Raw genomic sequence first — 144,179 nt, 5'->3', positions numbered from 1 at the left:
AACTTTACTGAATTTATTTATCAGTTCTAAGAGTTTTTTTTTTTTTTGTCAAAGTCTTTAAGTTTTCTATATATAAGACTGTATCATGTGCAAAGAGGGACAATTTGACTTTCTCTTTTCTAATTTGAATGCTCTTTATTTCTTTCCCATGACTACTTTCCTGTCTAGGACTTTTTGTACTGCATTGAATAACTGGGGTAGAGGAACACATCTTTGTTTTGTTCTGGTTGTTAGAGAAAAATCTTTTAGCATTTCTTTATTCAGTTTGATGTTATCCGTGGGTTTGTCATATAACCCTTACTGTGTTGAGGTATGTTCCTTCTATATCTAATTTGTTGAGAGATTTTATCATAAAGGAATGTTGAATGGTGTAATTTTTTTCTTTATCTATAGAGAGAGTTATCATATCTCACAACAACAGAATAAAGGACAAAAACCATATGTGTATGTTGAAGCATCCTTGCATTTCTGGGATAAAATCTGTGTGATCATGGTATGTCACGTTTTTGATGTGGTGTTGGATTTAGCTTGCTAATATTTTGTTGAGGATTATTACGTCTATGTACATTAGGGATATTGGCCCGTAGTTTTTTGTTGTTGTGTCCTTGTCTGGTTTTGGAATCAGGGTAATGCTGGCCTTGTAGAATGAGTTTAGAAGTATTCCCTTTGAGTCTGTTTCTTGAAAAGGTTTGAGAAAAATCGCTACCAGTTCTTCAAATGTTTGGTGGAATTCAGCAGTGAAGCCATCACGTCCTTGACCAGGTGAACAGTCCTCCAGCTGTTGCTCAGCAAACCTGAGCTTCAATGGTGGCTGTGGCAGGTCCCATGTGGGCTGGTTCTCAGTCTTTAGGCAACAGGCAGGTGCACAACAGCCAGCTGCTATAGCAGATGGAGTCTTTGGTAGCCCTGAGAAGGTGGCTCTTAGGTTTTTATAAGCAGATACTATGGCTCCTTTCGTCTTGATGACAGCTTCCCCTATGTACTGGACAGCGTCTTCTCTGGGGTATAGAGTACAGTATGGGCTGGGATGGTGGGAAGGTAACTTCACTGCTGGGTCAATCTGGCGTTGCAACGCTTCCAGCCCTTTCGGTGTCTGTGGGGAAATGGTGGAGTTCCAGGGATTTGGAGATGTAGATGCTATTGTGCCTCAGGGCTAGATGTAGTCTGATGTTTGCTCATCTCTCAAAACGGTGCTACAAAGCAGCAGCCTGGGTCTCAAGGGTAAGGAAGGCCTAGCATGAATTTTTCTCTCTGGGACAATGCAGTCACAGGGACTCCAGGCAGTTGAGGGCCTGTGAGGGCAATAGGGCTCTCCTGTATCAGGAATGCGGGTATCCATTGTGGGAATGTGGCAGGCGGCTTTGCTTCCCTCTTTACGCTGCCATATGAAGTTTCCATGCTTCACGGGATCGGGATCTTTGTTATTTCCTTGATGTCCAGTGTTTTTTTCTCAGAAGCTCTACTGGACATGTGGTTATCAATTTGTTGCTTTGGTTCTTCTTTGTGGAGGACATGAATGTCGAATGCCTCTACTCAGCCATCTTGATGATGCCTCCTAAAAAAGATCTCTTTCAAAAATTCTGACAGCTTGCCACTTAGTGTTGCTACTAAGAAACAGAGAGTGTGAGCCTATTATACTTATCTCATCTCAAATGAGGTAATGAAATTTGATTGGATATCATAAATGCAGTAACAGGTGCTCTTTGAGAGATGAGGAAATTGGTTAGAACGCCTCTACATTTGAAGCGGCTTCCCTGTGTGTGTAAAATCCCCGGGGTATATCTCTGAAAAATGTATGGTGATTTATATAGGCTTAAATGCATAACACATAAATGGATCTTAAAAGCAAAAGACTGAAAAAATGTGTTATTACTTCTGAATGGCGTGCAGTACTGTGCTGAGTAGTGAACAAAGGGGCTGATCTGTAAGTCTTTTACATTCCTCACATTTAACTAATTGTTTATGAGTATTATGTTAGGCAGTAGATAGTGCTTATGATGACTCTGAGACATATAATATTATAAAAATGTAGCAAATAGTTTCGATAATTTGCAAACATTTCCTATTAATCTATAATTGCAATTTAGGCTCCCACTAGATCAGTACATTTCCAGAACAGCTATCAATTCTACTTGATGATGCTGGGTCACAGTAACCAAAAGCCAGAGGTCACAGCCACTTTAAAATTTCACCCCAGACCCAGTCAGGCTCCATCCTACTTGGAGAGTCCGGCTTTATCTGGAAATCATACAAAAAAAAGAACCATCCTAGAAGTCTTGACTTTACTGGAATGTAGGAACAGGGGAACTATTAGCTGTATCTTCCCATGCTAAATTAGCTTCTGGGCACCCCATTTCTATGTTTTCTCTCTGGTACTTTAATGTTCCAGACAGTCACTGGGCAATAGTTCCTAGTAGGCTATGTTTGTATGCCTTGGAAGCAGGAACCCATTTTCTGTTCTTGCTAATATTCCTCTCGTTTTACTTCATGCATCTGCTTCATGCACCCAATAAACTGGTTCTGTACCCTCTTTTGGACCTGAAGGGCCTATTATCCCTTCCTCATTTATGGTGCCTGGGTATATAAATTATTTCAGAACGTGCTTATCCAAATTTCCTGTTCTAACCCACCTGTTCTTCAACTTTTCTTTTCATGCTACAAATTTCAAGATTCAATTCAATAGTGATTAGTAGGCTTCACTGAAGCTTCCAGTTGTAACTGTGTGCTCCAACTCAACCTGCTTTACCTTGGCCTACTAACCCAGATATTAATAAAATACTGCTTAATTTATCTACACTCTGCTGTTTCATGTGTGCTTAATATGGGTTAATACATGTGGGGAGACATTGTGAGTTACGTTTTATTCATCTCTGTGTCTACATCCATACATTAAATACAATCAAATCCAGTGAGCAGAATTAAGGAGAGTAGTAGGGAAATGGCTTGATATTTGAATATGCAGGCAGAGCACACAGAAATAGTTCTTGTGTTTGTATTGAAGCTTTCTCTAACTCTCAAAGTTCTCTTTATAGGACAATGCCATTCCCAAAGTCTGGGCAGAATTTTCCACACCTCACCAGTAGTATATTGAGACTATTGAGGGTAGAATTCAGATCTAGGAAAGGAAAATGTTTTCTTCTCTAGCCAGGATACTCAAAGGTCTAGCAAAGTAAAACCAGGCATAAATGCATATTAAGCAGTAATAAATTTATAATGTACATTTAATTCAAACTAGACATAGCTCCCAGAAACACAGGGAACTAGCTGGCAATTTTGGATTGCTGTTTAAAACCCAATTCCTTAGTCTTTCTTTGTTTTTTGGCTTTGTTTTCTTGTTCATATATTTATTTACTTTTTTAATGTTGAAGAACAAAGCCATGGATCAAAATTCCAGAGTGACATTTCAGACATATAGGCATGTAATTCTTCACCTTAGGATACTCAACCAATGTAACTCTTTCTGCCACACTGGCCTTGCCTTTTTCTAACTCCTCCTTTCTCTTTGTTTTCCCTTTCCTTTCCTCTCCATTTCATTCTTTTATCCTTCTTTATCTTCTTCTTCCTTCTCTCCCTCTTCCTATTCTCCCTCCCTCTCTTCCCTATATGAATTCTTCCCCTTTTTTCCTCTTGTTCATTCTCTGCTCTTTCACCATTGTTTTCATTTTCTTAGATTTTCTTTATATACTTCTTCCTCTTTTCATCATTTTCCCCTTTCTCTTTTTTCCTATGTGTGCTCCTTCTGCTCTCTGCATTTCTCCAGAAGAACCACTCTGCTCTTGCTGATCTAACACTTTAGTCCTGTTCAAAATGAATTAGAATGTCTGTCTTTAAAAAGAAATTCAACATATGCATATAAATTATTTAATATTCTCTAGTAGTTTTAATCAGTGAAATTTACCTGAAGCACATGCTAATGGACTTTAAGGTTTTAATATGTGCTTTATTATGCTTTCATATAATATTTTCCTATTATCTGTTAGAGATGAAAAATCTCTAGACATTTTTACCAGCTTAATAAAGCAATAGAAATGAATAAGAATCATATCATTAGCTGATAAAATTAAGAAAATATGGAAGAACCATAAACCTTTTTCTGGATCATGTTTCTATAAACCTCTAGGTGTAATAAATCTTATTTAACTGTAAAATACATTCACCAAAAAAGTCTTTTTGTTAAAAATAATTAAGCCTAATAATAACTTAGCATAATTATAAAACTATAATAAAACATTCATATACGATTTTTATTCATCTTTCCTTTTGCGACACAGCATTTCACTATAAAATATTGAGATAATTTCCAAAAGATCTCAGCCTATATGCACTTTTAAAGGATAAAAGATAGTTAAACAAGTTGCCAGAAAGTCAGTAAGATGATAACATGCTAAACAGCAACCTAGACTCTTTAAAGAATTTCCCATTTAATAACAAATACTCAGAATTGGTTTTGATGATGAGTGAAATTTTAGACGATTTGTGTAGTTAGAGTCCACCAATGAAACTGTTGCCTCCAAATTAAATTACACATGAATAATACAATTAAACAATTAAATTGAAGCTAAACAATAATTATGATATCTTAACAACTCAAATTTACCACATGAATTATCTACACCAAATGCTTCAGATAATTATAGATTAAGCACATTGTTTCCTAATAAACAGTTCCTATACAACTAATAATAACCCAAATTCTACCGGAACATTTAACAATCTTCACTACTTTTCAGTGAGGCTTCTGGGCCCTTCTGTTTTGAGTATGCTATAAAACATGCATATTTACCAAAACGTAATGAGAAAAGGGTAAGGAGAAAATAAAGGAATGTTTTGCAGGAACACAGCTCCTAAGTGCTTCTCTGTGTCTGACCACACTTTGTGCTGGCATAAGAGTGTATACATGAGTCTCAATGAAGAAAGACCTACTTGTGAATTCCAGACTTAGCTTTATTCACCATTTGTGCCAAAATAAATTGCTACCTAATTTTATCTAGCAGCTGAGACAAGTGACAAGACATAGATGTTCCATGTGTGAATACAGCTATGAAAGCATAACATAATCTTATGAATCACAAGCAGCAATATTTACATATTGCGACAAATGCCAGTGTAGATTAGTTGAAAACATCTCAGTGACTGCTTTTCCAATATCTTCTATTCTCCATTTCTGTCTTTGTGAGTGTGTCTGACTTTCCAATTGGTTTCATCTCTTATTTGTTGTTGTCCCATTTGTTTATCATTTCTATTCTCCTTTATTTTCTTTAAAATCTCTACCTTTAAATTTGAAAGAATATACTAACAAAATAGATTATTGTTTTAACTTGAAAAATAGAAGAGTATAAACATCTAGGAGTCACTCGGTACTTCTAAAGTTTCTATTTATACACATAAACAGCTAGAAGTACAGAATCTGCCAAATATTTAACAAATCAAATATGAATTTATTTATCTAAGGAAATATTCCCTGTGAGACTTTATTTTCCTTCCCAGTGGATCTGTTGCTTTCAAATAAATAACTAAATAAATTATTTTTTAAAAAAATATGCAGGTATATGAAATATAATCATTTTTACACAGAGGTATAAAGTGCAACGATGAGGCATTAAGTCCTGTTCTACTTCTTAGATTTAAAAAGTACAATTTGCAGCACACATTTGTTGATTCATTTTTTTAGTGGAGTTAACTTTATATGGCACATTTCTTATGTTATTGGTCTCAGTTTATGATACTACGTAAAATTTTTTCTCATAACTTCTTGAAACACATATTCTAAAAATGTAGGTCTTTAAATAGCTACACCTTGTTATGTTTCTATTAACATTAACTTTATTTGAATTTGTTAGCAATTCACTATTATAAAAAGTAAACATATTATTAGCATTTTAATAAAAATAAAATACACCTACATGTGAGATCTCAATGAATTTCAATTTGATGGAGTATCAATATTTTCCCATCAAATTTTTCAAGGGTGCTTCCTAATACAATCCTTATGTTTTGGTATTCTTTCATCATTTAAAGCATTAATGTTTAACAGAAGAGTACTTACCATATTGCAGGTAATCTGTTAAGGAGTTTACATTCATTTTTCCTAGTTCCCAAAACAATCCTAGACAGAGATCCTACTATTTCCACTTACAGCTGAAAAATCTGAGGCTCTGTGAAATTAAGTAGCCTAATGAAATTCACAGAATCATAACTTGAATCTAACTCTGTTTGGCTCAGAAGTTCTTCCCTCTTTACTTCCCTAATTTTACAACTTTTAAAAGTTGATTTTGACTTAGATACGTTTTATTATTTCTAAATCAATCACTGAGGAGTAAAATGCAATAGCTATAATTGTCTGAGACAGTTGTTTTTAACTCGGGGACAATCTTGCCTCCAAAAGTACATTTGACAAATTTGGTTAGGACAATTTGTGACAATTAGCTGGGACTGGGATTCTGGGGAGAAGGCTACTAGTATCTAGTGAATGGAGGTCAAGCATGCTGCTAAACAAACTACAATGCACAGAACATGCCCCTTCCCCCACCAGAATAGCTCATAATGTCAATAGTAACATTGTTGAACAACCATGCTTAAGGACTTCGATAAATGTGCTGTCATATCACTTCCTAATCAAATACCAACTGACTTCCTCAACATGCCACAGTAGATCCACAAAGCAGACTATAAGGAGATAAATTATTAAGAAACAGAAGTCAAAGCGACTGAAAGAGCAAGCTTCAACTATTGATTTTTTTCAAGAGTGTATATTAATCAGTCAGGTATCTTATTTTCTGCCCTGCCTTCTCAGAGATACCTGTAGTATGTTAATACATGTGACCTTTCAGGAATTATACTCCATATTAATTTCATGAAATGTTTATGGTTAGTATGCTATTTCATTTCATAGCATTACTTAGAATACCCGAAATACAAAATAAGCATTTTTCTGAAAAAGCTTTGTAAGTACATGTAAGTAATAGAAAATATAATACAGATATTACACATTAAGTTTTTAGGCTATACATAGGCATTAAGTTTCCAGGGTGCCTTCAGTATAAAAAGTCATTCAAATGAAACGTAAACATGGAATAGTTTCTTACGGGGGTGAAAAAAATATCAAGATTTCAGGGTTCATTTTCTTCAACATCTAGCCTCCTAGAATTTCATACTTAATGAACATTTTATATCCTGAAAGCAGCAAAGAATTTTCTTTCAGCTCTGTATCAAACTGCCATTTTTCCTTCTACTATTGTTATTTCTACTGCATTGTTGTATTTGATTTGTGATCCCTTTGTTTCCTGTCATCCAAAAGACAAAATCCAGGCAGTAGCAAGTGACTTTCTAGACTTACACTCCAGAGGCCCTTAAATTATACGAGGAACAGAGGTATTGCGACCTTCTCTGGGACCCAAGGACAAGGAAGGGCAGAATCGTGATCTTTCTGCTGGTAGTTGCCAACTTACTTTTTCTCTCTTCCTTACCTTTTCCGTCTTAACCAGAGAATTCTTTTCTACTCACAGTTTAATCTCTGATGAACTATTTAATTTTCCAATATTCCTATATATTATATCCCCATATTATTGTTTTCATATGCTGCAGTAACAAAGGCTTATATCATGGGTCTAATTAATAAAATATTTTGTCTAGGAAATGAACACTAAAACCTAGGGAGAAAGTACAAAGCAAAACATTCAGATATATAATTTATTACTCACCAGTAATAAATTGGAAGATCTCGGAACATTCTCTCTAAAACATAAGCACAATTTGTATATTTAAAAAAACAGCTCCTTCAGCTAGGTGTAGTGGCTCAAAGCCACATTTCCAGCATTTTCAGGGACCAAGGTGGGAGGACCGCTTGATGTCAGGAGTTTGAGACTAGCGTGGGCAACAAAGTGAGACCCTGTCTCTACGATAAATAAACCCCAGCTCCACCTATAATGAGTGTAAACACTATCAAAAATGAAGTGTGCTGATATTGCTGAATGAGTGCTAAGAATTATACAAATGAAGCTTCAGTACCTGATTTCCTAGTATTTTACATCAACACACATGCCAAATATAGAACTAACAGTATAAGTGATGGTGGTTATTCCAGTAGAAAATAGATGCAATGTTTAACCAACCACATCTATTAGCTGAATCATTTCATGCATGAAGTAGAGTGGTAATTGTAAACTAATGCTATTTCCAAGACATATAATAAAAATGAATTTTAAGAAAAAATCATTTGATTAAAAACATTTCAAACCCTATTTCACTAATGTGATTTTATCTGTTAAATAAGCTTCTGTGTACCATCAGTCTCCAAAGAAATATGTATTAAACTATTATTTTTTACAATGCTGTTTATTCTAACATTTTCAGAAATTTCTCTACAAGTAGTAATGAAACTGCCCACATTAAGTTTATTTTATCCACATTTCAAATTTTATATTTATGCCTGAAATTCTTAACTGTTCTGTTTTTCTCTTCTAGTCACTCAGCTTGAAAAGCTTATATAGATCAGTCTTGCTGAGCTAGTATCTTTTCCACACAAAAGGAAGGAATTATCCAAAAGAATGAACAATGAAAATAGGCCTTTATTAAAATCTTTTAGTATATTGAAGTTGGGATATTTAGATTTAATGAGATGTATGTTATTTAGGTATAAATAGCATACATCACATTATTTGAGAAAATCACTACACTCAATTTCCATGTGCCTTAGTTTTCTAATTGCTAGATTACAAAATATTTACAATACTGTCCCTTTTTCTTTAATTCATGTGAAAAAGGAAAAATATACCTGATATAAAAAATTTCTTCACTGAATTCAAGCAAATATTTTCTTGTTGATTTGGATTTAGTTTACTAAGCCTGTAACGACTAATTTAATGGCGCCTAAAATTGCAGTTTATTCCAACAACAGTAAATAGTAAAATAATTTTTTTAACTGGTAAATTAAATTGTAAAATGCCTTTCTTATATACCCTTATTTTGCTTCTCCTTTACTAGTTGCAATCAACAGCATATGCAAATAACAATAACTAACCTGTACAATCCAGGGGCTGCTGCTATGAACATTACAGATGAGGTTATCACTACTTATATGCCTGGGAATAGGCAATAATATAAAAACAACATTTCTTGTTGGAAAAATCATATGAGAAAAACTCATACATTGAAACATGAATCAACCTTAATGAAAAGACTCAGTTGTGATCCATCTAAACCAACATTTACTGGTTGAATATTGTATATCGAACATTAAACTAGTTACTAGAAATACAGAGATATAGACAACACATTTTCAATCTTCTAAGATTTTAAAAATCAGAGAAAGAGAAAAATTGCTAATATTTATTGAGTGTTTACTAAGTAGTTTGTGTCCTTGTAGGCAGAGAGCTTTATTAATAAAAAGAATAGAGTACATTGGTTAAGTGTAAGTCGTTTGCCACAGCTGAAGCAAATGGAATTATTAACTTCATTTGAATAGTCATGAGTCAACGGCACTTAAAAAAGTAGATGCTGATACAAGCACTAATGCATATGCAGATATCACATACACCTAACAGACACATGCCACCATAGGATAGTCATGTTTTCAGTCACTATCTCTACCACCTGTTTATATTAGCGACTTCTTTTAAGTCAAACCAAAAGAACTGAAAGTTGATCTCCAGGATCATCAACCTGGCCTTCAATGTTTTGTGGTATTGATTAGATTTAGAAATTAGATTTAGAAATAAAACATGTAAACAACTAAACATATATTAATGCATGTTCTAAATAATACTTTGTATATTAACGAGTGTTCAAATTCTAAATTGAGCCTGAGTCTTACACGTATGCAAAATGAAGGGCTAATCAGTCACTGCCACCCACCAAGTAGTTCATTTTGATTTTTTGTTTTGTTTTGTTTTATAATTTATGTTCTACGGTACGTAGGGAGGAGGGAAGTAGTTCATTTTGAGCTTTCCTCTTGGGTATACAATTCTGCTTTAATGTTCTATGTTAATTTATGTAATCATGCCTTTGTTCAATGTTCCACCAAGTCTTCATTGCATCCTTTCTCTGAATATGCTTCAGTATTCAGTTTGACAACTGAAAGAGAAATTTTTGAAATAAATTTATTTTAACAAATTTCTTAACAAAACTCTGATTCAGAATACAAACGGAATCAGTCAATGAGGGAAGGATATTATCTGAAAGGAGCAAAGACACAGCTTGTAGGAATAGTTAGAAATGGCAGTGACCAGAAAGAAAGAGCAACAGTGTGGTCTTTGTGGAAAAGCATAGAGATAAAATAAAAAGAGAATGAAGGAATGAGAGCTCTGGACCAAAGAAAAACTCCCCCACTTCAGTTCTAAGCAGACACACCACATCTGGCCCTTATTAATGAGAAAATGCTGCTATAAAGTCAGTATATTTGCTTTAGAAAGGCCTAAGTTGCTTTAGACATTAAATAGGAATTACACCCACTTAAAGTTCAGAGATGATACTTTTGTATCATACCATATGTGAGAGAACTAAATTGTTTGAAAATTGTAACATGGCGTAAATGAAAGTTTTATTGACCTAAAACCTCAGGGGAAAAACGTTATCTTCTTTTACTTCAATTTTGCTGACAGAATTTGTATAAACTTTTTATTCTGAAAGAGATGCACAGGAAGTTCCAACGGTAATATAGAGTTGCCCATGTACACTCCCTCAGTTGTTCCCACTGGTTGCATCTTATATAACTAAAGTACAATAGCAAAACCAAAAAATCTAGTCTGATAATAGGGCTGTGTAATTTAATCACGTGTGGACTCACGTAACCTCCACTGCAATCAAAGTACAGAATTACTCCATTACCAGAAAGATTTATCTTACACTGACCTTTGCATAATTTTCTGTGGCTGCTATAACAAATTGACATAAATGTGGTGGCTTAAACCAGTAGACATTTATTTTCTTTCAATTCTGGAGGCTAAAATTCCAAAGGTGTCTGCAGGGCTGCACTTCTGTGGAAGCTATAGGGAAAAATCAGTCCTTCCTTGCTTCTTTCTGCATCTATCAGATATCAGCATACCTTGTCTTGTGGCCATATCTCTCTCTGCTTCATTTTCCCATCTCCTTCTACTCGGCGTGTCTTCCCTCTGTGTGTATATCTTATGATACTTGTGGCTGCCTTTAGGGTCCACCCACAGAATAAATTCTTCATCTCAAGATCCTTAACTAATTCTATCCTTTGTCATAAAAGATAATATACACAGGTTTCAGGATAAGGATGTGGACATACATTTCTGCAGGTCACCATTCAACTCACCAGTCCCTTTATAGCTATATATATCCCCATCTGTCCCGCTTCTAATCTCTAGGATAGCTAAGCCCTGACAAAAACTAACTACGCAACATCTCTAAAATAGCATCATTTTATTAATGTTAAGTAATGGATTTGCACAGTATCTTATCTTTTGATATTCAGTGCTTTCATTTAGTATAATGTCCTTGAGCTCTTTTCAAGTTGTGTGCATCAATATTTGTTTCTTTTTACTGATGAGTAACATTCAATGCTATGATGCTAGTTTGTGCAACCATCAACCTACTTTAGAGGGTTTCCAGGTTTGGGTTTCTATAAATAAAGCTGTTATGAGCAATTATGTAAAGGTATTCGTGTGAACATATATTTTCATTTCTCTAGGATAAATATCCAAGAGTGTGATTTCTGAGTCACATACTAAGTGTATATTTAGTATTTACAAAATCATCCAACTATTTTTCAGAGTGGCTGTAACATCTCACATTCCCACCAAGAATATATGAGTGATCCAGTTTCTGTATGTCCTTGCCAGTATTTGATACTGCCAAAACTTTACATTTTACCTGTTCTAAATAGATGTATAGTGGTAGATCTTCATTTCCCTAGTGGCTAGTGATGATGGACATCTTTCATATGCTTATCTACTATTGGTATATCTTTTGGATGAGATGTCTCAATGTCGTTTGTTGATTTTTTAATTGAAGTATTTTATTTGTTTTGTTTTGCTTTTTATTTTTCCTAAATTTTGAGAGACTATTAGATATGTTGTTTGAAAATCTTGTCTCCTAGTTGCTAGATTTCTTTTTCATTCTCTTATAGCATTTTTTTTTTCTTACAGAGCAAAGGCTTTTAATTTGAGTAAAGTCCAGTATATTATTATTATTTTATGAATCATGCTTTTGGTATCATGTCAAGGAACTCTTCACAAAGCCCTAGGTTCTAAAGATTTCTTCCTATACTTTCTTTTAAGTTCTTATGGTATAATTATTATATTTAAATTTATGACCCATTTTGAGTTATTTTTTGTATAAAGTATGAGGTTTAGGTTGAAGTTCCTTTTTTTGCCTATCAATATCCAATAATTGTTCCAGTACTATTTGTTGAAGTTATCTTTTCTCTATTGAATTGCTTTTGCAATTTTGTTTTTAAAAATTGACAGGTTGTACCCACATGCAGCTAGATATGTGTTCTCTATTCTGTTCTGTTTATCTATATATATCCATCCTTCTGCCAACACTATGTAGTGCTAATGACTAGTTACATAATAAGTTTGAAATTGGGTACAATGATTTCTTTCACTTTACCCTTCTTTTTCAGAATTTTCCTAATTCTAATCCCATATAAATTTTAGAATAATCTTTCCTATATCAATAACAAGTATTGCTGGAATAGAAATTTGGCAAGAATTGACATCTTTACTGTATTCAATTTCCCTTACCCCCAATTTCTCTTTTCATTTTCCTTACCCCGAATTTTTAGCCTTGAGCAATTTCAAAGTTCATACTCCACTCAACCCCAAGATGTACAGAATCACTGATCTCCTTTCTGTAACTAAAATTTTAATTATTTTTTCTAGAATTTCTGATAAATTGAATCATACAATATGTATTTTTGTGCTTCAATTGTTTGGGTAAGCACAATATTTATAAAATTAATCTTTCATATTTCTGAGTAGGATACCTTTGTGTGTATAAACCACAGTCTATTTATCTACTCACCTGTTGATGGCCATTTGGGATGCTTCCAGTAATTTGGGCCATCATAAGCAAAGGTGAGTAGACATGTGTTTTTATTTTACTTGAATAAATATGTAAGAATTGAGTTGCTGCATTGTATGATAAATGTGTGCCTAATTTTATAAAGCATTGCCAAAATGTTTTCCAAAGTGGTTATATCAATTTACATCAACAGCAGCAATGCATATGAGTTCCAAAAAATAAAAATCTTCTTACTCTAAAAGAAGTTATCTTTTGCTCTGCTCTGCTTAGGAATTTCTTCCTAACTGTATTATTCCTATCATTGTTAAACTCTTTATATTGGTTATTAGGTTATTTCTTAATCCTTTTTTTAATATCTGGATACTGCCAGTCTCACAACCATTAGTCAACGGAAATTAACATTAGTCAATGGGAACACTGCCTTCTCAAAAGCTGGTCAACAAAATGAATTTCTGTCCTTGCTCTCCATGTCATTTCTATAGGATATAACTCTTTTTTCTTGATAGCATCTTCTCCAATGTCTTTCATTACAAAACTTATGAATCAACAATTGATTAGATGGCATAATATGAGGGATGAACATAACTTTTTTTTCCAATAATTACTTGCATTGAGCTTAGAGAATCATTTTGAATCTTAAACTCTTTTACATTTAAGTGGTTCCATAATAGAATACAGATAATTTTGAGGGACATTACTAAGATGAATTAGAATAAAATTTAAAGAGACAGATTTGATTCAATATAATTGTATTAGGATGTGGTCTTTCTTAGCTTGTGCTGGTATAATAAAATAGTATAGACTGGGTAGCTTAAGCAAGAGACAACACTTCTTGATGTTATAAATGAACAGTTCTTAACTTTCTACGTTCTGGAGTCTGTGAGGTTCAAGATCAAGTTGACAGCTGGAGGATCCCACTCTCAAGACTCCATCAAAATCTCATTACCTACCAAAGACTCCACCTTCACATATCATTGCTTAGGGAGCTGTGGCTGAGCATATGAATTTTGAGGAGACACAAAAATTCAGTCTATAACAGGATATATCTTAATATTAATTCCTTCTCCTCTTTCTGCTTTTGACAGACACATATTTCCAGAACTTGTCACAAATCAAGATATTTTTTTCAAAATGAGCCACTTGAAATATTATTTAAGCAAGGAAAATATATGTAAAGCCTTTTAACATACAACATTTAACATTCAAGTGTTATTCCAGTTTGACCAGTTATCATGTGGGTCAAGAGAGCTAGATGACAAAAAGTCAGGAATATTTTCCTTTGGCATCATGATACACTTGTTCTCCAGCAGAAAAGTGAAGTTCCTTTTAATTTCAACCAGGAAAACCCCAAAACTGAATTTCTAGAACCTGGCCAGAGGGTCAAGGTGAAGAGAAATCTTGATAATTTGGGAGAGCCAAGGCATTAAAGAGACACAGGGGCTCAGGAGGGAATAATGAAGCAGCATTCCTCTAGGAAAATGCTCCCCTATCCAAAATAAAGATTAAAGGAAGTACAAGTAAGATACAAGTGAGACAAGCTGAACAAAGTAAAAGTGCCTCTCCTAAACCCTCTCAAAAGATATGTTTTGCACGAACTGCAGTTCTCAACCAAAGTCTGAAGTAAGGAATTGCATTTCTATCCTTATTGATTGTCTCTTGTGTGTTGGTTTGGCTAACAGTAACATTTTTATTTTTTGATGTAAGACTATATTAAGAACTCGGTCTCTAGATATGAACATAGTTAAGTGCTTTCAGGAGAAGCATGATTTCAACTTTTACAGCTGTTGGTGAGATTGTGAATTATTTGACAGTAGATGTATTTGTTTTCAAGCAATGGGAACTGACATGCACTAGTAGAATGAAAAACTTACATATTTGGAAACTGCCTCCAACAAAGAGAAATAATTCTGAACAGGGAAAGTTTAATACAGATAAATATTAATAATAATAGCAGAATAACCATAAAGGTATAAGAAAAACACAAAAGATTAGGCTAGATTTGAGGAGGCATAACCAAAGAATGAACCACACAGGTGGAGAGGAGCCCTCCTACAAGACTAGAAATCAGACCTCATTGGAAAATGCATGCTATGGACAACTTGATGGTGGAGATGTTCATTGGGATGCCCATGCCAGAGCTGGTCCACAGACACTAGGTAAGGAGGAAACACTTCTGGAATGTCAGTGGGCAAGGTTAGTGAGCCAGCATGCAGAGAAAGTTGGCACATTGGGAGCATACAGGGCAGTAGTGCCCAGCCTGGGATGTGCAGTCTTCACATCAGGAGGGCCACAAGAAGCAACCTGCAGGCTGGAGGCAGGCAGAAGCTAAGGGGAGACACACAAAAAGGATCATTGTGTCAGAAGCTCACTCACTGGAAGCATCGCACTAAGCCTGGATTAGTGTCCACTTCAAAATAATTGCAGTAACGTGATCAATGGGGTGTGACCAGATGTCCAAGCTTAGAGAGTGTGTACTCTGGTTTCACAGCTGAAGCAGAATGCCTCTGGTTTTGGCACACCAATGTGAAGAAGAAGAAGAAGGAGAAGGAAGAGGAGGAGGAGGAGGAGGAGGAGGAGGAGAAGAAGAAAAAAAAACCCCAAAAAACAGACATACAGCAACAAAGAGAAAACCCCTTTTCCTAGAAAGCCCTCTGGCAACCTCAACTGACACCATGCTTACTGCAAAGAAAATGTACCTAAAGGTCCCAACCAATAATTACAAAGCAAATGATGAAAGTGTGAACTTGGAGCTGAAAGGCAATAAATTGACAGCTGGCACAAAATTTAAATGCAGTTCACCTTTGACTAGGCATGTGGTCTTTTGGCTCTGTAAGGGGTACTTACAAAGAAAATGAAAATATATAAAAAGTGATTCACACAGAGTAGTGTGCATGTCTCTCTTTAACTACTTTTAATCAGATATTGGCCTGCATATTAATCAATTGCAGTATTCTAATATAAAATTAGACAAAATATCATGTTTAAGATATTAAAGTAAACTATAGATGACTATAACTCATGAAAATTAGATGCAGAGTTGTAAAAAATAGCAAATCAAACCAATGATATAGAGAAAACACCATAAATAATAATCAAGTAAGCTGTATCCCAGGAAGATTAATGTAACCCTAGAAAAAATGACCACCATAATTCACCATATTAACAGACTGAAAACAAAAACAATATGATTTTTTAAATAAACATATAAAAATATTTGACAAAATCCACCATTGTCATCTTATAAAAACTCTCAGCAAACTAAAATTGAAGGAAACTTCCTGACCTTGGTAAAGGGCATTTACAAAAAAAAAAAAATAATAATCTCCATCTCACACCATACTTAATGGTAAGAGACTGAATTCTACTAAGACTGGGCACAAGAGAGCATATCTGCTCTTACCACTTTCATTCAAACTTGGACTAGAGTTTCTAGCCAGTGCAATCATGCACCAAAATAAATAAATAAAATGCGATGTGGAAAGGAAGTAAAATAGTCTTTATTGTCAGAGAACATGATTTTCGGTATGTAAAATTTTATAAAATCTCCCAAAAAAGCTACTAGAATTAAAAAGTGAATTTGGCAAGGTGGTAGGACACAAGAACAATATAAAAACATCAAATGTATTTCTATATATGAGAAACAATTAGAAATTGAAATGTAACAAAATTCAATTAATCACAAAAATATGATGTTTCCTTAAAATATGTGCATATGAATATTCATAGGCGCTTCATTTGTAATTGCAGTAAATGGAAACAACGCAAATATCTATTAACAAGCTAATGAGTAAACAAACAGCAGTATATCCAAATAACTGAATACTACTCAGCAATAAAGAAAAGAATGACTATGACATTACCAAATCTTAAAATAATTATGCTGAGCTTAAAAGGTAGATAGAGTATATACTCTATGACTCATAAATATTATAGAAAATAGGAGCTAATATTTAGTACCAGAAAACAGATAAGTGGCTGCTTGGGAATGTGAGGAAGTAGTTGAAGACTGATATTATACAGAGCCACAAGGAAACTTTTAGGGAATGGATATGTTCGTTATCTTGATTGAGGCCACAGTTTTACAAACCTAGAAATGCATCAAAATCATCAAATTATGTATACCTTAAACATATGTGGCTTAATATATGTCAAATTTATAAAACTTAAAAACAAAGAAGAATATCTTTACAGCTCTCAGAAACACTCTTATTCCCTCTCACTCTTCAAGTCAATCATTTATACTTACTTGAGAATCTTTTCCCAAATTTCCTGGGTGAAGTTAAATCCTTCTATGTCATGCTTTACTACTGTTTGTATCTACCTGGAGCATCGCAGCAGTCTGTAACCTGGTCTCTCCAGTGCCTCTTGCTCTCCCTACATATTTCCATAGAGCACCCAGGGTGATAAAATCAGATTACATCACTCTTCTGTTTCAAAACTGTCAATGATTTTCTTAGCTAATGATTTAGAATACTATTAAATTCTTTAACATAGTCTACAATAATGTACATGATGTCTATCTTTCTGAGCTGATTTCTTATATTTTTGCAGTGTTTATTTAGTATACAACTCTCATTTGGTTCTTCAAATGCTCCAAGTTTATAAAGCTTATATTGTCTTTAATGAATAGTTCTTAAGAGCACTGCAAATGAATAAATTACTCTAAATAAAAATTATTTAATTGTATGGTGATTATTTGTGTAACTTTCTGTCTTGCAGATTCAAAGTGCCTAAAAATACTCCTTTTGTCTTTGTAGCTATGACCTTAGCAGTATGTCTACTAGAGATACTATTGATGAGTGCTCAAAGAATTATACTATGATTAACGTTGATTCTGTCACTTGTTATCATTAAAACTCTTCAGCATCTTGAGAATTACCTTATTGCTAGAATGATAACACAAATGTCCAAATATGAACCAATGCTCTCATTGTTATTTCTTGATATTCTTATAATTCAGTTTCACAATTTCCTCAAACATAGGTCTTTCCTTCTTAATTGATAATTTTATTGCCCAATAGTCATCATAGGTTCCTCTTCAACATAATGCTGTACCTCTGAGATCTTCATTTTTATGGTTTTAGAGATACATTTTAAAAATATGTTTTAGAATTGTGTATTTTATTTCTTCTGCATGTAGTAACATTTACATCTAGAAATATGGACCAGCATAAGTATTTCATTTTCCATTAATGTATCTGTAAAAGTGAAATAAAATTATTTAAAATTTTGGCTAACAAAAAACCCAATTCTTCCTCTCCAGATTTCAGCATCCTTTTCTGACTTCATTATATTTTTCTTCACTTTCACTCTTGCCAGCAAGAGGTATGTGATTTTTAATGCCACTTTTAGTTTGCATTGGGGATAATTATTTTTCAGTGATATGATAGGCATGTAATTCTACTATTGGAAAAGCTGTTATTTTTTTTTTTCTTTTCCAATGTGGTTCTCTTGCCATCAAAATCCAGGGGTGGAGAATGTAGCAAATTTCTAAACTGAACTCACATCAAGTGTGGTTCCTGTTATTTTGGGAGCTTAACACAATTTCCAACTCTTATCTCAGACCAGGATCAACTTGATAACTATATTTTCCTCCTGACTTTCCTCCTCTGATCTGTAATTATTGTCTGCCACGCTCACTGGTGTGCAATTGTAACTTCTCAGATGTTTTCTCTCTGACTTCCTTGCATACTGAAGCTGACGTTTACCAGTCTACTTTCCTTGATAAGTCACAATTCTACTTAATTTTATTTAGCTCTTGCAAATTTGTTATAAAATAACAAATCATACCAAAAATACAAATAATACTTTAATTTATATAATTATCAGCAAGGTCTCAAACTTAGTATTTCCCACATTTTGGTCTACTTTTAAAAAAATGTTTTAAATTGACTTTCAAACACAATGATAATTGCCTTTAAATATTTCACTATTTTTCAAAATATAAAACATTTAACTCAAATGTCGCTATATAAACATAATTTTATTACCACACAACAGAAAATTAAGAATAGTTCTTATCATAATCTAATAACAGTTCCTTACTTAAATTTCTCCAAATTTTTCTAATGAATCACTTACAAATGATTTGACTTTGGTTACACTTTTTAAAAATAATTAATATAAAATAGACCCATATGTTTCATGGCATTGATTTGTTGAAAATCAGGTCAATTTTTCCCACAGAATTTTCCAGCTCTATGATTTTGATGACTGCTTTCTCGTAGTGCCGTTGCATTTGTTCCTGTATCCTACATTTCTCGTCAATTGAAATTAGATGTAAAGATGTGATTAGTTTCAGATTAGACAATTTTGGCAAGAATAGTTCATAGCAATTCTATATAGTTGTTTTGTATCATTGCAGTCAGGTGAAATGTGGCTGTTCTACATTGTTTATACTGATGAGTGGGTTCAAATTACAGCTGTTTTACTTATTTTTATTTTTGTAACTTTATTTTTTATACATTTTCAAGCTTCAGACAAGTTGTGAGAATAAAACAAGTAACACACATACATACTCTTTACCCAGAATCATCAACTGATTACATTCTGCCTTTTTTGTCTTATCTTTCTCTTTCTTTACACATACATACATACACACACACATACGCACACTTAGATATTTAAAACTTTGATCTGAGTAATTTGAGGGTAAGTTGGCTCTAAGTGCTTTATCCCTAAGTACATTACTGTGTACTTATTAACAAGGACATTCTCTTTCATATTCCACAGTAATTACAATCAGTCAATCTAACTTTAAAGTAATATTATTAGTATTTATTCCAGAAACTAATTTCAATTTTTGTCAATTATCTCTATATCCTTTGCCTGTATATATTTTCTAGTCCAGAATCCAGTTAAGTATTATGCATTGTAGGCCGGGCGCGGTGGCTCAAGCCTGTAATCCCAGCACTTTGGGAGGCCGAGACGGGCGGATCACGAGGTCAGGAGATCGAGACCATCCTGGCTAGCACGGTGAAACCCCGTCTCTACTAAAAAATACAAAAAACTAGCCGGGCGAGGTGGCGGGCGCCTGTAGTCCCAGCTACTCGGGAGGCTGAGACAGGAGAATGGCGTAAACCCGGGAGGCGGAGCTTGCAGTGAGCTGAGATCCGGCCACTGCACTCCAGCCTGGGTGACAGAGCAAGACTCCGTCTCAAATAAAAAAAAAAAAAAAAAAAAAAAAAAAAGTATTATGCATTGTAAATGGTCGTGAAGCTTTTTATTCTCTTTTAGTCTAGAACGGTTTTTCTGCTTTCCTTTATGCTTTATGATGTTGGTATCTTTAAAAATCCTAGGCAATTAATTTTCAGGATATCCATTAAGTTGGGTTTATCTAATGTTTTCTAATGAATGTATAAATTCAGAAAGTCAGATTCACTCTTAAAAATGCAGATTGGTTTAACAATCAACTAAAACCCAGATTAGAAAATGCTTAGCACACTTCATTTCTTCTTTTCTACTCCATGAAAGATAATGCTAACAAGCAAAGGCTCTCTTTTCTACACAACTAAATTTGAATTCAGAATACTTCCTAAAACAGCGCTTCCTAAAGCCAAAATAACTCAAAAAGAAATACCTATTTGACACTTTTTTTCTCAGACTTTTTCTGCTACTCAACATATATGGTTACTTTTCTCTATTTTGCCTGTTTCACCGTATTCTACAGCCACTGAATGCAAGATGTCCCATAAGAAGGTACTAGTGCAATAAGCATTGCTTAAATGGCATAATAGGGAAACAGTATGATTTGGGATGTAAACAAGCATTAGAACTTAATTTTACTGGGAGATTCTATCCCCGTTAGGGCATTGTCATTGTAGGGAAATGACTTATTTGTTTTTAATCTCAATGTTTTCATTTGTGAAATAAATGGTATTGCTTATCTTTTAAGGTTAATGTGAAGAACAGAGATATTGAATATATACCTTAAGTATTGTAGGGATTGGGCAATTTATAATTACTATTGTTAGTTTTATTATGTGCTAGACTAAGCTCTAGAAGTTATTTTGAATTCTATCTTAATATTTTCTACTAACTGGGATTGAGAGATAATGTTAATGAAGTCATATCAAAAAGCACATGGAAAACAATCATGCACAATTAGCTACGGAGATTGTGTAAACAATCAGAAAAATGTGGAAAATATCCTGGGAGCCCTTAAACTTTGATGCTGTCTAGATCTTCATTGCAGTAGCTTAAAAGTTTATATTGATAGAGAGAATAATGTTAAGCAATGTGGTATGATTAAAATAATACATAAATTGAAGTTAAACTTGTATCTGAATCTTGTTTTGGTTACTTATTGGCTTTTAACTATACACAAAAATTGTCTTTTACCCTTAATTTTATCATTTATAAAATACAATTATTGCTAAAATTAAGTGATATTTTATATTTTTGCAAAGGATTTTACATATAGTGATCCTTCACTAATACATAAGTATTATTTATGGTTACTGAAAAGATTAAATTTATAAAATTTCTTAGGGCATATATTTAGCATTTTTATGAAGATGTCTAGGATCACATGTCTTTTAATACTTATACCATTTATATATCACATAATCCAAACCTCAATTTGTAAGCAAAGCAAGAAATAATCATACCAAAATTTTAATAGCTTTCATATCTTTATAGATATATCTGACAAAGTGAACTTGAAAACTTAGTTTGTACCTTGGCATTTCTACCTCTCTGAATGAATCTTGAAATACTAAATTAATATTTAAAATATATCCTATTGTTCTGCTTCCTGTGAGATAACATTTATTCTAGGATTTTTCAGTGTAATTTAATAGGCAAAACACAACAAGAGGCAAAACGTATACTACATATGAAAACGGAGATAGAAATTTACTAGCCATACTCAATTTGATGACAACAGATTATCTAATTACCTGAAGACAATTAGAAGATTCTTTCAAATTGTGTGTGCTAATCACATTGTATCTTCTGTTTTCCTGTGACCAATCTTCCCAAGCAGAAGCTTATGGATGTCCTCAAAACAGGTAGAGCCATATCAGTCCTTTCCTCAAGACCAACATGCTTTGACTATTCATTGTCTTTCCAGCTACTAACTGGCTATCCATCCGAAATTCATTCACTCTCCCCACAGCGTCTTTGCTAAGCAATCACACTGCAGTGTTCAATGCTGTTTCTAACTTTCCAAGAGCAATAGTCCTATTTTTCTTTTTATTTTCAGCATCTTACTCTTTTTTTAAACCTCTGCCACCTGAATTTTCTTGAATACACCAATCATGTTGATTTCCTAACACTGAACTAAACACAGGAAACAAACAAACAAACAAACAAACAAAAAACTCAATCAGTGATAAAACTGTTGCTAATATTAGGAGCTTGATTTTCCATTTTGTAGTACACTGTTGCTTTGTACCAGGATTAATAAACTTTACTGATCCCAATATCAATGACGAAATGTTGTGTCTACTAAGGACCCTACACTTCACAGAACTCTTTCAAAGACTGTTTCATTTTATCTTCAAAGACAGTTCACTGTTGTGCTCAAGGCATAAATTATTGTATACATCTTAAAGATAAATAATCTCAACCTAGGAAATTTCAATAAATCCAAAGTATCAGAGCTAGTAAATTGATCAGGCCACAAACTGGTTTTTTGAACTCCATACACTGTCCTATTTCCACTATATAATTTTAGTTGATCACTTTATGGTTGCTTTCGGGTTTCCTGAAGTCCCTAAAAAGAATCTGATGCCTATGAAGCATAAGAGAAAGTTAGACTCAGACATGCCATTTGTGTGGATACAATGAAGAATTTGGGATCTTTACTCCTAATTCTTCTATCCTTAGCAGTAGTGGATACTTATCTGTATTGCGGCTTCTTTTACACATCCATTTTCTCTATGCATGACTCTTTGAACTAAATTCCTTGGATCCCTTATCCTCAGCTTGAGATAATTTGGAAGGTAGAAAGGAACTAATGACAGAAATCTCTCAGGTTAAACAGAAATCAACTCTAATTTTTTAAAGCAAGAAGAAAATAAATTATCTTACCTACTTTCACTAACCACCTAAATTACCATGTCAGGTCCCATGGCTTTAAATACCTTCTCTATGATGAAGCATATTTCTAGCCCCACCACCCAACAACTCCAGACTTGTATGCCCAACTGCCTACATGACATTGCTAACTGTATGTTTAAATAACATCTCAAAATTAACATGCCTCAAAACCAAACTCTTGGAATATTTTCACCTCTAAAAATATCCTCCTCTCCTAACCACATTTTTCCACATCTCAGTAAACACCAACTCCATGTTTCCACCTACTCAGATAAAAGTCTTGGATTGATCCTTAACTCCAATCTCACACCTCATATACAATTTACCAACAGGCTCTGTATGTCCTGTCATAAAAAAAAAAAAAAAAAAAAAAAAAAAAACAATCAGTTACAGAATCTGTTTCTCCACCACACCAAGGGCACCCAGGTGCAAGCCATCATCATTTCACATTTTAAATGTTGAAATAATCTTCTAAAACGTCTCTTGCTTCTACCCTTGTCCCCATGTCTAGTCCATTGGCAATGCAAAAACCAAACTGATCCTTTTATAATAAAAGATGTCACTTCTATCTTCAGCACCCCCCAGTAGCTTCTCCTTTCATTTAGAGTAAAAGCCAAAATTTTATAAATGGCTGACAAATTTCTCATAAATCTGCTCCCATCCTAACCCTGTTACCTTACCTCCTACAACTTTTATCCTGACTGATTCTGTTATGTTTATCAAATATACCAAGCACATTCCTGTCTCAGGACACTTGAACTTGCTGTAACTTTTGTCTGGACGACTTATTTCCCAGATATGGTTAAGACTCACATCCTCACCTCCATCAAATCTGTGTTCAAATGCCAGCTTATCTGCGAAGGCTTCCTTAATTGCCCTATTTAAGATGGCTAATCCTTCTTCCCCAACTCTCCTTATTCTTATTATGTAGCTATTTATCTCACAGCACTTTTCACTACCTGATAAACAATACATTTTACTTACTTGTTGGTCAATGGTTTACACCAGCAGAGCTGAAGCTCCTTGAAGGAATATTTGTTATTCAATGTATTCCTAGAACCTAGAATAGTATCTAGTCCATAGTAAGCACTCAGTACATTTCAACTTCATTTAATATAATTTTTTTGTTATGAATTTACCTTATGATAAAACAGATCAGTGATAATAGGTAACTTATTCAAGGGGATACAGTATAATGACCGACAGTGACAAGGCTGATAGGGAAGAATGAAAACCCTAGTTCACAAGGACTGCTAGCTGACTAGGCTTAGGTGTCCCCAGCAAATATAAACTGCTCAGACTTGATTCAATCATGAAGGTCAGTGGTTAAATGTCTACTCTCATCACTTCTATTGAGTTTTTTATGAGCTGTGCTAAATTAACATTGAGTGGTACAATGGCAATAAAAATGTTATTTGAGTTTAGAAGAAGAGAGTTGCATATTAAAGCATATAATAGTTACAAAGTTTCAAATCAGACAATGCTTACTCAAAGCTGACCACTAATCAGAGAGTTTATTAGTTTAACATTATTTAACCTTGATGACATACTAGTAGAAGAGAATGATACATTTGGTTTAATGACTTGGAAGAATATATGAGAAAAAAAAACCTCGAAGCAGGAGAGTGACTACAAATGCTTTCTTCTGAAAAATAGGAAAATTTAAATTTCAAAAATAATTTGGTTGCTACGAAGAAAAAAGTATTATAATGACCTGTATGGTAAAATACTCAGACAATATAGGCATTTCAAGTAAGAAATAGTGTTCCCTTTCTGCCAGAACTTAGTAGGCAAAGCCACAGCGACAGCCACAGAACTCATAGCTAATCAGAAAAATATGCAAATCATTTGTACATTATAGTTAACTTGTCAGTTACCTTTGGTGTAAAATATTAACTTAGGAGAATAAAAAAGGAAGTAGCTATAAATAAATACAAAGTGTTTGAAAATGGTTTATCCAGTAAAAACTTATTAAATCCTAGGACTTGGCAGATATAAAGCTAAAAGATAATTCAAGCTATTGGGTTAAGATTGATACATAAGCTTACATACTTTTCTCTTTTTTTAATCTTTAAATTGACAGTGATGAATTTTTAAGGCAGTAAATCTATAAAAGAAAATAAATGAGAGTGGGGCCATCAGGAAATAAGACATTTTACTACATGTTTTAAAATTGAGGCGAAAGGCAGAATATTGTCAGGTGAAATAGAAACTCCACCCAAATTTGCCCAATATGTACTAATTGAAGAAAGAAGGATCTCAAAACTCTGGACTTGGAATCTACTTGTGTGATGAAAGATAAAAGGGAGATGGGCTAAAACAGGATAATTCAGTATCAACATAACAATAAATCAGAGGTTAAAGAATAGAACTTAATTAATATTATGTCATTTGGAAAGTTGAATAAAGAGTGTAATATAATCTTTATTAGGTCATTTTAAGTAGAAAAGGCATTTGTAGGAAGAGCCCCATGTAGCTCACAGAATTTCTGGGAAGGCTGGAAAAAACAGAAATTAGAAAGAAAAAAAGGCCGGGCGCGGTGGCTCAAGCCTGTAATCCCAGCACTTTGGGAGGCCGAGACGGGCGAATCACGAGGTCAGGAGATCGAGACCATCCTGGCTAACACAGTGAAACCCCGTCTCTACTAAAAATACAAAAAACTAGCCGGGCGAGGTGGCGGCGCCTGTAGTCCCAGCTACTCGGGAGGCTGAGGCCGGAGAATGGCATAAACCCGGGAGGCGGAGCTTGCAGTGAGCTGAGATCCGGCCACTGCACTCCAGCCTGGGTGACAGAGCGAGACTCCGTCTCAAAAAAAAAAAAAAAAAAAAAAAAAAAAGAAAGAAAAAAAAAAACAAAACAAAAAACAAAAAATGGCACAATGCGATTCCAGGCAAGCAAACTACATTTCAAATTATCTTTTAGAATAAGCCTGTGTGTAGCAGCACCACTGAGTATTGAATTTGTAGCTGTACTGCTGCTGGAGAGAGTTGATAATGACTCTCCAAGAATGAATTATCCACTTTTAAAATCTTTCTTACATCACTAACTCTACAATGAAACTCCAAGACAACACATTGGGTACAGTGTACACTGCTCAGGTGATGGGTGCACCAAAATCTCAGAAATCACCACTAAAGAACTTATTCATGTTAGCAAACACCACTTGTTCCCCAAAAACCTATTGAAACTTTTTTAAAATGCAGTATTCAAAGAAAAAAAAAAAAAAAAAAAAAAAAACTCCAGGACTTTACAGCTATATAGCTGAACGCAGTTCATATGTGAATGCCCTGACTATGGGAATTATAAGGTAGTAGGATCTGAGGGTCTGTTTTCAATAGAGATGAGGCAATTTCTGCTGCCAACACTTCTTTAGTGAGTTTCAACATTAGGTAAACAAATGAATATAAAACTTAAACATTGAAAAACAACCAGTAATTGCTAGCACTATTCACAATAGCAAAGCCATAGAATCAGCCTAAATGTCCATCAATGATAGATTGGATAAAGAAAATGTTGTACATATACATCATGGAATACTATGCAGCCATAAAAAGTAACAAGATGATGTCCTTTGCAGGGGCATGGATGGAGTTGGAGGGCATTATGCTTAGCAAACTAATGCAGGTATAGAAAACCAAATACTACATGTTCTCACTTATACATGGGAGCTAAATGGTGAGAATACATGGACACTTAGAGGGAAACAACCCACATTGGGGCCTATCAGATGGTGAAGGGTGGGAGGAAGGAGAGGGTCAGGAAAAATAATTAATAGATACTAAGCTTAATATGTGGGTGATGAAATAATCTGTATTAAAAACCTCCATGACACACACATACCTGTGTAACAAACCTGCACATCCTGCACACGTATCCCTGAACTTAAATAAAATTTAAAAAAATTGGGGAGAGGTAAATGAGAAAGAGTCTGTGTGTGTGTGTGTGCGTGTGTATTAATATTTTACATGCAGTAAGAAATAATTTAATCTATGTTTATGTCTTTGTACAAAAAGCTAGACATAGATGAACCTGGTTTGGTTTGTTAGTCTAAGATAGAGAAGACAAGGAGGGAATATCTGGCTGCTTCTTATTAAAAGTTTTGCTTTTCTACTTGATTTTGTTTTTATTGCATCCATATATGTGACAAATAAGTGAATTTAAATATAATGCATTTGATCAATAAATGGTGAGTTTTCACAAAATTAAGAGAGATTGAACTAAAGATTGCCCACTTCCAAGACTCTGACTCAGACTCATGATTCTGTGGAATTATGATTCCAAATCACAAGTCCAGAACCCCTTGCAGTCTCTGGCAGCCCTGCCTTCTTATCTGAGGCTGCTGCCACTGGGGATTTTAGAAATATCTGCCCTGCAAAACACAGAAGGAAAATTGTTTCATTTTTAAAGGGAAAACAAGTTCTATTTCTGGCAAGAAAACATGAGGAGCTCTCCAGATTCACACGCAACTAAAACTGGTGAAAATTGCTAAAAAATAAAAAAAATAAATAAACTATTTAAACGGACACAAAATACCCCAAAACCTAAAATAAAAAAGCAAAAAATTAAGATAAAAAAATTAAAGGCAAATTTAAAAAAATAAATGATTTAAAGTTTCTGGAAATATGCCTAAGGTCATGCAGCAAATGAAGAAACATTTACTCAAAAAAATGACCAAAATTCCATAAACACAGCAAGAGCCACCTACCTTTCATTTTTTGTCTCAGAGATCTGGACACTATCCTCCAGATGGATATAGTCAGGAGCACAGGACTCCCTTTCCCCTAACTTCTCAAAGGACTATCATTCCAGGAGGGCCTTATATCAGTATTTCTCATTCTGCTCCCAGATAACTGTTGCTCAGACTAAGTTCTGGGCAAATGTACCTGGGAGAAAAGAGGGCTCCCTTCTCCTGCCCAGCCACTACCTATGCAACAGAGATTCCACTTTGAGTGCAATGCCATTAAGAATACTGGGGCCTGGATCACTCATATGCAGGCTGAAGTGGTGAAGATTTCATAGTGAGAGGGGCAAGCTGAGGGGACCTAGAACTACTGCTTTCCCCATCCACAGAGCACTCAGCTTCTAAAGCAGGAGTGTCACTCAGAGAAACTTGATGTCATTTTCCCTGCCCACAGCACCAGGCCTATTGCTCAGAGATTTTATCTGATGGAAAAGTAGATCATAAAACCATATTTAAAAGTTCTCCCCTAAGCAACTGACTTTATTTACAACAGAGTATGGAGAAGTTTAAACCTATGAGCATTCTCAACAACAGTGGAGTTTGTAGTAAAAGAGAATGTGAAGGAGATTAATATATCCACTGGAGATATCAGCTAAACTATGAGCTAGCTAGTTTGCTTGAGAGAAAAGTGGGAGACAGATGGAAATAGCCCTCCTTGGATCAGAACAAATTTCAAAGACTGACTTCAGAAATTATTTCTTCAAGCAAATCTAACTTTGGTTAATATGGGAAGCAACTTATGCTTCCAGACATTGTCAAAACAATAAAAAAAAGCTGAAAATTCATGGACCTTGACAGTTGGGTGTAATCAGGGAATGAGACAGACAAAGGGAGCTCTGGCAAAACCACTGACAACAGAGTGACTATTTACTTATTGAAGCCTCTGCCACTGAGAAGCAATCTCAGAGACGTCACACTGCTGGTGAGGGTGGGGTGAGGGCCATAACCTTTACTACAATAATCCAGTTAATAACTAAACAAGTAAAAACGCAAATAAAAATAACAAGTCTGGCATGAGAGGGAGTATCAGTACCCAGATAATATATTGCTGCAATATATTATTTAAAGAGTTCAGTTAACAACAAAAATTATGAGACATACAGAGAATTTGAAATATAACTCATTCACCAGAAGTTAGGCAACAGAAAATGCCTGTGAAAGTAATCATATGTCTTATATAACAGACTAAAGCTTAAAAGTAGCTATTATAAATATATTGAAAGACCTAAAGGAAATGATAATTAAGAAAGTAAATAAAGGTATGACAATGGTATTGCATCAAATAGAGAATATCAACAAATACATAGAATGTATTAAAAAAGAAATTTCCAGATGGAAAACCTGGAGCTAAAAAGTACAACTTAAATAAAAAAAAATTAATAGAGGGAAACAACAGTCAATTTGAACTGGCAGAAGAAAGAATTGTTGCACTTGAAGATAGATCAATTCATACTACGTAACCTAAAGAACAGATAGAAAGACGAATAGAGAAAAAAATAACAGAGCCTAAGAGAAATGTGGGACACCATTAAACTCATCAACATAAACATAACGAAAGTATCTAAGAGGAGAAAAAGACAAGATAAATATTTGAGGAACTATTGGCTAAAAACTTCCAAATTTATTGAAAAGCATTAATGTATACATACAGGAAGCTCAGAAAGTTCCACATATAGTAAATAAAAAGGGTTTCACAGATACATCATAATAAAAATGCTGAAAGCCAGTCACAAGGAGAAAATCTTGAAAATGGCAAAGAAAAATGTTTCTTTATTTAAAAGTGAATCAAAATAAAATTAACAGTTGATCTGTAAGTAGAAACAATGAAGGCTGAAAGGCACTGGGAATGAAGAAACAATGAAGGCTTAAAGACCTGTAAGTAGAAACAATGAAGGCTGAAAGGCTCTGTTATGTTTTGAAGTGCTGAAAGAAAAAAAAGTGCCAATCAAGAATCCTACATCCATCAAAGCTATCTTTCAAAATAAAGGTAAAATAAAGAGGTTCCCTTATGAACAAAAACTGTGAAAATTTTGTTACTAGAAGACCCACTTTAAAAGAAATACTAAAGAATGCTTCAGGCAAAAAGCAAATGCAATAATTCAATGTTTGAAATCATTAATCATCAGGAAAATGCAAATCAAATCTACAATGAGATACCATTTCACACCTACTAGGTATAATCAAAAAGTTGGATAATAGTACGTATTGATGAGGATGTAGAGAAATGAAACATATGCAAACTGCTAGTGAGAAGGTAAAATGATTGTATTAGGCCATTTTCACATTACTATAAAAACTTCCCTGAGACTGGGTAATTTATGAAGGAAAGAGATTTAATTGACTCAGAGTTCCACACAGCTGGGGAGGTCTCAGGAAACTTACAATCATGGCAGAAGGGGAAGCAGTTGCCTTCTTCACAAAGTGGCAGGAAAGAGCATGAACATGTGAAGGAGGAACTGTCAAACAGTTATAAAACCATCAGATATTATGATAACTCACTTGCTGTCACAAGAACAGCATGGTGAAAACCACCTCTAAGATCCAATCACCTCCCACCAGGTCCCTTCCTTGACATATGAAGATAATGGGGATTCAAATTCAAGATAAGATTTGCATGGGGACACAGAGCCAAACCATATCATTCTGCCCCTGACCCTTTCAAATCTCAAGTCTTCACATTTCAAAATGCAATCATGTCTTCCCACAGTCCCCAAAAGTCTTAACTCATTTCAGCTTTAACCCAAAAGTCCAAGTCCAAAGTATCATCAGAAATAAGGCAAGTTCCTTCTGCCTAGCAGTCTGTTAGATAAAAAACGAGTTAGTTACTTCCAAGATACAATGAGGATTCAGGCATTGGATAATTGCTCCCATTCCAAATGGGAGAAATTGGCCAAAACAAAGGGACTACAGGCCCCATGCAAGTCTGAAATTGAGCGGAGTAGTCATTAAATCTTAAAGCTCTGAAATAATCTGCTTTGACTCCATGTATCACATCCAGCGCACAGTGATGCAAGAGGTTGGTTTGCATAGCCTTGGGCAGCTGTGCTCCTGTGGCTTTGCAGGGTATGCCCTCCTGGCTGCTTTTACAGCTGGCATTGAGTATCTGAGGCTTTTCCAGGAGCATGGTGCAAGTTGTCAGTGGATACACCATTCTCAGGTCTGGAGGACAATGGCTCTCTTCTCACAGCTCCAGTAAGCAATGCCCCAGTGGGGACATTGTGTGGGGGCTCCAACCCCACATTTTTCTTCCATGCTGTCCTAGCAGAGGTTCTTCATGAGGTCTCCACTCCTGCAGCAGACTTCTGCCTAGACATCCAGGCATTTCCATACATTCTCAGAAATCTAGGCAGAGGTTCCCAAAGCTCAACTCTTCTGCTCACCCTAAGGCCCAGCATCACATAGAAGCCATCAAGACTTGGGCTCACACCCTCTGAATCAATGGCCCAAGCTATATCTTGGGCCCTTTTTGGCATGCTGGAGTGACTGGAATGCAGGACACCAAGTCCCTAGGTTGCACACAGCAGAGGGAGCTTGGACCTGGCCCATGAAACATTTTTTTCCTCCTAGGCCTCCATGCTTGGATGGGAGGGACAGTTATGAAGGTTTCTGACATGCCCTAAAGACATTTTCCCCACTGTCTTGGTAATTAACATTCCCAGCTCCTTGTTACTTATGCAAATTTCTACAGCCGGCTTTAATTTTTCCTCAGAAATTAGGTTTTTCTTTCCTAACACATGGTCAGGCTGCAAATTTTCCAAACCTTTATACTCTCTCACCTCTTAAACACAGGCTGCAAATTTTCCAGGTGGTACTGAATAAATGCTCCCATTCCAAATGCCAAGTGGCATAAGAAATCCACTTCTGTGAGGTGGCAGAAGGAATTTCTTAGCAGCAAAGTGTTCAAGAGGTGACACTCTTGAACTTTATTCCAGTATATTCTGGAATAAATCATCTCTTTTTATTTTATGTTGGAATAAATGTATATTTAAATATATATATTTAAATTGTCTTCATTTTATTTTGGAATAAATATATATTTAAAAATAAAAGTACATTTTATTTTGGAGTAAATAATCTCTTTCAAGTCCAAAGTTCCACAGATCTCTAGGGCAGGGGAAAAACTCTGCCAGTCTCTTTGCTAAAGCATAGCATGAGTGACCTTTGCTGAAGTTCCCTCAGCCTAAACCTCCTTGTCTATATCACTATTGGCATTTTGGTCAAAATTATTCAACATCTCTCTAGAAAGTTCTAGACATTCCCAGATCTTTCTGTCTTCTTCCAAGCCCTCCAAACCGTATCAGTGGTAAAGCCACTTTGGAAAACAGACAATTCTTCAAATGTTTCAACAGAGTTATCATATGACCCAGAAATTCTACTTCTGGGTACATAACCAACAAAATAACAACACATGACCACACAAAAACTTGTACAATAATGATACTATGCATGATGGCCAACCAAAAAGTGGAAATAATCCAAATGTCTATTGACTGAAAAACAAATAAATTTGTGGTATCCTCATATAATTGAATATGTTTATACTACAAAGGGGAACAAAATCTTGATATATGCTACAACATAGATGAACCTTGAAAACATTATGCCAAGCTGAAGAAGCCAGACACACAAGACTACATTTGATATGATTCATTGTATAAAAAACATCTAGAATAGTCAAATCTATAAGTTAGAGAGTAGATTTGTAGTTTCTTAGAGGTTGCGGGGTTGGAGACTAGGGAGTTTGACATCTAAAAGGTATGGGGTTTCTTTTCGCTATAATAAAATATTCTAAAATTGACAGTGATGGCCATTGTATACAATTCTATAAATACATTAAAAACCATCACATTTTATATTGGGATAATGAGAATTATTTCTCAATAAAGATGTTATTAATAACAAAAAAATTAAAAGGAACACACAACTAACTGTCTTATGGTGAGTCATATAAAATAACTTGTAGAGAAGAAGGAGATCAACCTTCAATCCTTGTACTTGAAAAAAGAGTTCAATATATATTGCAGACATGGAAAAAGCAATCTGGGGAAATAATTAAGCAGTGGTTTGACTCAAATGCACTTCTGGTTAAAGTTATAAATAGAATAGTCATTGAGCCCTTCTTAGCGTGAAGGAGTTTCAAAATACTGTCTGCCATTGCTCAGGGGTTCTGGTTAAAAGATACAAATGTAAAGAAACCTACAGAGTTTTGTGGTCCAGATGGGTGCCAAACTTTGGGAATAATAAAAATAGAAAGAGATTTTTTTTTTTTCCTATAACTAAATGAACTGATTTTCAGGTTTATTTTTTAAAAAATCAAGTATAGCCAAGGGAAAATGTAATGACAATAAATTATTCTCATAAGATACTGAAAAGCTTAGAAATTTATAACAAATAAAACAATATAGTACTGGCTCATAAATAGATATGTTAATGGAACTAAAAAAACTCAAGACAAACTCAGTATATAGGGATATTTAGATTTGTTTAAATATTTCAAATCAGTGGGGAAAATATGGACTATTCAATAAGTGATATTCAAACAATTTGGTAGTTATCTAGAAAACGAAATAAGGTTGAATCAATTTCTCAAAATTTCAATTCTATAAATTCCAGTTTTCATAAAAAAATTAAATGCAAAAATATAAATATATGAAAGTACAAGGTGACATAATAAAACACATTTAATTTCTCTAAATTTGGAGAGAACTTTATACATGTGACACAACTCCAAAAGAAAAGATAGACAAATTAAATCTCAAATATATCCTGAATAACAGAAATCATCACCCCTAGAGGAGTTACAACAAACTGGGCATAATACTTGTAACACACATTTATACTCCTATATTACACATTATATAATACACATGTGCATACATGCACACTTTATATTAAATGATTAATTAAAAAGTTATCTAATGCATAGTTTCCTAAAGAATAAGTATAGACTAAATCAACAGAGACAAAGGAGTGAACACAGACACAGGCAGCTCAAGTGGAAGGAGAACACTGAAGACTTTTGATGAGTTGAAAGAGAATGACATTGGTTTACAATTAGAGTATGAGCATTATATGGAAGAGCAATAAGGATTCTTCAATTACTTTTATGAAAAGGCTTATTCTTTCTAAGGCAATGGCTCTGATCTTACTTTGCCCCTTAGGAGATACAATCAATCTCAACCTGACTCAACCATTCCTAAGCAAAAAAGAGATTTTTGAGGATTTGGATTATATTAGGAATATTACAATTTCAAGAATATTCTATTTATATATTTTCATTACCTGTAAATACAGGGAGATATACATATATCTTATTTTTGTATTTATATGAATTTATGCTTATATATTTGAGTGTATTTAATATTACCCATAAGTTTCATTTTCCCCAGTAACACACGATAAAAATCTGGTAAGTAAATTACCCTAATTTAAAGTTTTTTGACCTATATTCACTCTTTCTCCCTAACAGCTATACTTTAATACATGTCTGTGAAACATCTAAATGGTGAAAAACACTACATGAATTTAATTAAAATGAAAATGTTAGCCGGGCGCGGTGGCTCAAGCCTGTAATCCCAGCACTTTGGGAGGCCGAGACGGGCGGATCACGAGGTCAGGAGATCGAGACCATCCTGGCTAACACGGTGAAACCCCGTCTCTACTTAAAATACAAAAAAATTGGCCGGGCGAGGTGGCGGCGCCTGTAGTCCCAGCTACTCGGGAGGCTGAGGCAGGAGAATGGCGTGAACCCGGGAGGCGGAGCTTGCAGTGAGCGGCGATCGCGCCACTGTACTCCAGCCTGGGTGACAGAGCGAGACTCCGTCTCAAAAAAAAAAAAAAAGAAAATGTTGCTTATGAAAGGAGCAATGTATGATTTTAGAAAGTCATGTATATTCAATATGTTAGCTATTATATCTCCACATGCATTTCTGTATTCCTAATACTGGGGCTGTTATCTGGTGGTACATTTAACAACTTCATGCCCTGTGTTTATGCTATTTTCTTGCCTGCTTTTACAGATTTAGCACCTATTTATGTTCAAGCAGATGGGGTCTGTGAAATGCTGCCATTGCAAACAAAAGGAGACTGTGGGAGACACCATTTCACATCGTTAGTGATAGCAGTATGGCAGGGGTCAGTAGACACAATTCTCTGAAGATACAGGTAAATCTTCAGAAGCTGATAAGCTGGACTCAGGCTAACAGCTCTTCCCTTGCTGATTTCTACTATTAGAGATACTGACCAGTTGAACTTTTCTAGAATGTAAGGTCTATGTATGTGAAGATAGACTGACCAGCTTGAAAACTGCTAGTTATTTGACTTTGAGCATGTTATTTAACTTCACTATGCCTCAGCTGCATCATTTTCAGAATGGTGCTAGTAAGTTTCTTGTCATGATTAACTATCTTCATGAATCTAAAATACCTACAATGGTGTCTGTAAATTACACAAAATCAATCTTATGAACCATTTACATAAGAGAAAATGATTTGCTCTTAGAAGAGCAAATCTGAACATACAGATTAGATTGAGTATATAGGAAAGTCTCCATTTGCATGGTCTGTAGCATAAGTTTAAATTAAATAATTGCCATCTTGAGAGATAGCATACTATTTAAATACAAATGATCTTAGAAATCAGACTCTCCTGACTTTCAGTTATAATTCTGAATTTTTTCAGCCTGTGGCTTTTGGTGAGTGTTTTTTATTCAATTAACAAGTATTAACTTAGTGGTCATTATATTCATAGTATAGTAACAGGTGCTGGGGATAGAGAAGTCAACACAACTGTGAGAAACTTAGGATTATAATCAGCTTTTGGCTTGACGTTTATAATCTCAGACTCAAAACTCAGGCACATTCATAAATCACTGACATGCTTCCTGTGTACATTAATCTGCATGAGGATGCTGGCTAACTCTTACCTTTGCACAATTGTGGAAGAAACTACTTGCCTAACATAATAAGATCCAACAAAATACAAAGGATAGCAAAAGAAAAACCAGAACCCAGGAAGAAATATACTCATACAATGATCATCAAGAAAAGAGAAAGACCCTACCCAAACAGAATAATCTTATTACAATAATTCATGTTGTATTGAACACATTGGGGAACCGATATACACAGAGATGGACAGGGCAAGGTCTTTGCCTTCAGGGAACTCAGAGACTAGACAAGGTAGTCAAAATGTGAATAGATGAGTTAAGACTGAGCATGTTCATTCTGGCTGACATATGGACAAAACACAATATTATAGGAGTACACAGAGGGAATTTCTCTTTTTAAGAAGGGAAGGCAGATGGACATAATATAGAAAGTTACATGTGAGAAGACTGCAAAAGAAGTCTAGGGATTATCAGACAAAAATAAGCAAGGATCTTTCAGATAGTAACATATGCAAAGCATTAAACAGCAAATGACTGGTGAGTTTTAAAACGATGAGAAATTTTACTGACCTTCACCCCAACATTTAGTAATCACCTGACTCCACACAACTCCAGCTGCTTACAATGTCATCAAAGGGGAATTAGATGGATTTGGTTGGAGCCTAAGAGTGTGCAATTAGAAATCAACAGCTAAGTCTGGAGACTTAGGTTAGATCCACATTGTGAAATATTGTATATGCCATTATTGAGTGTGGACTGTATATTTTATATAACAAGACATCATAGAAGGCACATAAGCAGAGAAGTAAATACATTAGTACTCACTATAATCCCAGTAGCAACTTGTGTTATAGACATTAAGCTGAAGATTGAAGGGGTGTAACTATTGTAGACAGTAACGTGATCATTTGAAAGAGATGGATGAGTTCTTATTTAAGGCAGTGGTACTAGAATAAAAAAAAGCACGAACTGAAGATAAACTAGCAAGAATAGGTAGTAGGTTATATTTTACTTATTCAACCAATAATCATTGAACATCTACTTTTACTTTAAGCGTTTTTGTCTTCTCATTATTCCTTTCTCATAGAGCTATGCTTTATCACTTGTCTCTGCAATGATTATGTGTTGAAAAATGTCATTTAAATTTAATTAAAATGAAAATATTACCTATTTAAAAAGCAGTGAATGATTTTTAAAGGTATGTGTTTTCAGTATGTTAGCTATTATGCCTCCACTGCATGCTCTAGTTTCTGAGATTTAGCTAAACAAGATGTATATAATCCCTGCCCTCATGCAGCTTACATTTTAGTGATCTGAAAGCTAGGAAAACATCTAGCACATGATAGTTACTCAATAAATATTTTTGGAAGAATGAATAGTTGGTTTGAATTAATTCAAAGATAGAAAATGACTTCAAGTTAGGAGACTGGTTAAATATTAAGACTGTTACCTACAGCAGATATATACTAAGCATATTTATTATCACTGGAAGAGAAATAAAACTAAAGTTCTGTGCCTCTTCTTCATGAGATTGTCCTTTAACTAAAAAACCAAGGTTGAGGAGTTGGGGGTGTGCACTCTAGAATGAGGAGAGTGAGAGATAGAGGTGGGGTAGGGGGAGAATCTACAATTTAGGAATTTCAATGAAATGTAAGTACCAAATAAAAGACATAAGTGTTTCTCTAGTGATTCAAGATGGAGAGTAAGGTCATTGTATAACAAGATAAGTTTCACAGAGGAACTGAGACTTAGATTGTGATTGTGATTAAATTTGAGGAGGTACAGGTGGGAACATTAAGTATTATACCAGACATGGGAACAGTGTCATCAAAATACGTGAATATAAGGAATAGCCAAGTACATTCTTGAAGTAAAAAAGGGAGTTAGTGGGGTAAAGAGAATGATACAAGACAAGTGGGACAGATGCAGTTGAAAGTAGGAAGCAAATTTAAGGTGGTGTTGATGAAAGAAGTTTTTTTTTGTTGTTTTTTTTGTTTGTTTTTTTAAATTATAAACCTTGCTTATATCTTTTTTTCTTTTGATTCTTAGGGAAACTAACATCAGGCAGAATGTGTCCAAAATTATGTTCTGCCTCAGCTGTTTTTTGGTAGCCATCACACCATTAACAACTAAAATGTTACATATGTATACATGTGCCAGTACCCTATAACATAAAGTATAATAAAAAATAGTAATAACTAAAATGTGAGAGGCTCTCCCATTGTCGTACTTCCAGGCATAATATTGGACTACAGAGTGTCTACTTATATTTTAACTTTAAATACACCATACACACATTTTTAGTATACATATGTTTCATGAAATATTTAGGATATACTTAGACTAAAAAATCACTTAGCTATTTAATTTGACAAATTTAATCCATCTACTGTGGATTAAATTCAAATTTAACTGGATGTCCTATATTTTTTATTGCTAAGTCTGCTGACTCTTCCTAAAACTATGAAAGCACTGGACTTGAAGCAGTTCTCATCTGTTAGTGAAAAGATAACAAGAATAGAGTATCTATAACAATCTTCTTTAAATTAAACTCATTTAATGTTTGATATGGCCCATGTATGAGAATAATAAATGATTTTCTCCATAAGAGTTATCACTTTGTAATAATTTGTACAGGGTTTTTTTAAGTTGAAAAGTCAAGGGACAAAAATAAAGCAAAAGAGGAAGAAAACATTTCAAAGTGAAGTGATTTCAATATGACAAGTACCATAAGCAATTGCCAATTGTTTTTCCTCATTGTGGGCTAAGTTCACGAAAGGGTTAAGCCTCAAAGCTCCCTTCAGCTTTTTGCCCTTAGACTCCTGTTTACTTTAATGGAAATCACTTTTCCAAGGCACCACACAGAGATTTGAAATGCTTGGTTAAAGGTCATCCTGCAACTCAAAGAATAATAAATTTGCAATTTGTACTTTCCTGACCTCTAGAAAAATTTTTAGGTGTTTGAGGCCAAAGAAAACAAAGCAGTGCTTTGAAGGGACTGGGGAGCTATCAATTGATCAATTTAAGTGGGATTATCTGATAATTGGGTAAATACATTGTTATTGATGTGCAGAAGGAGGAAGATGTGCCAAGAAAACATTAATGCCTAGGCCTAGATTTATCTACTAATCCTTGAAGGAGGCAGTGTACTGAGGACAAGAGTAATTGCTCTGCTAACAGATTTATTCTTCATTTAGGCCCCATTTGGGGCTTAAACCCTCCCCTTTCTTTCCAGCAACTCAAAATGTGGCCCGAATCCCACTGCCCACAGTGTCAGACTTTGCAAACCCTGGTAGTCATGTTCAGATTCCTATTTCTTTGCCTTTACATGCACTGCGACAGCTATGCTTTGGTGCTCTAGCCAGATGTGCTTTATCTGAATGAACTTTCAGGAATTTTGCGGTTGATTGGCTACCTGGAGAGACTTGCCTCTTTTCTCTAGTCATATTTTAACCAGACTGTTTTTAAATAGACACCTCAGGACAACAAGGTTTAGTGGGAAGATCCCTGGGTTGGAAACCAGGAAAACAAAAGTTCTAGATTTAACACTGTCCCTAATTATTATGACCTTGATTAATCTTTTACATTATCTAACTGTTTGGCCTTTAATTTCTCATTTGTGAGTCAAGGGAGTAGAGCTGAGGTTGCTTCCAGATCAATCAATGAAAGAATGAAGTAATTGATCTACATTTTATGTTGAGCATGTAGACCCAACTACCAGGACTTTTTATTATTCTCATTTGTATCCTTCCTGATGATAGCCACATGTTATTTCTACAACATGAATCACACTTGGGTCATCTTGCAATTATCACTGGGAAAATTAGGAAAATTGCAAAGTAGGAAAATTTTTTATTTATTCAAAAATTTTTTGTAGATTTTCCTGTGACTATTAAACTATTCTGGAATCCAACTATATATGGTTCATTCTATTACAGGAATAAGGTCCTTTTAGCAAAATTATTCCCCAAGCCAAATATCTAAATATGTGTGTATAATCTTCCCCTGTAATCCCTCATGTTATGGTAACTTATTTAAAATTATAAAAATACGTATCTAAGTGATGATTCTTTTTTTCATGGATTTCTTGATCTGCTTGGGCAGATTTCATGCCTCAACTCCATAGCTACCCTTTCTAGAAACATCTATGATTAAAGTTGGCCATACTCAATTAAGCTTCTTTCTTCTTTTCTCTCTCTCTTACTTTTTTCATCTATCTATGTATCTATCCACCTACTTATCTATGGGCTGAGTTGGATTTAATAAGTTTGAGATATTTAAAGCTATCTTAATTCGCAGGGTCAAATTTAGTACCATGATATTAAGAGACATTTTTTCAGCATACATCTTTTTGGTGAGCAAAAAGTCTTAACAACACTAACATTTCATTTGAGAAAAATCTAAAACAACCCATCATACAATCTGTTAAAAAAAAAAAAAAGAGTCATTAGATGATGTAAAATATATTACAGAGTACATTAGTTATGGAATAGGCTAAGCTTCTTAAGAACCAGGAAATAAGAACTATTGTAGATGAAACAAGATAGAAGTTTTTCAAATACCAAGGTTGACAGGAAGCATAAACAAAAGGCATGTATGTGTTGAAGCAGTTAGGCAATGTGCAGGGAGTAGGTGAAAGGAAATTTGTCAGAAGCCAGGGTGGAGACCAATATTAAAAGGGAATCTCTATCGCATGAAGTCATCCAAGTCATTACCTTCCTTACGTCTTGTTCGATATTCACTAGAGTATTCCTCTTACCTGAATAATAAATGCTGGCTTTCATTTCAGCTCTATATTTCACCAGATGAAAAAAGTAGAGTAAACAACTTATTGATATACAAGTGACACAGAAGTATCATATATCATTTCTGTCTACATCCCTAAAGCAAAAGCTTAGTCATATGGTCACTCCTAACAGCAAGGAAAATGAAAATGTAATCTTTGCCTGGATGTCTATGCACCCCATATTCATTCTACACTTCTTTATTGTAACAGATGTTTTGTCAAAATAGAATTTAAAGCTGAAATTTCTATTGCAATAAAACAGTGGAGAATGAACATGGAGTGCATATAGCAGTCTCTAGTACAGAGATATGTCACATTCTTATATTTCTAAAGAATCTCTTCATCAGTTAGCAAAACATTTTATAATCATTCTATGAGAAATTCAGTGATCGTAAAATCTTGATAATAATGGTAATGTTTCCAAGACTAATAATATCTCCAGTTATTAAAAGGGCAAACTTATGACGAATAATTAACTTGAGACATTTCTCACCAACATAAAAACCTCCAAACTCTTAAGAGAGGTTTGCTTTGGGGATATTCTTCCAAGTCTTCTTGGTGTTGCTAAATCTTTAATTATTGAATTCATTTTCAATTCAGATGTATATACTTTATATTTGTGAACTGATGTTGATACATTTTTCCCCCAACTAGACAGATGTTAGACATATCTTAAAGATTATAGTCTTATTAATCCTTAGAACAGGGAAGAACCTACCTCTAAGGGTAAATTACATTCACAGTCTTTCTTTCTTATAGCATCCATATTCCTCTCTATGCATTTGTTTCATTCATTTTCTACTCCTGAACAATCGGCCTATGTTCCAAATTGTAGAGAAAACAATCAAATTTACATGCTTCGTATTTGGCATAGCTCTTTGCTGGTGCTCATCTCATAGTCACTGGATAAGTTATGGAGTGACTGGCCCTGGGCCAGGTGTAACTTCCAGAATAATCGTTTTCCATAAATATCATGAAACATTAGAATTCCTGAACAGGTGGCTATTAGTGGAGTAGTGTTATCTCAAAGGGAAAGTTAAATATTGTCAGGTATTATGACAAATAAAATTAATAGCATATTCTATCCAAGTTGCCATTGATTTAAAGATACATTATTATTTTACATATTACCAAAAAAGAAAACAAATGCTGCTGTTTAAGCACATAATTGATAAAACACAGTTATAAAATTATTGAAAATAGTAGAGTTGAAAACCACCAGTTTTAAGCATTTTCTGTGTCGCAGAGGCTGTTCTATGTGATTTATTAAATCACTTGATTACCAGAACAATCTTATGCAGAACACAAGATATTTAACAAAAAATGCAAAAACTACACTTAATACATCTCTGATAAGTAATCACTCATGCTTTTAAAAATAAAGATAGGGAAGCATACTATCTCACATGTAGAAAATTCATGTTTGAAGGCTCCATTACTTTGACAGTATTTTTTCTCTCTTGAGCTTAACAAAGATCCTCAAAAATACTCTCTCTAAAGTGATTTTTATTTATCTCTCTTACAAGTGAAGTCTTCTGGGTAAATTATTTAAAATTTGCCATCATACCACTCCTTGATCCTCTATGACAATCTCCCTAGGACCTACAAATGTTTTTCAAGCCACATAGCAGCCAGATTGGTTGTGATTCTTTTTACCCTCCGCTAGTCAGAGTCCATTAAATCCTCCAGCTGGTATCTAAGGCTAGGTTTATAAGTCTCATTAATGAGTTGGCTGGCTCCCTAAAAGAGTAGTCATATCTTAGGGATTTTCCTAGGGCACTGCCATTTAACTATGTGCCACAAGCTGTGCCCCTCATGCCAAATGGGAGTTAATCTTTCAGTAACTCAAGTGACTTGAGTTGTAGAGGCTACAATAGAATCTACACTACATCAACCATCTTGTTAAGCATGTAAATATATTTCTAACCCACATGAATTAAATGACATAAAAATTGAGAAGTGGCTATTACTTTTGGTTATATATCTGTTTTGCAATTGAAGACAAAAAACTACAAAGGGACTCAAAACTAGAAAGTTGTTAAGATAACTGTTAGATAAGATACTATCTGATGTGTGCCTCACAATTCCATCACTAGTTAATGACTCATTAAGATTTTATCCTTTTGATGACATGCTATTGAACCTATTCTCCTCAGGCTGGTCCAGTGATTACAGACGCAACTGGCAAATGCTTAATCACCCACTTTATTATCTCATTAATAATAAATACCAGAAGAAAGGTGTATATAATTACATTGCTAGTTTAGAAGTGACATGAAAATGGTGGCAATATTGGAATAGTAATGTAATTTGAACAGTATCACATTGGAACTTGGGGCAACAGATGTGTTGAAGCATGAGAGAATATAAATACTTGTATTTTCAACCAAGAAAACAATTGGTACATTAGTGATGCTTTATTGAATGAGCGATCCTTTCAATGGAACCTGGAATGCATCTAAATATTAGTGTTTCCTTAAGTAAACTGTTGCACAGTCTCTCAGATGATCCTGGCTTTCAGCATTTGGAAGGTTACAGTATTAAAATGGCTCATATATGTCAAAGATATAGAGGTTCCAGATAAGGATTGCCCTTCTGAAAATATTAATTTACCTACTTAGTTATCCTAATCTTTTTATTATTAAATGTGGATGGTAATAAGACAGAATTTTAAATAAATGTGTGTGATTCTTCCTACAAAATAAGGCAATATCAATGTGTACTTTCCTATCAAAGTTATTACAACTAATAATATGATTTAGCATGAAGAAGTCCCGTATTCAGAGCCCAACCTGCCTAATGGGTGGACATTCTTTCATTCAATCAACAAGTATTTTTTGAGTCCCTACTCTGTGTCAGGCATTAGTCTCCACCACAGAGCAGTCTAAGATTTATACTACTATTACATATGTAAGCAATGACATTCACTTATGACAGATGGAAAATCTGGCATGAAGAAGCAATGGCTTGAGCTAAAGCCAACCCGACATTTGTCTATGTTACACGCCTCTCAATATGAAATTCCATGAAATGCCAGCTATTGCTCCATTTTTCTCTGGAATTCAAGGAATAGAATTGACACGTAACTGAATACTGTTACTCTACAAATAATATTGAATATTGACCTTACCTTAATTTATATGACATGAATATTGAGTACTTAAAACCATGTAAGTAGCAAATTGCACGTAACACACCAAGACTTACTAGCACATCAAAACACTGCTGCCCAGAACCAAAGCTTTATAAGTCCTATGCTGCTTAGAACCAAATCTTTCCATGTTCTGTAAGTTCACTTGAAATCTCCCTGATATCTCTACATGTACCAATTTCATTCTTGCTTCTCTGACTTTGTTCAAAGTTATTTTCGTATCCTAAAATTTCCTTTTTTGTATGTAAAGAATCTAGTATCTACCTATCCACCAAATCTCAACTCAAATCTTCTTCTTCTTAATTCTATCCTAATTATTAATGCAAATAAAAATCCATCCATTTATTGAATTCCCATTTTAAGAGCTTATTACAGATCTACAATGTATATAGCATGATGCAACTGTCCATTTGATTTGCACCAATCACTACAATTTAAATTTTTTCAATAGAATTTCTTCTATTAAAAAGTTAATCTATTTTTTTTGACAGGGTCTTGTTTTGTCATCCAGACTGGAGTGCAGTAGTGTAATCATAGCTCACTGCAGCCTCAATCGACCAGGCTCATGTGATCCTCCCACGTCAGTTTCCAAAGTAGCTGGTACTACAGGTGTGTGCCACCATGTCTGGCTTATTTATTTATTTATTTTAAGTAGAGGCAAGGTCTCACTATGTTGCCCAGACTTGTCTCCTGGCTCAAGCAATGCTTCTGCCGGGGCCTCCCAAAGTGCTGAGATTAGAGGCATGACTCACCGTGCCTGGCCAAAAAAAATTAATCTCGCTTTTTAATTACCATGATGGGAAGTATACGCATATGACTTATACTTTTTTTCTTACAACATAATATAGTCAAGAAATATACCGTGTTAAAATGTTCATAGATTGATTAATGCTGATAATATATTCTCTATCCATGTGTACTACTATGACTAAAAGGTAAATTAAAGGTAGGAATCCCAACATCACCTGGGAGATGGTAGGAAATGTAGAATTTTGAAAATCACTCTTGATTAAATAAATTAGTTTTTGTATTTTTAAAATATCCTAAGATAATTAAAATGCACAGTAAGTTTCTGGGGCACTGATTAAACTAAGACACAAAATTTTCTAACTTTCCAATATTCAATTTATCTGAATTTGGTAATGGTATTATTCAAAAATAACTCTTTACCAGAAAACTGAAGTAAAAGGGGAAAAGATTATTTTCTATTTTTAGCCAATATTTTTTAACATTAATAAGCACTTCATATCAACATTAGTACATCCACCATATAACATATGCAGTCCAACATTCTACTGCTGATTAGTAGACTAATATATCTAAAAATGATATATGACTTGGCAAAATGCACAAAACCAGTGACTGACACGTTGAATTTTAGCTCGTTGTTTGTAAAATTATTATTTAATATACCCAGGAAGCCTATAAAGTTAATATTACTACTAACTCCATTTCTATAATAAAGTAGTTAAAGCTTAAAAATGATAAGAAGCCAAGTGCAGTGGTGTAGTCTCAGCTACTCACGTGGCTGAGGTGGGAGGATCACCTAAGCCCAGGAGTTTGAGGCAGCCTAGATAACATAGCAAGACCTCATTTCTAAAAAAAGAAAAAAAAAAGAACATAAGGAATTTCCTTTAAATTATAAAGCAAGGAAATATATCAGAGATTCACACGTCTCTGTTATTCAATACCATGATGTCAATCATGTCATTCTATGATCACAACCATCCATACCATAGATTTCCAAAGATGTGAAATAGAGAGAAAGCATGGCAGATGAAAAAATGTCAGAGGAGGCTAATTTAAAAAGAAAGCAAAGTGGAATAACATATGTTGATGCTGAGAAGGAGGAAGTCTTTATTTTATGACCAAGTTACATATTTATATCTTCCTCAAAACAGTAGTGAATCACTTTAAACAGGAATGTAATATAAGTAGTTTTGAGTTGTGAACAGATTACCCTGGCAGCATTATGGAGGACAACGAGGAAAGAAAAATAGAAAATATGCAGAAATATGTGTTATTATTTTATTGCCAACGTCTAGTCAAAGGTTAATGGCTACTTGGACTAGTGAGTTTGGCACTGAAAATACAGAAGTAAACAATGAATTTGAAGACTATTTCGAATTAAATTAATAGAAATTGAAGATACATTTTGGTATGTTGAGTGAAGGTAAAAAGAAGTCTCAAATAACATTTTTAGGTCTTTGACTTGCTATTTGAATAGAAGAGGGTATACTTCTCTGATGAAGATAAGAAGCCATGGAAGAATAATAGATAAGGACATCTGAGTTCAACATATTGAATTTGAAGTGCAGTTCAGCCACTAAACTTCAGCAGATACTTGAAAATATAGGTCAGTGAATCAGAGGATATTTTGTGCTAAACACAGTAGTTATTTGTGTATGGAATGAAAAGTATTGTGGCTCTAAGATTGAGGGTTGAGTAATGCCAACAGTAATAATTCTGCAACAGAGTTTTAGAAGTAGCAGACAGAGTGGGAAGACAGTTATAAGGACATGTTACCTTGGAGGTCAGTGGAAAAGTAACTCGAAAAGGACCTGAGTAAGGTAAGTACAGAAATATCTTCCTTGGATTGAAGCCTACAGCTATCATTGGTAATTACTTTGACAACTGTTTTAGTTAAACAAGAGAAAGATATAAAGGGCATCCAAGTAGAAAGAGAGGAAGTCAAACTACTCCTATTTGCAGATGACATGATCTATATCTAGATAATCCCATAGTCTCAGCCCAAAAGTTCCTTAAGCTGACAAAAAACTTTAGCAAAATCCCAGGATACAAAATCAATGTATCAAAATTACTAGCATTCCTATACCCCAACAAGAGTCAAACTGTGAGTCAAATCCAGAATGCAATCCCATTCACAATTGCCACAAAGAATAAAATACCTAGGGATACAGCTAACCAAGGAGGTAAAAGATTTCTACAAGGAGGACTGCAAAACACTGCTCAAAGAAATTAAACATGCCACAAATAGATGGGAAAACATTCCATTCTCATGGATAGGAAGAATCAATATTAAAATGTCCATACTGCCCAAAGCAATTTATGGATTCAATGCTATTTCTATCAAGCTACCAATTACATTCTTCACAGAACTAGAAAATATTGAAAAATTCATATGGAACAAAAAAAGGAGCCCGAATAGTCAAGGCAATCCTAAGCCAAAAGAATAAAGCTAAAAGCATCACACTACCTCATGTCAAACTATACTACAGGGCTACAGTAACCAAAACAGCATAGTACTGGTACAAAAACAGTCACAAATACCAATTGAACAGAATTGAGAGCCCAGAAATAAGGCTACACACCTACAGCTATCTGATATTCAGCAAAGCTGACCGAAACAATCAATAAATGTTGCCGAGATAATTGGCTAGTCATATAGAGAAGACTGAAACTGGATCCCTTCTTTATACCATATTAAAAAGTTAACTCAAGGTGGATTAAAGACTTAAATGTAAAACTCAAAGCTGTAAAAACCCTGAAAGACAACCTAGGCAATCTCTTTCTTGATATAGAAATCGGAAATGTTTCATAACAAAGATGCCAAAATCAATTACAAAGAAAAGCAAAAGTTGACATATGAGATCTCATTAAACTAAGGAGCTTCTGCACAACAACAACAACAACAACACAAACTATCAATAGAGTAAACAGACAACCTACAGAATGAGAGAAAATTTCTGCAAACCATGCATCTGACAAAGATCTAGGAACCAGCATGTAAAAAGAACTTAAATTTACAAGGAAAAAAAAAGAAAAACAACAATAATCCCATTAAAAAGCAGGCAGAGGGACATGGACGGATACTTTTCAAATGAAGACATACAGCAGCCAACACAAATATGAAAAAAAATTCAACATTGCTGATCACTAGAGAAATGCAAATCAAAACCACAATGAGATACCATCTCATACTAGTTAGAATGGCTATTATTAAAAAGTCAAAAAATAATAGGTGCTGGTGAGGTTGCAGAGGAAAAGGAATGCTTTTACACTATTGGGAGTATAAATAGTTCAACCATTGTGGAAAACTGTGTGGCAATTCCACCAAGACCTAAAAATATAACCACCATTTGACCCAGTAATCCCATTACTGGCTATATACCCAAAGGAATAGAAATCATTTTGTTGTAAAGACACATGCACATGAATGTTCACTGCAGCACTATTTACAATAGCCAAGACATGGAATAGACCCAAATGCCCATCAATGGTAGACTGGATAAATAAAATATGGTACATATACACCATGAAATACTATGCAGCCATAAAAAGAAGAATATGGATCTAGCTGGGAGGCCATTATTCTTAGCAAACTCACACAGGAACAGAAAATCAAAAACACCTGTTCTCATTTATAAGTGGTAGCCAAATGAGAACATAAGGACACATCCAGCGGAATAAAAGACACTGGGGCCTATCAGAGGGTGCAGAGTGGGAGGAGAGAGAGGATTAGGAAATATAATTAGTGGGTACTGCGTTTAATATCTGTCTGGGTCACAAAATAATCTGTACAACCCTTCCCCCGACACAAGTTTACCTATATAACAAACCTGTACGTGTACCCTGAACTTAAAAGTTTAAAAAACTGCATACTGACTCTAAAATGTGATTTGAAAGTATGATTTCATATGTTTATGTTTTGTAGGAATACATGTTTGTGGAGAGCAAGTATATTGTGTAAACATACATTTGAATGGTATTTTAGAGGACTTTCAAATATAATGTCAACTTACTGACTCTTTATACTATGGAAGATAAACACTAGAATTGTGCCTATACATAGTGGAAACTCAGCAAATATTCATTGAGTAGTTGAATACATAAATGCATAATTTTCAGGGATTTGATATATTGGAATGGAGGGTGTCAAAGGTGATTAAAGGGCTCTTATCTTTTAATAGAATCAGGAAAGTTTGTCTAAAAACCTCTCTGGCAAGGCCACTAATAATACTTTCCTGGAGGAAATAGGGAACGAAGAACATTTATCTTTTAACATATGATACAATATATTTTAATTGTTTGCATATGGGATTCTACTGCGGGTAACAGAAACATAGTAAACTTCAAAAAGAAAAAGGAGGTTGTTTCCATAATGACTTCTGAAATTTGAACAGATACACTCACTAATGGATTTCCCTTAACCCATTAAATAAAGCAACACCACGAAATTAAACTTGTGAGGTTTAAAAGAAAAAAAAAAAAAAAACTATTCTTGTTTATTTACATTTCTTATATCTCTATATCTCAAAAATACATCATTCTTCTTATCCAATCAAAAATGACATGGATTTCCTTATGATCTGAAGCACTGCCAATATCCTAAAAAGATAGTGATTACTACTATATCAAGAGCTTATTGCTCAGTTTATTACTTCTAAGGCCTTTGGAAAGCTAAATTTTCAACTTCCTCTTCTTTTTATATCATATGTGATCATTAGAATCCTTTTATACTATTCTTTTGTTTTCCTTCAAACTTTTTCATAATTGATGTGTACCAGGTTATTTTTCTGTGGACCAAGGGCCCTTTGTTCCCCAATTATATTTTCCTCCAGCCTGATTTAGCTAATGTTTGCAATATCACAGTTCATCACCATGGAGATAACTATAATGTGACAAATATTGAAACAAATTAAATGGAAAAAGAGTAGTTAGAAAGCAGAAGTAATCCTTTTGAGAGAATAGCCCTCATAGTAATCAACTCTGTGTGTGTGTGTGTGTGTGTGTGTATACATGTCTCTTTTATCTCTTTCTCACTGAAAAAAAAAAAACAAAAACAAACAAAAAAAAACTTGACCTGACTACATTAATACGTATCCAAGTATACATTCCTTTTTAGAATCATTTTTTAATTTTATTTTTAAAATAGCAATAGAACTATATTATGTGGTAAAAATAGCATTTTCTTAAGGATCTTTCTAAATAATCCTAATAAAAACAGAAAGTTGACATTTGGGAGTATATTTGGAATTACTTCTCAACCTACTGAGGCAATGTGCTATATTGGAAAGAGAATGTTAGAGAAGAGACACTTGGGTTTCATTGTTGGCTCCATTCACTAGGGTTACTTACTAGTTTTATAACTTTCAGAAAGTGTTTTGTAGTGAACATGAGATTAAATCACTTGAAATATATATATGTATATAAGAGTGTGTGTGTGTGTGTGTGTGTGTGTATATATATATAAATCCCAGAGACATGGAGACTAAAATTTTTATAAATACTGCATTTGGTATGTTTTACTTCTGGGATGAAACAGTAAAAAAATAAAATAAAATTATGATCTCCAATCTTTTGTTTTCCTGACACAGAGATGACAAGCTTCCATAAGCCTGAATGCTGGAGTGACCATGTGGATCAGAGTACTTGCCAAATGTTCACCAGACATACAAAGTGAGCAAGAAATAAATATTTGTTACATTAAGTCAGTGAAATTATGGATTAATTTTTTATACATTTGTAATTACTACCTATAGTATTACATATCCTACAGAATATGCTTGGTAAAAAATAAATCAAAATGTAAAAGATACATTAAATATATTATTAATTCTATACTTATGAATGTTTTTGGTTCATCTCACTTCTCATTACTCAGTATCCTTAGGAGCTTATTCTTTTTCTATATCAGCCAGTTTTGTACATTCCTATCAGGAAGACTTCTGTTGACTGCCAGGAAACACAACAAGCATTATCAGTGTTTTTTAACTTGTTCCCTTGTAAGTTGTAAAATAAAATTTTGTTATATTTAGCTTATAAGTAAACTATTTAGTCATAATTATTAGTACATATTACTATATTGTCCTAATAATTCAAATATATAATCCAATTATTCTTTTTCAACATAATAGTTTTATATGTTTGCTCAACCTATGTTCTCTCATGGCAAGACTGTCTCAGTGTTGATTTTTGCGACACCAAGCACCATTCCCAACAGTGAATATACACACCTAAAATCACTTAGTTTCTTGTTAGATTATGCTAAATCCATTTTTGTAGGATTGAAGAATGAAAAAATATATGTACAAAATTAATTTAAAAATAAATACTGACTTTACAATTTTTAAGCAAGTTGCAATTGATCATTTAACTGGCATAATATATATTTTCAACTTTTATCACTCACGTGAGTACTGTTATTCAGATAAAATAACTGTTTTGTGGACTAATTTTGTCTTTCTTATTCCAAGATTTTTGTGCACATACTAAAATGACATAATAACTGGTTATTCATTGGTTTCATTAAAATAAATTTCCACACAATTACAGGGTAATTATTTTATATCAGTGGCATGAAGTACTTAGAATAAAATATCAATTATTTCCAATAATTAATCATTTCTATATCATACTTGTGGACTCAGATAAATTTTTTAGAAGTCTTATCTGTTTAAGAGAAAACATCAATATCATTTTCAATGTAATTCATTTAAAAAGTTTAGTATTAGATAAAAATTATGAATTATTTTGGTAAAGATATGGATATAAATTTTGATGTAGCACAGCATCCTGGTAAAAATAACATTCTCATCAAATTAAGAAATTTGTGAGGTAGAAATTACAAAGTATTCAGATTTTGTTGCAACAATTATACAACTCAAAATTTCATCTAAAGAATTTTAAATATTTCAGAAATTAAAATAGAAGCCACAGTTGTCAAACTTAAAAAATTGTCATATATGCACAGTTAATATAACTGTGAGTATACTGATGTCTATTAAAAATGTACTGCAAAAAAAAAAAAATAAATAAATAAATAAAAATGTACTGCAGCATGACCGTTCATGTTTTCTGTCTTTGTTGCTAGCCAATTAAATGTTAGAAATGTTTGAGACTTTGGAAACTACACTTAAAATAAATATTAGTATCTTAGAATCACTTTTGTTTTATAAATTAATAAACTCTAATTTTTAGAGCCCTTTTAGGTTCAGAATGGAAAGTACAGAAATTTCCTATAAACCCTCTGTCTCCACATATGCTCAAACTCCCCAACTATCAACATCCCATACCAAATTGTTATATGGGTTACTGTCAATAAATCTACATTGACACATCATTTTAACCCAAAGTCCATAGTTTACATTAGAGTTCACTGTTAGTGTTATACATTTTACAGGTTTTGACAGATGTTTAATGACAAGTATCTACTATTACATTATCATAGAAAATAGTTTCATTGTTGTAAAAACCATCTGTGCTCTGCCTGTTTTTTCCCCCTCCTCCCTAAACTCTGGCAGCCACTGATCTTTTTACTGTCTCCATTGTTTTTCCTTTGCTAGAATGTCATATAGTTGGAATGGTATAGTATGTAGCCTTTTCAGACTGGCATCCTTCATGGTAATGTGCATTTAAGTTTCCTCTGTGTCTTCTTATGGCTTGATAGCTCATTTGTTTTTCATACTGAATAAAATCACATTGTTTGCAGACACCGTGTTTATTTGTTCATCCATCTACTAAAGGGCATTTTGGTTGCTTTCAAGTTTTAGCAATTGTGAATAAAGCTGCCATAAAGGTTACGTGTGAAATTTTGTGTGGACATACATTTTTAATCCCTTTGGCTATATATTAAATAACTTGATTGGGTTCTGTGGTAAGAGTATGTTTGGTTTTGTAAAAAACTATGAAATTTTCTTCAAAAGTGTACATATAATGTTTCATTCCCACAAGGAATAAACAACAGTTCCTATTGCTCCACATGCACTCCAGCATTTGATGTCAGTGTTCTGGAGTGTGGCCATTCTTATAACTGCATAGTGGTGTCTCATTGTTTCAATTTGCAGTTCCCTAATGTTATATGTTGTTGAATATCTTTTTATATGCTTACGTGACATCTGTATATCTTCTTTGGTAAAGTGTCTTTTTGGGTCTTTTGCCCACCTTTTAATCAGGCTGTTCATTGTTTATTGTTGAATTGTTAGTTCTTTGTATATTTTGAATAACAGCTTTATTTCAGAAGTGCCTTTTGCAAATATTTTCTTCCAATCTGTGGCTTACCTTCTAGTTTTTTTAGTCATTGCTTTTCACAGAGAAAAATTTTTAGTTTTAATGAAATTCAGCTTATTGATTGATTTTTCATGGATTGTGTTTTTCATATTGGATCTAAAAAGTCATCAAAATACTGAAAGCCATCTAGGGTTTCATTCATGTTACTTCCTAGGAGTTTTGTAGTTTTGCATTTTACATTTAGGTCTATGATCCATTTTGAGTTACCTACATTTTTTGAGAAGGGTGTAAGGTCCATAGTTAGATTTGTTTGTTGCATGTGAATTTCCAGGTTTTCTATCACCATTTTTTATAACGATCATCTTTGTGCCATTGCATTGCCTTTGTTCCTTTATCAAATATCAGTTGAGTCTTTTTATGTGGGTCTATTTCTGGGGTTTCTACTCTGTTCCACTAATGTATAGATATATTGTTTCACTAATACCACACTGTCTGGATCACTGTATCTTTATAGTACATCATAAAGTTGGGTAGTCCATCTTCAAATTTTGTTTTCATTCAAGATTGAATTGCCTGTTCTTGGTCTTTTGCTGGAATGTCTTTTAAACATAGCCTCTAAATATAGTTGCCCCATATTCAAAATCAGTTAAATGTGTTAAATATAAGTATTCAACAAATGCTATCACAGAAAACATTTACTTGCAACAGAAAAAATTTAAATAACTTGAGCTCAAATAGTGTAAAATTTTAAATTTTGAATCCAATAATTTTAGTTTGGAATATTTCAACTTGTGAAAAATATTTAATGAAATTCTTAATTTTATATCAATCAATGCATATTCTGTGCCAGAATAAGATGAAGGTAAAAATATATCCATAAACTCAAATGACATAAAGCTTCCAAAATCATTATAAGTAGACAAGAGAGTGGTACTCTGATGAAAATGAAAACCAGAGCCTGTGAAGATATTTGAGATAAAGTATCAACTATCTATTCATTGCAATATAAAACAAATTTAATTAAAATATATTTGATTAGAAACATTTTCTGTGAGCTGCCATATAACCCGACATGGGTGGAGAAAGTATTTTCAATTAAAAACAACGTAGTTTATAGAAAAGAGTCTAAAAGTTTTTTAAAAAATTAAAGAAGGTTGTAGATTAGAATTCACTAAACAACATGGATCTCTTTCTTTTTTAGTTTATCTATAATTCCCAGTTTTCAAGAAATTATTAAAAAATCAGAAAAAAATTTATTAGTTCTTGTATTAGTCAGGATTCTCTAGAGAGACAGCAGTAATAGGATAGACATATACATGAAAGGGAGTTTATTAAGGTTTATTTACTATTTGATCAAAAAGTAAAGTCCCACAATAGGCCGTCTGCAAGCTAGGAGCCAGGAAGTCATTCCAAGTCCTAAAAATTCAAAAGTAAGGAAGCTAACATTGAAGGCTTCAGTTTGTGGCCAAAGGCCCAAAAGACCCTGGCAAACCACTAGTGCAAGTCAAAGAGTCCAAAAGCTGAAGAACTTGATGTCCCATGTTCAAGGGGAGTAAGCCTCTAGCATGGGAGATAGATGAAGACTCAGCCAGTCTAGTCCTTCTACTTTCCTCTGCCTGCTTTTATCCTAGCCACGCTAGCAGCTGATTAGATGGTACACACTCAGATTGAAAGTGGGTCTGCCTCTACCAGTCCACTGACTCAAATGTTAATCTCCTTTGACAATGCTCTCACAGACATACCCAGAATAATACTTTGCATCCTTCAATCCAATCAAGTTGACACTCAATATTAACTGTCACAGTTCTACATTTTTATTTATTTATGTTTTTAGATAACATCACAAGTTGGGTTTCAACATGGTGGCATAGAAGCAAACTGGCTTCCCCATGTCTCATGATTTCTATACTGGAAAAAGTGAAATCAAAATGGACAACCAGTTTTCCCACATTTTGGGTCTCTTGGCAGAGAACGTATCCCTACCTCAAACAACAGGAAGCATTGGGAGTAGTTGAAGGGAGAAATATCCTTGGGAATAGCTAGAAACAAAGGTGGAAGTGGGACTACCATCCTTGCCCTGGAAACTGCTATGTAATTCAGCCAAAGGAAAGTACCAAATTAGAATGGCTGTTGTGGAGCACCACACTGCAAGAGGTTTGTTTCTAAGGTCCCCTAAACACAAACCCCTAGCCAACCTTCCCATATTGCTGGAATATCCCTCACCATTTAGGATGGGACAATCTGATTGTTTATTAGAACCAAAGCAAATCTGTGGTTAAGGGGCCATTGAGTGCAGAAAAGAGTCAGTGATCTAGCATAAAAATAAGGAAGGAGAGGAAAGGAAAGGAGAGGAGAGGAGAGGAGAGGGAATCAACAGATAAGTTAAACAAATCTCTAAGCAAACATTCTAATAGAAACCAAAATATGCCATAGAGAAAGAGAAGACTAGAATAATTATCTAAACTTTCAATGCAACAACACAGGCATACATCCACAAGGAACAACAGCAAGTCACCACCAGTAACTGACCAGAATGAGATGGCAATATGTAAACTACCTGGCCAAGAATTCAAAATAGTAGGTTTTTTAATTTTAATTTTAATTTTTTATTTTTTTGAGATGCAGTCTCGCTCTGTGGCCTGGGCTGGAGTGCAGTGGTGCAGTCTTGGCTCACTGCAAGCTCCGTCTCCTGGGTTCATGCCATTTTCCTGCCTCAGCCTCCCAAGTAGCTGGGACTACAGGCACCTGCCACCGCACCCAGTTAATTTTTTTGTATTTTTAGTAGAGATGGAGTTTCACCATGTTAGGCAGGATGGTCTCGATCTCCTGACCTTGTGATCTGCCCGCCTTGCCCTCCCAACGTGCTGGGATTACAGGCTTGGCAAAATAGTAGTTTTAAGGAAACTTAGTGGTGTCCAAAATAACACAAAAAAAGAAAAGCAATTCAGAAATTTATTGGAGAAATTAACCAGAGATTGAAATAATTAAAAAGTCAATCAAAAACCTTGGAACTGATAAATATATTTGCATAAAGAAAAAAATCACTAGAAGCTCTCAACAGCAAAATGGATCAAGCAGAGGAAAAGAATTAGTGAGCTCAAAGACAAGATTTTTAAAAACACAATCAAAGGTGAATAAACAGAATGAGAAAGAAGAAATATCAACTAAAAGATATAGAAAATATCTCAAAAAACAAAACAGATCTAAGAACAATTGGTGATCAAAGTTCAGGTGAGCAAGAGAAAGGGAGAGAAAGCTTATTCAAATAAATTATAGGAAGTTTTCCAAAACTTGAGAAAAAGATAAATATCCAGGCATAGGGAGGTGAGAGAATGCTAGAGTTTGACCCAAATAAGACATATAATAATGAAACTCCCAAAGTTCAAGGACAAAGGATTCTAAAAGCAGCTAGAGAAAATATTTAAACAAATAACATACAAAGGAGCTCCAATTTATCTGGAAACGGACTTCTCAACGAAAACCATACAGAGCAGGAGGAATTGGGATGACATTTTCAACGTGCTGGAAATAATAAAAAATAAAACTGCCATCCAAGATTAATGCATCTAACAAAGCTATCCTTCAAATATGAAAGACTGATTAAGTTTTTTCTCAGATAAACAAAAAGATTAGAGAATTCCTCACCATCAGAACCATCTTACAAGAAATGCCAGTGAGTTCTTCAACTTGAAAGCAGAAGAAAACAAAAACACTAAACTGCAAAACCAAAACATTTTTCAAGGTAGAAAACCCAACTGCTGACATTAAGTACACAGACAAACCAGAATATTAAAATACCAAGTTGTGGTGTGCAATCCACCTGTAAGTCAAGTATAAAACCCAAAGGAAAAAATATATTAAAAACAATAATAGCTACGGCAACTTGGTAAGATATATGAAATATTAAAATATGTAAATTGAGACAACATAAAGCAGAAATGTTGAGGATTTGGAGTTAAAGCATCGAATTTTATTTATTTCATTTTTTGATTGTTTCTATTCTTTTCTTTGTGATTTTGTATAAGATAAGTTGTCATCACTTTAAAGTAACTTTGTATATCTTTAAGATTTTTTTTTTGTAATCCTCATGGTAACAAGAATTCAAAAACCTAATAAGAGATTCACTAAAAATAAAGGCAACGAATTAAAATATATTACTGGAGAAAATAACATAATCACAAAGGAAACTGGAAGAAAGGAAGAAATAAACAGAGAAGTTAAAAAACAACCAGAAAACAAGCAACAAAATGGCAGTAATGAGTCCTTATGTATCAATAACAACACTGACTGTAAATAAACTCAGTTCTCCCGTTAAAAGGCATAGTATTGCTCAATGCATAAAGAAAGGAGGAAATTTTATACTTCCTACAAGAAACTCACTTCACCTATAAAGGCACACATAAAGGAAAATGGAAGGAAAAGAAGATATGACATGTAACTAGAAACCAAAAATAAGCAAGATTAGATATGCTTCCACCAAATAAAGTAGATTGCAAATCAAGGTGAGTGAAAAGAGACAAAGAAACTCATTATATAATGATAAAGGGGTCAATTCAGCAAGACGTTATAAAAACTATAAATATCTATGTACACAACACTGGAGCACCCCAGTACATAAAACAAACATTAATAGATATAAATGAATAGACGGACTGTAACACAACAATAGTAGTAGATTAAACACTCCACTCTCAGTAATAGACAGATCATCCAGACAGAAAATCAACCAAAAATAAAGAAGTTAAATCACACACTAGAAAAAAAAATAGGTCTGACATTATAGAATATTTTACCCACTGAATGCAGAATACACATTTTCTTCAGAAAATACACATACACATGGAAAGTAAATAATATGATCCTGAATAGCCAATGAGTCAAAGAAAAAATTAATACATTAATAATTTTCTTGAAACAAATTGTATTAGTCCATTCTCACACTGCTGTTAAGATAACAATCAAGATTTGGTAATTTATAAAGGAAAGAGACTTAATTGACTTAGAGTTCCACAAGGGTAGGGAGGCCTCAGAAAACTTACATTCATGGCAGAAGGCAAAGCAGGCACACCTTACATAGCAAAAGGCAAGAGAGAGAAAATGTGTGTGCAGGAAAAATTAGCATTTATAAAACAATCTGATCTCATGAGAATTCACTCACTCTCATGAAAATATCATGGAAGAAACTGCCCCATTATCCAATCACTTTCCTCCCTCAACAGGTGAGGATTATAATTCAAGATGAGATTGGGGTGGGGACACAGAGCCAAACCATATCACAAATGAACATGGAAATATAACAAACAAAAATCTATGGGATATAGCAAGAACAATACTAAGAGGATTATAACAATAATCACCTATATCAAAAAAGTAGAAAGTTGGTTTAAATAAACAACATAACTAGGAAATCAAGACTAAATAAAATCCAAAGTTATTGAAGAAAAATAATAATAAATATCAGAGCAGAAATAAATAAAATTGAGAATAAAAGCAAACACAGAAGGTCAACAAAATTAATAATTGGTTATTTGAAAAGACAAGAAAAAAATCTGCAAACCTTGAGCTAGATTAACAAATTATAAAAGAGAAGACCCAAATAAATAAAATCAGAAATGAAAAAGAAGATATAACTAAGATCACAGAAATACAAAGAATCATTGATGACTATTATGAACAACGATATGTCAACGTATACCAGCAAATTGGAAAACCTGGAAGATATAGATAAATTCCTGAACACATAACCCACCAAGATTGAACCATGATAAAATAGAAAATCTCAGCAAACTAATAAGAAATAGGATTGAAGAAACAATAAAATGGCTTCCACCAAAGAAAAGCCCAGGATCTGATGTGTTCACTGTTGAATTCTACCATACATTTAAAGAAGTACAAACAAATTCTATTCAAACTCCTCAAAAAAGATTGAAGGTGAGGGAATACTCACAAAATTATTCTATGATGCCACAATTACTGTTATACCAAAACCAGACAAGGACACACACACACACACACACAAAGAAAAGTAGAAACCAGTATTATTAATGATCATAAGTGAAAAATACTCAACAAAAACATAGAAAACCAAATTCAACAACAAATTACAAAGGTCATTCACCACAATCAAGTGGGATTCATCCCAGGAATGCAAGGATGGTTCAACTTATGCAAATCAATAAACATTATACATCACATTAACAGAAACAAGAGTAAAAACTATACGATCATTTCAACAGATGCTGAAAAAGCATTCAGTATAATTTAACAACCCTTTATGGTAAAAACTCTCATTAAGCTACATATGGCAAACCCACATCTAACATCATACTGAACAGTGAAAATGGAAAAAAATCCTTTTTCTCTAAGATCCGGAAAAACACAAGCATGCCCACTTTTAACAATTTTTTTCAACATAATGCTGGAAGTCCTGGCCAGGGCAATTAGGCAAAAGAAAGGAATAATGTGCATCCAAATGGGAAAGAAAGAAGTGAAATTAGCCTTGTTCATAGATAACTCCTTATATTCAGAAAAACCTAAAGACAACACCCCAAACCTGTTAGAACTGATATTCAGTGAAGTTGCAGGATACAAAATCAACATAAAAAAATCACTAGCCCCTAATATTTCAGTAGCAAACAATCTGAAAGAGAAGTTTAAAAAGCATTCCATTTGCAATACTTAGGCCAAAAAAAAAAAAAAAAAATCACAACCTAGGAATCAATTTAACTGCAGAAGCGAAAGAGGTATACAAGGAAAAATTATGCAACACTAGTGAAAGAATTAAACAGGACACAAAAAATGAAAAGATACTCCATGCTCATGGATAGGAAAAATTAACATATTAATTTAAAAATTAAATTTAAATTAATATGTTAAAAGGGCAATACAAACCAAAGAAATTTATAGATTCAGTGAAATTACTATTACATTACTAATAACATTCTTCAAAGAAAAAGGGAACAAAATCTAAAATTTATATGTTATAACAAAAGACCCTGAATAGTTAAAGCTATCCTGAGCAAAAATAACAAGGCTGGAAGCATCACATTACCTGGCTACAAAATATACAAAGCTGTAGTAACCAAATCAGCATAGTACTGGCATAGAAACAGACACATAGACCAAGGATCAGAATAGAGCATTCTGATATAAATTCACACATGTATAGCCAACTCATCTTCAACAAAGGAGCCAAGAACATACAGTAGAGAAAGGAGTTTCTCAAATAAATGGTGCTGGGAACACTGGGTAACTATATGCTGAAGAATGAAAGTAGACATCTATCTCTCTTCATATACCAAAATCAAATCAAAATGGATTAACCACTCAACTCTATGCCCTGGAACTATGAAACTATCAGAAGAAAATGTTGTGTATACGCTCAAAGACGCTGGTATAAGCAAATAATTTTTGCATAAGACCTCAAAAGGACAGGCGATTAAACAAAATAGTTAAATGGGATTGTATCATGCTTAAAAGCTTCTTCACAGCAAAGAAAACAATCAATGAAGTGAAGAGACAAGTCAGAGTAAGAGAAAATATTAATATTTGCAAATAGTTCATCTGACAAAGCGTTAATAGCCTGAAAATATAATGAACTCAAACAACTTAATAGCAAATAATTATAATTTGATTTAAAATGTGCAAAATATCTCAAGAGACATTTCTCAAAAGACATATAATAGCAAACAGGTATATGAAAAAGTGCTCAACATCACTAACCATCAGAAAAATACAAATCAAAACCACAATGAAATACCATCTCGCCCCAGTTAAAATGAATTTTATCAAAAAGACAAGCCAAAACCAATGCTAACGAGGAGGTGGAGAAATGGAAACCCTGGTACACTGTTGTTGGAAATGTAAATTAGTACAGTCACTATAGAAAAGTTCATGACGGTTTCTCAAAAAACTAAAAATTGAACTATGATATGATCCAGCAGTTCTATTACTGGATATATACCCAAAAGAAAGTAAATCAATACACTGAAGAAATTTCTGCACTCTGTTTCTTGTAGCATTACCCACAATAGCCAAAATATGAAATATATCTAAGTGCCTATTGATGAATGAATGAACAAAGAAAATATGCACAATATTCTATATATAAATATTATTTAGGCAAAAAAAGAATAAAATCCTGTCATTTGTAGTAACATGGATGGACCTGGGGGTTAATATTGTAAGTGAAATTAGCCAAGCACAGAATGATGAATATCATATGTTCTTAGTCATATGTGGGGGTTAAAAAGTTGAATTTCATGAAAACAGAGAGTAGACTGGTGATTTTCAGAGGCCATGAAGGATAGCAAAACAGAAAATGTAAAGAGGTTAATTAATGGGTACAAATATGAAATTCAATAGAAGAAATAAGACCCAGTGTTTGATAGATGAGTAGGGTGACTATTCTTTACAATAGTCTACTGCATATTTTAAAATAGCTAGAAGAGACTAATTCAACTTTTTCTAGCATAAAAATGACAAATATTTAAGGTAAGAGATATTTCAATCATACTGGCTTGATTCTTATATCTTATATGAATGAATACATTACATTATCATATATAGCCCTTAAATACATATAAAAAAGTTATTCTCCACCTGCCCATGTACCACTGAACTTAAAATACAAGTTAAAAATTTAAAAAGTTACTCTCGTTTGTCTTCTCATGAGAAAGGACATGATTGTTTAATCTTATAGGAAGGTTTAACTGATATTGCCCTGTCATATTAGTTCTGCAAAGAAAATCTGTCTTTTGAGAAAGTAGTGTTCCAATCCATATAAATAAATCTCATGTGGGTGAATTTCAGCATTATTTTAATAACAGGTATTATTTAAGATATTAATATATTCAAGACTTTGTGTAATGCAACAGGACACAGATATATACCAATGACTCTAATTTCAATAAGCTTATCCTCACAGGAAATAAATTGACATAAGGAATTCATGTATATCTATATCTATATATAAAATCTTTAGAACCTCATCTATCTATCTATCTATATGATCATACATAAATATATTATGTGAAAAATATTTTAAAATCTAGAATATTCTCTCCAGGATACTGGTAGAATTGGCTTAGGTTAAGTCTTTTAAAAAACTTGAGTTCTGCACGCTAAATCTAGAAAAGAAGTAGAAAGGTAATAAACAGGAAATGAATCCAGAAATTCAACAATCTAGCAGACTATATATGAAAGATAATAAGCAGGATCATTGTTGTGCATAGCTTTGGAGCACCAGTATCCTGGATAGACCTAGCTTTGTTATCAGATGTCGGGAAGCTGGGAAGGATGTGTTTGTTGCAGAGTGGATGGAAGTGGGAGGTGGAGGGATTAAGATAGGTAGGATAATACGTAAGTACAAACATACATTTCAATGGAACATGTAAGTTCTAATGTTTCATAGCAGAGTTTATGACTAGAGTTAACAGCAGTGTACTGTGTATTTCAAAATAGCTAGAAGCGAAGATTTGCAATGTTTCCAACACATAGAAATGATAAATTCTTGAGGTGATGAATATCCTAAACACACTGACTAGAATATTACACATTCTATGCATGCAACAAAATATCACATGTATCCCATAAATAAATACAAATATTATATACCAATAAAAACTGTAATAGCAATCTTTGAATATATACAATTTTAGGAAAATATTTTTATACCAGGAAAACATGAATGTATTAGTAGGAAGATAAAAATAAAGATGATGATGATGGTGAAAAAAAAAAAAAATCCAGTCCGCCTTAAAGGGTAAGTTTTGATGGGGACAAAAAGCAGTTGGTGAGGGGGAACAGGGCAGTAGAACTGCAGAGGTTTAATCATGGTATCTAGAATCAATTAGACCTGTTTAGATAAAGAATACTGGTTATCAGCAACATAAATTATGACAAGTTATTTAATTTCTCCTAGACTTAGTGTCTTCATATTAAATAGGTGCAAATAATAATATTTATCTTATGTTTTAATTAGATAAAATACAAAGTTCTAGGCACCGTGCCGGGCACATACCAACTATTTACTAAGTGCTAGTATTATCATTTTAGAGGAGAGAAAAACATGAGATGGGGACAATATATAAAAACAACCACCACTATAAAAAATTGGCTTATCTGTGACCTGAAAAGTCTCATCTAACTTACCTTTATGAGAGTAATAACTCTCAATTAAAAAATATTTGAAAAATGAGCACTGTGATTCTGGAAATTACTGGAATAAATTCAAGCAGAATTCAAAAGTAATTGTATTTGGTATTTAAATGTAGATCACCTTTCAATTACTTTGTCTTCTCCCTAATTGCTCTCTGGTATGTGTAAAGTTTTGTAAATCTCAAGAGTTTCGGTGGCTTATATTATGGAGAGAAACTTGAGATTTGATTTGGATTTAAACGGTTTCTGAAATATGTATCTTGGCCGAGGCATAAATCAAATTCCTGTTTATCTAGACTGGTCAGGGAATACAATGTTCTGGTTGACTGAATATTTAGGTTAATAGGTCATTAGAATGTATGCATACCATGAGTTAATTGCATATTTTCAACACATACTAAAACAAAAGTGAAAATAATTAATCTTGTTTTGAATGTTTATGGCTCATTTGAAGATCTTACTGTGTCTCGCATTCTTCATATGAATGTCACTCATCTCTTACCTAAGATCTTTTCCAAATTGAGCTAACATAGACTCAATGATTTTTTACCTATTTCTTCATTGTCTTTGCTTGGTCAGAAAGCCTCCCTTCCTCTATCAATGTAACATGGCATATCTTCGGCTCTAAATTGGGGTTCCTAAGTATTCCTGCAGAAAATAAACATATCATGAAGAACAGCTTTCAGTATACATTTATGGCATCCAATCAAGTATGTATCCTCAATCTTGCCAATTATTTTAATTTTAATCATAATTATTATTTTTAGAAAGGACAGTTTTTTTCTCTCTTCTTCTCCACAGTTACTCCAAATGTTTACTATTTTTCTCAAGTCCTCTGCATCTTACTGCCATCATCTCTCTCTAAAGGTCAAATGGCCTTCATTTTTGTACAGAGCAGAGACAGATTACGTGACATGCATACATATAACCTCCTAGACCCACCTACATATTTACCTGTATCTACCCTAATTCTTATCTTCTTAGCTGTCTCAGAGGGAGAACTAGGGCCCCTTCTATTTACTCACATAAATCATTTTGAGGAAGTACAATTCTCCATGCATGTCTATAAACTCAACGGGCAAGTCACCCACTTAGAAATTCTGCACCAAAATATCTCAGGCATTGTTTTTAAAATTTTGTTCTAATGGACTCAAACTTCAATTTCATATATTGTTCTGGTTTCCAACTTCTATTTTCCTGTCCCTACAACATAATAAGAAGAAGATTTTTAAAAGATTATACTTTTAGTCATTCTCTGTATGTACTTTCTTTTTGTGGATGGATAAATTATTATTGTACTCACACAAGTAAAATATTGTCAACCTTTGGAATTATACATATTTGAATTAAAATATATCAACATATGTATGTGTTTATAAGAAGAGTTATTCTTTATCCTTGAAAGAGGATTGACTATGAAAAGTGTTTGGTTGAAAAAAAGAAAAGACCTGGTGCAGTGGCTCATGTCTGTAATCCCGGCACTTTGGGAGGCTGAGGCAGGCGGACTACCTGAGGTCAGGAGTTTGAGACCAGCCTGACCAACATGGTGAAACACTGTCTCTACTAAAAATACAAAAATTAGCTGGGCATGGTGGTGGGCACCTGTAATCCCAGCTACTCGGGAGGCTGTGGCAGGAGAATTTCTTGAACCTGGGAGGCAGAGGTTGCAGTGAGCCCAGGTCATATCATTGCACTCCAGTGTGGGAGACAGAGGAAGACCCCATCTCAAAAAGCTATGCTCCCCACAATTTTTTTTCTTAGTTACATTATTTGCAGTTACACTTCTATCTTTCTAGTCCTTTCCACTTAAACTAGAAAATCTCTAATCAATAGATTTAACAATCTTTTGTTTAAAGTAAATTTTCTTAAGACTCCCAACTTTCTGAATAATTTCAGCATATTTTGATCATTTTCATAATTTGTAAAAAACTAAATAGTATTTTTCTCACATAAATATTTCTCACTCACATACAAAAGTACATAATATATGATTTATATATTTTGTACACACATATCAAACAGTACAACTACTCTTTTTTTCTGATTAAATTCTCACCTGTGCCTAACCATAAAAAAAAACTGCAAAATCAAAAATGTTACTTGAGTTTGGGAGAAAAATGCATAGAATTTCCAAAGTAAAATTCATCACAGGAAAATAAGTAAATCTAATTTTCATGTTTGGTAATCAAAAACTTCTGGCAAGTTTCTTTTAATGAAGCATGACTCAAAATTTGTGAAAATCTTAGTAAATTAAGTAATTCAAATGAGTACTGTTGCAAGGATACAAAAATGTTAAAATTGTAGCAAAAATACTAATTATGTTAACATTATGAAAAGATTAATTATATTAACATAATAACAGTTTCTATTCCCATGGCTAATCTGACTTATTTACATAGTGGAAGTGTATTGGCCATTATAAACTTGGGATTCCATTTCCTTTTATAGTTAACACATAACTGAATACTTTATACCAAATTATGAAGGTCTATTTGAATTTATATAATGCAGCTTCTGCCTTTTTCATTTTACTCAGAAGATCAGACAAACTGTAAGATCTCTATTATGTACACCCTGGAGCACCTCCTAAGAGGCTGATCTCTGTAACCCCTATTTTCTTTGTCTTTTCAAAACAGTAAGGTAAAGATCTTTGAGTTCTTAACACGAAATATTGTTTTAAAGCCTCATTAATTTAAAGATGCCAAACCCTTCTTATAAAAAAGCATGAGAGATATAGTATTACAAAAATTGATTCCTGAATTAATGACATTTTGATTACTTGTTGGTAGTGGATGTGGAAGAGAGCCACCCAAATACCACTTCAGGACTGAGTGATTCCATTTTTCACCTTTCAAGGGCAGTGGCTGCTGATGCATTAATTTTGAATCTTTTGCTGGGAAAGCCACCATCATGCAATAACTGATTGATGGGGCAGTACAAAGGTGCAGGTCCTTGCCTTGATAGAGAACAATTCTATAGGGCTGTTCCAGCTCCAGAGCTCCCCATAGGATTGATTGAGGTCACTGATATGAAATCTTGTAGCTCAACCTTTCCCTCTGCCCAGTCCTGCTTTCCTCACTCCCTCACACATTTATTCCAGAGATAACCCCCTAATCATGCTCTATTAAACCTGCTGCATGCAAATCTCAGAGTCTAAGGGTCTGTTTCCCTTGGAACCCAAACTGTGACATTTAGTGTCCAAAGTAGTAGCAGGAAGGCAGATCCGAGAATGACACTTTGGAGCTGAATGGCAATTAGGAAAAGGAATTTTTAAACCATTCATGGATGATGAGATTCAATGGGACAATGATGAAAGGAATTGCACTAGCAGGTGTAATATCTCATGCCATTGTGAAATACTGAAGAATAGTAATTGTAAGGATTAAAGAGTCATAGAACTGTTGCTAGGGCAATTGACACATTATAGAAAGTCTATGAAAAACTGAGGGCAATTAATCATCGATTTAAACTCAGTCTCTCACCACATGAGGGCTTCCTTGGCAGTAAATATATTCTTAGCTTCCTTAGCCAAAGGACAAAACAGCTTTAGATCAGGCCAATGACTTCAGATACAATGACAATGTATCTGAAAATCTGATACACCAAGATCAGACATCTAATATGGAAGTAAGTGGACTCTGAGACACTGGGTAGAAACACTTGGGTGGGACTCTGAGACATTGGGCAGGGACAATTTGATCTGTCTACAAACTAAAATATCTTAAATCCCCATGATCTCTTGAACCCTCTGAGACTGTTGAAGTTTCTCACTTTATTGTGGCTTATGGGCGATTAATCCCAGTGGTTTTCTGATAAGTACTTAACAATCTGAGAAGAAAATCAAACAAATGGCCAAAGCCCTGATATGTAGCATTTGTTGCTTTGCATGATGTAAAGAAAAACATCATAGTTGATTTCAAGCTACCAACAGTTTAGCAATTGCCTCACAAAATTTCTGAAATGCTTCACAATTTTCTTCCACGAGTTGGTACAAGCCAGCTCCAGTGTATCACTAGACCAAATAACATATGCCCTACTGAGGAATACTTTTCCTTGCAATCCGAAAAAATGTAAGCCACCACACCAATTTAAGTCATAATATAACCTGAGGAAATTATTGGCCAAGAGAAGAAAAGGACTTTATCCAGGAGTTGCATAATCTTGACAATGTGTACAGTCAAGCATACAGGTTGACAATATGACACAAACTGACTACACACTGGCTAAGGAACTGGATTCTAGTGTGGTTGGGCCACAGTGAGATGTGGCAGAACATAAATTTGGATAAAAGAGAATTTATTAATATGGGAGAACTATTCCGTGACACACATTGCTGTGACTATCTTAGAAACTTGAAGAAAGCAAAGACCCACACAAAATGAAATAGAAATTCCAGGACTTCCATGACAGAAGGGGAAAAATGATAGAAAGCCTCAGAGAAATGGGCATACCGAACATACCTACTACGTGCATCAAACGATTACAGTCCATAAAAGGATCCAGACGACACTCTATTTACCAAAAATTATAGGGGTGCACTGGTGAGAGAGGCATGGACATTCTTAAGAAACCAATTGGTGACTGTTCTTTGGACGCTAAGGCTAATAATAGGAAATACAATTTTAGAACTAGGCTCCCTGATAACAATGGGGATCATAGGATTATAAAATATTAGAAGCCGATGCTTAACTGACAGAAGGAGGACTAGTGCAATTATCAAAATAAATGGCAAGGTCAGAGTGGCAGCCAGGATGTCAGACTCATAGAAAACTCTGAAATGCTTCACAGAAAGTGTGGCAAGTACATGATGGCCTTGATAAGATATATACTCCAGGAATGGGGGCTGGAAATGATACTGAAAGAGATTCAGAGGCCTGTCATATCAGGTAATATTTAAGGCATCCAGTGGTCTGGGACATTACAGAACATTCTTTTCAAATTCGAGTATAATGTCAAATAAACCTCCTTACCTTCTGAAGGTGTCGCATTCCACATTTTGGAATCTGACCCAAATCCATTTACTGAGTGGTATAAAAGACTGCCTTTTTTTAGTTTGATCAAGCATATGATCAAGCATAGAATAGGGCTCTGCAGCATCTACAGACTGTGATATAGAATACCCTCTTTCATGAGTCATATAATTTGGCCTCCAGTGAATTATCAAAGGTATTTGTTTTGGAGAAACTTGTCTTTCGCAGCTGATGGCAAGCTCCAATAGAAAAATCACAATGTAAACTTGCAGGATTCTGGAGTGGGATGATGAAATCAGTAACAGACAATTAGACACTATTCAGAATATAGCCTGTGGCATCGACTGGGTCCTAGTAGAGATGGAGTACCTGGCTACTGAACATCAACAGACTATACAGCCAGACTGTCCCTCATAGACTGGATTCTGTTAGAGTCAATAAGTCTTATGTTTGAGCAAGCTCAACAGCATCCATCATAAGATGAAAGTGGCATGTCTTGGTCCAAGGTTGAACACAGCCAAAAAAACACAAATAAGTAGCATGGCTGTGTGACTCAAACTCCCGTATAATCCACTATGATTGCACCTGTGACTCTCCTGCAGTTTACACATATGGCAACTTCTTAGGGAGTTCCTCTATGAGCAGCCGATGAAGAAGGGAAAAAGCTAGATGTGGATCAGAGAGGGTTAGCTCAAAGTGTGAGTGGAAGCCGAAAAGAAGAGTGTGGCTGCACTTTAGCCTTACACAGGGATATCTTTGAAAGTCACTGCTTAAGGAGTATATTCCCAATAGGCAGAGTATTTCTCAGTGAACCAGTTTGATCAATTGGTTCCCAATTTGATGAGAAAAAGAAGTATCTGGGGTAAAAATATATGTAGAATCAGAGACAGTGCTTAATGGCTTGTCTTGTAACTCAAGTGCTTAGAAAGAAAAAAAAGAAAAAATGAAAGGCTGAGGACAAAGAGTTTTAGGGAAGAATCATATAGATGGGTTAATGGAAGTGGGTACAAAGTGTGAGAGTATTTACCATGGAAAACGGATTTCACATCCAAATAAACTGAATGTCTCAATCAGTTGACACCTGCCAGCCTCTGACATCTGCCACCTCAGTGCTAGCACACTAGGCTTATGAACAAAATAGCAATGGTGTCAAGAACAGAGGTCACATATGGCCCCCCAGGGATGTGTTTTCATACAGCAAGGTTTCTGTAACTACTCTGCTGCTGAACATCCAGACTTCCAGCCAAAAGGAACAATGCTGAGCATTTGAAATGCCACCATTTCTTCAGGAAACCAATCAGCTCTGTTGTGGCAAGCTGATTACATTAAACCATTTTGCTCTGATGTGTCAGTAATTCATCTTGAATATATTTAGTGCAGGTTTGTTTCTGCTTTTCCTGTTTCCCAGATCTCAGTCAGCACCACTCTCAGATAACTTAAAACATGTTTGATACATAAGTACATGATACTACATAACCTCATTTATTAGTCGATTCTCGAATTGCTATAAAGAAATACCTAAGACTGGGTGATTTATAAAGAAAAAGAGGTTTAGTTGGCTCATGGTTCCACAGGCTGTACAGTAAATATGATTCTGGTCAGAGGAGGCTTCAGAAAACTTAGAATCACGGCAGAAGGCAAAAAGGGAAGCAGACATATCTTATGGAATAGTACCCGAGAGAGAGGCAGGAGTTGCCACACACTTTACAAACAACCAGATCTCACAATTACTAACTCAAAATACAGTATCAATGGGGGATGGTGCTAAATCATTCATAAAGAACCACCATCAGGATCCATCACCTCCCACCAGGCCTCACCTTCAACACTGGGGATTACAATTCAACATGGTATTTGTGTGGGGACACAGATCCATACCATGTTACCTCATATCAGACCAAGATATCTACATTAGCAAAAAAGGTGCAATGGTGGGTAAATGACAAGATTATTTATTTGTTCTATCTACAAATTGGATGTTATAACATCCAATAAGCAAAGTGTTACAGGTACAATTGAAGCACCACTTTGGAAATGGTACCTGAATGATTACAGCCATCTCTCATGATGCATCATATATCTTAAATGAACAATTACTGTTTGGTACTGTGTCCTCATTATGAAGATTATGTAGATTCTATGTTCAGACAATAATAGGAATAGTCTCATTACCATCACTCTGAGTCATCCACTTGGGAAATATATGCTTAATCCTCTATAATTCTAGGCTCTGTAAATGGAATGGAATACTTCCATCTGGGACAAAGAGTCTCATTAAACTGTAATCTATGGAACCCATATAGTCCCTTGAGACTCCTTGTAGCAAAGAGACTTACAGGGATAGAAATGGCAGGAGTTACCATGCTAGCACAGAACATTGGCTCTAATTACAATAAGCCAACACTGGCATTATGAATGGATGTTGTGGTTGGTCACTGTATCAGGAGGGGTTCAACTTGAGGAGCAGAACCAGTAGGAGATACATCTGGAGGAATGTGTTGCAAGAAACTGGTTTATATGATTGTGGAGCTGCCTAGGAAAGCACAAATTTGTAAGGCAGGTTGTCAGGAAGAGTAGATGTGAACACTTAAGCACGGCTTAAACTGCTATTACAGATAAAACTTCTTCTTTATGGAAGCCTCTGCTGTGCTTCTAATGCCTTTCAATTAGCTGAGTCAGGACTACTCACATCATTAAGGACGATCTCTTTTAACTTAAAATAAACATATGAACATTAATCACATCTAAAAAGTATCTGCAAAGGGGTACCCAGAATAGTGTTTGATTGAGTGAGTAGCTGAGGACTATAAATGAGAAAAGTTGATACGCCAAAAAAAAAAAAAAAAAAAAAAAAAAAATCACAGCCACCATTATTCCATTTAAGACTGAAGATTGCTGCTGAGTGTTCAAAGCTATGTACAGAAATTTCCCTCAGCTAAAGAAAGCTGCTTTGCTCAGACTGTAGCTGTCATCTGATGACTGGTCCTTCTGAGGATACAGTTTCAGAAGTCCCTGTGGGCAAAAAGTTTTGGGAGGATCCTCCTAGAAACAACAGCATTAAAAAACAATGGAAGCAGGATTAGGAAGAAGGAAGGTTTAACTGCCCTGAAAGGACAATAGTGGCATTAGCCACAACTGCAGGGAGTCTGTTTCCAAGGGAACTCAACTTATGCTATGCATATAATTTATAGCACAATGTGTATTTAAGTTAAAAAAAAAATTTTTTTTGGTGCCTTCCCACATTCACCCATCAAATAATTTAGAGGTGGAATAATGGACTGCTAGTTCAACTGCAATCAGAAAGATAACGGGCACTATTCCAGCGAACAATTTGAGAAAAAAAGAAAAAATGAGAATTCTACAATAACAACAAAATCCACAAATGTTGAGCTAGTCCTTACCTATGTAATTGCTGGTATTTGAGATTTTCCCATCCCAGCCAATTTTGTTCTCCAGCAGAGTGGCCATGATGGGATGGAGTAGTTGTTCACAAACACTCTTATCTGAGCTGTCAGTGCCTTTTGTTAATGTAGTCACACCCTAACTCTCTTTCCTATTTGGTTATACGTTAATGCTTCTGCATGTATTTAATATCTCCTCTCATATTTGTCATAAACCATCATGATATTTCTCTTAGGATTTTTTTTTTGTTGCTGATAAAGCTACTTCCTAGCATAACATGCATAATGCTTGTTTCAGGACAAGTTGATTCTGAAATCACCATCCAGAAACAAGTCACCTAACATCACTCCCAGAGTCGTGCCCTGCTCCAGGTTCCAGAAGTGAGTACTGTAACACAACCATTTTTATAAGGGTATTTTCTGTCCTTCCAAAAAGAGATATGACTTGGGAAATCTCTCTTAACTTAGGGAAACCTGCTTCTCAATGCTTCTTACTCACTGTTCACATGGAGGAAAAGTCCCATTACATAAAAAAATACTCACTCTCTCATTTACGAGGCTAAGTATTCCCGTAAGTCTCACTTTTCAATGTCAGAAGATATAAAAATGTGTTACACAGTGTGCACAGCTGGGGCCCTTCTGTTTGAATTATCTGTGGTAAGTATCTCAGGTGGCCCACTTAAATACAAAATAAACACATATTTAATCATGGATGCATGCATTTCCTGATGTTCCTTCAAATATTTTTCACTGTATGGAAATGAAAATAATAAATTAAGTAGTGGCTGTTACTTATTCACTCTATAGTTTTTAATGAGTCAATTTACTCAGCTTTATATTTGAGATGAGGGTAACAATACTTTTGTGACCTTTACAGCAGATCATGTATATGACAAAATTTTGTAAAGTTCTATATGAATAGTTTGTATTATCATTACCATATTTGTTGAGTGACAAGTAATAGAGGCCTGCAATTTTCTAAGATGCTGGCTGTAGTACTGATTTAGGCTAAATTAAAGAGCACATGGAGAATGATGTTTGTTGAGGCTTATGGAAAAGAAAAACAGGTCATTTCTTTGAGCAAAAGCTCTGGATTGATAAGATTAACAAACCTGTTGAGGAAGAAAGCCTCAAAGCTTTACAAGTTTTCTCACCTTTCTAAGAATCTGGGCCAGTAGATTCTTATAAATAAATAACTAGCTCAACAATGAATAAGTACTGTGATGTTGTAAATGAAATCAGATAATATATTCACTTTCTAAAAACTATTTTAAAACCCGTAGCATAATTCCCAATTTGAACTTGAGAGCAAACCACAGGGCAACTATTTATGGAATACATACAGAATAAGGCGGACAGGTCATAAAGAAAAAAGCCCAGCTGAATGGTTTCCCTAGCAACAATCTATAAAAGCAATTTCTCCCTCTCCTCCTGTTTTTCTTTGAAAAATAAAAAAAGTAAACTATAATATTTATATCTGAAAGTTAACAGACTCTAATCTGAGTTTGATTCATTATGACAGACAGTGGGTGGTATAAATACCAGGAAAGATGCTATATTCATGCAAACTGACAAATTCTTAGCTTTGCCTCCAAGCTCAGATGTCTCTCAAGCTGCCTGGCACATCTCTGTACTGGGGTTTTGAGCCATATGTGTCCCTCTCCAGTAAGTTCAGGAAACATCTGCCCTATCATTCATGAATAAAGATAAGTACTCGGATATAATTTTCTTCCACCAATACAATTTAATCGTCCACCCTAAATAAAGTAGCCATTTATTGTGCTCCCACAAAACTTATTGACCCATTTCATAAATTATATATGTGTTCTTCAGGCATAAGGCCATGTCTTTTAGTTTTCACAACACAATGTTATATTTCCTTAACGCAAATATATCACGAAAAGGAACAGAGGGCAAATCTTCATTTAAAAGCCATTATAAGGAAACATCCAATCCATTTGAATAGTTAACATGGCATAGGGTTTTTCTCTTGCTGAACTCTAAGTCCTATGTGTCCTCAAAGTCACGATGTCTTCAGGCTAAATTTGTAATTTTTGAAGTTACCATTCCATAGCAGTGCCTTCAGGACAAGTAAGTAGGTGCTTTCCTGGAAATATATATGAAGAAGCAACGATTCTCTATCATTAAGAAGAGCTATAGAATTTCAAGCAAGAAGGTGTTCTTTTATTTATTTCTGAATAGTTTTAGGTAATATTTGGGAAACCAATATTAACTTCCATAAAATACCCATGAGACTTGTCAGAGAAATGATACCATTAAAACTGCTTTAACTAAGAATATTTGTTAGGAAAGGAAAAGAAAATTATAGGCTAATAATTAATATTACATGTAGAAGCTTCAGCGAACTATAAAGTAGATTTTATAGAGCTTGGAGAAAATCTTCCACCATGATAATTGCCATGAAGAGTTTTATGACAATATGACACCACGTTGTAAACTCCTCAAGAGCAGAGACCTTGAAAAGTGTCCTAAACGCTTCTTGAACTGTTTAAGCTGGGCTGGATACCCTATCATTCTCAGAGCAGTAGTCATCATAAAGCCATGTCTGTCCATTCCTTGGTGACATATTTCCCTGACATTTTGGTTATTTCCAGTGTGAAGAAGATTTAACTAAAGATTTAACTAAAGACTTCCTTCACCTTTAAACAAATGCCCTCAAAAAGAGATTCTTCTCAGAAATAGTTAGCCATCTCCTTTTCTAGCCTCAGGTCAAGGGCATAACTTGGCTCTATCATTCATAAACTATAACTCACAAAAATCTCCTTTTATATATAACTCAAAAACTAATGTACAGACCTTCCCTCTCTAATCCACAAGACACGAGGTAATTCTATTCAGCTCATCTCAGTATAACCTGTGATTCATGGGCAGCCCCTGTGTAATAGCGTTTGTTGTCATTGTGTTGACCCAGAGTTGAAGCCCTCTTAGTAGCTGGTCAGTACTCTTTCTGAGTAGCTGATTAAGACCACACCCCAACCACTTCCCTCTCACAATCCAGGCTGCTATGTACCAGACCTAATCTTCTTGGGGCTACCCACCAGACAACCAGAGAAAGCTCTTATGCCCAAAAGCCAGAGGAATTATTCAAATTAGCCAGTCCACAGGGTGACTGAAAAACCTATCTAACTCCTACCTGACTTGTCATATATAACTACCTCCTACTGTTCCAGCATGCTATTATCTTGTCCACAGGTAGAGCCTCCTGTGTGGCCTTGCCTGGTAGCTTTCTTTCCCTTGTTGCTGTAATTGACAAAGAGTTCTGCCTTTCATCTATCCAAGTGTCATTGTGCTGTGTCTCACCATCAAAACAATCTTTAAACATTATGATACACACTCTCATCAGCATTATAACCTCCAATTTAAAAGCAGCCCTTCCATTGTCCATAATCCAGCAGCACTATCACCCAGCTTTCTACTTCCAACCAGAAATTCCATAACGTTGTGTGTTCCCATTATGCACACAATATTTTATTTTATGAAATTCTTACTTGCAATATACTGCTGATTTTTATTGATTCCATTCATTCTTCTATTCATTACCATTGTTAAAAGCTATAGCCTATTTATAAGTAAAGACAATCTTCTAGGTAAATACAAGGTTATTAACTGGGGTCTTTTTTTCCAAGACTTAACACTATGTTCTACCTCTCTTTTTCTAAACTTATCACATGGCACTGCCATATCTTAATTATTTTTTTTTTTCCTAGAATGTATTCCTTCATTATAGTTTTACTGGTGCTTCTTCTTACTTCTAATCTGATGGGTATCAAATAAGTCATTTTCATAAATCAATTATTAAATATCATTCTAATTCAACAAGCACTTACTAAATATTTACTATGTGCCAGACACTTTGCTAAACGGGAGATATATATAGCATTAAAAAACAGACCATTGTTCCTACTGCTAAACATTTTAGTCTGATGCGGAAGTCAAGGATTTACTACCAATATGTGTTGGATTACAGATAGCATCTCCCTCAGCTCTTAACTTGTTTCCACAGAATTCCTAAACAAACAATCTTATTCTATTCTCCCCTAAGGAATATTTTCATATTCTCATTCATTTATTCATTGTCTTTTCTCAAAGAGGTTCTGATAAGCATCAGTGTTTTTCATACTCACTAATACAACCGTGCTTTTCTCTAAAACCTCTGTGAATTTACTGTTCTGCTGATACCTAGGTGATACATAATACACAAGTCAACTAATTTTTAACTTAAATTTTGGTTTCCCATTTCTCTAGTGTAGGTATATGCATGCGTACATGCCTATATAGCGTACCTGACTCTAAGGGCAAGATTTGTCTAATTCTCGGTTACTTCCATAGGGAAGATACAGTCAGTGACAGATAGTTCAATATCTTATTTTAAATTTAGTTGGTACTCAATGCATGTTTGTCACATAGACATGTTAGATGATTATTATTTTTCACTTTATTCTGAATCAAATTGGATATAAATATAACATTTGGTTGTTCTCGTCAATCTTTATGGCTATATTTTTAACAACAACAAAAAAAATTTACTTCTCTTTGACCAATGTTGGCCATTAATATATTTCTTTGTCAAAGAGAAATTTTTATTTCTCCCTGACCAATGTGGTTATTTATATATGTCTTAAATATGTTCATACCTCTTATATTTAAAAATTCAGATAAATTAATATTTAACCTATTTTTATAACTTCTATTCTCCTGTTCTCATTTTTCCCACATAAACTTTTTCAAAGAGGCAAACCTCCACTTGAAAATTAAAAGTTAAAAATTATGCTGAATTTATCCAGTGAACTATTATGTAGCTATTTAAACTTATGGCTAGTAAACCTATGCAGCACTATAACATGTGCTTAGGATATCACAATCAATGAAACGTACACATGTATCATAATATGCTCTGTTACAATTGTAGAGAAATTGTCTTAGGAAAAAAATTGGAAATTGGGAGAAAACACTCAGATTTTATTAATACATATTTAAATGGTGTATGTATGGGTAGTTTTTTATGCCTTTTCCTTATTTTGGAATATTTGTGGTGGAATATTACTTTTATATTTAGAAAAACAAATGTAAAAGTAATAGTGATGCAGTCTTATTGTGAAATATGGACCAATTTACTTTTCAAAACACTAAACCTTTTCATAAGAAAATACAATAGCTAAAGAGTTCAGGAAGTAAAATAATGGTTTCACTAAATTGGCCTTAAGTGCAGGCCAATTTATAAATGACTTGAAGAGTTTAAATTTATAGGTGGTCTCCTTATTTCAATACCTGATTCTATATTAGCTTCTACAACTGAATAAATTCCTCAAATGCATTGCAGAGATTGCAACTAACACTTTTGTTTATATTGTAGAGAACCCCAGGTCATCAGAATATTGCTGTGATATGATATAAATATGCTCCAGTCTCAGCAGCAGAAAATTTTAGTCATTACACTATGATGCTTATTTTGGAAACCAGTAATAATTTATTCTTGACCTATGTAAATAAATTGTGGATTGCCTCTAATGACTGCATAGGGTTCCCAAAGGTTTCAAGAATGTATATTCAAAGAAAGAAAAGGAAATCACTATTAATTGTGCTGACAACATAAATAAAAGTAACATGCCCCATTATTAAACTCAAATTAAATTACAATCTTGAGATATATCAGAGAACTCTACCTGACATTTAGCCACTACATAGAAATTTACTTCACAAATGCACTACACTTAGGGAATGGCATCAGGGATACAGAAATAGGAAGTTACTGTGTGTGTGTATGTGTGTGTGTGTCCACATTAAACATACATACACACATATGTAAAGTTAATATCTTTTTATTATATGTATGTGTGTATATATAATATGCATACATACATTTAATAAGCATATATATGTTAAATTTTACTAAATTATTTATTGTAGTTTTCTGTTTATAACCTACCTCAATTCTTATTAATAACCTCTAATACTATGTTTTCTATTTCTGTTTCTAAAAAATAGAAATACATAAAAGCCTGAAGGCAAAATAAAAGGAGCTCTCAGCCCATTCTGCTCCCCTTGTTCAACCTTTACTCTTTCTCATTATGCAGTATTAGTATATTTAATCAATATTCTACAGAGAAATAGAACCAATACATATGGATAAACACACACACACTATATATGTGTGTGTGTGTGTGTGTGTGTGTATATATATATATATATATAGAGAGAGAGAGAGAGAGAGAGAAGAGTGGGAGGGGAGAGAGAGAGACAGAGAGAGACAGAGACACAGAGAGACAGAGACACTTCTTTTAAAGAATTGGCTCCCATGACTATGGAGGCTGGGACTCCAAGATCTGAAGCTGCCAAGCTGATGACCCAAGAGAACTGAGGGTATAAGTTCTCATTCAAGTCCAATTGTTTAAGAATCAGGAGAGGTGTATTAGTCAATTCTCACACTGCTATGAAGAAATATCCAAAACTGGGAAATTTATAAAGGAAAGGAAATTTATAAAGGAAAGGGGTTTAATTGCCTCACAGTTCCTCATGACTGGGAAGGCCTCAGGAAATTTACAATCATGGTGGAAGGTGAAGCAAACACATCCTTCTTCACATGGTGGCAGGAAGGAGAAGTGCCAAGCAAAGAGGAGAAAACGTCCCTTATAAAACCATCAGATCTGCTGAGAACTCATGATAATGAGAAGAGCATGGAGGTAACTGTCCCATTGATTCAATTACCTCCCACTGGGTCCCTCCCACCACAAGTAGGGATCAAGGGAATTACAATTCAAGATGAGATTTGGGTGGGGACACAGCCAAACCATATCGTTTCACCCCAGTCCCTCCAAAACCTTATGTCTTTACATTTTTAAACACATTAATGCTTTCCCAACATCTCTCAAGGTCTTAATTCATTCCAGCCTTAACCTAAAAGTCCAAGTCCAAAGTCTCATTAGAGATGAGGCAAGTCCCTTCTGCCTATGAGCCTGTAAAATCAAAAGCAAGTTAGTTATTTCCCAGATAAAATGGGGGTATACGCATTGGGTAAATACAGTCACTCCCAATGGGAGAAGTTGGCCAAAACAAAGGGGCTACAACCCCATGCACATCTGAAATCCACTGAGGAAGTAAATAAATTTTAAAGCTTTGAAATAATGTCCTTTGACTTCATTTCTCACAATCAGGTTACTCTGATGCAAGAGGTGGGCTCCAATGGCCTTGGCAGATCCACCCCTGTGACTTTGCAAGGTACAGTGCCCTCTTGGCTGCTTTCATAAGTGTCTGCAGCTTTTCCAGGTGCATGGTGCAAACTATCAGGTAATCTACTATTTGAGGGTCTAGAGGATGGTGACCCTCTTCTCACAGCTCCATTAAGCAGTGCCCCAGTGGGGACTCTGTGTGGGCATGCCAACTCCACATTTCCCTTCTGCACTGCCCTAACAGAGGTTCTCCATGAGAGCTCTGCCTCTGCAGCAAACTTCTGCCTGGACATCTAGGCATTTCCATACATCCTCTGAAATCTAGGCAGAGGTTCCCAAACCTCAGTTCTTGAATTCTGTGTACCCACAGGTTCAACACCATGTGGAAGCTGCCAAGGCTTAGGGCTTGCACCCTCTAAAGCTAGGCCTGAGCTTTACCTTGGCCACTTTTAGCCACAGCGGGAGCAGCTGGGACACAGAGCACCAAGTCTGAAAGCTGCACACAGCAGAAGGGCCCTTGACCTGCCCATGAAGCCATTTTTCCTGATAGATCATCAGGCCTGTCATGGGAGAGGCTGCCACAAAAGTCTCTGACATGCCCTGTAGACATTTTCCGCATTGCTTTGGTGATTAACATTGGGCTCTTTTTCACTTATGCAAATTTCTGCACTAGCCTTGAATTTCTCCCCAGAAAATGGATGTTTCTTTTCTATTTCATCATCAGCCTGCAAATTTTCCAAACTTTAAGCTCCGTTTCTCCTTGAACACTTTGCTGCTTAGAAATTTCTTCTGCCAGATACCCTCTCTCTCTCAGGTTCAAAATTCCACAGATCTCTAGGGCAGGGGCAAAATGTTGCCAGTCTCTTTGCTAAGGCATAGCAAGAATGATCTTTCTTCCACTTCCCAAAAAGTTCCTCATCCTCATCTGAGACCACCTCAGCCTGGATTTCATTATCTATATAATTATCAGCATTTTGGTCAAAGCCATTTAACAAGACTCTAGGAAATTCCAAACTTTCCCACAACTTTCCATCTTCTTCAGAGCCCTCCAAACTGTTCCAGTCTCTGCCTGTTACCCAGCTCCAAAGTCACTTCCACATTTCTGGGTGTCCTTAGGGCAACACCTCACTATCTGTAGTGCCAATTTACTGTATTAGTCCATTTTATGCTTCTATGAAGAAATACCTGAGACTGGGTAATTTATAAAGGAAAGAGGTTTAATTGACTCACAGTTCTACATGGTTGGGGAGGCCTCAGGGAACTTATAATAATGGCAGAAATGGAAATAAATTCATCCTTCTTCACATGGTGGCAAGAAGAAGAAGTGCCCAGTAAGAGGGACAAGAAAAACCCTTATAAAACCATCAGATCTTGTGAGAACTCATGCACTATCACAAGAAGAGCATGGAGGTAACCACCCCCAGTGATTCAGTTATCTCCCACTGGATGTCTCCTATGATATGTGTGTATTATGGGAACTACAATTCAGGGTGGGATTCGGGTGTGTTCACAGCAAAACCGTATCAATAGCTGATGGTGTAAGTTCCAGTCTAAGGACAGGTGAAAATCAAAGTCCCAGCTCAACCATTAAATCAGTGCAATTCTCTCTTATTTTGCCTTTTTTGTTTGATTTAGGCCTTCAAAGAGGAGGGTAATCTGCTTTACTTAGTCTACCAATTTAAATATTAACCTCATCCAAAACACCCTGTCAGACATACAGAGAATAAGATATGAGAAAATATTTGGTCACCCCATGGCCCAGTAAAGCTGACCCAAATAACTAACCATCACAATCAGAATCTAACTGGCTTTTAAACCTTTAATTATGATCATTATGTACCTATCATACTTGAGATCAATGGCTTTAACCATTATTTGACCATTGTTCATAAAATTATTGATTTGGACCAAAATTTAGCAACAGCAGTTAGGAACAGAATTTTGCTCCCTTGACTTGTGACTATAAGGCTACCAAGTTCACACCTAGCTTCTAATTGCATTCTGGCTCCTCCTGTTCCTGGCTACTAAGTGTAAGCACTCCAGTGCATACTGCTGGGCAGTGACCCCAGAAGGACTACCCCAGAGATTTTTGTGCACCAGTAAAATTACCTTAGCAAGAATACGACAGCTTCCATAGCAGTGTATGTTATGATCTTAAACCATAATTCACTGTGTTTATTTCCTTTTCTAAACCATAATTTTGCAGGATGAAGCCTGCAAGAGACCAACTCAAGAATTGAGTCTGGTAACTGAGGAAAGTAAGGATATATTTAATGTTAGAGGGAATGAGGAGAATTTGCGCTGTGCATGAACAGACAGAAACTTTCATGAAGGTCATGGATGGTAGGCAGATCACTATATAAATTCAGATTGAGGGATCAATAGGATTATAATAGTACAATTACCTCAACATTACAAATAGGATCTAACCAACTCCACTAACACTGGACTGGTACTCCAGTCCATAATTTAATAAATAATCTTAGTTTAAAAATCAGCATTTAAGATAAGTCTTGAAATGTGCATGTGGTGATTCATGAAAATACTAATAATTTTATATTTCCATTTAGAGTTATAGAAAATATTAAGAGATTAGGATTTTTTGTAAGTATAGATATAATTAATCATTGGTACTCAACTCTGTTTCTTGGCAATATGAGTAGTTATAATGTAAAAATAACACCATTAGTTAAATAGAAATCTTGGGGGAATATTTACTTTTATGTTAATTCATTCTTAATTTTAATCCAGAAACAAGACTTGCTTTAATTGACATAATAACTTCTATGTTTGAGCTTAATCACTTACTAAAAATATTTTTCTTTAGTTATTAAATTTGTCAATAATTCTAAAATAATTTTGAAAAGTAAAAGAAGTACATAATGTAAAATCATTATTACATTTTGGAGTTGAAAGAACAATGTCTATATCATAAGGAAACAAACAGAAATAAAAATATAATCTTGGCCATTTACATCAAACCAATCGCCTGGTTTTCTGTATTAACTGAATTGTTTTGCTGCTTTGTCCTTCTGTGGCTATGCTTGATAGAGCCATAGTACATCTGCTTTCCATTGTGGTAAACTCGTGTTTCAGAATCCAATACAATGGTGAGTATAAGTGTTAGTACCTTGAACATGAGTAGGGCTTCATAATTTTTGAGGTAAATAAGACAAATTTGTATAAGTTTTTAGTATACAAATGAAGTAGCAAAACATTCAGGAGAGACTTTTAATTTTAAGTTAGTAAAGGCATATTCTTGTCATGGGTGTTCTATAAAGTTATTTGACATTTTGACACCAAACTATTATTTTTATCTTTTCTGGACCCTCACTCTTTCTCATTCATAAAATGTAATGTTTTTCCAAGTGGACACAAGGAGATATCCAAACCTTTCAAAGGGCATGTGAGATCCAAAGTATTTTAGAATAGTACTAAAATATTATTTGCTTTTTTTATTGTGTTAACATTTGTACTGATGATGCAAAAATAATGGTAAGTAAAAATATTGGTTCTTTAGTATGAGTCAAGGAAATGGCACCCAACCATACTAGTAGTTATTGTTTTCACTACCATGTTTTGGATGAAGTAATAAAAATTATTCAACTTTTAAATCTCTACTCTTACTTACATAATTTTCATTTAATATTCTGCATGATGAAATGGTAAGTACATATAAAACATTTCTGTTGTATACCAAAGTTTGAGGACTATCTTAAGGAGAAGCAATTGGCAAGTCTATACTGTGCAAGCTAAACTAGCTGCTTTATTCAGGGAACAAAATTTTTACTTCAAAGAACAGACAGAAAAACTATAGTATTCAAACTTAGGATTGTGATAGATATTGTCTTGAAAATGAACAAAGTAAGACCATTACCTCAAGAAAAGAAGTTAATATTTGTTACTAGAAATTTTTGTATTTTGTACTATAAATGTTTAATTTTATGAACAATATTTGTTACATAAAATTCATGTTTTCAGCAAAAATTAGAATGTTGGAAAAGCTGTACTTGCTACCATAGCTGGACACCTTTTCAATATAAAGACTTCTTGGTAGATAAACAGTAATATTAATTATAAAATATTGTATAATAAAGTGTGTTAATATTTGGAAGCTCTGCATCACTACACCAAGCAATATTACTTACATGATCTATGCATGTTACAAAATCATTTTCATGTGAGAAAAACACATTTTTAATAAAAAATATTAAATGTATATTGATATGGTCTCAGATTACACATTGCAATTATCCTTTGAAATCAACCACTACTTGAATTTTGGTGTAGCATTAAAAAAGAACACAAATATCTCAAAAAGTTAGTAAAATAACCTCATATTTCAAACTGTATACTTGGATGGGGCTAGATATTCTTTACATGTGTCAATCAGATCAACACTGTGATAAATTTAATGCCAAATTAGATAAAAATATTCAGCTTTCTTACAAAACCAGACATTAGAGATTAACAAAAATAAGAAATGGTGTCTCTTTTTTCACCATACTATATTGGAAAATATTTATTATCAAAATATGTTATTTACATTAACAGGTTAATAGGTTTATGTAGACAGTTTTATCTGGAGTTAGCAAAGACCAAATCCAGCCTGAAGGAAATCTAGCTTCATGTTTATTTTTGTAAATAAAGATTTTTTTTAACACAGTTACACTCACTGTTTTATATATCGTCCACAGTTATTTTTGTTCTGCAGCAGCAGAATTAAATAATTACAAAAAAATATGGCTCAAAAAACCTAAAGTACTTATTATACAGCTATTTGCAGAAAAGTGTGTGGTTCCCAGAGTTATTTATTATTATTTTAAAATAAATCAATAAAAGTTTTAAAATTGCCTGTTATAAATTCCAAATGGTAAATATCAAGAGATATCACTGATATATTCTTTGGCATCTCACTATTTTTAAGACCATATAACAGCCCTAGAAATGCAAAGATTGAAAACCACTGACGTAAACAACTCAAATAAATCTTATCTTTCTGGAACATAATTGGGTACTCAGTAGCCATCAGCTTTCTTTCCAAAACTATTCAAAAGTCCTTAGGCTGACTATCCTTTGAAAGAAACCCACTACTCCTCTCTAGGTTGCGTAACATAACTGTCTTTTCAGGTTTCAGAGACCCCTTCCTTTTCTTGTCCCTTTGGGTCTTAGTGTGGTAACAGCTGATATTATTTGTTCAGAGTCCTGTGCTCCCCTCCAGTATCTCTGAATCACACCCACACCTGTGTTGTTAATTTCTTTGATAATAATCTCATCTTCAATTATTCTAATTTAAGTGTGTTATGTATACTTCCCTGGGACTCCAACTAAGAGTATTTATACAGTCACACCTCACTTAACCGAATACATTCTGAAAACTTTGCATTAGGCTGTTTTTCATTGTGTGAACATCATAGGGTATACTTACACAAACCTAAGTGGCATAGCCTGCTATGCCCCTAGGCTATATAGTGTAGACAACTGCTCCTAAGCTACAAACCTGTACAGCACCTTACTGTACTAAATAGCATAGGTCACTGTAACATCATGGTAAGCATTTGTGTTTATAAACACATCTAAACATAGAAAAAGTACAGTAAAAATATGGTATCATAATCTTATGGGGCCACTGTGAAATATGTGTTTTGTCATTGATGGAAACATTGTGATGTTGCACATGACTATATATATACTTGCATATATGCTACATATATGTCTGTGTATATGTACACAAATATGTATATACAACTATACAATACATACCTTTTAATTTGCACTTAACAGAGATAGAAAATGAAACACACAAGGTTTGAATAGTGACTACTAGGACAATAAGTTAGTGTATGCAAAATCTGAGACCAATATTATATTACAAACTGTCTCACTGCAGAGCTCAGATAATCAACCTCTTAAATAATTTCCATTGTGTTAAATCAAAGTCTTATCTATATATCAATCATATTATTACCCTTAGAAATAAATTACTAATTACATTTGTTTATGATCATAGTATTAGCTTCACCAACATACATCAGCAATTCATAATTGTATTTTTTATTATACAGCATGTTTGTTAGGGTTTTTTTTTTTAATGTATCACCAACCAGTAGTATAATGCAACAAGAAAAAGGGAAAGAAGCAAGAAAAGAGCTACTAAAATAAATTACTTCAACATGAACTATGATATGTGCAATAAAATATCTATTTTATGGTTTGATAGGGCACTTATAATTTATTATTAGGCATCAATGTAAACTTTCCTATTCCATATGTTATTTCAACTTATATAAGCATTCCTCATTTTATTGTGCTCCACAGATACTTTATTTTTTACAAATTGAAGATCTGTGGTGACTCTGTGTCAAGCAAATGTATTGGCACCATTTTCACAATAGCCAGTGCTTACTTCATGTCTCTATGTCACATTTTGGTATTTCTCACAGTATTTCGAATGTTGTTACTACTTCTGTTATGACAGTCTGTGATCTTTGATATTACTATTATAATTGGTTTTGGGTGCCATGAACTGCACCCATATAACATGGCGAACTTAATCAATCAATGTTGTGTGTGTTATGTTCACTCCACTGACTGGGTGTTCTATATATGGAACAATAAAACTTGGATGGCAGCATTATCTGTTTACAATATGGTTTACTGAATATTTTAAAGCCATCATTTAAACTTACCCCCCCAAAAAATAAGATTTCTTTCAAAATATTACTGCTCATTGACAGGGCACTTAGTTACCCAACAGCTAGGACACGTACAAGGAGATTAACGTTGTTTTTGTCCCTCTAACACAACATTCATTCTGCAGCCCATGGATCAAGGAGTGATCTTGACTTTAAAGTCTTATTATTTAAGAAAAATATTTTGTATGGATATAGCTGCCATAGATAGTGATTCTTACAATGGATGTGAGCAAAGTGAATTGAAAACCTTCTGGAAGAGATTCACCATTTCAGATGCTATTAAGAACATTTGTAATTCATGGAAGGAGGTCAAAATATCAACACTAACATGAGTTTGGAAAAAGTTGATTCCAACCGTCATAAATGATCTTGAGGGGTTTAAGACTTCCACGGAGGAAGTAACTGCAATGTAGTGGAAATAGCAAAAGAACTAGAATTAGAAGTGGTGCCTAAAAATGTGACTGAACTGCTGCAATCTCATGATAAAACTTTAATGGATGTGGAACTGTTTCTACATTGTTGAAATGACAACAAAGGACTTAGAATATTGCATAAACCTGGTTGACAAAGCAGCAGCAGGGTTTGAGAAAATTGACTCTAATTTTGAAAGAAGTTTTACTCTGGGTAAAATAGTATCAAACAGCATCACATGCTACAGAGAAACCTTTCATGAAAGGAAGTCAATGGATGCAGCAAACTTTCCTGTTATATTATTTTAAGAAATTGCCACAGCCACTCCAAAATTCAACAACGGCCAGTCTAATCCATCAGCAGCCATCAACATGAAGGCAAGACTCAAAAAAGATCATTAGCACTTTTTAGCACTAACGTATTTTTAAGGAAGGGTATATACAATTTTTAGACAAAATGCTATTGCACACTTGTAGGCTATAGTATAGTGTAAATATAGCTTTTATATGCACTGGGAAATAAAAAAAATTATATAACTCTCTTTATTGCAGTATTCACTTCATTGCAGTGGTCTAGAACCAAACCCACAGTATCTTCAATGTATGCTATACTGCATAAATGTATATTCTCTGTCTTTAGTGTTTTGTTTTCATAAGTGAATCTAGTATTACTCTATAGGGTCCAGGAAAAAAAATAAACAATTTATTGTTTTGCAAAATGCAGGGAATAGTGTTCATTACAACATGGGCAAACAAAATCTCTTAAGCTGCTTAAATGCTTCAACTATAAAACAAAAGAACCATTTGTCATTTTAACTGTTAGTATTGCACTTTACCAGAAATACAAGGAATAGGTGTGTTTCTGGCAACTGAGGTATAAGCTGTGCGGGAAAATCTCCGTGCTTTCTCCTGGCAGCATCATGATTTCCCTCTTTTTCCATTACATTCTTAATCATAATTTTAAAGTATTTTAAAATATAAATTCCAAGTGAGCCCTTGAATTCCTACAAAAATGGTATACTCACATAATCATTCTTCACATTCTCCGTGTAATTCAGGACATTTTTTTAAACGTAGGGCTAGAAAGTTGCCTTTCCTTCCCCGTGATTTCAGGAGCCTTATAAATAGCTTCGTACGCATTATTCCCACATTTCTCACCTGCCAGTTTTCTGAATATTTTATTCATAAAACTAACCAGAAGGCAAAAACTTTTCTCCCACATCCTAAACTAAAGCTGAAGATGCAAACTCCCCAGGAGAGAAAACACTATAAATTAAATTCATACTCAGGCATCAATGACTGATTTATATATTTTTTTCCTGGGGAGTAGGTTTTGACATGACAAGAGACCTACAGGAATACTCCAAAAATGGTAGAGAAAAGGGGTTTACATATCAAATAAAAGGTCCACATAAAGAATATCTGGAGCCATCTCTAAATCATGACATGGTGTAATATTTGCAAATCTTGCCTGGTGATAGAATCATCTAAAATAACTGTTGTTAAATCGCAGCTTTCTGGCCTCACTCCAGAAATATTGAATCAAAATTTCAAAGGAGAATCCTGATAATTTTATTTTATGTTGTACCCAAGAGGATTTGTTGTAATCAGGCAATTTTTGGAAGCACTGGTGTAGACAGTATGGGAAATGTGGCTCTATTAGCAGCTAGAGATGTGGTCCTGATCATGTTGTTTAACCTTCCTTCGCCTAAATTTTATTATTTTAAATATTAATAAGAATTCTTAATTCACATAGTTGTTATGAAAATTAAATAATCTAATGCATATATAAGTGCCTGGAAATTAATAAGTATCTAATAACAATCAATCCCCTTCTTTCACCTCTGTCATGGTCTCATTACAAATTAGCATGATTATTAGTGCTGGGCTTCTCTAAATACTGTAGAATATTAGGCACTGACTGACAAGAGGCTCTCTAAGGCCTTAGTACCAAAAACAATCATTATTAACTTGCTATTTGAGATAGATTACAGTATCTGATTGTTATCAATTATGTGACTCTAACATGCTTCAACTGACTTCAAGTGATCATTTTAATATTTTTCCCATCACATTTTAGAATTTGAGGTAGCACAAATTAACGTTATGTATAATTCAAATTACCCTCAATTCCTTGTCTCTTTCAGGGCAAATGGTTAACGTATCATTTCCTTTTGTATTTTCTTTTGAAAAATTACATGAGGGCTTCAGAGGAAAAAAACAAGAAAAATCTAAATAGGTGAAAGTGCCGTCCTGTGCTACTTAAGAAAAATTCACTGCACCCTAAATAAGCAGTTTAGCTCTAGTCTGGGAAGCAGGCCCAGACATGACACTGATGATAAAAAGTGTAATGTCCTTAAACTGTTATTTGCACAAAGAACGCATTTGGTAAATTTTATTGATAAACTAAACATACATGAATACTAATCAGTAGTAATAACAGACATGGATACTAATCAGTTTGTCACAGTAACACATTTTCCCAGAGCTTCACTTTCTACCCTTAATATATATTGTATTCTACTTGAGCATATAATACATTTAGCTATATGCAATTCTTAATTAACAGATATTAAGTTCCTTGAAAAAAAAAAAAAAAAAAACGTGGAATTCATCTTTGCGTCATTTAGAAAGCATCTTATTCACAGTATATGCTCCATGAACTTTGTCAAATTGACTCAAAGTAGCCTCCACAAGCTACTGCTTGTCTTACTAATTTATAAGAACTATGTTTTTCCATTTTTACTTAATAAATTCAATTAATTCAACCCGATACTATTATCTTGCCATAACTATTTTTGTTTCTTGACTATGAACAGTAGCTGTTCATGTTCTGGTTGTAACACAACGGTACCAATGAAAAATACATCACGCCAGATATGTTATTTGGTGGATACTGGTTAACCTAATGTAAAATATTCAGTTTTCTGGTATTTATTCCAGTGTGATACTTATTTCATGATGCTATAAATCATTGAGATAGGAAATAGTCTAGAGAGATGCTCCTTCCTTGCATGGGAAGAAGGTATGTGTGCCTACCACATTCCATATGTTGTAAGAAATGTTTACATATATATGATGTTGTTACATCTTCACCTCAATTCTAAGAAGTTTAAATGATTATCCTCATTTTACATAAAAGAAAATGGAAGCCAGAAAGATAACTTGAATCAAGTTATGTAGTTAATACCACAGTTGGGATTTGAATCTCGTTCTGCCCTATTCCAAACACAAATCCCTGTCCTCTTCTCAAGCCAACCTTTAAGTACAGATTAGAATCACAATGAAAGGAATACATGATTTTCCCTTCCTCCTCCAAGGCTATCTATTGCCATTTCTTATTATTTTCTTAAGCAACTCGTGTCTGCTCATCTGATGGCATAGATTTTCTCCTTTTACAACCTTCTTCTTATCTGTTTGTTGCCTTCTGAAAAGTGCCACTGCCAAGCCTTTAAAATGTATCTTTTCCTTTGTTGCCTCATATCCCCTATTCTATTGGTCTTTTGATGCCCAGTTCTGTAATTAACTGAATGGGCACCTGATTGTTTTCTATTTTCAAATATTTTAAATCCGATGTGCTTAATTTGCTGTAGGCAACATAACATCATTGAGAAACACGTCCGCAACAACTGTAAATGAAAAGACATCATGTAGAATTGCTTTGGGTTCATTTTTTTTTTCCAATTTTAATTTAAATTGACTGATGGCCCATTTGGCCAATGAAATACTCAATTTTGCCATTTAAATAGATTTCAAACATCAGAAATGTGTATTTTCACAGTTGAAATAATAAATAGCATTGCACACTTTCCTGCTAGTAATAAAGTTCAAGACACATTCATCTAATACCACCTGTTTATAAAGCAAGGAGAGAGTACTTATATTTGACAGTTAACACAGGGTAAATTAGAAGTATTTTCAAGTGAAAAAAAAAGAATTTAAATGTAGAACAAAATTACATAGAATATATCAGCAAAATATATGTGGTGATGATGGGTAGGGAGTATATCAGTCTGGTTTCATGTTGCTAATAAAGACATAGTCAAGACTGGGCAATTTACGAAAGAAAGAAGTTTACTGGGCTCAGTTCCATGTGGCTGGCGAGGCCTCACAATCATGGTGGAAGGTGAAATGCACTTCTTACATGGCAGCGGAAGGAGACAGGAGCTGGTGCAGGGCAACTCCCATTTTTAAAACCGTCAGATCTTATGAGACCCAATCACTATCATGAGAACAACACAGGAAAGACCTGCTCCCATAATTCAATAATCTCCCACTGGGTCCTTCACACACATGTGGGAATTATGGGAACTACAAAATGAGATCCGTGTGCAAACACAGAGCCAAACCATATCATTTTGCCCCTGGCCCATCCCAAATCTCATAACACTTCAAAACCAATCATGCCTTTCCAACAGTACCCCAAAATCTTAACTCATTTCAGCATTAACTCAAAAGTCCACAGTCCAAAGTCTCACCCCAGACAAGGCAAGTCCTTTCAACCTGTGAGCCTGTAAAATCAAAAGTAAGTTAGTTGCTTCCTAGATACAAGGGGGATACAGTCTTTGAGTAAATACAGCCATTCCACATGGGATAAATTGGACAAAAGAAAGGGGCTACAGGGCTCATGCAAGTCTGAAATCCAGCAAGGCAGTCAAATCCTAAGCTCCAAAATGATCTCCCTTGACTCCATGTCTCACATCCAAGTCACTCTGATGCAAGAGTTGGATTCCCATGGTCTTGAGCAGCTCTGCCCTGTGGCTTTGCAGGGTACAGTCTCCCTCCCGGCTGCTTTCATGTGCTGGCATTGAGCGTCTGTGGCTTTTCCAGGCACACGGTGCAAGCTGTCAGTGGATCTACCATTCTAGGGTCTAGATGACAATGGCCCTCTTCTCACAGCTCCACTAGGGGGTGCCCCAGTAGAGAGTTTGTGTGGGGGCTCTGACCCCACATTTCCTTTCTTCACTGCCCTAGCAGAGGTTCTCTATGAGAGTCCTGCCCCTGCAGCAAACATCTGCCTGAATATCCAGGTATTTCATACATCCTCTGAAATCTAGGTGAAGGTTCCCAAACCCCTATTCTTAACAACTGTGCACTGTCAGGCTCAACACCACGTGGAAGCTGCCAAGGCTTGAGGTTTGTACCCACTAAAGCCATGGCCCATGCTCTATATTGGCCCCTTTCAGCCACAGCTGGAGTGGCTGTGACCCAGGGCACCAAGTCTCTAGGCTTCAAACAGCACGGGTATCCTGGGCCCAGCCCATGAAACCACTTTTTCCTCCTAGGTCTCCAGGCCTGTGGTGGGAGGGACTGCTGTGAAGACCTCTGACATGCTCTGGAGACATTTTCCTCATTGCCTTGGTGATTAACATTCAGCTCCTCGTTACTTATGCAAATCCCTGCAGCCAGCCTGAATTTCTTTTCAGAACATTGGATTTTTTCTTCTATCACATTGTCAGGCTGCAAATTTACCAAACTTTTATGCTCTGCTTCCCTTATAAAACTAAATGCATTTAACAGCACCCGATTCACCCCTTGAATGCTTTGCTGCTTAGAAACTTATTCTGCCAGATACCCTAAATCACCTTTCTCAAGTTCAAAGTTCCACAAATCTCTAGAGCAGGGGCAAAATGCCACCAGTCTCTTTGCTAAAATATAACAAGAGTCACCTTTGCTTCAGTACCCAACAAGTTCCTCATCTCCATCTGAGACCACTTCAGCCTGGACTTTATTGTCTGTACCACTGTCAGCATTTTGGGCAAAGCCATTCAACAAGTTTTTAGGAATTTCCAAACTTTCCCACATTTTCCAGTCTTCTTCCAAGCCCTCCAAACTGTTCCAACTTCTGCCTGTTACTCACTTCCAAAGTCACTTCCACATTTTCAGGCATCTTTTCCACAACACCCCACTCTTATGGTAGCAATTTACTGTATTAGTCTGTTTTTACACTACTGATAAAGACATACCCAAGATTTGGCAATTTACAAAAGAAGGAAGTTTACTGGACTCAGAATTCCACCTGGCTGGGGAGGCCACACAATCATGGTGGAATGCAAAAGGTGTTTCTTATATGGTGGTGGCAAGAGAGAAAGGCTGGTTCAGGAAAATTCCCATTTTTAAAACCATCAGATCTCTGGAGACCCATTCACTAATACAAGAACAGCATGGCAAAGACCAACCCCCATGATTCAGTCATCTCCTACCGGGTACCTCTCACAACACATAGGAATTGTGTGTGCTACAAAATGGGATTTGTGTGGGGACACAGAGCCACATCATATCAGGGAGGGGTTGGAATGGATGTAGGTGGCTTTCCAGACTTTGCTTACTGTTTAAAAAAAAGAAAGAAAGAAAAGAAAAAAGAAGCTTGATTCTAATAATTGGGTAGATTCAACTCTTTACAAATGTTTTATATAGCAATACCTGGATAGCTTTTTAATTCAACACTTCATAAAGATAACACAGACAAGTTGTTGGAAATCATAAGAAAAACACTGTATATAACATAGTATTTTAATATATCATCTACTGTAGTCATTTTATGAAATAAAGTGTTTTTATTCGGCTTCAGAGTTTTCAGTTCTTTTTTGGTAATGGCACTTAAATCAGGGTGCTTAAAAGAACAAGCTCTATGAAGGCTAAAAAGGGATCCACTCTGAGGGAATCAATGTTGTTTGAATCCCCTGTAATCTTCCCTGCATCCGAATTATTTTGCTGAACGGCAATAAATGGTTTTTTTCTTTTTTTATGAGTTGCAGTTTTCTGCCTCATTAATCAGAGGGTTCTATGAATATAGTTCACCAACCAGCTACACACGCTTTTTGGAATTTATATTTTTATGTGCTCAATGCTTGTTAGACTCAATTTTTTGTTGTTGGAATCATCATCTTTACAAATATAAAGAGAGTTTTTGAGGTTTTTGGGGGGCTCAAATCAGGAACAACTGCCTGATTTGAACCCAAATTTGAATATAGATCTTCCACTTTCTTAATACAATAGTACTTCCCCTTTAGCATCTGTAAGCATCGCTTGGGAATACAATATGTTGGAGCATAGTCTATTTATCATTTAATATGAAAATGACTTAGTTGTTTATTTGTAAATATGACACTGTTAGGAAAGAGTGACTTCATCCAACTGAATAGTTTGGATTGAGAAATATGTTTTTTTTTTTTTCTTTTTAATAATGGCATTGTACTCCACACAGCAAAAACACTTAAAATAAATTTTTGAACTCTGTACTCAGAAAAAGGGACCACGAAGTATATGCCATTAGGCATCTTTCTGTCTAAATTTACTTAGAAACATGGTTCCTCCAAAATATGGTCCAATATTCCATGCTGTTAAACTCAGATTAAAAAAAAAATTGATGACAAATAAAATGGAAAAATATTAACTAAGCACAAGGTCTTTAATTTTGATTTAAGCACATGAGCAGATGTGACAGGGAGGAGTCTAGACTGAAATAAGTTCCAGATGGGGTGCCTATGTTAATAAAAAAAACCCTTTGAAGAGTTAGTGGCAGGTGAAATTCCAGCACTTGAAGACTGAACATTTTTAATCACTCTAATAATAAAACATAGCTGACAAGCACTGAGGTATTGACCAGGTTGGGATGTTTTCATTATTTTAACACAATTTAAGCAATAAGAACAATGAGGAGATTCAAAAGTGGTCAGAGAGCAAAAGAATACAAAATTGTTAGAGTTAAAAGCAATGTTAAAATTTATCTAGTCAAGTAAGATTACTTTTTAAAAATAAAGAAATGTATAGGTTATGTGTCTTCACTATATGAGAGTATAAACTAGTGACAGATCAGGTTAGAAATAATTTCCAGTCCAATTGTGAGGATGAGGTATTCTAGATTTTAGTTTGTTGTATGTTCAGTGTATTTTTGAAGGCATTGTCTTCATGTGATATCTGCTATAATGAACATGTGTTTCCTGAGGAAAATGAACATTCTGAGTCATTAGAGTCTAAGTAAAGAAATGAAAATGATGCAAGAAATCCAAGTCTGGGGCCTATGGCATCAGAGTAAGAATTCTCATTGTTTTCCATGTTGAGGACTGTGGTCAAAATGATTTATTAATAGCGGTATATGATCAGAAATATTTGACTTACACATCCAGAGCTAGAGTGACATTTCTAAAACACCATTATGATTATACCATTTATTTGCTTAAAACATTTACATGCTTACCCAACTTTTTAGGATGAAATTCAAACTCGGCCATAGCATTCAAATAATTTTATGGCATGTTCCCTGATTACTTCTCCACATGTAATATTTCACTTCCCACACTAAATACTGCATATTTACTTAGGCCTGCACATCAACTCTTAATGCCCAGCATATTCATTTCCTGCCCTTTGGAGGTACCAAAAAACTATAGAAAATGCTGTCATTCTTTACAATTATGAAACAGGTACTTTTAGAAATTAATCAGTCTGTGGAAGCAAATGTGGTTGGTATAGTAAAGAATAGTTTTCACGCCATGAATTTCAGCATACAATTAGCAAAATTTTAGCAATAATATTAAGGAATAGGAAGCTAAATTAAGAACATTAATTACCTTTTACATGCCACATTCTCCAGATTCAACAGTACTATCTCTTCAATGGTACTTTTTCAACAAGTTAATTCCTGCCCCATCTTTAGACCTCAACCTGCATGTCAACTTTTTCTAGGAAGCCTTTTCTGACATAAGATGTCTGTTATGTGTTGCTCTGGTGACCTCTGCTTATCCTCGTACGGGCACTTGTGTTTTAATGAAGTTGTGAACTTCTTCCTGGCACTTTACATGTCTAATTTACAGTTGTATCTCTAGAATCTAGCACAGTACCTTGAACATAGTAGAAGATTAATTTATATTTATAGAATAAATGAATACAAATTCAGCATATTTTCTCTTAAAAATAATGGTTTCAATTTCAAGGTTAAACAGAAGTAAATATCAGAATCTAAGAACATTCATCTTTCTCGCCCTTCCCTTTTCCTTCAAAAGTCTTTTCCACTTCTAAGCCATCCCTCTCTTGCCTTGTAACATCTCTTCCCCACCAAAACATTACTCAAATCTAACTTTGATTCAGAGGCTAACCTCTGAATGGGAACAAAAGGAATACTTCTTCCAACTATTATTTGATACAAATAGTTTATACAGCATTTTGCTATTTTCATGGAACTTCATGTGCATTTAATATCAAGAGAAATATATATATCTATGACAGTGGAATGACAGGATTTAGGACAGATGTTGCTGGACATGTGGCTCTTCTCTGAAGTAGGGCAATGACACTAAAATAAACTTCCACATTTGTGAGGTACTTACCCCAGATTTTCTTAACAAATGTCTCAATGAACACTAATCATAAGTCCATCAAATACACTAGGACAATTCATTATCTTTTTCCTCACCATGCAGATACATATAGGGACACACAGACACAATTTATAGCTGAGAAAAATTAGGGTTAGAATTTAAGCCACTTGACTGTGTCCATGGAAACAGTATGAGTTAACACCCTGGGCTTTCTGATAACTAGTTCAGGGTTCATTTCATTGCATTAGACTAGAAAGTTATAGCTCTTCTCTCTTCTGGCTTAAGCAAATTATGTAACCATTACATCTTCTCATCCCATCCACCACATCAGTGCAAGAAAATTAGGGCCATGCACAGAACAGCCCATGTGAATCACTGCTCTGTAACTGCAGAGAAAACGTTGTGCTGAGCAGTGGGAAGTAGCAGTTTTTCCACAATCCCCTGTCCATGCTTAGATAGTATACCACATTAAAAGTGAAAGCCTTGATCTACAGAAAAAGAGCTGCCCAATTTCTAATTTGTGACAGTCAAACAAGAACAAGCTGTGACATGCTCATTCATTAAAAGCTCTCATTACATATTAATCATGCCAGGAAATTACACCAAAGTTGTGAAGATATCAGTATAGTTATCCATTTGTAATTTCAGAGAGAATTAAAGGAAAATGGAGTGGTAAAACCTAGTTTAGTATCTTCTATAGAAGGAAAGTATCTGAAGTTATTTTTCATCAACTTAATTGTATTAGCTCTCTTGACAAAAACTCACCATTATATTACTTATATAAAAATACTGTTATATACAAACATGTCATCCCAGGCACTGCCTTATCATTGTTACATATATCTGACTAATTTTTTCAAATAATTTTCTGCATCTCTATTTCACAAGGGATAAAACTGAAGCCTAGGCAGGTTGTCCATTGATAGGAAGTCATGAAGATTCAAGCCCCAATTTTTCTGACATCCAAGTCCTTCCTCTTAACTACATTCACATCATGTTTTGCATGAAATAGGACCACAAACATGATTGCAATAAAGAGAGGTGTTTGACTTAATAGAGCACTCTAGTTAATAGGTTTGTTCACTGTCACACAAAGATCATTGTAAGGAGTATCTCCCCTCAAGATGAACTATGCTTACATGTGAGTGGATGGCACGATATAAAGTGTGAACTATAAAAGGGTAACTGTTTTGTTTTGGTCTCGCCAGTAGGCTCTTCTCCCACAAGGACACCACCCTTGCCCAGCTGAGGTCATTCTCTTTGCTGATTGCCCTCAAGTATTTCAGCCCTTTTTGTCTCCTGAAAAATTCATCTTTCAGTTTTTATTCAACCTTAGGCTGCAGAGAAGTAGAAGAGGCACTCACGTTCAAAGGATCCTCTCCAACTTTCCAGGGCATAACACAAATGCTGTTTTCCAAAGTTCTTTCTGGATCCATTGTCCTGAACACCTTAGCACCTTAGGATCTCCAGCCTAGTCTCTGGTGATGCTTTCCTCACTCTAATTCAGAATTTTGTGTTAAGACTTCTATGTAACACCTGGCCCTTTGCAGTTTGATCATAACTAATATATATTATGTAAACCCTAGATTTCCTTTTTCCCTTACTCCATACTTTCCTTATACTTTCTTTCTGAAGGAAAAAATCAAGGGAAAAAGCATTCAGAAGAGAAAGACATTCTGAAGGCATACTAATAATGCAGTGCAGTTTGTTCAGTATCCACAAGGGAATGATGTTTTTTTTTGTTGTTATGTTTGCTTGGTTTTGTCTTGTAGATATTTTGCCCTGAAGGTGCTAAAGGAGCTAAAATGCCTTCTAAGATTTGAGTCTGTTTACAGAATAGTTATAGGAGTGAGACAGAAATATAGTCTTATGCTGCTTCTCCAGGCAAGAAGCAGGATTCGGGGAGGGGGTAGAGGTAATAAAAGACAGAAAAAAATAGGAAAAAAATGAGAAAATAAAGGGAGATGAGAAAAAAGAAACTGATAAACAGAATTTCTTTCTGAAATTATTAAACATGAAGAGCAAACAAATAATTGTTTTGTGCCATTTCCTAGACTCTATCTGTATCTATAACTACAAAGTAGAATAATTATTATTTTTCAGATAGAGGTTTAATTACACTAAATATACTTGAGATATTATCAACCTAAATAATTTTGCGTGTGTAGATATACATATATTATGTGTATGTGTGTATTGGTATCTGTTTATCTATCTATATCACTCCTTAAAAAGGGCTTAGAGAGTTGAAAACGAAACAAAAGAATCTCATCGCCAGTAAAATGGGAGACCAAAACCTGACCATGTCAACGCCTCTCTCTCTGAATTATTATTGTATGTGGCCACTCTAATTAGTCTATAACATATGTTTCTATACAGCATATGGACATCCTTTTGTTAACTATTATCTTCCTCTTTCACTTTCCCTCTGTTTCTTTAACTTAGAAATGATAAGTAAATATCATTATATTGAGTGGTGTGTGGGTAGATATGTATGTGTGTGTGAGAGAAAGAAAGAGAGAGAGATGGGAGTATGGGGAAGAGAAACAGCATGTGTGTCTATATAAATGGGAAATCTTTGGCGGTGCTGAGACAGTAGAAGTCATATCAAGGAGACTGGGCCAATGTTTTATGGAGTAAGAAAGAGCCATGGCTAATCAATCAGATGCCTTGGACAATCTGACTCTATTATAGGAACTGATGGATATTAGGAAGTTATGAGAGCATTTGCAGAGGCTTTTAGCTTCAGATATTTTCCCAGCCTCCTACAGAAAAGGAAGAGATCAGAGTTAAAGCAAAATCTCTGTATCAGACAAGGGACCTACTGGTATATTTTCTTTGGTACACAGTGAACTTTGCTGTCTAACTCCCACAGAAGAAACATAAAGCATTAGCAAGAAATCTTCACCTACTCCTATTTGGCATTCTTCTTCTACTACAAACTAGAAGAAACCATCTTTCTGTTCAAAACTAAATACTATTGCTGATTTTGCTTCTTTTCTAAAAGTGTGAAGTCCATAACCAATCCAGATAAAATTAAAGACATATTTTATTCTATATTTTTCCTCTCATTTTTTACTGCAATAATTTTTTTATAGCAGTATCCCTGTGAAGGAGTGAAACAGTTGCACCTTTCTCTTAAACTCAATCATTCTGATTTCACCTTTTAGGTTGATCATTCAAAAGTGTTTCTGTGCTGAACACAATTTTACTAAGGGCATAAGAAGGTAAATATCATAAACATAAGAGCAATTTGGGTAATTCAATCTATTTTGCAGAATAGTTAGGCGTGACTGTCTTTCCCATTGGGACTATCAATCTTTGGGTTCTGGTTAGTGTTTCTCTGACTCTCCTTTATGACATATTCCTTTTTTTTTTTTTTCTAAATTTCTCTATATTATTTCTAATATCTAATTACAATATTTTAACTTTATGTGATAAGACACATTTTGTTTCTAGTTTTCAAAATACCTCATCTCCTCTAATTATTTCAAGTCCATTTATTTTATTTACTTAGTTATTTGAGAAACTAGACATTTGGTACTCAATACCAAAATAAAAGATATATTCAATGTTCAAAAAAAAAACGTTTTCAACAGAATTGTAGCTCATTTACCTTAGTAATCAATAAAGGCAGTATTATCTAATATACTATATACTTTGCTTAATCATTTTGTCTATTGTCTTACAATAGAGTAAGGAAAGTTTTTAATGAGTTGTCAACTATATAGCTATCCCTAGAGCAAAAAATTGTGCCAGACACAAAATAAAGTAGCTACTCAATCAATATTGCTTTGATAGCAGAATTGATAATGACTGAGTCCTAACAAGTTATATGAATTAATAAGGCACAGTCAATGCCATAGATAATTTATATTCTTAGAGAGAAATGATGGAAGTACATAGTAATGAATACTTATAATTAATATTTATTGAGCTTCTTGGCACCTTACTTGTATTTGATAAATTGAAAATTAACTATAAAAACAATAAAATGTTATTTAAATTTAATATGTCAAACAGTCTTTCAACGAAAAATTAATATAAAAATTATTAATATTACTGAGTTTGGCCTACTGAGCCATATGGTCGCACTCACATGATAGAGAAACTAGGAAATGTAACTTTTTATTGTTGCTGTGGTTGTGGTAAGAACAGAGCTTATTGCTGTCTTCCACAAAAGTGGAATTTTGTTAGTGAGGAAGGGGAGAATGGGTACCAAGTGTTCAAACCCTGCCTCCTCTGGAAGTGTTCCCTCATTTCTCCTTCTCATACTGACCATTCCATCTTTTAACACAAATTCTGACTATGTGGTTTGTACAGATTACTACTTGATTTCACACTGTCTTGTAAACACTATTAACTTTGTGGCAGTTTATTTCCTGAAATAGATATTATGTGACACTTTTGCAGAAAGAATGATATTTGAGTTCTGAGTTAACTACAAATGTCTCATGAAACAAAGAATGAAATAGCATTCTTACTTTGTTATTTTTAGAATTTCTACTGAAGACATTTGTCTCTAAGGACTCTTATAAAGGGAATGAAACATATATCCTCATGCAAATCACAGAGATGTAGCTAATGGTCCTTTGACACTGTCTTCCTGCTTACAAAACCAAAAGACTAGATGTGCACAGTCATTGATTGAAGAAATGAATTATTAGCCTGTGGGAAAGTGTTTTGTACAGATTCCTTCACTCCCTCACAAGTAGAGAAGGACTCCTCAAAGCAAGTGAGAGGACTCCAGGAGAACCCATGAGAGAGGTCATGATTACTTGAAAAAAGAAGAGTTAGGCAATACACTCCCTTCATAGATGCCTATTTAATCTAGTTTTTACAATGTCCTCATTATGTGTCCAGTGCAGAACTTAATGCTTTTCTAAGTGAGCTCAACGTGTGTGTTCTGCAGTTTGGGGGGCATACATTAACATAAAAGCTGGAATCTGCTTTCTCCCTAAAGGATTTTGAAGCAAGAAGCTGGTAGAAAATTCTAGTATTTGTCCTGATGACATGTGAATTTTTACTATGTGGATACTAGACACTTCTCAAAAGAAGACATTTACATGGCCAAAAAACATATGAAAATAAGCTCAACATCACTGATCATCAAAGAAATGCAAATCAAAACCACAATGTGGTACCATCTCATACCAGTCAGAATAGCGATTATTAAAAAGTGAGAAAACAATAGATGCTGGCAAGGCTGTGGTGAAACGGGAATGATTTTACACTGCTGGTGGGAATGCAAATAAGTTCAACCATTGTGCAAGACAGTATGGCAATTCCTCAAGGATCTAGAGAAATTGTATCTAGAGGAATCCTCAAGGATCTAGAAATAGAAATACCATTTGCCCCCAGCAATCCCATTACTGGGTGTGTACCCAAAGGAATATAAATAATTATATTATAAAGACACATGCACATGTATGTTTATTGCAGCACTATTTACAATAGCAAAGACATGAAACCAACACAAATGCCCATCAGTTATAGACTGGATAAAGAAAATGTGGTACATATACATTTATAATACTATGCAGCCATTAAAAGGAATGAGATCTTGTCCTTTGCAGGGACATAGATGAAGCTGGGAGCCATCATCCTCAGCAAACTAACACAGGAACAGAAAACCAAACACTGCATGTTCTCACTCATAAGCAAGAGTTGAACAATGAGAACACATGGACACAGAGAGGGGAACAAGACATACCAGGGCCTGTTGGGGGGTCAGAGTTGAGGGTAGAGAATTTAGAGGACAGGTCAACAGGTGCAGCAAACCATCATGGCACACATATACTTATGTAACAAATCTGCATGTTCTGCAGTTATCTTGTTTTTTCTTTTTTCTTTTTTATTTTTTAGAAGAAATTAAAAAACAAAACAAAACAAAAAAAACAATGACTAGGTTTATACCATCTTGACACTACTTGCACAAGAGGGTGGGCACTACTGACTTAAAACTGAAGTTTTGATTTGAGTTAAAGAGAAATTTTAATACATATAAATGAGTTTTAATAAGGAAAATGAGACTGTTGTCGTAATTAAAAGAGATAAGAAAGTAATGATAACTGCCTGAGATATAGTCAATGTAGGGAAGGGTTATTCAACAGTAGGGAAGTGTTATTCAACAGAATGTATATGAAATTAATGGTGGGAAAAAAATGAAAGCATTTTCTATTTCTACCCAATTGAGTTTCATCTTTTAAAAAATGGCTACCTCTATAAATGAATAAATCAGAACTACTTGCTCAACATAAGAATAAGTTTTTCTCGTTTATTTGCGCAGAGGTGTTTCCAAACACTGCATGTTCTCACTCATAGGTGGGAATTGAACAATGAGAACACATGGACACAGGGCAGGGAACATCACACACTGGGGTCAGTCAGGAGGTGGGGGGCTAGGATAGTGGAGGGATAGCACTAGGAGAAATAGCTAATGTAAATGATGAGTTGATGGGTGCAGCAAACCAACATGGCACATGTATACCTATGTAACAAACCTGCACGTTATGCACATGTGCCCTAGATCTTAAAGTATAATTACATAAAAAAGAGTAAGTTTTTCATACATGCCCAAGAATATGCTTTCCTTTTTATGTTTTCTGCTCATTAGAGAGGCTGTCTTCAATTTCATCTCCTCCTATTGTTTATCTCCCAAAGTTCGTCTCAAATGCTACTTTATCCCTGAAGCAGTGTTCGATTTCTACTCCTCTCCACCTCTAAGCCTTTAGTTATGGTATCCATCACTTCCTTCAAAAACACTTGTTAAGCACTTACTTTTATAACCTCCTTGGCATTTAACGTAGAAATTAAAAAGAAGTTAATGGCATTAAGAAGCTTAATGTTTAATGGAGAGACAGTCATATAAAAAATCATTTCAGTGTAGTATATAGGTGAATGCACACAAAGTGGCAACCCAAAGTCGTTCTCTTCTGTAGGCTGAAGGACAAGCGGAAGTCAGCATTAAAGAAAGCTTCACAGAGAAGGAGGTACTGGAAGTGGGTTCAGAAGGACATTTTTGGATAGCTATATATATTTCCTTGCTCTTAGATAATTTCTTAAATAAAAAATAACTGCTGTCCATCTAAAACTTAAAATAATCTGGAAATAGAATATGGTCCATATGAAAAGTCTACAACAATCCAATGACATGAAATACAAATTTTCAGAGGTATCGGATCTGTGAGGAGAGAAGTTATTTAGTAGCATGACACACAGAAATGAGACATGAGAGTTGAAGCTAAACTACATTAATTCCAGAACACCGGAGTTAAATTATGGAATCTATTTTTGTTAAAGATCTTAGAGTGTTCTTGAATGCAGAAGTTCACTATAGCTTCCATCCTTACACAGCCTAGCATTTTCCCTGTTCTCTTCTTGAGTAGGTTTGAGATATTTCTTAAGTTCTTTAAAGTCAACCCCCTCTTCTTTAGCCATATTATATGGGTTTCTGTTGCTTGTGAATAAAACATGGTAACATATATTTAAACAGATAAATTAGATAAAAAGTTGCATACGACAAATGTTATGAGTAGAGATAAAAGCATACCTTAGTGAAAGAAGAGAAAGTTAATATATTTTAAGTATCCTGAGGGTCAGTAGCATCTTTTATGTCTTTATTATTATGACCTATATGTGCAGAAAAGTATCTTGCAAATTATCATTTCTCTACTAATGTTTATAAGAGTTTCCTTAAAATTAATTACTAGTGCACACTTTTGTGACCAGGTAGTGTAGAGAAGGTGAGGATATATACCTAATAAGACATAATCATTGTTTTTAAGAAATTTACTATCTTTCAGGAAAGGGAGATACCAAATATATAATATTAATGCAGGGCAAATGCAGAGATAGTAGCAAAATCCAAATAATTTAACATCCCTAAAAAGAAATGTTTGCTATATAAAGGTAAAGGAAGGTATTAAAAGACTTCTTTGTATATTTAATCTTGATTTCTCTCATATGTGACTGTTTCTCCACAGGCTTCCTCACTTACACTTTTTTTTTTTTGAGACGGAGTCTCGCTCTGTCACCCAGGCTGGAGTGCAGTGGCTCAATCTTGGCTTATTGAAAGCTCCGCCTCCCGGGTTCACGCCATTCTCCTGCCTCAGCCTCCCAAGTAGCTGGGACCACAGGCGCCTGCCACCGCGCCCGTCTAATTTTTTGTATTTTTAGTAGAGACAGGGTCTCACCGTGTTAGACAGGATGATCTCCATCTTCTGACCTTGTGATCCACCTGCCTTGGCCTCCCAAAGTGCTGGGATTACAGGCGTGAGCCACCACGCCCGGCCCCTCACTCACACATTTTAAAAAGGGTTTACCTTCTGAAAGATTAAGTCCCAACTAGCAGCTGCAAAGTTTTGTGAACAACATATTGGATGAGGGACAGAGAATATGAATTTCTGTAATACACATATGTTTCAGTAACAAGTTGGTTATTAACTTTCTATCTGAGATCAACCAAATCTTATCAATGAAGAAGAAATGCAACAGACTTCTGTTCCTCCCTCCTACCTGCTCCTATGGTCCTAAAGTATGAAAATTAAACCAAACATGCAGTTTCATAATGACTATGAAATCATTTACACAGCTGTACCAATATTCAGAGTAGACACAGACGAAGTAAAAAACTCTAACCTCAATTGGAGTCTTCTTATGGGAATGTAATACAAGTACTTATATTGCCTTGGTTTTAATTTTAATAATTCAGAATAGCATAACTGCTTTACATGGGCTGTATTAGAATATCTTGAAACTCGAGGACTTGACTAAGTGATTTTTACAGTACCATTTTAGCACTAAATAAACTTACAAATCTTGGTTATTATTTCTCAAACTAGATTTTTGAGAAGCCCCAGAGGTGATTGGATATTTTTATACAAAATGCTTAGAAGGCATTTTCTTCCTTATGGACCCAGAACAAGTTGGTAATAACTTTTCTTGATTTTCAACTTTTTATAGTAGTAGATATTTCTGTGTAAATTTATGAATTTAAAGTTATCATATAAACTCCAAATATTTTACTCATTAAATCATAACATGAAAGCTCATTCAAGGATAAAATTTTCTCTAAAATTAGTGGAAAAACAAGGTTACCATTGTTTTAACTTTATTGGAAAACGTTTAATTTACCAAAGGAAGTTTAACAGAGTAAAATAGCTGTCAGTAAGTTAAGAGGCTGCCATTTCATTAACAGATTTATCTTGGTCTAACACTGAGAAGGAATAAACATAGTATTGTGTTTGTTTTGTTTTGCTCTTTTGTAAAATATAATTTTAAAATTATTTTTACTGCTAACCTAATTTGTTAGCTGGATAGATCCTTCAAAGTCCAAACATATAACAGCTCAGGAAGATAAAAAGCAAATGAAGTATATGGAACATTAATAAAAGTTTGCGTATCTTGAAAGCTCTTTTTAACCCTAAAGTTTTATTAAGCTTCCCTGTACTTTTATAAATTTTGGAGGAAATAGTTATTTCTTATGCAAGTCAATGAAGCTCATTATAAGGTTCATTACAGTAAAAATCAGATGATAAAAGACCATGAGGCATTTTTAATTATAATATTATATATCAAACCATTACCCATAACGTCAAGTGTTAGAGTTCTTTTTACTTATAAAAAATTTCAGACATAAAATGATTATCTTTCTCTTTTCTACTTTCCTATATCCATGTCCATACATTTGAAGTAAAGTATTACAAATCAGGCATGTAATTGCTTTGATGTCTTCTTTGAATTTCTTTATAAAGTACAAAAGTTAAACTCTTTAAAACCTATGTGACCTATATAAACTAAAACATTTTGAAATTTGGAGGAATCAGAGAAAGAGTTCTTTGAAATATAAAATTGTTCTATCTCCTTGGGTGAAGCACATCAGAGGAAAGTTGTACATTTATCAGACAGAAGATATTTATAGATTTCCTTTTTTCTGAATAGCTTTCAAGAAGTGATAGACTTCTTGCCCGGGTCAAATATTTAGCTTTTTAAATTTCCATAATCTAATTATGTCAGCAGAATTTCAACTCACTGGAACCATTAGAACTGTTTTTTGTTGATTGCTAAAATATCATTCCCTGTTTCTTCTAAGTATAATTTGATATATACCTTCAAAATATATATCGAATGGATATTCAGTAAGATGTTTCCACATTAAGCTGCTGAAGCTCTCTCAACACTGATATTGGATATAACGGGAAGGAGTAAGCTCCAACTGGAGATCATAATATGAAGCTAGTCCTCATTTGAGTTCTTACCTGAAATTTGCAATACCTGTAAAGGTAGAAGAAAACCTAAAAAGAGAAATTATTTTAAAATGGCTGTCATACTAGACTGACAAAAGCATAAGTAGTATTAGTATGTAATAAAACACTCTATCAAAAATGATACAAATAATTACACCAAAGTAATATGAGCTCACCATCAAAAATGTGAAGAAAAAGAATACCACAAGTAAAAAATAGCAGAAACAGTAGACACAGAATATAGGCAATGAATATTTCAGATACTGAAATGATGAGATAAAAGATAAAAACAGTTATGTTTTGTGATGGTTAACATTGAGTGTCAACTTGTTTGGATTGAAGGATGCAAAGTATTGTTCCTGGGTGTGTCCGTGAGGGTGTTACCAAAGCAGATTAACATTTGACTCAGTGGACTAGGAAAGGCAGACCCACACTCAATCTAGGTGGGCACAATCCAATCAGCTGCTAGCACTGACAGAATGAAAGTAAGCAGAAGAACATGAAAAGAATAGACTGGCTTAGCCTTCCAGCCTACATCTTTCTTCTGTACTGGATGTTTCCTGCCCTTGAATATTGGACTCCAAGTTCTTCAGCTTTGGGACTTGGACTGGCTTCCTTGCTCCTCAATTTGCAGACAACCTACTGTGGGACCTCAACTTGTGATCATGTGAATCAATACTTCTTAATAAATTCCCCTTCATATACACATCTATCCTATTAGTTCTGTCCCTCAAGAGAACTCCGACTATTACAGATTTTGGTGCCAGGAGTGGTTCTAGTGGAACAGAATATTAATAATGGAGTACTTTGATTGGCTTGGGGGTTTCTGGAGTTGGCTGCTTAACATGGCTAGGCATCAAAATGCAAAGGACTCTACTTCTAGTATTATGGAGAACACCGATAGTCCCTGGCATGAACGGTTTAGAAAGTTATGCAAAATAAATGCCTTTAACATTCCTGATTCAGCGTTCATGAGAGGCAAGGAGTTTAGTGACTCTATACATAATACCTTTGACCATATGTGGAGAAATATAGAATATAATGAAGTTGGTTAGTTCACTAAGTTCACTGGAAAAAGTGATGAAAGAAAATGATGAACTCAGGGAATCTTACTCCCAGCTTCAGAAGCAGATACTGAGCCTCAAATTTTCTAAGCCTGCCCTGAGTGAAAGTCTTATCCTCTGTAGAGAAAGAGCTAAAATTGTAGAAAAACAGACACAAGCTCTTATCATGCAAGTGGCTGACCTGCAATGAAAGGTACATGCACAACCTTGCCTGGTGTCTACTGTTAAAGTGAGGGCATTGATTGGAAAAGAATGAGACTCTACAATTTGGAATAGGACATGTGGGAGGACCCTGATGAAGCTGCAGACATTGAGCTTATAAACTCTGATGAACAATTTTTTGACAGAAGAAACAGCTTCCCCATCCCCAGTGATGGCAACATCCCCTCCCAGACCCATGCTGCCATCAGTCTTTCTACCTTTGTCTGAAGAGATAAGCCCTGTACTGCCTAAGGCAACAGTGATGGCCTCCCTTGAGGCAGTTGCCAGGCAAGATGATGTTGATTCTCTTCAGGACCCACCCCAACACCCCTATTTGCTTCTAGACCTATAACTAGAATAAAGTCCTGGCAGACCATTAGAGGTGAGGCTCAGAGTGTGACCCACAAGAAGGTGTGCTATACTCCACAAGCACTGCTTGAGTTTTCTGATTTACATAAGCAGAAATCTGGAGAACAGGTATGGGAATGAATATTAAAGGTGTGGGGAAATGGTAGAAGGAAAGAACACAGAGTTGGATCAGGCTGAATTTATTGATTTGCGCTCACTAAAAAGAGATTCTGCATTTAATGTTGTAGCTCAGCGAGTTAAAAAGGGTTCTAATAGTTTATTTGCTTGATTAGCTGGATTAAATGTGGATTAAAAGATGGCCCAGTGTGAGCAAGCTGGAAATGCCTTATCTCCCATGGTTTAATATAGAAGAAGTGATACAAAGGCTTAGGGAGTCAGTGGGTCCTGTGGGTTCCTAGACTCATCCTGTGGTCATTTTCCCAGTGCCAGAATGCATAATTGGCATACACATATTTTGCAGCTGGCAAAGCCCCTACATTGGCTCTGTGACTGGTAGGGTGAGGGCTATTATGGTGAGAAAGGCCGAATGGAAGCCATTAGAGCTGCCGCTACCTAGAAAAACAGTAAATCAAAACCAATATTTCATCCCTGCAGGGACTGCAAAGATCAGAGCCACCATCAAGGACTTGAAAGACACAGGGTGGTGATTCCCACCACATTCCCATTCAACTCTCCTATTTGGCCTGTGCAAAAGACATATGGATCTTGGAGAATGACAGTGGATTATCGTAAGCTTAACCAAGTGGTGACTCCAGTTGCGGCTGCTGTACCAGATGTGGTTTCATTGCTTGAGAAAATTAACACACCTCCTTGTACCTGGCATGCAGCCATTGATTTGGCAAATGCCTTTTTCTCCATTTTTGTGCTTAAGGCTCACCAGAAGCAATTTGCCTTCAGCTGGCAAGGCCCAAAACATACCTTTACTGTCCTACCTCAGGGACATATCAACTCTCTGGCTTTATGTCATAATCTAGTTCAGAGAGAACTTCATCGCTTTTTGCTTCCACAAGATGCCACACTGGTCCATTACATTGATGACATTATGCTGAATGGATCCAGTGAGAGAGAAGTAGCAAACACACTGGACCTATTGGTGAGACATTTGTGTTCCAAATAATGGGAAATAAATATGACTAAAATGCAGACACATTCTACCTCAGTAAAATTTCTGGGGGTCCAGTGGTGTGGGGCCTGTCGTGATATTCCTGCTAACGTGAAGGATAATTTGCTGCACTTGGCCCCTCCGACAATCAAGCAAGAGGCACACTGTCTAGTGGGCCTATTTGGATTTTGGAGGCAACACATTCCTCATTTGGGATTGTTACTCCACCCAAGTCATTCAAAAGGCTGCCAGTTTTGAGTGGGGTCCAGAACAGGAGAAGGCTCTGCAACAGGTCCAGGCTGCTGTGCAAGCTGCTTTGCCACTTGGGCCATATGACCCAGCAGATCCAACGGTGCTTGAGGTGTCAGTGGCAGACAGCAATGCTGTTTGGAGCCTTTGGCAGACCCCCCTCAGTGAATCACAGCAGAGGCCTCTAGGATTTTGGAGGAAGGCCCTGTTATCTTCTGCAGATAACTACTCTCCTTTTGAGAGACAGCTCTTGGCCTGTAACTGGGCTTTGGTGGAAACTGAACATTTAACTATGGGTCATCAAGTCACCATGCAACCTGAACTGCCTATCACGAACTGGGTACTTTCTGACTCATCCAGCCATAAAGTGGGGGGTGCACAGCAGCATTCCATCATCAATGGAAGTGGTATATATGTGATCAGGCCTTAGCAGGTCATGAGAAAACAAGTAAGTTACATGAGGAAGTGACTCAAATACCCATGGTCTCCACTCTTGGTGCCCTGCCTTCTCTCCCCAAGCCTGCACCAATGGCCTCATGGGGAGTTCCCTATGACCAGTTGACAGAGGAAGAGAAGACTAGGGCCTGGTTCACAGATGGTTCTGCACGATATGCAGGCACCCCCCACAAGTGCACAGCTGCAGCACTACAAACCCTTTCTAGGACATCCCTGAAGGCGAGTGGTGAAGGGAAATCTTCCTAGTGGGCAGAACTTCGAGAACTGGTTGTGTACTTGCATGGAAGGAGAAATGGTCAGATGTGCAATTATATACTGATTCATGAGCTATAGCCAATGGTTTGGATGGATGGTCAGAGACTTGGAAGAAGCATGATTGGAAAGTTGGTGACAAAGAAATTTAGGGAAGAGGTTTGTGAATGGACCTCTCGGAGTCGTCAAAAACTGAAGATATTTGTATTCCAGGTGAGTGCTAACCAACAGCTGACATCAGCAGAGAAGGATTTTAATAATCAAATGGATAGAATGACTCGTTCTATGGACACCACTCAGCCTTTCTTCAGCCACCCTTGTCATCACCCAATTGGCCCATGAACAAATAGACCATGGTGGCAGAGATGGAGGTTATGCATGGGCTCAGCAACATGGACCTCTACTCACCAAGGCTGACCTGGCTATGGTCACGCTGAGTGACCAGTTTGCCAGCAGCAAAGACCAATTCTGAGCCCTCAATATGGCATCATTCCTCGGAATGACCAGCCAGCTACTTGGTGGCAGATTTATTACATTAGACCTCTTCCATCAAGGAAAGGACAGTGATTTGTCCACAATGGAATAGACACTTACTCTGGCTATGGGTTTGGCTGTCCCGCATACAATGTTTCTGCCAAGACTACCATTCATGGACTCATGGACTGTCTTGTCTACTATCATGTTACTCCACACAGCATTGCCTCTGACAAAGGCACTCACTTTATAGCTAAAGAAGTGTGGCAGTGGGTTCGTGCTTATGGAATTCATTGGTCTTACCATGTTCCCCATCATCCCGAAAGAGCTGTATTGATAGAATGATGGAATGGCCTTTTGAAGGCACAATTACAATGCCAACCAGGTGATAATACTTTGCAGGACTGGGGCAAAGTTCTCCAGAAGGCTGTGTATGCTCTGAATCAGCATCCAATATATTTCTGTTGTACTGTTACTCCCACAGCAAGGCTTTATGGGTCTAGGAATCAAGGAATGGAAGTGGAAGTGGCACCACTCACCATCACCCCCAATGACCCACTAGCAAAGCTTTGCTTTCTGTTCCTGTAACATTACATTCCTCTGGCTAGAGGTCTTAGTTCCAGAGGGAGGAATGCTGCCACCAGGAGACACAACAACGATTCCATTAAACTGGAAGTTAGGATTGTCGCCTGGACACTTTGGGGTCCTCCTACCTTTAAGTCAGACAGCTAAGGAGGGAGTTACAGTGTTGGCTGACCTAACTGACCTGGACTAGCAAGATGAAATCAGTCTACTACTCCACGATGGAGGTAAGGAAGAGTATGCATTGGAATACAGGAGATCTCTTAGGGCCTCTCTTAGTATTACCATGCCCTGTGATTAAGGTCAATAGGAAACTACAATACCCTAATCCAGGCAGGACTACAGATGACCCAGACCCTTCAGGAATGAAAGTTTGTGTCACACTACCAGGTAAAAAACCACAATGTGCTGAGGTGCTTGCTGAAGGCCAAGCGAATACAGAACGGGTAGTAGAAGAAGGTAGTCATCAATACCAGCTACAACCACATTACCAGTTGCAGAAATGGGAATTGTTATTGCTATGAGTATTTCCTCATTTTGTTAAGAACACATTTGTGCATGTATACACTTGTACTTAAAAAGTTTTCATTTTATTTCCATTTTTCTTTATCATGTGACATAAGATTTATTGACTTCATAAGTGTGTTAACATTATGTAATAGTATTTGGGTTGGGGATTGGTGCATTTACGGTTGTACAAAGGACAGTTGTATTATGTTAGGTATAATTATGGCCTTATTATTGTTGTCATTTGAAGATTATGTAAGATTTCAAGAGATAGGTATGGGTTCAAGTTGACAAGGGGTGTACTTGTGATGGTTAACATTGAGTGTCAACCTGGTTGGACTGTGGGATGCAAAGTATTATTCCTGGTTGTGTCTGTGAGGGTGTTGCCAAAGCAGATTAACATGTGAGTCAGCAGAATGGGAAAGACGGACCCACCCTCAGGCTGGGTGAGCACAATCCAATCAACTACCAAAGCTGCCAGAATAAAAGCAGGCAGAATAACCTGAAAAGACTAAACTGGGTTAACCTCCCAGCCTACATCTTCCTTCTGTGCTGGATCCTTCCTGCCCTCGAACACTGGACTCCAAGTTCTTCAGCTTTGGGACTTGTACCAGCTTCCTTGCTTTTCAGCTTGCAGACAGCCAATTAGGGGACCTCACCTTGTGATCATGTGAGTCAATACTTCTTAATAAGCTCCTCTCTCTATATATACATCTATCCTATTAATTCTGCCCCTCTAGAGAACCTTGACTAATGAAGTTTACTATGTCTAGACATTAAAAAAAATTACAAAAGTAATAAAAGACATAAATATGATCCAAGAAACTACCAAAATGAGCAGATTCAAAAATAATTTCCGAAGAAAGTAAAATAAATGAAAAAAATAAAATTTAAAATGATATGGACAGTTTAAAAACCAATTTGATTTCTCTGAAGGATGAAATATTTATCTAGAAAAGATAGCATAATAAATTTATTGGAATATATCACAGAAAAATGAAGTGTTTAAAACCGTTTCAAAATAAAAGTGGAGACCGGGCATGGTGGCTCACGCCTGTAATCCCAGTACTTTCGGAGGTTGCGGCAGGCAGATCACGAGGTCAGGAGATCGAGACCATCCTGGCTAACACGGTGAAACCCCATCTCTACTAAAAATACAAAAAGAAAACTAGCCGGGCGCGGTGGCGGGTGCCTGTAGTTCCAGCTACTCAGGAGGCTGAGGCAGGAAAATGGCGTGAACCCGGGAGGCGGAGCTTGCAGTGAGCCAAGATGGCAAAACAAGACAAAATAAAAATGGGAAAATGAATAGATTGAAAGTGAAAACTAAAGTGGTAAAAAAGAAAAATCAAAGTATATCAGTATTAAAAAGTAAAAATCAGGCCAGGCACGGTGGCTCACGCCTGTAATCTCAGCACTTTGGGAGGCTGAGGTGGGCAGATCACGAGGTCAGGGGTTCGAGACCAGCCTGACCAACCTGTGAAACCCCAGATATACAAAAATTAGAATACAAAATTTACAAAAATACACAAATTAGAAAGTTGTGGTCATGCATGCCTGTAAACCCAGCTACTCAGGAGATTGAGGCAGGAGAATCGTTTGAACCTGGGAGGCAGAGATTGCAGTGAGCCCAGAACACGCCACTGCACTCCAGCCTGGGTGACAGAGCTAGACTCTGTCTCAAAAAAATAAATTAATGAAATAAAATTAAAAAGTAAAAATCAAACTAACCACTCTAGTTAAAAGAAAACAATTATCAAACTGTGGAAGGTAAGTTTCACAAGAAAAAACCCTGATACAGAGTTTATCATGAAGGATTTTTATTATGGGCAGTCCTTGGGGAGAAGAACACTAGAAGGGAAAGAAGAAGCAAGACTGGGCGCAGCAAAGTGTTTCTTTCAATTCAGGGTCAATGACAGCTCTGGCTAACCCTATGGGGAGCTCTGGAACTAGGAAAGCCCTTTTGAGTTTTCATAATTTGAGTTGTGATGTCCGGGTTTGTACCATTAGTCAGTGGATGGAGATCAATCTAGGAGGAGGCATAAACTTAGGTTCTTTGCAACCTAAAGAGGCTGATAATATGGATGTTTCATTTTAGGATATTATTAATTCTCTAATTATGATTTTTATCTAGAATCTAGAAAAAAAGAAGAGAAAAAATACAAAGTAGCAGAAAGAAGAAAATAGTAAGTAGAAAGGCAGAAACCAATAAAATTAAAAACAGAAACAATAGAAAAAATTTTAATAGAAAAATCAAAGAAACATAGAGCTTGTTCTTTGAAAAGATTAATAAAATTGACAAACTTCCACCAAGTCTGACAAATGAGAGAAGACAGAAGACACAAATTACTGATATCAAACATGAAATAGGGGCTATCACTACAAATGCTGAAGAATTTGAAAGAATGATAAATTCTATGAACATCTATACCCATATGCATTTGACCAATTAAGACTATATGTTGTTGGTGGAGGAATAGAACATAAATCACTGGAACAAAATAAACAACCTAGAAAAGGAACCACAAAAATTTGCCCCAAACTTGTTTTGGATAAAGCTGCAGAAGCAATTCAATGGAGAAAGAATAGCCTTTTCAACCAGTAGTGCTGAAGCAATTAGATGTCCTTTGGAGGGGTTGCGGGTGTAGAAAAACCTCAACCTAACTTTCACATCTTATATAAAAATTAACTCTAAATAAAACACAGATTTAAATGTAAATTGTAAAGCTATTATTTTAAAAATATAGACAAAAATTTTCAGAATCTAGAACTAAGGGAAGAGTTCTAAACTTGACACCAAATGAATGATTCATCAAAGAAAAATAATCCAATACACTGGACTGATGAAAATAAAAAAGAAAGACTTGGACCCTGAAAAAAGACCCTGTAAAGAGGATTAAAAAGACAAGCCACAGAGTGGGAGAAAATATTTGCAAACCACATCTGACAATGAACCAATTCATAGAATTTATAAAGGACTCTCAAATCTCAACAGTAAATAATAATATTAATAATAATAATAAATCCAGTTAGAAAATGTTCAAAGATATGGACAGTCATTCAACCAAAGATAATATACACATAACAAGCACATAAACAGATGTTAAGCACTCTGAGCCATTAGGAGAGTGCAAATTAAAATGACAGTGAGATATCACCATATACATATCAAAATGGCTGAATTAAAATAGTGACAACACCAAATGTTGGCAACGATGCACATCATTCATTAGTTGCTGCTGGGATTACAACTCTGGATAAATGGTTTAATAGTTTCTTAAACTAACTAAAACATGCATGTAACATACAGCCCAGTAGTTGTATTACTAGGCATTTATCCCAGAAAAATTAACATTTTTGTTCATATAAAAACCTATATATTCATGTTCACTGCTGCTTTATTTGAAATAGTCAAAAATGAAAAAAAAAATAAATTTCCTTTTTCAAGTGAATGGTTAAAAAACTGTAATACATTTGTGTCACAGAATACTACTTACAATAAAAAGGAATGAATTACTGGTATACAAAACAACTTGAATGACTATCTTGAGAATTATGCTGAGTGAAAAAGCCAATCCCAAAGGTTACCTACTGTATCATTCCATTTATATTACAGTCTTGAAATGACAAAGTTACAGAAATGGATTCAAGATTACTATTTTCCAAAGGTCAGAACTGAGAACAAGTGAGTATACAGAAAATAAGGAAGTGGGTGTGGCTATCACAGGGCAATATGTGTGAAGGCAGAGTAATGCCCACCTCTCCCCCAACCCCCTCCAAAAAATATACGCAATCTAATCTTCTAAAATTGTAAATATATTATGTTACTTCGTAAGAAATAAGAAATAATTAATATTGCAAATAAAATTAAAGTTGCTAACCGACTGACCTTAAATGAAAGAGATAATCTTGTATTGTCTGACTGGGTCCAGTGTAGTCATGAGGGTCTTTTAAAGAGTGTGGAAGATGAATGTAGAACAACCAGCATCACAGTGATAGAGTATGAGAAAGACTCAACAGGGCACTGCTGGCTTTGAATGTGGAAGGTGCTCAAGAGCTAAGGAATGTAGGCAGCCTGGAGAAGCCAGAAAACTTCAGAACATGGAATCTTCTCTAGAGACTCCGGAAAAAAACATGACCTCATTAACACCTTTACTTTAGCCCAATGAGACCCATCTCAGATATCTGACTGCTAGAACCATAGATAGTAGATTTGCATTTTAATCCATTAAGTTGTGGTAATTTTTTTAAAGCAGCTATAGGATAGAATTACAGAAGGATCTTGGTAGGGAAGGGAATATTCCATATCTTGAATGTTTTGGAAGTGCTGGAAGAAGTACTATTGGGGAAAACTAGGTAAAGGGTGCATAAGATTTCTCTGTATTATTTCTTACAATTACATGTGAGTGTATAATTGCTTTCAAATAAATGTTTAAAATATGTAATTATTATAAATAAAATATACATTTACATAAAAAATTAATATATAAATACATGTTTAAAATATGTAATTATTAGGGAATATATAATAAACATGTATACATACATTTGTTTACATATATGTATAAATATGTGTATATATACACATATATTACATATAAATATGTGTATATATACACATATATTACATATAAATATGTGTATATACACACATATATTACATATAAATATGTGTATATATACACATATATTACATATAAATACATGTATACATAATATAAAATATACATATATGTCAATAAATATGTACGTATATTTGTGCAGGTGTGTTACATAGGTAAACTAACCTTTGTATACTAGTATATAAATATATTTAAATGTCAAACTCACATTTAAATGTTAAACTCACCTATGTCTATGTGTGTATACATATATTTATATATCTTTATACATATGTGTATAAATATATGTACACACATATTTATTTATATATATTTTACATTCCTTAATCATTTGAAATAAATTTAACTTTAGAATTTTATTTATATTGTGCCTAAGAGCTTAAACACTTTTTTATTTGAAATCATTTTATGAAGCTTGTGACTTAAAATATAAATTACAGCATTATGTTAATCATAGTCTTGATGTTAAAACGTTTTTCCAACAATTATTCCAATTTAATAAACTGATAGTTGCTTGTTTTAATGAAAAAAAATAATTACTACATGGATATTTTCATGAGTGTATTTTATAGAGAGAAGTACTATAATTTATGAAAGAACTAACTTCTGGAATTGTATGACTTTTTTAACATTAAGTTTAGGGGTACATGTGCAGATTTGTTATATAGGTAAACGTGTCAGAGAGGTTTGTTGTACAGATTATTTCATCAACCAGGTATTAAGCCTATTACCCATTAGTTATTTTTCCTGATCGTCTCCCTCCTCCCAACCTCCATTCTCCAAAAGGCTCCAGTGTGTGTCATTCCCCTCTATGTGTCCATTTGTCCATCATTTAGCTCCCACTTATAAGTGAGAGCATGCATTATTTGGTTTTCTGTTCCTGTGTTAGTTTGCTAAGGATAATGGCCTCCAGTTCCATTCATGTCTCTGCATAAGACATGATCTCATTCCTTTTTATGGCTGCATAGTATCCCATGGTGTATATGTACCAACTTTTCTTTATCCAGTCTATCACTGATGGGCATTTAGGCTGATGCCATGTCTTTGCTATTGTGAATAGTGCTGCAGTGGTCATATGGGGGCATGTGTCTTTATAACAGAACAATCTATATTTCTTTTGGTATATACTCAGTAATGGGATTGCTGGGTCAAATGGTATTTCTCTCTTTAGGTCTTTGAGGAATCACCACACCGTTTTTAAAGCCAGTCTCAGCCTTTACTATCTAGTTTATTTAACCTTGTACAAATTACTTAAACTTTATGAACCTCAGTTTTCTCACCTATAAATTGAGGATAAGGATAGGATGCCTTGAAGTGTTTGCTCATGGTAGTGTCAGTAAACGACAGTGCTATTTTTTGTTAAAAATATGCCACATCTACGTTGATATCAGATGAAACTTAAGAATATAGTGTTTGGATTATTATTGAATAAAAATGAATGAAGAGTTATATGTACCACTCCCTGCCTACTCAGTCCAAAATTTAAATTTTTGTGGGCTTCATGAGAAAGGGTTTTCAAAGTGGCTCCAAAAGACTGTTTCCTCATTTACCTTTTTTACAGTGAGAAGGCCAAGTGATTTAGGGCATTTAGAAAGTGACTTTTGACTTCATGATGGGTGACATGGTTAGGATAGATCTCTACAAATATTCAGAAGTAATAGGATTCTCTGTGTTTATGCTCTGACATTTTTGAATGTTTCTGATTTACAGAGAAGGTTCTTTTTTTCTGGCAGTGTTCAGCTTCTTCAGAGATCAAGTAAAACCTATTTCCTACTAGAAAGAAGGTAAATTGTGGGCTATCTTCAGGGAGACTACAGGCACCTGAGACACACATACTTTTCTAAATATTTAATGTCATTTTAGAAAATAAAAGATATCCATATAACTTTAATTCTAATGTGCACAGCTATAAATTAGATTTTAAGTCCTTTCAAAGATACAGGTGGAAATCATTAAAGTTCCCTTTGAGAAAGAAAAAACATAATGAACAGTAATTTGATTTGTAACTTCTCTTCATGAATTCATTAGGTGTTAAATGCCATTGCATTTAACTGGATGGTATAGTTCCATAGGGTATTATTATCATGTATTCAAAACTAGAAACAGCACATGAAAATCAGTTCCTTGACTTTTGAGATAAGGGTGCAGAAGCTTGCATAAGAGAGAATCCTACTGAAATTTAATTAATTCTCCTCTTTTTCCAATGATTATGCTGAGGAAACAAATTTAGTAAGATGGAGAAACCCAGATCAAATGAGAGTTTCTCACTCTGAGAGCACTGTTTACTGGAATCTGTGCATGGTTACAAAAGGGTGCACGGATGGTTTTGAGTCTCTGGTCCCCCTGGGATGCAGACATCTCAGTATGTGCAGTTGACTCCGCCTTCATCAGTACTAATATTGTGCCCAAATTGGCAGGAGGTTCAAATTATTATTTAAAACTATCAGCTACTATGAAAAAGAAAATAGGTCACAGGAAAAGGGCTAGGAAGATACAGTGTAGTTACAGATGCGTTTGAGGCAGAGGGAGATTGTGGCAATGACAGCACAACGACGACGTAACACATTCAGAAAACTTACAAAAAACTTTATAGTCTGCTGATAATATACACAAACGAACTAAAATACCCCTTTGCCTGTATAGAGATAGAAAAACAAAGTGACTACTGTGGGTGAACACAGGAGTGATGGGCTAGGGTGTGTCATAAAGCTGCCTCAGGGAAGAATAAGTGGAACGCAGGAAGAATACAACTATTTAATCAGTTATTGGCTGCTGTAGCCTGGACCTTGCTAGCTTTGACATTCCTTCACTTCCTTTAGTCCATAATGGATTCAGACAAAAATCATAAGAAAAGCATTGAACACTAGCAAGCTTATTTTTATTATGGGATTCCTTCCATATTTCCAGGTTGGCCTGTAACTCAGGGACTTGCTACAGGTAGAAAGCTCAAAGTTACTATAATAAAGTCACCTCTGCCCTGGAACTTTCAGGGTAACATTGACACTTGGAGAAGATTATTTACAATCAGCTCTTCAAAATGCTACATTCCACATCAGAACCTTCTGTATGGTTTTATGAAAGTGTTTTGCTGCACTCATGATTTTTGTGTATTCACTTCCAGTGTACTTTGAAGAAATTCTCCTGGTGAATAGCAAACGTCATAAAAATGTCTCTTTTTGTGGTCCTTGTTATAATCAAGCAGAAAACTTACTTTTATCAAGTATAACACTAGTTCTGGGACTAACCTATAAACGAAGCAAAGTGTATCCAATACAGTCACCTCCATTTTTTTTAATCCAACAGATATTTATCCAACAGATATTAATCCAACAGATTTGATCCAACAGAGTGCCCACTAAATACAAGATACTATTAGAGACACAGGGAATTGTTCAATGAGCAAATCCAAATAGTCCCATGGACTTATATTTCTAATGGGTGAAATATACAAACAAAAATATGTATGTCAGTTTGAAGTAAACACTATGAATAATAATGATTATAGTAATAAAAATAATAGTAATACTATATGCCAAATATAATTAATATTTTTAAAATACTATTATTTTTAATTCATCTATAAGAAAGGTACTATTAGTATTTTCATTTTAGAGATGAGGAAAGTAAGGCACAGAAAGATTTACTTGATCAAGTTGGGAATTATTAAGTGACAAATCTTCCAGTCCAAGGAAAGTGACTCCAAACTTTAATAACGAATAAAGAGAGGTTAAGGAAGATTAAGAGAGATGGATGGTGTGCTATTTTACATAAAGTGATTTGAAAAGTTTTCTCTAGTAACAAGGTATTTGATCAGAAATTTGAGGGGAATACAAGAGCGAGGCATGGAGATGTGGCTGGCACACAGGTGTCAGGGAGAGAGTTGTAGGAGTCGAAGTCATAAAAGTAGTGAGGAGGTGAAAAAGGCTTCAAGAGTCAGACCATGCGGGACTTAGAGGCCATAGCAAAGTGTCTTGAATGATATGGGAGTCATTAGAGCTTTGAAGAGAAATTAAATGACTAGGAGTATTTCTAAATATTTAAGTTTTTAACTATTTTAAAGGAGGTGCATGATATGCTGGTTAAAAATATTTGGTTGCTATTATCAAGGGAACAATTTATCTATGTTACCTTGCTATGCCCTCAGTAAACCTATTCAGTATTTTTATATTATGCATACACAATTTCATCTATTATCTCAGAACATCTCATTATGTGGATCACCATGTTAAATTATTGGAGTTTCCTGACCTGCTCATGGTCACACATTTAGCAGCAGAGCAAATACTAGAAAATCAGTTTTTTTGAATGATAGTATTATTTATATTAGTTTCTTTCTTTTATATTTTTCCTGTTTTTTACATTTTATTTGTGTTAACCCCAACTTATGACTGCTAGATAATATCTTCATAGTTAACAGTGTCTGAGGAAAGAAAGAAAGAAAGAAAGAAAGAAAGAAAGAAAGAAAGAAAGAAAGAAAGAAAGAAAGAAAGAAAGAAAGAAAGAAAAGAAAAGAAAAGAAAGAAAGAAAAGGAAAGAAAGAAAAGAAAAGAAAGAAAGAAAGAAAGAAAGAAAGAAAGAAAGAAAGAAAGAAAGAAAGAAAGAAAGAAAGAAAGAAAGAAAGAAGGAAGGAAGGAAGGAAGGAAGGAAGGAAGGAAGGAAGGAAGGAAGGAAGGAAGGAAGGAAGGAAGGAAGGAAGGAAGGAAGGAAGGAAGGAAGGAAGGAAGGAAGGAAGGAAGGAAGGAAGGAAGGAAGGAAGGAAAGAAGAAAGGAAGGAAGGAAATAAAATGCTGCTGAAAGATACTCAACTGCTAAAAGATCTGTTAGACTGCAAAGATTTTATGTTAACACAGGGTTTCCCTTGGGTGTCTACAGGCAAATGAACCACTTAATAAAGAGCCATCACACTTAACTCCACATGATCAGAAACTTGCATTTGTTACTTTATTTGCAAGTATTACAAATTAAAATGTGAAGCAAAAATTTCTTTATAAATGCACATTGCAACAATACAAGCAGAGGGAAGTAGAGATCTGCAGTGGGCCGCTTCACTGCTTGCCTGCACCCAGTGACTGCCAACGACAAAACCTTTTACTGTCTTATGCTGTTACCTAGACACTGAAAATACATAAAATCATTTCACTACTGGGTCTTTATTTTACAAACACACAAACAAACATAAACAAATAAATAAATAAATAAAGGAAGATCAAAGAGACAATTTAAAGCAGAAACAATAACAAATTAAGAAATCTTCTTTTTTATTTCCAACTTTTATTTTACATTCTGGGGTATGTGTGCAGGATGTGCATGGGTAAGTGTGCCATGTGGTTGGCTGTACAGATCAACCCATCACCTAGGTATTAAGTCCAGCATCCACTAGCTCTTCTTCCTCTTCCCCCTCTCCTCCCACTCTGTGCCCTCTGACAGGTCCCAGAGTGTGTTGTTCCCCTTTATGTGTCCATGTGTTCTCAAAATTTAGCTCCCACTTATAAGTTAGAGCATGCAGTCTTTGGTTTTCTGTCCCTGCATTAGTTTGCTAAGGATGATGGCTTCCAGCTCCAGCCATCCCTGCAAAGCACATTATCTCATTCCTTGTTATGGATGTGTGGTATTTCATGGTGCATATGCACATTTTCTTTATCCAGTCTATCATTGATAGGTATTTAGATTGATTCCATGTCTTTGCTGTTGTGAGTAGTGCTGCAATGAACATACGCGGGAATGTGCCTTTAAAATAGACTGATTCATATTCCTTTGGGGATATACCCACTAATGGAATTATTGTGTCAAATGCTATTTTTAAGTCTTTAAGGAGTCACCACACTGTCTTCCAGAATGGTTAAACTAATTTACACTCCCACCAACAGTATACACACATTTTTTTTTCTATACAACCTCACCAGCATCTGTTGTTTTTTTGACTTTTTAATAATTGTCATTCTGACTGGCGTGAGATGGTATGTCTTGTGGTTTTGATTTGCATTTCTCTAATCATCAGTGATGTGAAGATTTTTTCATGTTTGTTGGCTGCATGTATGTCCTCTTTTGAGAAGTATCTGTTCATGTTCTTTGCCCACTTTTTAATGAGGTCATTTTTCTTTTCTTGTAAATTTGTTTAAGTTCCTTATAGATGCTGGATATTACATCTTTGCTAGATGCATAGATTGCAAAACTTTTATCCCATTCTGTAGGTTGTCTGCATATTCTGTTGATAGTTTCTTTTGCTGTGCAGAAGCTCTTTAGTTTAGTTAGATCCCATTTGTCAATCTTTGCTTTGCTGCAATTTTTGTGTGTGTGTGTGTGTTTGTCATGAAATATTTGCCTGCACCTATATCCTGAATGGTATTGCCTAGGTTTTCTTTTCTTTCTTTCTTTTTTTTTTTTTTGGAGTCTGAATTTCCTTTCCTTTATTTCAAAAAAAGTAAAGAATTATCCCAGGTTCTTGGGCATCTCCACAATTTTTTCCAAACAAATGCCTCAAAGAGAGAGAAATAGTGAGAGTGAGAGTGAGAGTGAGCAAGCGAGAGACAGAAAGAGAGAGAGAGAGACAGAGAGAGAGAGAGAGCGCACCTAGGTTTTCTTCTAAGGTTATTATAGTTTTGGGTCTTACATTTAAGTCTCTAAACAATTTTTTAGTTGATTTTTGTATATGGTGTAAGGAAGGGGTACATTTTCAATTTTCTTCATATGGCTAGCCAGTTCTCCCAGCACCATTTATTACTAGGGAAAACTTTCCCCATTGCTTGTTTCTATTCATTTATTTATTTACTTTGTAACATTTGTCAAAGATCAAATGGTTGTAGCTGTGTGGTCTTATTTTTCTGGGTTTTCTATTCTTTTTCACTGGTCTGTGTGTATGGTTTTGTACCAGTACCATGCTGTTTTAGTTACGGTAGGTAGCCTTGTAGTATAGTTTGAAGTTGGGTAGCATGAAGTCTCCAGCTTTCCTTTTTTTTTTTTTTTTGCTTACAATTGCCTTGACTATTTGTGCTCTTTTTTTGGTTTCACATAAATTTTATAATAGTTTGTTTTTTTTTTTAATTATGTGAAGAATTTCAATGCTAGTTTAATGGAAATTGCATTGAACCTATAAATTGCTTTGAGTCATATAGCCATTTTAATGAAGTTGATTCTGCCTACCCATGGGCATGGAATGTTTTTCCATTTATGTGTGTCATCTATGATTTGAGCAGTGGTTTGTAGTTCTCCTTGAAGAGGTCCTTCACATTTCTTGTTAGCTGTATTTCTAGGGATGTTTTGTGGCAATTGTGAATGGGATTGTGTTCCTGATTTGGTTCTTGGTTTGCCTGTTGTTGGTTTATAGGAATGCTAGCAATTTTTGCACATTGATTTTGTATCCTGAGATGTTGCTGAAGTTGCTTATTGGTTTAAGAAACTTTCAGGCTGAGATGATGTGGTTTTCTAGATATAACATCATGTTATCTGGAAACAAAGATAGTTTGACTTCCTCTCTTCCTATTTGAATGCTCTTTCTTTCTTTCTCCTGCCCGATTGTCATGGCCAGACTCCCGATACTACGTTGAGTGGGATTGCTGAGTGAGGGCAACCTTGTCTAATGCTGGTTTTCAAGGGGAATGTTTCCAGCTTTTGCCTAGTCAGTATGATATTGGCTGTGGGTTTGTCATATATGGCTCTTATTATTTTGAGGTATGTTCCCCACTAAAGATATCAAACATATCATCAAGACAGAAAACTAACAAAGACATTCAGGACTTGAGCTCAGCTGTGGATCAAGTGGACCTGATAGATATCTACAGAACTCTCCACCCAAAAACAACAGTATATACATTCTTCTCATCACCATACGGCACTTATTCTAAAATTGATCACATAATTGGAAGTAAAACACTCCACAGTAAATGCAAAAGAACTGAAATCATAACAGTCTCTTGGTCCACTACACAATCAAATTAGAACCCAAGACTAAGAAATTTAGTCAAAACCATTCAACTACATGGAATTTGAACAATCTACTCCTGAATAACTCTTGGGTAAATAATGAAACTAAGGCAAAAATCAAGAAGTTATTTGAAACTAATGAGAACAAAGATACAGTGTACCAGAATCTCTGGGATGCAGCTAAAGCACTGTTAAGAAGAAATATTTAAAAAATTAAATAATGCCCTTATTTCTTCTCTATTGTCTCTCTGTAATGAGTTGGAAAAGCCATACATAAAATAAGCAGGGAATGTGAACTACTGTAAATGAGACTTCTGAACTCTATAAATCAAAATCTCTACCAAAATATTGCTAACTGAAAACACTGTTACAGGTTTCATAGCCTGTAATTATTACTAACTAACTAAAGTAAATTTAAAGAAAGTAATTTGCATCTTAATTTGGTATATATTACCTTGTATCATGTTAAATGAAGGGCTCCCACATCACTCTTGATAACTTTATTCATAGATAAGCCTCTCTCAGATGCCTATCTCTAGACTGACACATCCACTAGGACAATGTTATTTACTTTTTATGTAGCCAATTAGAATTTTTCAACTAATAAAAGCATCAATAATTCATAAAGTTTTAACAGTAGGAGAGTCTCTTTACTGACAATAACCACTAAAAGCATTGCAGGACCACTCTAAACTAAACTATTTAGAATAATCATTTTCAACTGTATTTTGTCTACACATTTTTTCATTTTAATAGTTTAATAAGCCAATCCAAAGAAAATACATAGTACAAAGCAAATTCCATATATTACCGACCAAAATTTACATTTTTCTACATTTGTATAATTCAAAGACAAAATATAAATAAAATATAAGAGAAAGACATTCATCCTTAAGAAGCATGTGTTTATTTAAAAGTCTATAATCAACTTTCTAAAGTATATTGTATCACTTATTAAGAAATTAAAACTTGTTTCATTTAGAATATTCATCAAATTTTAGACCTTAATTTCAAATGACGTCAGCCTGCTTTTGTGCAGAATAAGCCAAATAAAGCTGATCGTAGGGGAAAAAAAAGAGAGAGGAGAGAAAAAGAGAGAGAAGAAAGGTAGAGAGAAAGAGTGAGGGTGTGAGAGAGAGAGAAAGGTATTTTAGTCTGTCTCATGTTATTTGTAAAAGCAGAAGTGCATATGGAAACTATTAACCTACTTTATATATAAGTGGCACCTGGGCAACTATTTGAAATTGGAACATGCAGAAAACATTTAGTTGAGGATAAATTTAGATTTCCATTCTCTGGGTGGACAGAATGAACACTGTAAAATTTTCAAACACTATATAAACAGAAATCTCATTATTATTATTATATTATGTATATTCATTAGAACTGGTGCTTCACTATTCTCTCAACTACAATACCTTTTCGCCACCTTCTACCCCAGTCCATTTTATCTTATTTGGCACTAAAATTCCCTTACCACTCTTCTTAATAATATAACCACAAACGTGGAGAGGTCATAAAAGTTTTCCTTGCATAAGATAGGTTCTCTTCTCAAGACTAGATCATAAGCTGAGAAAATGATTCACTTGCTCACTTCAGTACTCATGGAATCTCATTTGAAAGTGAAAATGTCTTCTCTTGGCAACAAAGGAACACAATATAATGATACACAAAATTACTATTGGTTAATTAGGCTTATATAGGCAAACTAGTCACCTAACTAAAATTTATAAAATTGATTTCATGGGTAAAATATTTTGATGTAAAACCTTTATTTTCAAGTGAATTATTATAATATTATACATTTTCCTGGTGGAATCTGCTGTACTGACATTGTACTGCCACTCCCTTTTATCATAAAGAGTTTGTTAAATTGTGGGTATCTTATAAAAGGGAGAAAACATATATGTTGAGATTAATTTTATTTAAAACATTAATTTGTTTATGAGATTACTCATTAGTCATCTCATAGGGAGCAAATATATGATGGTGTGACTAAAGGGAGAGCTGAGATTTAAAGAATCAGGGAAAAGGTCTGTTGAAGAAAAAGCAATAAATTTCTGGAATCCAAGGGATTCTGACATGGGGTAGGGTTTACAAACGTGGTGTTACATGTGGCACAGTTGTAGAAGAAATCACTGGGCCAACAGGAGGAAGAGGATAAAGAAGAGAAAATTAAAGAATCTTTGTGGAGAATACCTTCATCTGCTTAGAAATTTTGTCTGGAGTCACCGTTGCTAATGTATAACTAGTCTACAAAGACTGTGAAGACTGGCATTAAACAAATATGAAGGCTGGAATTAAGCAGCCAGTAATTCTTCCTATGATAAGAATTGTCTCTTCTCATTGTCAAAACATTTTCTGTCTTAAGCGTTTTTTTTTTTTTTTTTTTTTTAATTTCTAATGCTAAATCCCCAAATTAGTTCTATTTCACCTAGAGTAATAATTTCTGTGTTGACTCTTGGGATTACCAAAGTACTATATGCTTTTTAAAAGTACATTTACAAACTAAATATACACCCTTTCTTTGCATCACATGATGAATCTGGTGATATTATTGGAACAATTAAGTTATTTTAGGTTATTTAATAGCTTCTTAGTAAAAGTGTTCTGCCTTTATCATTTCAGTCATTTTAAACTAGATTAGACAAGTCACTGGGGAATACACTGTGAAAAGCTGCCTCCTGACTGTGAACCAAATAGCCAACTACAGCAGGACTTTACTCTCTTTAATTTTGTTACGAGTGACAGCTGTGTTCTGAGTGCAAAAATAAGAACTTAAAGCCACCCACGGAGTTCTCTTTCAAAATAACCTGTTTTCAAGAGTTCTGAATCTGAACTAGAAGGTTTTTTTCTTTTGTTTTTTACATTTTTATTTTAAAAATAAGCACTGAAATCAGTGTACTTTGACATACCAGTGATTGGAGATATTACAGAATACACATTTCCATATACTGAGGAATGGAGGAATTCAAATCTTTGGAATTCTGCATAAGCACGAAGTACCCTGTTAGTGGTTTTCTGACAATTCTCAATTCAGGGTTGTCAAGGGAAGGTGTAACAAAATCTGTACATGTATGTTGGGGAGATAGGAGGGAAGTAACATCTCCTCTGCCTTGCTCTGCCAGCCCCACTGCATTTTAATAATCACTGCTTCAGATTATATAACTGCCGATCAAAACTTGCTTTGGTGATTTTTCTCTTAAAATATTTGTTTCCAATTCTTTCATTTGAAGTTAATAGACTATCTGGTTGTTATATAATACATTAAGGACAGAGTTAGTAGAAAGAGAATTAATTTAACTGGCATTAAACCTTTAAACACACATTAGTTTTTAAAAAGTTAAATATTAGATCATCTCAAGGCAACTTACAAACTAATGATTCAAATGACAGCTCTTCCACTACTTTTCTGAACAAACTGAGTAGCTGGTTTAAACAGTCAGTAATACTTCATATAAAGCCTTGGTAAGTCAAGACTGTCTTCCTGGTATAGAAGGAAGTTTGGGGATTGTAGAAATTGACAGAGTACCTCCTTGTGGATTGGCTGGTACCAGAACGATCTTTTTCATTGGATATCTTGTCAAGATGGAGTTGCTGGTACACTCTGAAATTATGACTTGCATCAATAGGGCATTCCTTTGCTACACCTACTACTCTGGTTTTTACTTCAAATCTCTCTGTGCTCATTTGCTGATGGTTTTTTACACACCTTCCGTTTATTACTGTAGCTCCCTTAATCCCACCTCTATCCAGTCTGTTTTTTGTCTATTCATTGAATAGTGTAGGACAGCAGTCCCCAACCCTTTTGGCACAGGGGGCCAGGTGGGTGAGGGGGATGGTTTTGGGATGAAACTGTTCCACCTGAGATTATCAGGTAGTAGTTAGATTCTCATAAGGAGGGCTTAACCTCGATCTTTCCCATGCACAGTTCACAATAGTGTTTGCGCTCCTATGAGAATCTAATGCTACTGCTGATCTGACAGGAGGTGCAGCTCTGGTGGTAGTGCCTACTTACCTCCTGTTCACCTCCTGCTGTGTGGCCCAGTTCCTAACAGGACACTGACCGGCACTGGTCCACTGACCAGGGGCTGGAGACCCCTGGCATAGGACATTTAATCTCTACAGAACGGTGATTTTATTGGTGCTTGCTTCATTTGTGTGTGTGTGTGTGTGTGTGTGTGAGAGAGAGAGAGAGAGAGACAGACAGAGAAACTATAATTATTCATGTTAAGTACTTGAATGTTAAGCACAGGGCCCTGCCACCGTAATTTCTGCAAATAAATATTTGCTACCACTAGTATTATTTTTATCTCAGTAGTACTATTCCTGTCCATGTACCACAATCCTGGTCTTTGCATCATTTATTTTGGCATCGTCTCCACCGATGCTTTCCATGCAGTCTTATCTGAGCATAGATCTATACCTATCCTGCCTTTCGGTCATGTAGATGCCTCCTCCTATGTAATTCTGACTTAGACTTGGTAGGAATTCTATTCATAGTTCTACTTAAATCTCTTTTGTTTGAGAGGGAAAGGGTAGACAATATCTAGTTTTTACCTACATGAGAAACAGGCAAACAATACAGGTCTTTAGATATAATTTAATGATTAAGGGTTACCAATGACTGAAATACATATCTATTTTTGAGTTTTCATCCTTGTCAGGTAAGCATATTCAATCAAAAAATATGTTTTTGAATGTCTTCTTGGAGTTTCAGACCTCATCAGTATAGAATCTCTTTTCAAGGTCTTTATTTAATTTAATAAAGAATAAACTGTTTAATTAAACCTCTGCAAAGACAGATTTAATGAGTCTAGCATGGTGTTATCCAATATTGTAGCTGCATATAGCTATTTCTATTTAAGTTTAAATTCAGACCCTCCAGCACTCACACTAGCCAAAATTCAAGTGTCTACTAAACATATGTGGGTAGTGGCTACTATATAAAATAGCACGGTTCTTTCCACACAGACAGTTCTCTCGGATATTGCTGATCTACCAAAAAGTGACCAATATTTTATTCTAACCTAACTAAGGTAGAGACATCAAAAGTCAAAATACAAAAGAGATATGGTCCAAATGCAAAAGAAGCTGGTCTTAAAGATATTTGTAACCTAGCAGCCAGAAGAAACACGAAGCGCCCATTCTTCAAATATTTCAGTAAGCTTTATTTCTAGGACACTCATTCAGTTCAAACAATTGAACAATTCTCTGTTAGAATTGTTCTTCTTAATATGGAACAGTGCTTCCATATTATGAGGATCTTCCACTTATCTGGGTCAGCAAACTTCTTAAAACAAATTAAAGACCTTGAAAAGAGATGGACTATATAGTTGTTCCTCAATATTCAAGGGGGATTGGTTTCAGGACCTCCCACGGATACCAAAATCTATGAATGTTCACGTCCTTGATATAAAATGGTGTAGTATTTACATATAAGCTATGCCCCCACCTCTTTAAATCATATACTTAAATACTCTGAATCATCTCTAAATTGCTTATAATACTTAACAAAATGTAAATGCTACATCAATAGTTCTTCTGTATTGTTTAGTGAATAATGACCAAAAAAAGTCTGCACATGTTCAGTGGAGACAAAATTCTTTAAAATATTTTTAATCCACAGCAGGTTGAATCCATAGATGTGGTATCTATAGAGATGGAGGACCAACTGTATCTGGAAACTTATAATTTGCATCAAAAGGGTCTCTTTTTGTTGGCATTTCATTGCCCCAAAAATTGGCTGAGTTATTAGTGATAAGAAGAGGTGGTAACCAATTCAACAAATCCATTAGTAAACCGGAAAAATATGTTCTCCTTGACTCATCTATTAAATATAAATTTGGATGGAGAAACATATCTAATGATCATCCCATTCAACCTGGGGAAATTTGGATTTGCACCCCAGAATCAGGGTGGTTATTTGTATCTTAAGGAATTATGGCACACATCTCTGCATGGTTGGTGTTTTAGCCATACAGGCCATTAAAGATCAGAGTCGACTTCAAGAACTGCAAATGAACTCCTACTTTTACTAGATACCTGGATGTTAGAATGCTGATTGGTCGCTTTTATTTCAAAAGTATCCTGACAGGTGGAAATCAAATTTGATACTTAAAAAAATGAAGAAATTTTATATGCTTTCAAGACTTGAAACTTTTACAAAATGAGACACAAATGATTGCCTATTTCTAATAATATATAAGCAACTAATATTATTAAACCTTAGTGGGATTGGAAAACAGCATCATGCAGGGTTTAAAAAGTGCAAAGATCATGTAGTTCATTAGTCCCTCCTCTGGAAAAAAAATCCTTTTCATTACATTATTTGCTTAAACACATCTAGTTACAATAATTTGAATGTAAGTATACTTCATAAAAATATTTTCCTAATTAAGAAAATAATGCATGTTTATTGTGGAAATTTCAGAAAACACAAAGACAGATGTGGCAGGGTCATATATTAAGATGTTAATTTGCATATTATTTTAAAAATATTCTTCTAATCCTTATTTCTTTTTTTTCTTTTTCGCTCTCTCACCCAGGCTGGAGTGCAGTGGCGTGATCTCGACTCACTGCAACCTCTGCCTCCCAGGTTCAAGCAATTCTCTGCCTCAGCCTCCCAAGTAGCTGAGATTACAGGCACCCACCACCACCTTGCCTGGCCAATATTTTTAGAGATGAGGTTTCACCATGCTGGCCAGGCTGGTCTTGAACTCCTGACCTCGTGATCCACCTGCCTCGGCCTCCCAAAGTGCTGGGATTACAGGCGTGAGCTATCGTGCCTGACCCCAATCCTTATTTCAAGAGAGAAACTAGAAGTCGTTGTTCTTCCTCACTCAGGAAAGATTTCTGTTACAAAACTGAAAGCTGAAGTTGTTTGCAGACAACTTTATTTCCTGGATTTAGTTTTCAGAAAGTCTGAGCTCCTGGGGCAAGAAGTTTCTCTTGGGACACAAGATGGATGAGTACTTTAAAGAAGAAATAGTGGCTGCAATGGGCCTAAGGCTGAAAGATGGTAAAATAAATGCAAGATCTTGGGTTTGAAAGGGATTGGGCCACGTGACTCAATTATCTGCAGTACTTTAGGAAAAAGTGGCAGCTCTAGGGGATTGAAAGATGTAATTGGGAGGTACCACAGCTTAAAAATATTCTTCAACCACAGAAAAATACAGAGCTCTCTTATTTCAACAGATCATACAGCTGCATGCAATTGACATCTTATCAGAACAGTGTGGGTCTGAGACCAGAGAGCTTCCCAAATGTTTTATGTCAAATGTTTTACTCCTACCTGGAGTAAATACGACTTCTGTGGAGTTGTATACCAAACACCACAGAATCTTTCACACAGCTTGTGGTAAGGGAATGGTTGTAATAATAATTGTGTTGGAATTTCTTATTATCTAGAAATAGGACTTGGAGTTAGATTCAATTTAATTAACATAAAATAATATGACATTTCTTGCATGTTTGCATTTGCGGACTAAAACTTATATACTCTAAATTCATACAGAACAAAACTAAATGTTAACATTCAGAGTTCCATGTCTGTTCTAGAACTAAAATAAATGAAAATAATTGAAAGCAATTAATAACTGTATTTTACAGATGAGTGTAAACTGAAAAAAATACTATAGCTTTTTTTTTTTTTTTTCCCCATAAAGATGCTTCCCTTGAAATTGTTTAGTTAGGGCAAATAAACATATAACAGTACTAACATGTTATTTAAGAATGTCTGTCCTTTTTACCCATCCATTATTGGTCATTAGTCAATTAAAACAAGTTTGGACTTCACAGTATGCTATCAAAATCCAGCTTACATTTCCATATGTGTATATGCATAACCAAGAGCTAAGTAAAATGCTATTTAAACAATTAAACTCATTTTTGTGGGATTACTATTACTTGGATAATTCACAATGTGGTTTCGCTCAACACCTTTAGAGAGAAAAGCATATAATTCATGTTTTCTTCTTTTCTGGATGAAATAACAGTTCTAGACTTCTGGCATATTTCCAACCTTTTCACTTGCTGCTCCAATTCTGGAAATATGAAAAAATTCAAGTACTTGGTATAGACTTATTATTCATATATATACATATGTATACATGCACACACATAAGTACATTGAACTTGGAATAATTGTGTATATCAAGAGGCTGAGAATGTTCCAAGCTGAGTAGACAAAAGGGCTCAATATACATCCATCTCAATCAGTGTTTTTAAAGCTTGAAGTCTGTACTTTGACTTATTCCACAAAATGAAAGTGAAAGCTTTACTCATTTTCTCAATGGAAAAAAATCAATTTCCCTAAGAATTAGTAACCTGCAATGAAAAACGTTGTGTCATTTAAGGTAAGTAGAGGCTGGGCATGGTGGCTCACACCTGTAATCCCAACACTTTGGGAGGGCAAGGTGGGAGAAGCGCTTGAGGCCAAGAGTTTGAGACCTGCCTGGGCAATGTAGCATGAGCCCCATCTCTGTAATAAATAAATGAATATAAATAAAATGAAATAAAGTTGATTTTAAAAAGTATGCAATGACTTAATTTAAAAATGAGAACAGGACTTTGAACAAAATCAGAACTCCCTCTAGTGTTCCAAGTTGCTCTGCACCACTATGGAAAAAAAGAAAACATAAAAGAAACAGCATAGGAATGTTCCCTTTCCTTCTGACCAGACAACTAGCTTGTTGCCCTATTTGGCTCTGTATCACAAGTATATTGGGAGGCCTTGGCAGTTACTGATAGACTAGGAGGCTACCAAAATGGCTCTCTTATGACCTTGAGCCAAGATCACCAAAATGCCAATTTCGGCTCTTGGAAACAACTGCCCTTCTCTTTGTGCATTTTGATGCAAATGGAAAAGAGCATATTGGTGCTATTCCAAAGAGTAAGCACTAATGCTATGCAGCTGGCAGGAATTACCTTCCTTCTTGAGACTTTGAATTCCCTGGTAGCATATGTTATTCATCAAAACACAGCTGATTTCACATGTTAACAATTGTATAATGAGCATGTAAGCTTATAATGACCCCCACACATACCAATGACTCCCGAGTCAGAGGAACACCACCACCCCCACTCTCCTTTTGTCTCTTTACTGCTTTGTTAAACCTGTTCTCAAGGTAGTGCCACTCTCCTTTCTCTTTTCTTTTTTTTAAGAAAACTCCAATTTAGACTTGTCTGTCTGTCAAAGCCAAAGTGATGTTGTGATTTGTCAGTTCTCAGTATGAGGGGAGACAAGGAAGACAAATCAATAAAAATCACCCACAAGGCAATCTACACAGATGTATTCACCTTGAGCCAAATGCTCCTTCAGGGTTCCCTAGGAGTTCAGTGTGAATTGTTTGATGGGTGGACAAAGTGGGGGCTATATGAAGGTAAATGATACTGATCAACTAGTCCCCAGCAGGTTTTTGGCTGTGGTTCATTATCAGGGGCATCTCCCTGATTTTTCTCCCACAGTTGTTCCTTTGTTTCCCTGTAAGGAGATGTGAATTTTCACATGTCTGTGTTCTTAACACAAGCATGATATCATGGCACTGGATACAGACATTTCAGCTGGAGTTGTAGTGATGCTTTCTTTCTGAAGCACATGTTTTAAGAACTTGGGGCTGAGCGCGGTGGCTCACGCCTGTAATCCCAGCACTTTGGGAGGCCAAGGCAGGTGGATCACGAGGTCAGGAGATTGAGACCATCCTGGCTAACATGGTAAAACCCCATTTCTACTAAAAATACAAAAAATTAGCCAGGCATAATGGCGGGCGCCTGTACTCCCAGCTACTCGGGAAGCTGGGGTGGGAGAATGGCGTGAACTCGAGAGGCGGAGCTTGCAGTGAGCCGAGATCGCACCACTGCACTCCAGCCTGGGCGACAGAGTGAGACTCCGTCTCAAAAGAAAAAAAAAAAAAAGAACTTGGATATTTGTGTAGTAGTGAAAGTGCTGTTTCGCCTGCTTTTTATATAAAGGCATTTTAAAAATCTTTAGACAATTCTGAAGCTTCTCTAGTGTATAAGAATATATGTACGTGTTATTACTTATTCAGGAACAATGTTGTAGTGGGCACTCATAATATCAAGGCAAATAAAACTTATTCGTCTTACAGAAAGCAGGTCAAGAGAGGTTTTGGAATAAGTGTGCCTTGAAAAAGAATTACTTTGAATAATTAAAATTAGCAAATAACTTATATTTAGTCAGCATGAATCTCTTCACGGGGAAGTTAGTGGGATAATAAGCATGAATTCATATTCTTGGTGACCATCTGTGTTTTTAGTAAGCCTGGACTTTCCTCTGAGGTGTCCTGTGTAATCTAGTTCTTTAAGGCTTTTCTTGTCTGAGAAATATTGAGATTGGTGTGATCCTGAGGTGATTTTATTCTACTATCCTATGTGTCTCCAGGTGAAGTAGGGTCATATTAATTAGTATCTTTGATACAGGAAAGGAACTATTAAAACCTAAGTTGAGGGCTGAAAGGAATTGTTAAAGAAGAAAGAGGAAATTCTTTTCACTTTGTCTCTAGGTTAAGTCTAGGGTTGTGAAAATTGAATGAGATGTTTCAAATAAAGAAATCAGCACAATGACTGACAAGTAACAAAGGTGCAATAAACACTAACTGGAGTGATAGAATGTTAATACTTATCCCTTCCTCCCTTGGCACCTCTCTACTTTGGAATCAGTGTAAACAAAATAAGTAGGAAGAAAATGTTAGCTTTAGTTTTGATAGGCTAAAAAAAGAAAATGTATCTTTGACCTGCAGACAAAAAGGTTTACTAGCATTATTCCCCAGCCCCTGCAAGTGTGTAACTTGAAAGCACAATCATGGAAAGTCTCAGTCTACAGAGCCTATCCCCTTACCTGGCAATGCAGTCATACTAATCTGGGGAAGATAGGAAAGAACAAAGATAATGAATTCTCAATGATTTCCACAGTTTAATAAAATACCTCAGAAATGTGTACCAATGAATTTCACTCAACAAATCCCTGGGAGTATATTGCAAGTCAAAATTCTTTCACATAGATGTATCAGACTAGGGAGAAATAAGTTACACTCCCCAACTTTAACTATTACTACTACTACCACGACGACGACGACGTTGGTAATTGTAATTACTTTTGCACCAACCTACTACTACTATTACTATAAATGTACTGTGTGTCCATTACTTGCTTGCTCAGCTAAAGATTTAGAAATAAGGAAAGCAAAATACCTGAATTAAAGGAGTTTAGCAGAAGCTGTCCTTGAAAGCAAGGAGGATTTAACTCCTATTACATACATTATCGCATTAAGGTCATTTTTCACACTAGAGTTGTTTTCAAACAAACTCCGGCCTGGCTCCTCCTTTCTAATTTATTCTCCAGCTGCTTACTGCCACGACTCATGGTCCAGCAGGATTGGCCTCCATCAGTGTGAGTGAGTTTCCAGAGCAAAAGGAAGTAAAACAGAGTAGGGAGAACCAAAAGTCAATATGTAGAAAAATGGGCCGGGCGCGGTGGCTCAAGCCTGTAATCCCAGCACTTTGGGAGGCCGAGACGGGTGGATCACGAGGTCAGGAGATCGAGACCATCCTGGCTAACACGGTGAAACCCCGTCTCTACTAAAAAATACAAAAAACTAGCCGGGCGAGGTGGCAGGCGCCTGTAGTCCCAGCTACTCGGGAGGCTGAGGCAGGAGAATGGCGTGAACCCGGGAGGTGGAGCTTGCAGTGAGCTGAGATCCGGCCACTGCACTCCAGCCTGGGCGACAGAGCGAGACTCCGTCTCAAAAAAAAAAAAAAAAAAAAAAAAAAAAGAAAAATGGCCATGTGCTTTCATTTCAGGGATAAGAAATTCTTGCCAATGACTACCTTTTATGTGAAAGTGTTAAATTATCCAACTACAAGAGGAGAAGAACAGGGGAGAGTTGCCGTTATCCAGAAGATAAACAGCACTGCCCTTTTCAGCCATGAGCACACGGAATAAAATTTGAGAGTATAAATTTAAAGGAACAAAGATTTTAGACTAATTTGTGTTAAATGAGAAAAATTAACATCTGGAGTGGAGAAGACTTCAAGGATAAAAGATAAGAGCACTACAGCAAAAGGCAACGTGCTGACTAGTAGCAGGGATGGGGGTACTAAAATGAGTGGAGTAATAAAAATGGAAGGTAAATATGTTTAAAATGAGACCAGGTGTGGTGGCTTATGCCTGTCATCCCAGCACTTTGGGAGGTCGAGGCGGGATGATCACCTGAGGTCAGGAGTTCCAGACCAGTCTGGCCAACATGGTGAAACTCCGTCTCTACTAAAATACAAAAATTAGCCAGCCATGGTAGCGGGCACTTGCAGTCCCAGCTACTAAGGAGGGGAGGCAGGAGAATCGCTTGAACCCAGGAGGCAGAGGTTACAGTGAGCCAAGATCACACCACTGCACTCCAGCCTGGGTGACAGAGTGAGACTCTGTCTAAAATAAAATAAAATAAAGATAGATAAATGAATAAAAATGTTATCAAAGAACAGAACAATTTAACATCTTTTTTTTTTTTTTTTAATTTTCCATTGCGGTAAATTACACGTTACAAAATATTATTTTAACCATTTTACTGTGTACAATTAAATGACATTTAGTATACTGAAAATGTTGCACAAGCATTACAAATTGTCTCCAAAACTGTTTCATCATCTCAGAAGAAAACCCCATATCCATTAAACAGTTGCTCTCCATTCCCTCTAGGCCTGAGCCTTGGTCACCACTAATCCATTTTCTGCTTCTATGCTGTATTTACCTATCCTGGATATTTCATATAAATGAATGCCTTGGCTTGAATTGTGTCCCCACAAAAAGATATATTGAAGTTCTAATCCCCAATAATGTACACTTCTTTGGAAATAGGGCTCTTCCAGATATAACTAGTTAAGATGAGGTCATAGTGGAATATGACTCTTGATCCAATATAACTTTTGTCCTTATCAAGAAGAGAAGAGACATATATATGGATAGAATGCCATGTGACAATGGGAGCAGATCAAAGTGTTGCAGCTGCAAGCCAAGGGCTGCCAAGAATTGCTGGCAAATTGCCAGAAGCTAGGAAGACGCAAGGAAAGATTCTCCTCTAGGGTTTCAGAGGGAACACTGATCTCAGACTTCTAGGCTCCAGAACCATGAGATAATAAATTATTGTTCCAAGCCACTCAGTTTGTAAACTTAGTTATGGTAGCCCTAGGAAACTAATCATGTGATCATGAAACAGGTGATCTTTTGCATTTGGCTTTTTTTACTGCATGTAATGTGTTAAGCTCCATCCATGCTGTTGCACGTTTCAGAACTTGATTCTTCAATATGAATGAATAGTATCCCATTGAGTACCACAGTTTTTATACAGTCTCAGATTGCTGAACTAACCTAACTTAAAGTATTCTTTAACTGCAAATGTGTATTAACTTTAATTAATAGAAAACACATAACATGTAAAAATCTGAAATTTAAAATCAGTACATAAAACTAAATCGTAGCCCTACTAACCAGTTGATTGGGTATGTTATTTAATCATTTTAATACTTTGTATCGTTTTCATCAGAATGGAAAAAAAAAACCTGCTTTGCTTCTAGAATTTTTTAATGAATCATTTTCATAATTCACCTTACATCTAGCCCTTCTGAAACATAGATCTATCCTACATCTCTGAGTTAGGAACCATCCTTAGCTGTTCACTCTATATGGAGCTCTATCTCAGTACTCACCATACCATGTTGTAGCTGCTTATTCATTACTATCTTTCTCCTTTAGGCTTTGAGATGAAGAACTGTATCTTATTCATTTTTGTATCCCTTTGTATCCTTGGCACATAGTGAGTTCCCAATAACTGTTTACTGATTGAGTGAATAAATAAATGAAAAAGCCCAGTCTGCTTGGAAGAATAACATTCCTGAGTATACCATTTTTCCTAAGTATACCATCGCTTGGCAGCAATACCAAATCCTAGACTCATACTACCCAAGAGGGATCAATGGTCAGCTTCAGGATTTAAGAAGCTGAGCAATGCTCACTTATTAGTGTTTATGGCTACAGGGCAGAATGTTTAATTAGCTTCAATTCTGAGTTTTCCTTTGGACATTCACATCTCTGCTTCAGTGTATTTATTTTTATATCAAGGTCAATTGTGTTAAGTCATAAAATGCACATTTGCTTTTAGAATATTTTTTTTGAAATCACCATACTTTAAAAAATACTGAATTAATCATCAAGAGAATACAAGTTCTTTTGGAAAGCCAATGACTGCCTAGAAATTAGGGGAAAAACATAAAGGGCTGTTAAATCCATGGGAATATGATAAATTAAATGCAATGCTTTCAGCAATCATTGAATACTTACTCGATGCAAGGCACAGGGATGAACCCTGTGTAGGGTAAAAAGATAGATATAATATGACCTTAGGGCTCAACATTCTGGACAAAATAGACAATTACAAAATCAGTGACAGCCTGGGACAGAATATAATATATTTTTGGCTAGCACAGAGGTATAAGCAATATATTCTAAAGACTCAGAGGAAGGAAGCACAGTATTAATTCTCAATAAAAGAAAACTTCAGAATGTAAAGCTTCAAAGAATAGCATCTGTTTGAGCTGGCTTACTTTGAAACACAAATGACAAAAAGCAACTTTTATTGTATGCTTGCTATGCTCCTGGTTCTCTGCTAAGAAAAGCCTTACATTCTTCATTTATTTAATTCTTACAGTCATGCTTGAAGATAAGACTATCATCACCATTTAACAAATGAAAAGCAGAGGTTCAGATAAGCTAAGTAAATTTGTCTAAAGCCATATTGTTTTATGAGGTAGGGCCAGAATTTAAATCTGAGATAAATTTACAATAAACTTTAAATTCTTGGTTTTTAAAAGTGTTATCTCATAGTTTCTTGGATTGACTCCACTAATAGAGTTACCACACCTCCTGTTTCTTTGGAACACTTAACTGTCTCAATGAAAAATAAAGTATATGGTCACCTTACCTAATAAACCACAATGAGTGAAGACCAAGTCTCCTCTGAAATCTCCCAAACATGGCTGTTTTCCCAGTGTTATTTAGCAAGTAGCTCATTGGTTTAAACATGTGCCTTCCCAAACAATCTACCTCAGCCTTGCATCATCTTTCATCCTCAACTTGTGAGTCATTTTAGACAAAAATCAAGCAAATAAATTATGTATTTGTGTGTATATTTGTGTTTATGTATTCTTCTCTGTTACTCAAGATGCAATAATTTAACATCAATTCCTCATTTGAAAAACAAATGTGATTTTAACTTAGGCTCCAAGGCCAGTCTTATATCCAGAGTAAGACCTGATGTCAGAAGAAAATATAACCTTCCAACCCTGTTTGTTTATTTTTTTGTTTCCAGTCAAAACTCCATGAGAGACTCCTATCTGAGGAAAGGGAAAATAATGAAGACTACGTTTTGTAAATATTGACTTCCAAACTAAAGGTTTTTTTGCCACTTACGACCTGGCCTCTTGGAAAGAAGGACAGAACAGGATCCTTTCTTCTCAGTTGATATACATTTTAAAATACTAAAAAATATCTGTTTAAGATCAGGGGAAGGTAGGAAGTCACAAAAATTCTGTAGCAATTACAACAACTTTTAGTAATTTTCAGAAGTTATGACATTTTTAGAACTTCTTCCCACGGGAGAATTTTTAAAAATTCGATATTCTTTGATGCAGTCTTTTAACATTTCCTATAACTACAGTATAATCTCTTACAAAACAGTGTGGCCTATGAAAATATGGCCAAATCTTTTTCTGTGACCAATTCAAATATTATTAATCAACCTTGGCTCACTTTCTGTGGATGGTTATCACTGAGAATTGCCTTCATTAAACTAGTCCTGTGCATGTGTATATGTGTGTATGTTTCTATGTATGTATGTTATACTGAAGTATTTTACCATAATCTCCCTATTTCCTTCTCTTCTAAGTGGTAAGGGTGAGGACGTTACACTTTACTCTTTTTAATGTAGGCTTTTTTGTTTTCCAAAGTAATTTACAAATATATTTTTATAGAATAAATTCTACTGCATTCAAATATATTCTCCTCTTAATATTTTAAAAGTATTCTAATATATAAAAAATATTATAAATATGTATGCACACATATGTACACACACATAGACACAGACACACATGCACGCACACACACACACACATTAGACCTCATATAAGTGACTGAAAAGATTTGAGAAAACCGAAAACGGTAAAATACACCTTTGAATAATAAAGAGAATATTCTCTGAGAAAAAATCTGCCCATATAAATTCACGCAGCACATATGAAGTCTAATTAAATATTTAATACCTTGGAATCATTTTGACATTTTAAGAAAATATTTACAAGTCAGCTAAACTTCTAAACCCTTCCCATTGGTAAGAAACACTACAGTGTGGAAAAGAATGGTATCCAGTATTTCCTAGCATGTCTCTTTTCATTGATAAAATTAATCTTAGTGAAATATTTTTAGCCAAAACTTTTGAATTATAATGCAGTTTCACAGTTAGTGGTGATCACTGTGAAATCTGTTTACCTATTGGTGGATATCTGTGTTGTTTGCAAATAAAGCTGCTATCAACATTTTTATAAAAGGTTGAGAGTTAATAAATATTTCTAATTTTTTCAAGCTTACTACATTATTTTATATTTCCACCAGAAGGATAAGAAAATCCCAGTTCCTCTGTATATTTACCAATGCTAATGCAGACATGTTTTTGTTTGTTGGCCAATTTTGTCATTCAAGTGGGGTTAAGATATCCTTGCAGTTAAATTTGCATTTCTCTCATGACTAATGAGATTGAGCAAATTTCCTTGCATTTATTTCTCATTCTTATAGCTTCTTACATATTGTGCCCATTTTAAAAACTGGCATCTTTTTAATTGTTATTAATAAATTATGAGAGTTTATTTATTTCAGATATGAATCTTTTGTCAGATATATGATTTGAAAATATTCTTTTGAAGTCAGGTGTTTTATTTTGAAGGTCTAAAAATTTTAATTTTGATGATGTCCAATTTATTTGTTCATGTTTGTTTGTTTATTTATTTATTTATTTAGATGGAGTCTCACTCCATTGACCAGGCTGGAGTGCAGTGGTACAACCTCAGCTCAGTGCAACCTCCACCTCCCAGGTTCAAGCGATTCTCCTGCCTCAGTCTTCTGAGTAGCTGGGACTACAGGTGTGTACCTCAACATCTGGATAATTATTGTATTTTTAGTCGAGATGGGGTTTCACAATGTTGATCAGGTTGTTCTCAATCTCCTGACTTCAGGCTATCTGTCTGCCTCAACCTCCCAAAGTGCTGGGATTACAGGCATGAACCACTGTGCCCAGCCTATGTTCTAATGCTTAAATAAATAATTCCAACTTTTTCCACCACTGGAAAATATTCAGATATTAAGACATTTGGATTTTTGCATAGTTTGTGTTTTTTAATCACACTTTATAATCTTCATCGAATCCAAAATAATTTATATTTTCTTCTAAAAGCTTTATTATTTTAGTTCTTGCATTTAGGGCCATCTCCAGTTTATCTATGTATATGATTTGAGGTAAGGAATGAAGTTCGGGACGGAGGATGGATAGATTATACTTTGCCTATTGGATTGCATGGGACATCAATGAACATCAATTTAACATGTGTGTGTGAGCCGCTTACTGGATTCTCTATTGTGCTTCATTGATCAAATTTTCTACCTTTATACCAACACCACATGTTTTTGATTACTATAGCTTCATTAGTAGTTTTTAAATCCAGGAGTGTGAGTTTTCCTACTTTGTTCTTCTTTGCAAATTGGGTTAGATTAACCTAGGTCTCTGCATGTTGATATAAAATTTAGAGCCAGCTTGTCAATTTCTACAAAAACTCCATCTGAGATTTTTATTAGGATTGCCTTGAGTGTATAGATCAGTCTTGAGAGAATTTGCGTGTTAAAATATTAACCTTTCCAGTCCATGATTATCAAGTATCTCTCTGCTTATTTATCTTTTCTTTAATTTTTTAATCAATGTTTTACATTTGTCTCTATATATTTAATATTTTTTGTTAAATTTATGCCTAAGTATATTATGTTTTTAATAGAATTTAAAAATTTTAAATATCACTTATATTGCTTCTTTCTAAAATAAAAATGTACTGTTAATTTTAAATAATGACCTTGTACACTGCAACTGTGCTGCATTTACTTATTAATTCTAGAAGTTTTATTTTGTAGATTCTGTAGAGTGTTCTACATAGAAAATAATGTTATCTGAAAATAAAGATGAGTTTACTTCTTTCTCTTCATATTCTTTGTCCTCTTCGAGAAAACTGTGATTTTTTTTTTTTTTTTTTTTTTTTTTTTTTAAACAGAGTCTCTCTCTGTCACCCAGGCTGGAGTGCAGTGGCGCGATCTCGGCTCACTGCAAGCTCCGCCTCTTGGGTTCATGCCATTCTCCTGCCTCAGCCTCCTGAGTAGCTGGGACTACAGGTGCCTGCTACCACACCCAGCTAATTTTTTTGTATTTTTAGTAGAGACAGGGTTTCACCATGTTAGCCAAGATGGTCTCAATCTCCTGACCTCATGATCCGCCCTCCTCAGCCTCCCAAAGTGCAAACTGTGGTGAATTTTTTATAATTTCATTTTATCTTTGTTATTGGTTTATTAGATATAGCTTTCTTTTCTTATTTATGTTATTGATTTGAAGTTTATTGTTAAAAACTTTAACTCATTATAGTCTACCTTCAAATGACATTACACCACTTTACATAGAGTATAGAAACTGGAAAACAGTGTACTTTCATCCATTCTGCCCAACCTTTGCCTTACACTTTTCATAAATTTTATTTTTACATATGTATAAAATCCTCAATAAATTGTCTATTAAATTATAAAATATCTTTTAAAGATTAAAATTAGGAAGAATGTTATTTTATATTTTCTAACATACCATTTCTGGTGCTCTTCATTCCTCAGTATAGACTCAGATTTCTGCTATAATTTTCATTCTGCCTAAAAAATTTACTTTACTGTTACTTGTAGTGAATGTATGCAGGTGGTAATGTTTTTCTGTTTTGTATTTTTGACCTTCATTTTTGAAAGACATATTACCAATACACAATTTCAGATTGATTTTTTTCTTTTTAGTACTTCGAAGATATTGTTCCACTATCCTCTATATTGGATTGTTTCCAATAAGACATCAGCAGTCTTTCTCATCTGATATGGTTTGGCTGTGTCCCCACCCAAATTTCATCTTGAAGTGTAGTTCCCATAATCCCCATGTGTTGTGGGAGGGGCCCAGTGGGAGGTAATTGAATCATAGGAGCAGTTACTTCTATGCTATTTTCATGAAAACAGACTAATACAGAACATTGATACTGGGTAGTAGGAGTGGGGTGCTGCTGTAAAGATACCTGAAATGTGGAATTGACTTTGGAGCTGGGCAACAGGCAGAGGTTGGGACAGTTTAGAGGTCACAGAAGAAGACAAAGATGTGAGAAAGTTTGGAACTTTCTAGAGACTTATTGAATGGCTTTGATCAAAATGCTGATAGTGATATGGACAATGAAGTCCAGGCTGAGCTGGTCTCAGATGGAAATGAGAAACTTATTGGGAACTGAAATAAAGGTGATTCTTGCTATGTTTGAGCAAAGAGACTGGTCGCATTATGCCCCTACCCTAGAAATCTGTGGAACTTTGAACTTGAGAGTGATGATTTAAGGTATATGGCAGAAGAAATTTCTAAGCAGCAAAGCATTCAAGAGGAAGCAGAGCATAAAAGTTTGGAAAATTTGTAGTCTGACAATGTGATAGAATAGAAAAACCCATTTTCTGGGGAGAAATTCAAGCCAGTTACAGAAATTTGCATAACAAGGGGTCAAATGTTAATCACAAAGACAATGGGGAAAATGTCTTCAGGGCATGTCAGAGATTCTCATGGCAGTCCCTCCCACCACAGGCCCAAAGGCATAGGAGGAATACATGGTTTCCTGAGTTGGGCCCAGGGCCCCCTGCTGTGTAGTCTTAGGACTTGTGCCCTGCATCCCAACCACTCCAGTCATGGCTAAAAGGGGCCAACATACAGCTCAGACCAGGCCTTCAGAGGGTGTAAGGCCTAAGCCTTGGCATTATCTATGTGGTATTGAGCCTGCAGGTGCACAGAAGTCAAGAATTGAGGTTTGGAACCTCTGCCTAGATTTCTGAGGATGTATGGAAATGCCTGAAGGTCCAGGCAGAAGTGTGCTGTAGGGGCGAGTCGCTCATGAAGAACCTCTGCTAGGGCAGTGCAGAAGGTAATTGTGGGATAGGAGCCCCCACACAGAGTCCCCACTGGGGCGCTGCCTTGTGGAGCTGTGAGAAGAGGGCCACTGTCCTCCAGACCTCAGAATGGTAGATCCACCAACAGCTTGCCCTGTGTGCATGTGCCTGGAAAAATGGCAGACACTGGCCCATGAAACAGCCAGGAGCGGGGCTGTACCCTGCAAAGCCACAGAGACAGAGCTGCACAAGATCATGGGAGCCTACCTCTCACATCAGTGTGACCTGGATGTGAGACCTGGAGTCAAAGAAGATCATTTGGAACTTTAAGTTTTAATGACTGCCCTATTGGATTTCAGACTTGCATGGGGTCTATAGCCTCTTCATATTGGCCATTTTCTCCCATTTTAAATGAGGGTATTTACCCAACTTCTATACCCCCATTTTACCTACGAAGTAACTAACTTGCTTTTGATTTTACAGGCTCATAGGCAGAAGGGATTTGCCTTGTCTCAGATGAGACTTTGTACTGTGGACTTTTAAGTTAATGCTGGAATGAGTTAAATCCTTAGGGGACTTTTGGGAAGACATGAATGTGTTTTGAAATGTGAGGACATGAGATTTGGGACAGTTCAGGGTCAGAATGAGATGGTTTGGCTGGGTATCCACCCAAATGTTATCGTGAATTGTAGTTCTCATAATCCCCACTTGAGGTGGGAGGGACCCATTGAGAGGTAATTGAATTATATGGGCAGTTTCCTCCATGCTGTTCTCATGATAGTGAGTTCTCACCAGATCTGATGGTGTTAAGGGGATTTTCCCCCACTTTGCTATCACTTCTCTTCCTGCCACCATGTGAAGAAGTACCTCTTTGGTTCCCCTTCCACCATGATTGTAAGCTTCCTGAGGCCTTCCCAGCTATGCTGAACTGAGTCAATGAAACACCTTTGCTTTATAAATTACCCAATCTTGGGTACGTCTTTATTTATTTATTTATTTATTTATTTATTTATTTATTTATTTATTTTTGAGACGGAGTCTCACTCTGTCACCCAAACTGGAGTGCAGTGGCCGGATCTCAGCTCACTGCAAGCTCCGCCTCCCGCGTTCACGCCATTCTCCTGCCTCAGCCTCCCGAGTAGCTGGGACTACAGGCGTCCGCC

The sequence above is a fragment of the Theropithecus gelada genome, chromosome 14 (assembly GCF_003255815.1).
Source record: "Theropithecus gelada isolate Dixy chromosome 14, Tgel_1.0, whole genome shotgun sequence".
NCBI classification, from domain to species: Eukaryota; Metazoa; Chordata; class Mammalia; order Primates; family Cercopithecidae; genus Theropithecus; species Theropithecus gelada.
Note: the sequence above shows the minus strand (reverse complement) of the source record.